This window comes from Eretmochelys imbricata, chromosome 1 (assembly GCF_965152235.1).
Source record: "Eretmochelys imbricata isolate rEreImb1 chromosome 1, rEreImb1.hap1, whole genome shotgun sequence".
Taxonomy (NCBI): Eukaryota; Metazoa; Chordata; order Testudines; family Cheloniidae; genus Eretmochelys; species Eretmochelys imbricata.
In genome coordinates, this window is record NC_135572.1 from 332,937,823 (window position 1) to 333,082,001 (window position 144,179).

The 144,179-nt window shown below is 43.4% G+C and overlaps 1 protein-coding gene and 1 long non-coding RNA gene across 4 annotated transcripts; both read left to right on the plus strand.

The window, feature by feature from the left end:
• Window positions 1-52,054: 52,054 nt before the first annotated feature.
• Window positions 52,055-115,900, plus strand: NAMPT (nicotinamide phosphoribosyltransferase). Of its 3 annotated transcripts, XM_077835500.1 has the most exons (12): window positions 76,340-79,116; window positions 79,238-79,340; window positions 79,732-79,888; window positions 81,564-81,667; window positions 83,933-84,061; window positions 84,715-84,873; window positions 85,309-85,445; window positions 88,759-88,984; window positions 95,122-95,241; window positions 107,375-107,515; window positions 108,182-108,316; window positions 112,659-115,900. In XM_077835500.1, the coding sequence occupies exons 1-12, from the start codon at window positions 79,100-79,102 to the stop codon at window positions 112,770-112,772; spliced, it is 1,542 nt and encodes a 513-aa protein (XP_077691626.1). In that variant the 5' UTR covers window positions 76,340-79,099; the 3' UTR covers window positions 112,773-115,900. The 3 variants fall into 3 exon arrangements, with proteins under 3 accessions (XP_077691618.1, XP_077691634.1, XP_077691626.1); XM_077835492.1 differs by lacking the exons at window positions 76,340-79,116; window positions 79,238-79,340 and adding an exon at window positions 52,055-52,240; XM_077835508.1 differs by lacking the exon at window positions 112,659-115,900 and having other exon boundaries at window positions 76,326-79,116; window positions 107,375-108,311.
• Window positions 53,203-57,205, plus strand: LOC144275892 (uncharacterized). Its single transcript, XR_013348129.1, has 2 exons — window positions 53,203-55,528; window positions 56,268-57,205. It is a non-coding gene; the product is annotated as an uncharacterized LOC144275892 (long non-coding RNA).
• Window positions 115,901-144,179: the final 28,279 nt, after the last annotated feature.

The following is a 144,179-nucleotide window of genomic DNA, read 5'->3' on the forward strand; positions in this document are numbered from 1 at the left end:
CGGAGCATCCACAGAGTCAGCGCCTAAGGTGCCACTTTTGGCCGGTTGTTAAATTTAGAAGCCCTTTTAGAACCGGTTGTCCCTCGCAGGACAACCGGTTCTAAAAGGGCTTCTAAATTTAACAAGTTTCAGAGTAACAGCCGTGTTAGTCTGTATTCGCAGAAAGAAAAGGAGTACTTGTGGCACCCTAGAGACTAACCAATTTATTTGAGCATAAGCTTTCGTGAGCTACAGCTCACTTCATCGGATGCATACTGTGGAAAGTGTAGAAGATCTTTTTATACACACAAAACATGAAAAAATACCTCCCCCCACCACACTCTCCTACTGGTGATCTTCATGATAACGCCATCCTGGCCACTAGGGATGTAGAAGCCCTCTACACCAACATTCCACACAGAGATGGACTACAAGCCATCAAGAACACTATCCCCGATAATGTCATGGCTAACCTGGTGGCTGAACTTTGTGACTTTGTCCTTACCCATAACTATTTTACATTTGGGGACAATGTATACCTTCAAATCAGCAGCACTGCTATGGGTACCCGCATGGCCCCACAGTATGCCAACATTTTTATGGCTGACTTAGAACAACGCTTCCTCAGCTCTCGTCCCCTAACGCCCCTACTCTACTTGCGTTATATGACATCTTCATCATCTGGACCCATGGAAAAGAAGCCCTTGAGGAATTCCACCATGATTTCAACAATTTCCATCCCACCATCAACCTCAGCCTGGTCCAGTCCACACAAGAGATCCACTTCCTGGACACTACAGTGCTAATAAACAATGGTCACATAAACACCACCCTATACGGAAACCTACTGACCGCTTTTCCTACCTACATGCCTCCAGCTTTCACCCTGACCACACCATACGTCTACAGCCAAGCTCTGTGATACATTTGCTCCAACCCCTCAGACAGAGACAAACACCTACAAGATCTCTATCAAGCATTCTTACAACTACAATACCCACCTGCGGAAGTGAAGAAACAGATTGAAAGAGCCAGAAGAGTTCCCAGAAGTCTCCTACTACAGGACAGGCCTAACAAAGAAAATAACAAAACGCCACTAGCCGTCACCTTCAGCCCGCAACTAAAACCCCTCCAGCGCATTATTAAGGATCTACAACCTATCCTGAAGGATGACCCAACACTCTCACAAATCTTGGGAGACAGGCCAGTCCTTGCCTACAGACAGCCCCCAAACTGAAGCAAATACTCACCAGCAACCACATACCACACAACAGAACCACTAACCCAGGAACCTATCCTTGCAACAAAGCCCGTTGCCGACTGTGCCCACATATCTATTCAGGGGACACCATCACAGGGCCTAATAACATCCGCCACACTATCAGAGGCTTGTTCACCTGCACATCCACCAATGTGATATATGCCATCATGTGCCAGCAATGCCCCTCTGCCATGTACATTGGTCAAACTGGACAGTCTCTACGTAAAAGAATAAATGGACACAAATCAGATGTCAAGAATTATAACATTCATAAACCAGTCGGAGAACACTTCAATCTCTCCGGTCACGCAATTACAGACATGAAAGTTGCGATATTACAACAAAAAAACTTCAAATCCAGACTCCAGCGAGAAACTGTTGAATTGGAATTCATTTGCAAATTGGATACAATTAACTTGGGCTTGAATAGAGACTGGGAGTGGCTAAGTCATTATGCAAGGTAACCTATTTCTCCTTGTTTTTTCCTACCCTCCCCCCAGACGTTCTTGTTAAACCCTGGATTTGTGCTGGAAATGGCCCATCTTGATTATCATACACATTGTAAGGAGAGTGATCACTTTAGATAAGCTATTACCAGCAGGAGAGTGGGGTGGGGGGAGGTATTTTTTCATGCTTTGTGTGTATAAAAAGATCTTCTACACTTTCCACAATATGCATCCGATGAAGTGAGCTGTAGCTCACGAAAGCTTATGCTCAAATAAATTGGTTAGTATCTAAGGTACCACAAGTACTCCTTTTCTTTTTGTAAATTTAACAACTGGTTCCAGTGAACCAGTGCGAACTGGCTCCAGCTCACCACTGCTTCCAGCCTAACACTCAGGATTGGAAGCATAGTTTAATAAGTAAGCTGCAAGTATTTGGGATTACATTATGATTATGTGTTGTACCTGCACAAGCAGCAGCAATCTAAGTCCTCTGACTTCTCAAAAGCGTAACTACTAGATGTGTTTTAGTTTTGTGGTATGAATACCACACATGTGTATAATCAGTCCTGTTATGGTGTTGGCCTTATTTCTTTTGTGAAGTCTCTAAGACACACCAAAAGTGAGAGAGCAATGTGGAGAAAAAGTGGGGGGAGCCAAATAACTGGCAGGAGCAGCTGGCAAACAATCCTTCAGCCATAAAATTCCACCTGTTTTGTAAGGGTTTCATGCCCTGCAGGGTGAATTCCAGTAAATATGTGGAAGAGGTGGAATTTCAAGGAAGCAGAAGTATGTGTGGCAGCCAGGCATATGAAAACCATCTACCAAACTGTCAATAGCTATTCAGATTTTGTCCAAAACGGAGGTACAATCTTAGAGAATTAGGAAGAGGGCCAGAAATGCTGATAGGAGAAAATGCATTGATCCACTCATAAGCCAAGATTCCTGCAGAATTTCTACATGGTGGTCATTTTTGAAGAAATAACTATGGCTTGTTATACCGTAGAGACCAATGTTGATTAGAGAAATTAACTCGTCTCTGCCCTGGGCACCCATTGATAATATAATTATTTAAATAGCGGGTGGTCATGTAATTAAAGACTGTATCATAATGCATATGATCAAAGGGGCCAAATAAAGATTTGCATGTGCACAAGAGGGCCACATTAAGGTTGCACAGACAACCTTAATTCTGCTATTTCCTAACTCTTGAGTGCTTGACTTTGCCACCTTAATAACGTTCTTTTAATGTAGTTTTGTGTGTAATTTCATAGGGTTTTTTTAAAATGAAAAAACAGAAATTCCATCATGCTACACATCATAGCTCAGTGGTTTGAACATTGGCCTGTCAATCCGAGGGTTGTGAGTTCGATCCTTGAGAGGGCCATTTAGGGATCTGGAGCAAAAATTGGGGATTGGTCCTGCTTTGAGCAGGGGGTTGGACTAGATGACCTCCTGAGGTGCCTTCCAATCCTGATATTCTATGGTTGACACCCATGTGGTTCATCAACAGGACTGGAAGCTTTAGACACTCTGCACAAACCTCTGCCACTTGAGAAAAGGGAGCAACTGATAGCAGTAGTAGTTGTTATCCTCTATGAAGGATCAGCAATAGAGGAGGATGGAACATTTTGCCAGTGGGTTTCACAGATATTTGTTGACAGCCCACTGAGCACAGGAATGTTGAGAATCAGAAATCTCGGGCTCCATTCAAGGCTCTGGAGAGCAGTGTGCTCAGGTGGGCACAGACTCTTCTGCCCATTTCCCACCCCTAAATATGACCTATTCTGCCCCACCCCTGGAACCTGTCCCTTTCCCAGTCCTGTCTCTTCTCCACCCCATGCCCATTGTCCCAGTCCTGTTCTCCTCATTGAGCCAGTCCTCAGATTTTTCATCCCAGTCACAGTCTCCTTGCACAGGTAGTCCCAGTTCCTCTCCTGCACTTCAGCTCCTCATCAGAGCTGTCTCCCCTTCCCCCTGCCCCACAGATTCTTGTCAATCTTCTTTCCCAGCCAGTCACAGTTGTCCCCCTGCTCCAGCTCTCAGTCCCACTGGTTCCTGGTCTCAGTATCATTGCCCAGCCAGTCTCCATCTCTGTCTCCACCCCTGGCTCCCAGTCCAGTCTCTGTCCCCACCACAACTCTCACTCCCAGTTTTCTTCTTTCATTCCCCAAACTGCCAGTCCCCAGTTTCACCCCAATCCAGGGAGCTCATTCACCCAGTCTACTGCTCCCAGGTCTGGCTTTTGTCCTCTTTGCACTTGTCTGGGCCAACCAAGGAGGACACAGAGTATAGGAGAGACAGGCTCCTTGCTCTCAATTTGCATGCGCCACCCTAGTCTGGAACTGCCAGTAGCAGCCCTGAATTGCAATTGTAGGGAAAGTCCTGCTCAACTCTGGGCTGGCACATGCCCAGTGCAGATGGAATCGTTGGGGAATTTAGCTGGAGCCTGCAAAGTTCCAGTAACTCTCTACTGAGCATGTGCCGATTGCAATTTTTTCCAAAGGCTTATAACCTGGCCGTATTTTGGCAGATTTTCACAGGGATAGCAAAAGGCACATCCCTGATACAAAGGTTACCCCCTTGCCAGATTTCAAGTCCAAGCTCCAAACCATGGGAGCATTAGAGCGTCTCAAAGAAAGGTCACCTGACCTTTAATGAGGGCAATACAAAATATTTTCCCCAAACCTTGTGTTTTGAAATTGCTGGACTATTTTGGCTGAAATAAAAAAACCTCACAAACCTCAGCCAGAGGCAGACACCCAGAATGGAAAACATCAGCCCAAATAGTTAAAGTTTGGTGAAGTTACAAATGACTGTAAACAATGTCTTATAATGGAAAGGAGTACTTGTGGCACCTTGTGTATTTTCCACTGCATGCATCTGATGAAGTGAGCTGTAACTCACGAAAGCTTATGCTCAAATAAATTGGTTAGTCTCTAAGATGCCACAAGTCCTCCTTTTCTTTTTGCGAATACAGACTAACACGGCTGCTACTCTGAAACCTGTTATAAAGGAAAGTGTCGGGCATCCTTAATTGGCGGTGCCTCCATGCCTGCTGCCATGCCTGCCTATAAAAGCAATAAAGAGAGCGCTGAGAGCTGAAGCCCTGACTTTTGGTTTTGCCAGTGGGTGCTTTGAAGAAGTGTGTGTGTTTGGAGGGGAGGCACTCTGCCACTTTTGGGGGGAGGCTATTTTCAGCATATTTATACATTTCTTTCATATTCTAGTTATTGAATGTGTCTATCATTGGTATCTTTACTATTTTAATAATGATTCAGTTGTTATGAACTACATAATTACGTTATCATGAAATACAGTATATTAAGATCACTGCAATCACCTACAGGCTATCTTCACTAACGCACCAGTTTAAAGACAGGTTTCAGAATAGCAGCCGTGTTAGTTTGTATCCACAAAAAGAAAAGGAGGACTTGTGGCACCTTAGAGACTAACCAATTTATTTGAGCATGAGCTTTCGTGAGCTACAGCTAACTTAATCGGAAACATTCAGTGGAAAATACAATGGGGAGATTTATATACACAGAGAACATGAAACAATGGGTGTCTCCATACACACTGTAAGGAGAGTGATCAGGTAAGGTGAGCTATTACCAGCAGGAGAGAGAGGGGGGGAAAAAAACCTGTTGTAGTGATAATCAAGGTGGGCCATTTCCAGCAGTTGACAAGAACCTCTGAGGAAGCGCCGGGGAGGGGGGGGGAGGAGGAGGAATAAACATGGGGAAATAGTTTTACTTTGTGTAATGACCCATCCACTCCCACTCTCTATTCAAGCCTAAGTTAATTGTATCCAGTTTGCAAATTAATTCCAATTAAGCAGTCTCTCATTGGAGCCTGTTTTGAAGTTTTTTTGTTGAAGAATTGCCACTTTTAGATCTGTAATCGAGTAACCAAAGAAATTGAAGTGTTCTCCAACTGATTTTTGAATGTTATAATTCTTGACGTCTGATTTGTGTCCATTTATTCTTTTACGTAGAGATTGTTCAGTTTGGCCACTGTACATGGCAGAGGGGCATTGCTGGCACATGATTGGTAGATCTGCAGGTGAACAAGCTGATAGTGTGGCTGATGTGATTAGGCCCTATGATGGTGTCCCCTGAATAGATATGTGGACACAGTTGGCAACGTGCTTTGTTGCAAGGATAGGTTCCTGGGTTAGTGGTTCTGTTGTGTGGTGTGTGGTTGCTGGAGAGTATTTGCTTCAGGTTGGGGGGCTATCTGTAAGCAAGGACTGGCCTGTCTCCCAAGATCTGTGAGAGTGATGGGTCGTCCTTCAGGATAGGTTGTAGATCCTTGATGATGCGTTGGAGAGGTTTTAGTTGGGGGCTGAAGGTGATGGCTAGTGGTGTTCTTTATTTTCTTTGTTGTGCTTGTCCTGTAGTAGATGACTTCTGGGAACTCTTCGGGCTCTGTCAATCTGTTTCTTCACTTCAGCAGGTGGATACTGTAGTTGTAAGAACGCTTGATAGAGATCTTGTAGGTGTTTGTCTCTGTCTGAGGGGTTGGAGCAAATGCGGTTGTATCGTAGAACTTGGCCGTAGACAACGGATCGTGTGGTGTGGTCTGGATGAAAGCTGGAGGCATGAAGGTAGGCATAGTGGTCAGAAGGTTTCCGGTATAGGATGGTGTTTATGTGACCATCGCTTATTAGCACCATAGTGTCCAGGAAGTGGATCTCTTGTGTGGACTGGACCAGGCTGAGGTTGATGGTGGGATGGAAATTGTTGAAATCATGGTGGAATACCTCAAGGGCTTCTTTTTCATGGGTCCAGATGATGAAGATGTCATCAATGTAGCGCAAGTAGAGTAGGGGCATTAGGGGACGAGAGCTGAGGAAGCGTTGTTCTAAGTCAGCCATAAAAATGTTGGCATACTGTGGGGCCATGCGGGTACCCATAGCAGTGCTGCTGATTTGAAGGTATACATTGTCCCCAAATGTGAAACAGTTGTGGGTGAGGACAAAGTTCAGCCACCATGTTTGCCGTGACATTATCGGGGATAGTGTTCCTGACGGCTTGTAGTCCATCTTTGTGTGGAATGTTGGTGTAGAGGGCTTCTACATCCATAGTGGCCAGGATGGTGTTTTCAGGAAGATCACCGATGGACTGTAGTTTCCAGAAGGAAGTCAGTGGTGTCTCGAAGATAGCTGGGAGTGCTGGTAGCATAGGACCTGAGGAGGGAGTCTACATAGCCAGACAATCCTCCTGTAAGGGTGCCATTGCCTGAGATGATGTGGCGTCCAGGATTTCCAGGTTTATGGAACAACTCTGACATCATAATGAAAGGCTGACAAAGGAGGTGCTGTCATCATCATGAATAGGTCAGAATATGAACAAGAGGCTGCTAGGCAGCTCTCCAACACCACTTTCTACAAGCCATTACCCTCTGATCCCACTGAGGGTTACCAAAAGGAACTACAGCATTTGCTCAAGAAACTCCCTGAAAAAGCACAAGATCAAATCTGCACAGACACACCCCTGGAACCCCGACCAGGGGTATTCTATCTGCTACCCAAGATCCATAAACCTGGAAATCCTGGATGCCCCAACATTTCAGGCATTGGCACCCTGACAGCAGGATTGTCTGGCTATGTACACCACTAGCACTCCCAGCTATCTTTGAGACACCACTGACCTCCTGAGGAAACTACAATCCATTGGTGATCTTCCTGAAAACACCCTCCTAGCCACTATGGACGTAGAAGCCCTCTACACCAACATTCCACACAAAGATGGACTACAAGCCGTCAGGAACACTATCCCCAATAATGTCACGGCAAACCTGGTGGCTGAACTTTGACTTTGTCCTCACCCACAACTGTTTCACATTTGGGGACAATGTATACCTTCAAATCAGCGGCACTGCTATGGGTACCCGCATGGCCCCACAGTATGCCAACATTTTTATGGCTGACTTAGAACAACGCTTCCTCAGCTCTCGTCCCCTAACGCCCCTACTCTACTTGCGCTACATTGAAGACATCTTCATCATCTGGACCCATGGAAAAAATTTGCAAACTGGGTACAATTAACTTAGGCTTGAGTAAAGACCTGGAAGTGGATGAGTCATTACACAAAGTAAAACTATTTCCGCATGTTTATTCCTTCCCCTCCCGCCCCCCCGTCGTCCCCCCCCCCCCGGTTCCTCAGACGTTCTTGTCAACTCCTGGAAATGGCCCACCTTGATTTTACGGAAAGAAAAGGAGGACTTGTGGCACCTTAGAGACTAACAAATTTTATTGGAGCATAAGCTTTCATGAGCTACAGCTCACTTCATTGGATGCTGTAGCTCATGAAAGCTTATGCTCAAATAACAGGTTTCAGAGGAGCAGCCATGTTAGTCTGCATTCGGAAAAAGAAAAGGAGGACTTGTGGCACCTTAGAGACTAACAAATTGATTTGAGCATAAGCTTTCGTAAGCTACGGCTCATTCGGAAGCCGTAGCTCACGAAAGCTTATGCTCAAATAAATTTGTTAGTCTCTAAGGTGCCACAAGTCCTCCTTTTCTTTTTGCGAATACAGAGTAACACGGCTGCTACTCTGAAACCTCTCCTTACAGTGTCTATGGTAACACCCATTGTTTCATGTTCTCTGTGTGTATAAATCTCCCCACTGTATTTTCCACTGAATGCATCCGATGAAGTGAGCTGTAGCCCACGAAATCTTATGCTCAAATAAATCTGTTAGTCTCAAAGGTGCCACAAGTCCTCCTTTTCTTTTTGCAGTTTAAAGACATTATGTCTGACTGTAGCTTTCTGGATGAAACTGTCAGTAATCTTATTTACATCTATGTTCCCTGGTATTGTTTTGATGCAGGTTAAGGACAGCTACATAATTCAGTTGTGTCTGTCCCATTGATGATTGGAGATAAGTTTTAAGTCTTCTGAAGCAGGAGAATGAGCATACCACAGTTCAGGATGATACAAGCACAGAGAGAGGGAATCTTATGAATTTGCAGTGCTGTGGAAACATAGTGCTTCCAGAGTACTGCAAATGACTCCAAGATCTCTTTCTTGATTTAGGCACCATCATTTTGTAAGTATAGTTGGGATTATATTTTGCCATGTGCATTACTTTGCATTTAACATTGAATTTCATCTCCCATTTGGTTGCCAAGTCACCCAGTTTTGTGAGATCCCTTTGTAACTCTTTGCAGTCTGTTCTGGACTTAACTGTCTTGAATAATTTTGTATCATCTGCAGAATTTGCCACCTCACCGTTTACCCCATTTTGCAGATCATTTATGAATATGTTGAACTGCTCTGATCCCAGACCACTGCAAGCCCCGCGGGGGACACCTCTATTTACTTCTCTCCATTCTGAAAATGGGCCATTTATTCCTACTCTTTGTTTCCTCTCTTAACTGGAGTGCCTGGGAATGCTTTCAGGATCATCTAACAATCCTTAATTTAATTTAATGAGAAGCCTTTTGTTATCTTAATCACCCTGCCTCTGTTCATAAACAAGTTTCAGAGTAACAGCTGTGTTAGTCTGTCTTTGCAAAAAGAAAAGGAGTACTTGTGGCACCTTAGAGACTAACCAATTCATTTGAGCATGAGCTTTCGTGAGCTACAGCTCACTTCATCGGATGCATACCGTGGAAACTGCAGTAGATATTATACACACAGAGACCATGAAACAATACCCCCTCCCACCCCACTGTCCTGCTGGTAATAGCTTATCTAAAGTGATCATCAAGTTGGGCCATTTCCAGCACAAATCCAGGTTTTCTCACCCTCCGCCCCCCACACACAAACTCACTCTCCTGCTGGTAATAGCCCATCCAAAGTGACCACCCTCTTCACAATGTATATGATAATCAAGGTGGGCCATTTCCAGCACAAACCCAGGTTCTCTCACCCCCTCCTCCAAAAACCACACACACAAACTCAATCTCCTGCCGGTAGTAGCTTATCCAAAGTGACCACTCTCCCTACAATGTGCATGATAATCAAGGTGGGCCATTTCCAGCATAAATCCAGGTTTTCTCACCCCCCCCCACCCCCATACACACACAAACTCAATCTCCTGCTATTACCAGCAGGACAGTGGGATGGGAGGGGGTATTGTTTCATGGTCTCTGTGTGTATATAATGTCTACTGCAGTTTCCACGGTATGCATCCGATGAAGTGAGCTGTAGCTCACGAAAGCTCATGCTCAAATAAATTGGTTAGTCTCTAAGGTGCCACAAGTACTCCTTTTCTTTGTTCATAAACAAACTCCCTGCCGCAAGGGCAGAAGGTGTTAGCAGCACAGAACTCATCACATTCCACACTCAAGCTCTGACTCCTGGGTGCTGAGCACCCGCTATCCCCCCCCACCCCCCGTGGGTGCTGAAGCCCCGGATCACCCATGGAGTCGGCGCCTATGGCTGAGAGCCACTTAAAAACACAAGTTTCAAAGTAACAGCCATGTTAGTCTGTATTCGCAAAAAGAAAAGGAGTACTTGTGGCACCTTAGAGACTAACCAATTTATTTGAGCATAAACTTTCATGAGCTACAGCTCACTTCATCCGGATGCATACTGTGGAAAATACAGAAGATGTTTTTATACACACAAATCATGAAAAAATGGGTGTTTATCACTACAAAAGGTTTTCTCTCCCCCCACCCCACTCTCCTGCTGATAATAATAGCTTATCTGAAGTGATCACTCTCCTTACAATGTGTATGATAATCAAGGTGGGCCATTTCCAGCACAAATCCAGGGTTTAACAAGAACGTCTGGGGGGTGGGGGGGGAGAATGTTAGGAAAACAAGGGGAAATAGGTTACTTTGCATAATGACTTAGCCACTCCCAGTCTCTATTCAAGCCTAAGTTAATTGTATCCAAGATCACCGATGGATTGTAGTTTCCTCAGGAAGTCAGTGGTGTCTCGAAGGTAGCTGGGAGTGCTAGTAGTGTACATAGCCAGACAATCCTGCTGTCAGGGTGCCAATGCCTGAGATGATGGGGCGCCCAGGATTTCCAGGTATATGGATCTTGGGTAGTAGATAGAATATCCCAGGTCGAGGTTCCAGGGGTGTGTCTGTGCAGATTTGATCTTGTGCTTTTTCAGGGAGACTCTTGAGCAAATGCTGTAGTTTCTTTTGGTAACTCTCAGTGGGATCAGAGGGTAATGGCTTGTAGAAAGTGGTGTTGGAGAGCTGCCGAGCAGCCTCTTGTTCATATTCCGACCTATTCATGATGATGACAGCACCTCCTTTGTCAGCCTTTTTGATTATGATGTCAGAGTTGTTTCTGAGGCTGTGGATGGCATTGTGTTCTGCACGGGTGAGGTTGTAGGGAAAGAATAAGCTTTCGTGAGCAACAGCTGTAGCTGCAGCTATAGCTCATGAAAGCTTATGCTCAAATAAATTTTGAGCATGACACACATGGAGTCCCAAAATAATAATAATTTAAAGCCTGTATCTACACTACAAGAACTGAGAACTGCTAAAATTTTCTGAAACAAATCTTACATTTTGGGCCAAAACTACTTGACAATGCTGTCTAAGATTATAAATGTACAGGTGCTCTGCCATTTGTTGTGGATGAAAAAAGGGAATACGTATTATGCAGCTATAACGGGACAACGGGATGAATCCAACAGATGGCAGAATGGTGAGGATTAGCCAGCTCCAGTCTGAGGCACAAAATCCCATATGGCCAAGCGGAAATGCTTTCTACCATGAATCTATGTATAAAAAGCATCGTGGAGTTTGTGTGCTGTGATTAGTTTGGTTCAAAAATCTTGCAAAGTTTTAGCACCAAAATCAAGATATTGGCAATTAATCCATCCCTCTCCACTACAATCTATCTTCCTCTCAACCTCTGACCTCTTCCAGTGCTTAGTGGGGCTTCTGGGCACTGCATACATACTACAAAATTGAAAACTTTCTTATCTATGAAATGTTGAGCTGCAGTAGGGGGGACAGTGCTGTTGGCAGGTCTCTGCACATGTGCAAAACAGCACAGTGAAGTATCTCAATGCAGCAGGTCTGGTGGATGCTCCTAGTTGCTGCTGCTGAGGGGAGGCAGTGGTAGGTGGGTGCTGGTGGAGGGGCAGCATAATATCATCCCCATGCCACACATGCACCTGGACTCAGCTTGAGGGACTCTAAGCAGCTTCTTAGTCTTCCTGACACACCTGGTAAAGGGTTGGAGGTAAAGCACTGGGAAGGGATGGGGAAGAGGAAGAAAACAGGTCTGAAGTGGAAGGAGGAAAAAGGGAGGGGCAATGACAAAGTGAGAGGATGGGCCCTCTGGAGGCATGGGGGTGGGATTGAAAAAAACAACCCAAACAATACAAGTCCACTGCCCATGCTTCTCCCTGTGGTGAAGATGAGCAAACAAACACATGACAGACATTAGTCATATCACTTAATGCACTAGTGGAACATGCTGACATAGTACAGTGGTGAGTGTGCATAGCATAGAGTGCAGGGGGTGATGTGGGGCTGTGACAGAGCTCATGGAACCCAAGGTGCCCTGTTCCTATTTGTCCTGGGGCTGGTTTAAAAGGTATCCCAAAATGTTGCTGCCAATATAAGCCCAGGCCCTGGGTCAGGGTGGGCAGCAAGCAGCAGCAGAAGACCCACTACTGTGTCAGTGAGGATCCTGGCCGCAACACACTGACATTGACTCTGGCAATGATCAGCCAGACTAGGGTCAGCTGCTCCCGGGCTACTTCCGGACTCCCCCTTGTAGGGTTCCTGGGTCAGGGTGGTGTCCTCGGAGGGTTCCAGCACCATGGGTTCCTCCGGGTAGCTGGCAAGGGGTAGGCTTGGCAGCTCCTCTGGGTAGCTGGTGACAGGTAGGCTTGGCAGCTCCTCTGGGTAGCTAGCGATGCGTAAACTTGGCTGTTCCTCCATGCACCCGTCGGCATTAGGCATTGGCTGGTCGGTCCAGCCAGTCCTCAGGTCGGCTGCGGATTGCCGGGGTCTCTCAAGCCAGAGCTAGGCCAGAGGCGCCTGGCCTCTCTGGCGGCTGCGGCCCAAGTGAGCTCTGGGGTCGGGCTTTTATACTTCCTGTCCTGCGCCTTGACCTCTGGGGAGCGGGCGCAGGATCCACTGGCTCTGCCCACTTTGGTGTCTGGGGAGGTTCTTCCCTCTGCAAGGTGGTGGGACACCACACCGCCTCGCTACAGTCCCATTGTTTTTTTTTTTCACACTCTCTGCTACACACTTTGTCATGCTGACCTTAGTACTTGGAACAATCTCCACTTCCATCTGCTAAGCCCGTCCCCTCATTCTGAAACCCCAGCTGCTGGCAATCCATCCTTCCTTCTCCTTCCCAGTAATCTCCCCTTCCTGCCCCACCTGTCAATTGTTGCCCTGTGTCTTGTCTTGTGACGTGTTTTTAGACTGCAAGCTCTTTGTGGTCAAGAAAGGTGTTATAACTGGTTTGTAAAGTGCAGTATATCTGGGGTGACTGTAAATTATTTGTAATAATTTTTAAGTACCTTGAGGCAGGGACTGAGGTAGGTTGGGCTGAACACGTGCCCAGCACTTGGATAATAATTACACTCACATTTCATAGCCAGTGATTTAGCACTTTGGGGAAACGACCCTCTGAGAGGGCCCATGGACAAGAACTCAGCAGCTCCTTCTAATCCACAGACAAATGGTTCCTTCCCTTCCTGAAGCTAGTTCATCAGAAGCTGCTGCTGCTGCCACCTCAGTCTCTGCTACCCTTCAGGCTTGGATGACATCCCAAGGATCAAACTGTGATTCTGTGCATGCCAGGAAGAGGAAGTCTAATTTTAGTCTCTAAGACAGTAAAATGCTGAATCAAAAGTTCAGCAAACATTTGTGGATTTTGAAAGGGCATCCCATCAAGACATGAAATGAGATCCAGCAATATTTTTGTTGATAGGGATTTCTCACCCGGGGGGCAGAGGAGTGCTCCAGATAGTGTAAAACCAGCTAAGGCTAAACCATATGGAAGGGAACCATGACAAGGAGATGGGATTACACTAAGTTAAAGGAGATAAGTATTTAAGTATCTTTCTCTCATACACCACCTGCAGACAAATCTTCACTCCCTCTTAAAGCTATCTGATTATGTGTGGATACTGGAAAAAGAATAATACTGAAACCTAGATAGAAAAAACCCTCTATTTTTAGCAGTTTATGCTGATATCTTCCCATCTCAGCATAGCCTGTGGTGTCTGAAAAGCACTAAAAAGTAAATTGTCGCTCACACATTCCCTGTTCCTTTCCTAGTGGGGACATGAAGAAAAGTTATTCTGTGTGTGGTTTCAGACATGTATTCCACAAGTCTGCATGCGTCCAGAGCAGTGAAGCTGGAGAACTTTGCCTAGCAGTAGTTGTAGGGGCAGTGCTCATACCCAGTGGCTCTAGTCCCTCCCCGGTTCACCAAAAGTCTGTCTCCCTCAGCTGGTATAGCCTTACACTGTATATAGAAGTTGCCCATCTCTCTGCTTCTTTTCTCTGAGCCCCATCTGACATTGTTCCCCCAATATACTGTCTCCAGTGAATGTTCCTGAAGTATGTTTAGAGCTTGTTCCATCTAGCCCCACTTGCTCAGGGAGTCATTCTGTGTACAAAACCTGTAGCTTTTCCCCTGGCAGGGCTTATACATATTATATTTCATCTTGATTCTAAGGCCTGGTCTACACCTCAAAATTAGGTTGACCTCATTACACTGCTTAGGACTATGAAAATTTTCATGTCTTGTGCGATATAGTTAGGTCAACCTAATCCTCACTATGGACACAAATAGGTCAAATAGGTCAGAAAAATTCTTCAATTGACCTAGCTACTGCCTCTCGAAGAGGTGGATTACCTACATCAGTGGAAATCCCCCTTACGTCAGTAATGGAAGTGTCTACACTACAGTGGTAGAGCAGCACAGTAGTATAGACATGGCCTAAAATAGTAGCAATGCTAAATGACCTGTTCAGGGATAGCCATTCATTATACGAGGTTAGCAAGAACGAACATAATTTAATAGTTGGACAAAATTCTTTTTCTGTTACTGCCAGAACCCAAAGAATATGGATGAGAGATTGTCAGGACTTAGAATGATCTAGCCCCAGTTCTATGTATAATAATGGACCAGATCTTAGGGGCATTACTGGAAAGAAAGATTGAAATATGATGGAGCACTATTTATTTTAGAGTTACTGTTATTTACTGAAACTTTTGGGTCAGACTCTCTGTTTTTATGCAAATAAAGAAAGCTCTTAGCTCAGACCCAATGTTACTAAACAGTTGAACAAAGTTGAACAAAGGCAAATAACACTGCAGCTTGTAATTATCGTCATATGTTAGCGTTACCTCTCTTGACTTGAGCAATGAGCTAAAGTTCAGTGCCCAATGGGTTGTTCCCAATAGCAGGAGAAGTTGATGATGGGATCAGGTGTCTTTGGTGTAATCCTGTTTATTTACAGAGAATGTACAAAGTCCTGTTTCTCTGAACAGATCAGGAATCAAACCACAGGAGGCAGTCTCTTCACTTGCAGCTCCAAATCGCTTTTGCCCAGCACTCAGCCCAAAAGAACACTCTCTAGGCTTTTCTCAGTGCTTTTTCAGGCTGGGTCTGGCTTTCTGATGCTTCTCTGTATCTGTTTGAGGGGTTTCACTGTCTCACTCACACACCTCTCTACTCAAAACAATACTCAGCAGAAACCCTCTGCCCACGTGTGCCTTTGGGCGCTCTCCTGAATGAATTGGCTCTGAGATAGCTTCCCTCTCCATACAGAACTGTGGAGGGACTATAGAATGCAATATTTGTTAACAAAAGTGTTCCTCTGAGGCAATCCTCAACAGATCTGCTCATCTGCTTGAATTTGGTGAGTTAAAAATAGTGGATGGCAAATGCTGTGGCAGAGCGATGCTTAGAAACACCTCAGGAGCTGAGGTTTAACTGCTACAGTGCTTGTAAACCAGGCAGGGACTCTGTCCTGGGATGGAAGGGAGCCTCACTCCTGCAGCGCTCAAAAGATCTTCAGGAAGTCTCTCCTGCACTTTCCTGTGGAACTCGAGCTGACAAGGAGGGAGCCAAAATTTCACCCTACCTCACTTCTGAAAAAGAAATAAGCCCTGCATGATTCATCAAGAGTTTTGTGAGGTCAAAAATGCTTCCTCTGTTTACTGTAACTAACTGGTGTAGTGGAGACACCAGCTGCATTCCAACAAAGTAGCAACATACCTGATTTAAATACATTGATTCATTGGGACTGCCAACTGTCAACATCAAAAGAAGCCTAAAGCTAACGTTAGTAATGTCAGAATAACTTAAAGACAAACATTTGATTATAAATTGGTCCTGTTGTTGCCGGCACAGAGTGCCCGAGGCAAGCAACAATTGGGTTTGTTGCCCGGTATGCGTTGTGCCAATGACCACAACACGGTGGAGAAGCAAAGAGATTTATTTGAAGCTTCAGATAGGGTACAGGGAGACTGAGCTGTCTCAAATCCTGCAGCCCCGCATGCAGATTCCAGTATACATTTTATACCTTTGCCTACTTCACTACACAAGCTTATGCAACCAATTACCTGTTGCCCCGTAAAATACCGTAGCCAATCAGCTAAAGCAGCCGGTTGTGTTTTTCCTCAGTAGCATTGCCCGAGCCTTGCCTTATTTGGGTCTATTTGTTACTGGTTTTTGCTAAACATTTCTGCCTTATCTATACGTTTCCCAGGCCGAAGCTGGCCTTGGCTGGCGAGCCCTGTGCAAACCTGTCTGTTTGTGTGCTAGCTTCCTCATAGTTGTGCAGAGTCACAGAAAGTTCAAGGAGCAGAGAGGCTTCAGTTTGCCTGGGCTAGAGCAAGAGGGCTTCATCGACACTCATGGTCTTCCACCTTCCCGAGTTACCTAGAGTAGTGCCCAGTGTCACCAACACTGTGATACATGCTGCAGTTACAGACTAACCAATTTATTTGAGCATAAGCTTTCGTGAGCTGCAGCTCACTTCATCGGATGCATTCTGAATTGGAATTAATTATCAAATTGGATACAATTAACTTGGGCTTGAATAGAGACTGGGAGTGGTTGAGTCATTACACAAAATAAAACTATTTCCTCTTGTTTATTCCCCCCCCCCACACTGTTCCTCAGACATTCTTGTTAATTGCTGGAAATGGCCCACCTTGATTATCACTACAAAAGGTTTTCTTCCCCCCACCCCACTCTCCTGCTGGTCATAGCTCATCTTAAGTGATAACTCTCCTTACAGTGTGCATGATAAACACCCATTTTTTCATGTTCTGTGTGTATATAAATCTCCTCACTGTATTTTCCACTGAATGCATCCAATGAAGTGAGCTGTAGCTCACGAAAGCTTATGCTCAAATAAATTGGTTAGTCTCTAAGGTGCCACAAGTCCTCCTTTTCTTTTTGTGAATACAGACTAACACGGCTGCTACTCTGAAATGCTGCAGTTAGAGATTAGTGGCATAACTATGCCACTACGGATTATATCTGAGTAAATCAAAGGTTTGGCTAATTAACATAAATGTAATTGTAAGTGTGACAGTTTGGGAAATCGGTCTATGTACAATTTATGAATGGTTGATTGTATGAAACAGCTGTATCACGGAATGCCTCACGGCATGTGGAGTCAATCTCATGCTCCCCAGATTATATCAATATCTCTCAGACCAGGAACAATGGGGGGTTGTTAAACTTTGATGGCTCCCATTCAAGTGGCACCAATTTAAGACAGTCGGATGGCTGAGGTCTAGGGAAACCAGTTGATCCAGTTTGTCAGCAGGATTGGGGTTTAGAGCAGTGGAATTTCCCAGAAGCAGAACAAAGAGATCTGGTGTTCACAATGGGTCTTAAATCCACAGAGCCCGGGAGACTCAAAGATACACAGAAAGCTTGGGCGCAGCAGGACTCAGAGAGCGGAAGAGAGGAGCATGCTTTCATAGCAGGGGGTTAATCCTGTTTAGCTGCTGGACCAGCCAAAGAAGAAGGAAATTGGCTGCCAGGTAGGGTTACCATATTTCAGGTTCCCCAAAAGAGGACTCTACTGGATGGGGGGATCTGGAGTGTGGAGGGAGAGCTGGAGGGGGGACATTTGGGGGTGCTGGAGAGGGTACCTGCAGCAGGAGTACTCACTAGTGGTGCAGGGCAGTGTTGCTCCCTGTCACAGTGACAGCTGTCAGTCTGTGTCTCCCTGCGGGACACCTTCCCCAAGGCTGAGAGCCAGGCTCTGGGTGGGTAGGATCCTGTGGCTTGCAGGAGAATTGACCAATGAGCTGCAAATGTGTGGGAGGAACCAATAAGGAAGTGGACCAATCAGGGCTCTTTCTGAGCCGCAACGTCTGCTCTGCAAAAACCCGGGACATTTGCTGTTATTTGAAAACTTCACCTGGATAGAGAAAAGAGGCTCAAAAAAGAAGCTGTGCCCAGAAAAACTGGACATATGGTAACCCTGTGCACAGAGAGTGAGACACACTTCCTGATTTGGAGAAGCCATGTGCAGTGATGTGGAGATTCTGGTCTCCTTAGTGGATTATGACCTAAGCCCAAAGAATGCTCCAGGGTGGTGAGGACACTGAGGCAGGGAGAGGTCCACAGGTGCTTTTATTGTTTTGTCTAGATCTGTCTTTCTTGTGCTAGCTAAAGAGTGGTGGCTGGATTTTGGAACCCTTACATAGCCTGTGCATCTGTTTGCTTTCACTGTCCTATGTCTCTGAAGAGGTAAACTGTAAACCTAGAGTGCCCAGAAGGTTGGATTTCTGGGAAAGGGTGTTGCTTAAACTAGTGTGGAGACTGGAGGAGGAGGAGAGGGTCAGCACTGGTCCTGGGGCTTAGGGCAGCTGGGCCACAAGGTCTAATTTCTGTGAAGGGATAACAGATAGAGAACCTGTGTCCAGGAAGTATGCCTCTTACTATTGACTGGTGGTTCACTCCATCCCACCCAAGGGGGTCAGAGCCCCCCCAAACTGCTATTGTTTGCCCCAGCCAGGAGGCTCAGGGGCTATAGACCGCTTGTTTGCTCTGCCTCGCCCAGAGGGCTAGACCCCCCCACCCAACAGCTATTGCTTGCTCCAGCCAGGAGGCTGAGCAGGGAACCTATCAACGCTGCACTGGGCCAATGGAGGCGACCCCTGCTGGACTGACTGAGCCCTCTGACATGTGGTGGAAATGCGGGCAACAGTCAGATCCTGATAAGAGAGCCAAAAGGGGAAGGTACAGACGATAAAGCTTTACGATTGGCATGGATACCAAAAAGGTACTAAAATGGATGCTGGAAAGCCAGCAGCAGCAGGCAGCTCAACAACAACAGGACCAGTTGCTGCAGCAAATGACCATGCAACAATAGCAACAGATGTGCCAGCACCAAGAACAGCAACAGCAGCTGATCAGGGAGTTAGCAGCACAACATCAAGTCCAACAAGAGCGCATGGTTCAGCATATGGCAGCATTCCTACAACCATCTGGATGACCTGGCACCGTTATGATGGGCTGGGGAACAGAGAACAACACCTCGGTGGGGTCACCAGTGAGGCTTGCCAAGATGGCTCCCAGGGATGACTCAGAGGCCTTCTTGGTCATATTTGAGCAGGCCACCACTGCGGCCCACTGGCCTCCAGAGCATTGGGCTACCATAGTGGCCCCATACGTGACCGTGCCTGGACAGACCACCTACTGGAACTTAGACCCCACTGGGACACTAGATTATGCCAAAGTGAAGGCAGCCATCTTTTAATCCTTAGATATTCCATCAGTGATTTCAATGACAGAGAGACCCATGGAGTCCAACCCTGAACAGTGGCTCAGCGACTCCAGGACTACTGCTTGCCATGATTGGACCCTGAGAAACTGACGGGCATATATGTGGCGGAGGCTGTTATATTAGAGCAGTTTATGCAAATCCTTTCCCCAGAGAGGAAGAAGTGGGTGCATCAACACCATCCAATGACTCTCATGGAGGAGGTATCTCTGATGGAAGATTACTTAGCCACAGAGGGTCCCAAACTACAGACACCTAAACCTGGGAGTCCCAGTAGCCATAGGCAGGACTCACCCAGGAGACAGTACAAATTCAAAGAAGGGGGACCCCAGATTAGATCCATACCATGTATAGTAGCCCCAGTACCGAAAGCTGCTGGAACTCCAGCATGAGATCCTGGGTGGGGGAAACCATAGAATCATAGAATAGAATATCAGGGTTGGAAGGGACCTCAGTAGGTCATCTAGTCCAACCCCCTGCTCAAAAGCAGGACCCATCCCCAATTAAATCATCCCAGCCAGGGCTTTGTCAAGCCTGATCTTAAAAACTTCTAAGGAAGGAGATTCCACCACCTCCCTAGGCAATGCATTCCAATGTTTCACCACCCTCCTAGTGAAAAAGTTTTTCCTAATATCCAACCTAAACCTCCCCCACTGCAACTTGAGACCATTACTCCTTGTCCTGTCCTCTTCCACCACTGAGAATAGTCTAGAACCATCCTCTCTGGAACCACCTCTCAGGTAGTTGAAAGCAGCTATCAAATCCCCCCTCATTCTTCTCTTCTGCAGTCTAAACAATCCCAGTTCCCTCAGCCTCTCCTCATAAGTCATGTGTTCCAGACCCCTAATCATTTTTGTTGCCCTTCGCTGGATGCTTTCCAATTTTTCCACATCCTTCTTGTAGTGTGGGGCCCAAAACTGGACACAGTACTCCAGATGAGGCCTCACCGATGTCGAATAGAGGGGGACGATCACGTCCCTCAATCTGCTCGCTATGCCCCTACTTATACATCCCAAAATGCCATTGGCCTTCTTGGCAACAAGGGCACACTGCTGACTCATATCTAGCTTCTCGTCCACTGTCACCCATAGGTCCTTTTCCGCAGAACTGCTGCCTAGCCATTCGGCCCCTAGTCTGTAGCTGTGCATTAGGTTCTTCCGTCCTAAGTGCAGGACCCTGCACTTATCCTTATTGAACCTCATCAGATTTCTTTTGGCCCAATCCTCCAATTTGTCTAGTTCCCTCTGTATCCTATCCCTGCCCTCCAGCGTATCTACCACTCCTCCCAGTTTAGTATCATCCGCAAATTTGCTGAGAGTGCAATCCACACCATCCTCCAGATCATTTATGAAGATATTGAACAAAACCAGCCCCAGGACCGACCCCTGGGGCACTCCACTTGACACCGGCTGCCAACTAGACATGGAGCCATTGATCACTACCCGTTGAGCCCGACAATCTAGCCAGCTTTCTACCCACCTTATAGTGCATTCATCCAGCCCATACTTCTTTAACTTGCTGACAAGAATACTGTGGGAGACCGTGTCAAAAGCTTTGCTAAAGTCAAGAAACAATACATCCACTGCTTTCCCTTCATCCACAGAACCAGTAATCTCATCATAGAAGGCGATTAGATTAGTCAGGCATGACCTTCCCTTGGTGAATCCATGCTGGCTGTTCCTGATCACTTTCCTCTCATGTAAGTGCTTCAGGATTGATTCTTTGAGGACCTGCTCCATGATTTTTCCGGGGACTGAGATGAGGCTGACTGGCCTGTAGTTCCCAGGATCCTCCTTCTTCCCTTTTTTAAAGATTGGCACTACATTAGCCTTTTTCCAGTCATCCGGGACTTCCCCCGTTCGCCACGAGTTTTCAAAGATAATGGCCAATGGCTCTGCAATCACAGCCGCCAATTCCTTCAGCACTCTCGGATGCAACTCGTTCGGCCCCATGGACTTGTGCACGTCCAGCTTTTCTAAATAGTCCCTAACCACCTCTTTCTCCACAGAGGGCTGGCCATCTATTCCCCATGTTGTGATGCCCAGCGCAGCAGTCTGGGAGCTGACCTTGTTCGTGAAGACAGAGGCAAAAAAAGCATTGAGTACATTAGCTTTTTCCACATCCTCTGTCACTAGGTTGCCTCCCTCATTCATTAAGGGGCCCACACTTTCCTTGGCTTTCTTCTTGTTGCCAACATACCTGAAGAAACCCTTCTTGTTACTCTTAAAATCTCTCACTAGCTGCAGCTCCAGGTGCGATTTGGCCCTCCTAATTTCATTCTTACATGCCCGAGCAATATTTTTATACTCTTCCCTGGTCATATGTCCAACCTTCCACTTCTTGTAAGCTTCTTTTTTATGCTTAAGATCCGCTAGGATTTCACTGTTAAGCCAAGCTGGTCGCCTGCCATATTTACTATTCTTTCGACACATTGGGATGGTTTGTCCCTGTAACCTCAACAGGGATTCCTTGAAATACAGCCAGCTCTCCTGGACTCCTTTCCCCTTCATGTTAGTCCCCGAGGGGATCCTACCCATCCGTTCCCTGAGGGAGTCGAAGTCTGCTTTCCTGAAGTCCAGGGTCCGTATCCTGCTGCTTTCCTTTCTTCCCTGTGTAAGCAATGTCAGGATGAGCTCCACCCTGACATCTGGTGGTGAGGTGTGGCAAGTTGTGGAAAAGAACTTCAGGGGCCGATCTCATTTGCATAGGCACACCCACCACGCCTAGAATGAGACCATAGCTGCCCAAATGGTCACACCCACCACGCCTAGAATGAGACCATAGCTGCCCAAATGGTCACTTTGGCTGCTGTGGGATCCCCAGTGTCTCTGTTATTGGGGCAGGAAGAATAAATTGTTATTACCCTGATTATGGGAACTGTGCTTGGAACTGTACGTGGCCTTTTGTTATGATGGAGGGATTCACCATCAACTAAGTAGCACTCGCTAGGCAAGGGTCATGGGTTCCAAAACTGTGTGAAGAGAGAGAGGCTGGGGACAAGTATTAATACTTGGTGGCATGGGCCCCTTGGTGAGGGCCTTACATGCTAATTGCACTTCCTCCTCTCTCCACTGTGGAATATCAGAGCTAATTTTGATTTCATTAGAAGTCTAGTTATAGGCTGCTGAGCTCACTTTGGGCTGACAGTGCACCAGCACTGGGGCTCCCCCTACTACAAGCTGAATTCACCTAAGAGCTGAAATCACTGAGTGTTGTGTTAAGTAGTGGGGGAGCCTGAAGATATATTGTGGAGCAGTTTGCGGGACGGCTGGTGAAGCAGTTCGACGCGGAGCAGCGTGTGGATGGCAGGAGCTGCTTGTGGGCCGTGGAGCTGAGCAAAGGAGTTCGTGGGGCGGCTGGCGGAGCGGAGCGAAGGAGTTCGTGGGGCGGCTGGCGGAGCGGAGTGCAGCTGAGCGAAGGAGTTTGTGGGGCGGCTGGCGGAGCGGAGCGCCGCTATGGAGCTATGGGGCGGTCAGCTTCAGATCATGTAAGGTGTCTCTTACCCCTGTCCCATTTCCACCCAGGTTGGGAGGTAAAGCTCCGCAGATAAACTTTCGAACTCTGGGGCTGCCCTGACCAGGGACAGAGACTTTTGGGGCATTGGACTTTTGGGACTGTGGGTGATTTGGGATTGCTGGACTCAAGAACCAAAGGGAAAAGGGCATGCCCCAATTTGCCTGGGGTGGGGTTTTTTTTTGCTCATGGGTTGTGTTATGAATCCTGTTGGTGGTGTTTCCCCAACATAATGCCACATTGTTTCTCTCTGTTATTAAAAGGCTTTTGCTACACTCAGACTATGTGCTTGCGAGAGGGGAAGTATTGCCTCTTGGAGGCGCCCAGCGGGGGTGATATATATTTGTCCCAGGTCACTGGGTGGGGGCTCGAGCCAGTTTGCATTGTGTTATTGGAATGGATTCCCTAGATATTGAACCCGGCCCTTGTTGCTGCCAACTCTGACGGGCAGAAGGGTTACACCTGTGTCCGGATCCTGAACTCAACCAACTCATGGTCACTGCCTCCCAGATTCCCATCCACTTTTGCTTCCCCTACTAATTCTTCCCGGTTTGTGAGCAGCAGGTCAAGAAACCCCACCCAGCAGCCCTGCAACATAGACTCCATGGGGCAGATGTTATGAGTGTGGCCAAGAGGGGTACTTCAGATGTTATTGCCCTTTTATGGATTGTAACTATAGCCAAGTGTGGGTGGCAGGCCTACAGGCTTGGAAAAGGAGCCTGCCAAAACTTCTGATCACTTTACAGGTCAACAGTATAGAGATATGTTTATGAAAGATTGTAATTTGGTGATGCTCCCTCATAAGGGACAGTGTTGTGTGGGAATCTGGAGATGTGCCCTGGAGGTGAGGGTTGGGAACACTGCATGGCTGTGTGCAGCAACTCACTACAGAAGCGCTCCAGTTTGTTTTATTAAAGTTTTATTCCTTTCTTATTCACTGGTTTGTTATTTAATGAACCCCAAGATTGTTACAAATGGCATCCAAGTGACTACTCTGGTTGACTTGGGGTGCAGCCAGACACTTGTCCAGGTCACCCTTATGAAGTCACCAAATGGGACAGAGGCACCTACATACGTCCAGTGCATCCATGGGGATCTACAGCCATACCCAGTTGCCACAGTAAAGCTGGAGGTAGGCTGTCACAAGGAAACGGGCTGAGTCAGTTTGTCCAAGACACTAGTATACCCCATGATCCTGGGACTTGACTGGCAATGGTTTGGGGAGGTCATGCATGAGTGGGGAGACCAACTGCCGATGGAAACAAATCTGAGACCATGTTTGAGTCAGCTCCTAAGTCAAAAGGAGGATGAAGGGCCAGAGGAAAAAGCTCCTGACCACTCAGAAGACCCTGAATCACACTCTGTAGAGACAGAGGCACCAGCCAAAGCCAGGCACGAGTGGCTAACAGTCAATGGAGATTTCACGAGAGAGCAGAGAGAAGACCCAGCATTGAGTCAGTCATTGGAATAAGTGACCAACACTGAGAAGGAGGGGGGCGCCAACCAATGGGTACCTTAGGGGACCTGCTTTGCCCATTTATACTGGGTAACCATGGATCCGCAAACCCAAGAGGTACTTCAACAACTGCTGGTGCCATGAGGGATCTGACGGGATCTGCTCTATCTAGCTCACTCAGTGCCCTGAGGTGGATACCTGGGATGAGAGAAGACTTAGTGGCACTTAGATTCTTATGGCCCAGCATTCACAAGGAAGTGAGTGATTTTTGTGCCCCATGTCCAGAATGTCAACATGCCAGCCCTAAAGGAACATCCAAGGCTCTGCGATCTCCCTCCCAGTGGTGGGAATGCCTTTTGAGAGGATCAGTATGGACCTGGTGGGTCCCTTAGAGAAAAGCAGGTCAGGTTCCATCACATACTGGTAGGGGTAGACTATGTGATCCTCTATCCCGAAGTCGTTCTGCTGCATTTGACTACCGCACCTGCCATAACAATGGAACTCCTGAAAATATTTACACAGGTTGGGATGCCGAAGGAGATACTAATGGAATGGGGAACCAACTTTTCATCCCGAGTTGTGCATACTGTTGAACAGTTATGCCCTAAAGACCTCAGTCTACCACCCACAAAACGACAGCCTATGATGGGGTGTATCAACCCCACATTGGGCCAACGGGGGCTGACCAATCACTGTGGATATCGATTTAGCAGGTCTAGTAAAGAAACACTAAGTTGATGGGCAAGTGCTCTCTCATTGATGTGTGCACTCCGCTTCCCCAAGAGGCAGAAGTTATGTCAATGGGAGAGCATCTCACATTGATATAGCGCAGTGTAGACCCTGCTCTAAGTCAACCTAAGTTACATTGACTTCAGTTACATAACTTACATAACTGACCTAGTGTAACTTAGATCGATGTACAGCGTTAATGTAGACCAGCCCTGACAGGGACACTGAGCCACTGCCAGCGAGATGCCCAAGATGGGCTTTATGGTAGGAAGTGAGCTCGTGCAGGGGTTCTCTACCTTTTTTTCAGAGCCCCCCTCAACATGCTATAAAAACTCCACGGCCCACCTGTGCCACAACAACTGGCTTTCTGCATATAAAAGTCAGGGCCGACGTTAGGGGGTGGCAAGACGGGCAATTGCCTGGTGCCCTCATGAAGCTACATTGCTCAGGCTTTGGCTTCAGCTCTGGGTGGCAGGGCTCAGGGCCCTGGGCTTCAGCCCCATGCAGTGGAGCTTCAGCTTTCTGCCCTGGGCCCCAGTGAGTCTAATGCTGGCCCTGCTTGGCGGCCCCCCTGAAACCTGCTTGCAGCCCCCCAGGGGACCCTGGTTGAGAACCACTAGGGAATGTGTTAGGAGCCAATGCTTGAACCCTTAATAGGAAGTTTACTGGCTTCACAGGGCCCTGAGTTGGAACCTGGGGGAGTAGGGTGAGCCTACCCCAGCCCAGCACTTGCCCCTAGGCATGGCTGTCAGGGACTCTTGCTGTAGACTGGTGGTTTACTCCGCCCCACCCAAGGGGGTCAGAGCCCCCAAACTGCTATTGTTTGCCCCAGCCAGGAGGCCCAGTGACTATAGACAGCTTGTTTGCTCTGCCCTACCCAGAGGGTTAGAGCCCCCCAAATGGCTATTGCTTGCTCCCGCCAGGAGGCTGAGGGGCTATAGATTGATCGTTTGCTCTGCTCTACCCAGGGGTCCAGAGTTTCTGATTGTGGTAACTTGACTCTGCAGGGAATCTTGATGACTGTGTGACTGGGTGTATCAACCCCGCACTGGGCCAATGGGGTTGACCCCTGCTGGACAGACCGAGCCCCCATGGCACAGCTGCATTTGTACTTATCTAAATATATAAGGAACAATGTCAAACCTTACACTGCTTAAAAGCCACAAAATATACCAAGTTGTTACAGTATATAGCTATTATCCTTAGCTAGCTCATTGTGTAAAGTATGGGCTTGATTCAGAAGCTGCTTTTACAAAGAGAGATCTGTGGCAGCCTCTCACAGAATGCTGTTTGGAGGGAGTAGGGACTTAATTTTTAATGATCATCCCCTAATCCTACTTACAGTAAATCAAAATTAGAAATAAAGTTACACTAGTACATAATTGTGAAGACAGTTCATTCTGTTTTCAGCAGATGTGGCTAACGGTCCCTTTAATCATAGACACACAATGTCTCAGCAACATGCTCAAGGACAAGAATACAAAACACAAATATGCACACAAATATTGGCATACCCATCACATAAAATGTACCTTTTGGCAGTTATTGGGTGGCATGGAAGAGGATTTGAGTGTTAAATACATATATGATAACTTTAGATGTTACAGAATGTGAATGTGACAATTCATCTGCAAGAAGATAACCGCTGCCAGGAAGAAATACCACTTAAAGGTCAATCCACGCTACAGCATTGTGCATCTGTTGACTATTATGGCAATTAGAACTCTGTTGAATCCCTGGGTCTACATCTAAACTGTTTCAGTACTGGCAGTTTGGCAGGTGGACAAATACAGTTTCATATATAGATCTTACTAGCTAGGGACAATCACAGGCTTCTGCAGTTATAATCTCTCCCTAAAGGTTTCTCACACTGAACCACAAACCATTGAAATAGATATTGTATCCCCTTATCAGGGTAATTTCTGTTGCCCCGAGTGTGCCTTTTATCCATTGGGTATGATGCATTAGGAAATATTCTGCCAGCTGAAGGGTTTATGCTTTTTACATTTCCTCTAAGAAGCTTCGCCAGTAACTATTCTTCTCAGATACTAAACAAAAGCAATATTCAGCAAAACTTCAACCTATTGCTGTATCTGCCGTCACAGGTTCAAGAGGGTGGATTTTCCCTGAGGATACATTAAGGTACTCTCTGAGCACAGATCCCTAGCTGCAGGATTTTGTAGAGGTCATGGGAAATCCTAGCACTACTAGGCACTAGGAACAAATCCAGCAACTGTTCTGAATTTGGATTTGACTTTGAACAAATTTGATTCAGAAACTCTATACAAGTACTGATACTTAAAATGGTATGAGGTCATTTTAAATATGATCTGGTTTTCTCGCACCTCCCCAACACTGTGTTGATGTCTTCCTCCTTTATTCTGCCTTTGACTTTATATAGTCCCTATCACATGTTCTCTGCACAGTGTTACAGACTTAATCCAGAAACTAATGTGTTAACTAGTTTAAATGCATGCACATGGACAACATGGAAGTCCATGTGAGCTACTGTGTACCTGTTGATAAGATGTGCCTGGGGACACCAAAAGGTGACACACTTGCAACTTGTGTAAGGCTGCAGCTGTCTATTTAATTATTCTGAGTTTGGATTAGTCTGGAGACAGTTGTGCTGAGAAACTGCAAGAAAGTGGAGAGTGTTGGCTTCTTACCTAGTTACAATGTTCTATTATTGACCTCCAGCTACTTGGGATCTTCTAGGTTTTAAATAAAAGTTGAGCATTCTATTAAGGCTATCTAAGCAGGTGTCTTGTCATGCTGCAGTATGTAACACAGTGCAGTCTGGCTTCCATCTCTCTACTTCATTGCAAATTTCACAGAATTCCTGTCAGTTTCACAGGAATCCATATCTAGCCATATCCAGGATCATTCAGATACTGATGGTCAGTATTCGGTACCTGATGGATATAAACTACAGTATACAGATTGGTCGTATACCTATTAGACAGATATTTGCATCATGTCATCTAGTTAAATTTTTGCTGACTGCATAATTTAACCATCACAGAGAGAGATGTAGTTCAAAGCAGGCCTCTTAGACATTTTCAGATATCTCCAAGTTGTGGAGAACAAATACTATTCCAAATACAGCTGTCTCTCTCTGAGTTATTCTTCTAGCTGTCCATCTGGAATGGAGGTTAGGAGTAAGCAAAGTTAAATGCTGTAAATACCTGGATCGAGGACATGGCGTGAAATTAATGGGAGTATTGCCATTGACTTCAATGGCATTAAGACTTCAGGCATGGTATACAACACAAGGTCTTTGGTGGAAATTATCTCTAAATGTTGACCCTGCACTGTCATCCTGTTGAGAAACATAGGATGTTGTGTCGAGACTATTTAGGAATAATGAAAATCGGGCTCACAGGGTCTCAAGTTGGGTTCTCAAAATCAAAGGACAATTTTGTAAACTTCTGACCTTAAATTCTCTGTGCCTTAGTTTCTCAGTTTTAAATGAGACTAACTTAACTACCTCATTCACTGATTTTACAGGTGTAGTGTATTGATGTTCGTAAAGTGCCTTGAGATCTGAGGGGCAGTACTAGAGAAGTGCAAAAATATATTAAACAAGGAGATGATAATTAATACTAAGTCCCATGTACGTACAGAATACTTTGTCCCCAAGTGAATTACAGTCCCTCTGAAACATTACACAACAGTTTAGCACAAGTGAAGAAAAAGTCATCCATTTGACATTGGAGGAGGAAAATTAGGTTGGCAGAAGGTAAATATCTTGGGCATTTGTCCAGAACACTGTGACTGAATGCTCAGTGGTTTGAGCATTGGCCTGCTAAACCCAGGGTTGTGAGTTCAATCCTTGAGGGGGGCATTTAGAGATCTGGGGCAAAAATTGGGGATTGGTCCTGCTTTGAGCAGGGGGTTGGAGTAGATGACCTCCTGAGGTCCCTTCCAACCCTGATATTCTATGCAACTCCTACTCCTGTAAAAATTCCATGCATCCGATGAAGTGAGCTGTAGCTCACGAAAGCTCATGCTCAAATAAATTGGTTAGTCTCTAAGGTGCCACAAGTACTCCTTTTCTTCATGGTATCTTTGTTGAACACAGATAATAAGTACCCTAGCTTTGTCTTATTTAAACTCTCTCTCTGACTTTGAGGCAGCAACAGCAATAGAGATATAAACAGTTACATGTGGGTCACTGAGGACACAAACTATTTTTAAAAAAATCTATGTTGAATATATTAAAAAAGGCATTCTTCAGAGACTGGGCATGTGTTCTGCTTTCTATTAAAGGAGGGTATATTTTCAAGTTCTAAATGTGCTGATAGTGTTCTTTAACATTAAAACCTTCCAACTATTTCTACCTTTTTGCTTTCTGATTTTGTGCCTGCAACTAGATCAAATTAAGTAAATAGAAAAGACTGTTTGCAATGGTGCATATGATGCCACTGTGCAAACACCAACATAAATCTCAAGCATTTCCCCTTTAATCTTGATTAGAACCTGTAACATAAGCGAATTTAAAAACTCAAGTCAAACTACATAAAATGTGCAGCAAGTGGTTTCAGAGGATACACACTGAGAAAAATCAGTCATTTTCAGAAATAGGGGTCATGCTCTTATATACCAAAACATGGACTGTATCTGTTTGTCTGTATAGCACCTAGCATAGTGGGGACTTACTGCCAATCAGGGTTTCTGAGCCCTACCATAATACAAGTGGTAAACAACAGTAGTCAAATGTTTATCCATTCCAATGTTTATCCAATGATACAATACTGCCAACCCCAAAATTGTGTCAGGCTCCAAAATATCATGAGAATGGCTTAAAAATCCTTGAGATTTTAAAATAGTACATTTGCAGTGTTTTTTTTAAATGTGTCTTCGGGCTTTGAAACCTTTAGGGTCCATGTTCTCAAGCTTTTCTTGGAAACCATCAGGGCTAGAAACCTACTTAAAAAAATAAAAGAAAGCTGGCATGCTGGTGTGTTCACATGACACCAGGTTCTCAGGCTTTAAGAAAGTTTAATTATAACTGTGTTCTTGTAACAAGTCCCACTTGGGCTGAGACCTTCAATGTTAAAAGCATGAGTCTTGACTGCTTGAGCTGAGGAGTAACATAACAGAGGCAGAATCACTAAAATTTACATGGAATTACAATTTGGTGAAATGTTATTACACCATCCTATTTGGTAATAAAAACACTTGATTGTATTCTACATTGGAGCCCTGTTTATAATGACATAAATAATGCCAGTGATTGGCAGTCTGTTATGTAAAGTAAAAATATAGTCTACTCTAATAAGAGAATGCATGTTTGTGCCCCTATAGTGACTAGCCCACAGAAGAGGATAAAAGTCTACAACAGCTGCATTCTAAAGGAGTTACTCCTGAGTTCAAGCAGTCAAGACTCATGCTTTTAATACTGAAGGTCCCATCCCAAGTTGGGCTTGTTACAAGAACATAGTTATACTTAAACAATTATAATGCAACATTAGAGGTTACACATTGACATAATGTACTGCAGCTTAATTAATTGCTCACATTTAACAGAAGACAATTTTTATCATTCAAATGTATAAACAAAAAAATTAATACTAGTGCTGTGATAATGGTACAGTTCTGTATTGATCTTTGCGACAGTAGATTGTGATTTCACCACCTCCTGTGTGAAGTTGATCACATGATCAGAGGAGCTTCTGGCATAATCGCAATAGCTCCTCCTGCAGCTGCCAAAATCCTGTGACTCAGGAGCAATTTGTTAGCGTTCCCCTGGATGCTCAGAGGTCACTCCCCTTCCACACCACTACCCTTAGGCTGGGGGAGCTGCTATCCTATCCCTTCCATCTCCTATCCTCTTCACCCTCCTCTGTCTCCCTCCTGCCCCCCATCCCTTTGGAACTCCTAAATCTGCCCCCGGCGCTCCCTCAACTCCCCATCAACTTTTGAGCATCTCTGCTGCTCCTCCAGCTCCCTGAACCATGCAGAGGAAGCCATTTTGCCTGTGGGCATGGCTTCAATCTAATTGAAAACAATGGGAAGTGGCAGCCAACTTTATTAAGGGCAACCTCATTGCCACATGTAGTTAAACTGTAGGGAAATGGTGGCCATCTTGCTGGCTTCAGCCCCATTGACAGTAATAGGAGATGGTGGCCATTTTGAATATGGGAAAATTCACGAGTTGGCACCTTTCATAATGTTTTCATGGGACAGGCAAAAAAACTCCACCCCAAAATCACTCAAGTCACTATAAAACTGCAAGAGTTGGCACTACTGCATTAGTGTAAGTGAGACTGGAATAAAGCCCAGTGAGTTTTACTGGACTTTTCTTAACTCCCACTAGTTCACTCAACAAAAATGCATGTAATTATGGATGAGAGGAGTCAGGACCGGCTCTAGGCACCAGCAAAGCAAGCACGTTCTTGTAGCGGCACAGTTCCAGGGGTGGCATTCTGGCCACACGTTTTTGTTTTTTTTTTTTTGCTTGGGCAGTTGCGCTCTCGGAGCTTGGGGCGGCAGTTTTTTGCTTGGGGTGGCAAAAAACCTGGAGCCGGCCCTGAGAGGAGTAAGAGTTTATGCTTCAGAAGGGCCGTCATAAATTGAAAAGCCTGCGCTTGTATGATTTAGGGTTGCCAGGCGTCTGTTTTTTGACTGGAACGCCTGGTCAAAAGGGGACTCTGGTGGCTCCAAACGGCACTGCCGACCGGCCCATTAAAAGTCTGGTCGGTAGCGCAGCAGAGGCCTGAGGCTAAGGCAGGCTCCCTGCCTACCCAGGCTCTGCACGACTCCTGGAAGTGGCCGCCAGGTCCCTGTGGCTCCTAGGCGCATGGGTGGCCAGGGAGGCTCTGTGTGCTGCCCCTGCCCCGAGTTCAGGTAGCAAGCAATAATCCACACTTCACGAGCCTCCTGGTAAATAGTTTCTAGTGTATTTGGTAAGGTCAGTAATTACCCTATACAATTACATAGTGCCAGGTTAAAGTGGCAACTATCCTTAACCCCTGTTAATTTTTCTGAGTTAAATCAGCCTCTTCCATGTGTTTTCCTTTTTAGTTTTATTCTTGTCCCATTCCCCCTCTTTCTTTCAGACTAGGGACTTGGCCCCGAGGACTCTGATCCCCCAACACTGCCCCACATCACAAGTCCCCACTGTAGACCTTTCAGTGACACAGAACACACTAAAATAAAAAAAACCACCATCAGCTGATCAGATGAAACCCACAGAGGCTCCAGTAGGGAAATCTTGACACTGTAGAAATCAATGAGAGTTTTGCCATTGACTTCAGTGGGTCCAGGACTTCACCCCAGGATTCCAGTCCACAGGCTGGTGTTCTCTTGCCCTTAGAGGCAGCTTCTCTCTGCTCCTTGGTAGCAGAAACAAAGGGAGTGTTGTCCTTTGTTCTCTGCAAACAGCATCTCCTCAGTGTAGAGACAAAAGCAAAATAAATATTTAAAATACTGTCAAAAGCAAAAACATTTACACATTCCCCCCATTAATTTTCTAGTCAAATATATAAAATATATTCCAGAATATCCCAGTGCAGACAGATGCCTTTCCCAAGCCTCCCTTTCAGTCTTTTGCATTCTAGTGTCCATGAACTGCTGTTTACCAAAGTGACTAATACCTGATTATGAAAAATGTTTTCGAAAAAATGGATCTGTTTCAAAATCAATAAAAGTACATGATAAAGTACTCTAACATAAAAGTCAAATCCATGGTTATGTTAAATGACTATGCTAATGCCATTTAATTTTGAAAGTCAATAGTTTATACTAGTTATCAAAGTTCAGGGTTGCTTAGGTACTATGGGAATGGGGCTCATGTAAGTACTTTAGATAGATAGTTGAAGGTCTATAGATTGAGAACTGGGATCCTAGATCTTTTTAAGTCTCTTGATATTGTTGTGAACAACTATTAATGAACAAGAGACCACATCATATTTTCCCATTTTATCTTTCAGAAAAGTGATGATTATATACAAACAAGCTACTGGAAAACCACAATGAACTACTCAACAGATTTTCTAAGACTTGGATATAATTGTTTGTGGTAAACCTGGGCTTCAGTTAACATTTCAGTTAACGTTCAGTTAACATAACACTCCAGCCCTCTGTGGAGATAGAGGTGGTTAGGGACTTTTTAGAAAAGCTGGACGTGCACAAGTCCATGGGGCCGAACGAGTTGCATCCGAGAGTGCTGAAGGAATTGGCGGCTGTGATTGCAGAGCCATTGGCCATTATCTTTGAAAACTCGTGGCGAACGGGGGAAGTCCCGGATGACTGGAAAAAGGCTAATGTAGTGCCAATCTTTAAAAAAGGGAAGAAGGAGGATCCTGGGAACTACAGGCCAGTCAGCCTCACCTCAGTCCCCGGAAAAATCATGGAGCAGGTCCTCAAAGAATCAATCCTGAAGCACTTACATGAGAGGAAAGTGATCAGGAACAGCCAGCATGGATTCACCAAGGGAAGGTCATGCCTGACTAATCTAATCGCCTTTTATGATGAGATTACTGGTTCTGTGGATGAAGGGAAAGCAGTGGATGTATTGTTTCTTGACTTTAGCAAAGCTTTTGACACGGTCTCCCACAGTATTCTTGTCAGCAAGTTAAGGAAGTATGGGCTGGATGAATGCACTATAAGGTGGGTAGAAAGCTGGCTAGATTGTTGGGCTCAACGGGTAGTGATCAATGGCTCCATGTCTAGTTGGCAGCCGGTGTCAAGTGGAGTGCCCCAGGGGTCGGTCCTGGGGCCGGTTTTGTTCAATATCTTCATAAATGATCTGGAGGATGGTGTAGATTGCACTCTCAGCAAATTTGCGGATGATACTAAACTGGGAGGAGTGGTAGATATGCTGGAGGGGAGGGATAGGATACAGAAGGACCTAGACAAATTGGAGGATTGGGCCAAAAGAAATCTGATGAGGTTCAATAAGGATAAGTGCAGAGGCCTGCACTTAGGACGGAAGAATCCAATGCACCGCTACAGACTAGGGGCCGAATGGCTAGGCAGCAGTTCTGCGGAAAAGGACCTAGGGGTGACAGTGGATGAGAAGCTGGATATGAGTCAGCAGTGTGCCCTTGTTGCCAAGAAGGCAATGACATTTTGGGATGTATAAGTAGGGGCATAGCGAGCAGATCGAGGGACGTGATCGTTCCCCTCTATTCGACATTGATGAGGCCTCATCTGGAGTTCTGTGTCCAGTTTTGGGCCCCACACTACAAGAAGGATGTGGATAAATTGGAGAGAGTCCAGCGAAGGGCAACAAAAATGATTAGGGGTCTAGAACACATGACTTATGAGGAGAGGCTGAGGGAGCTGGGATTGTTTAGTCTGCAGAAGAGAAGAATGAGGGGGGATTTGATAGCTGCTTTCAACTACCTGAAAGGGGGTTCCAAAGAGGATGGCTCTAGACTGTTCTCAATGGTAGCAGATGACAGAACGAGGAGTAATGGTCTCAAGTTGCAGTGGGGGAGGTTTAGATTGGATATTAGGAAAAACTTTTTCACTATGAGGGTGGTGAAACACTGGAATGCGTTACCTAGGGAGGTGGTAGAATCTCCTTCCTTAGAGGTTTTTAAGGTCAGGCTTGACAAAGCCCTGGCTGGGATGATTTAACTGGGAATTGGTCCTGCTTCGAGCAGGGGGTTGGACTAGATGACCTTCTGGGGTCCCTTCCAACCCTGATATTCTATGATTTGCTGAGTAGTACTTAGAAGTTAGTGCAGATGCCGTTAGTGTGAAGTACAGTAGATCCCCAATTTTATGAACATCAGTCTTGTGAACCACCAGTTATATGCATGATTTTTCTGCTGCTGAAGTCATCTTTCTGCTTCCAAAAGTGACTTCAGTCCTTCAGCCAGCATTCAAGGGTCTGTCCAGGTTTGAAAAGACAGAGATTTGGTGACAAAGTCCTCTCAAACAAAGGAAAATCAGGCACATAGGAAATATGAGTTACCATTAGTTCTGTACACTATAATCGAATGATTAATAAATTCACTTATGCACCACATCTACTGTAATTTTGAAATGTTCAGTGTTATGAACTCCTTAATTCCCAATTAATTCATAAAATAGGGGTTCTACTGTACTTTAATCTACTACTATTCAAGTTTGTCTTAGGGCACCTGACACTCACTGGGAATCATACGAGGGTTGCCAGCTTTCTAATCTCTCAAAACCGAACATCCCTGCCCCTCCCCTTCCATGAGGCCCTGCCCCTGCCCCACCCCTTCTCCAAGGCCCGACCCTCCACTCACTCCATCCCTCCCCCATTGCTCGCTCTCACCCACCCTCACTCACTTTCACCAGGCCGGGGCAGGGGGTTGAAGTGCGGGGGGAGGTATGAGCGTTGGGCTGGTGGTGTGGGCTCCGGGTGGAACCAGAAAAGAGGGATTAAGGGTGCGGGAGAGGGTTCCAGGCTGGGGAGGGCTCTGGGGTGTGTGTCGGGGGGTGAGGGCTCCACCTGGGGGTGTGGGTTCTGGGGTGGGACCGTAGATGAAGGGTTTGGAGTGCAGGAGGGGCCTCCAGGCTGGGGCGGGGATTTGGGGTGCGGGAGGGTGCTCAAGGCACAATCAGCCTCAGCCCAGCACACCTGTAAGAGTCAATCGGGAACAGACGGAGGAATTGAAAGCCAAAGAAAAGCTGCTGGAAAGAAATCAGAAAAGCTGCCGCAGAGAGAGAGAAAAAAACTGGAGCAGAGCAAAGGTGACTGACCAGGAGCTAAACAGCAACAGTAATTTTAAAGAGATACCAATGAATTTATAAAGTAAGCCTGCCAGTTTTTAATGTAAAGGTGCACCCCATAAAGCTTTATGGAAATATACTTATGAATATATATATATATATGACATAACTGGAGTATGTTTTATGCTACATATGCCATGTAACATATGTCTGTAAAGGTTATGATCTACTGAATCTATTCCTCCTATTTGTATGCATGTATCATTTTTGTATTTGAAGTTATGGATATTGGCTGTGTACTTGCTTGATTTTTAAGTAGCCTTAGTAAAGCATTTGGTCAGCTTCTTGAGAAAGGAATGTGCAAATTAAGTGCCCAATCAAGAAAAACTTAACAAACAATGGTTTCAGAGTAGCAGCCGTGTTAGTCTGTATTTTCAAAAAGAAAAGGAGGACTTGTGGCACCTTAGCGACTAACCAATTTATTTGAGCATAAGCTTTCGTGAGCTACAGCCCACTTCATCACTGCATCCGATGAAGTGAGCTGTAGCTCACGAAAGCTTATGCTCAAATAAATTTGTTAGTCGCTAAGGTGCCACAAGTCCTCCTTTTCTTTTAACAAACAATGGATCTTGCAAGGCTCCAGTCCACAGAAGAAGTCTTCCTGGAGACATTCAAGATAGCATGTGGGCGATGGCTGCTGCCTGTAAAAACTGAGTCATGCATGGACATGTGACTCCAAAACTCCATCTTGGAGCTGGACTTTGCATAGGAGAGAGGAGGGGGTCTCCACTCACAAGAGAAAGTATATTTAAGCATGTGGGAGACCCCTCCATTTTGTCTTCAGCTGGTTCAAGAGATAGCCTCTCCACCCCAAAGGATACCTGAAAGAAACTGGAACAAAGGACAGTAACCACAGGGGGTGTGAGTGACTGCTGGATCCAGACTAGAAGGAGACTAGTTTGTAAAAGGAAGCTTACTGGAACACCTCTGAGGGTGAGGTTTTATCTGTATTCAGTTTTCTTACTGTATTAGGCATAGACCTGCATGTTTTATTTTATTTAGTCTGGTAATTTACTTCGTTCTGTCTGTTACTCCTTGGAACCACTTAAATCCTATTTTCTGTATTTAATAAAATCACTTTTTACTTATTAATTAACCAGGAGTATGTATTAATACGGGGGTGGGGGGGGAGCAGCTGTGTACATCTCTCTATCAGTGTTATAGAGGGTGAACAATTTATGAATTTACCCTGTATAAGCTTTATACAGGGTAAAACGGATTTATTTGGGGTTTGGACCCCATTGGGAGTTGGGCATCTGAGTGTTAAAGACAGGAACACTTCTTAAGCTGCTTTCAATTAAGCTTGCAGTTTGTGGGATGTGGTTCAGACCTGGATCTGTGTGTGTGGCGAGTAAGCGTGTCTGGCACAGCCAGGCGGGGCTCTGGAGTCCCAAACTGGCAGGGAAACCAGGGGCAGAAGTAGTCTTGGCACATCAGTTGGCAGCCCCAAGGGGGTTTCTGTGATCCAACCCGTCACAGTATAGTTTAGCTTAAGTATTCTATATATGCTTGAAGTGTGCGTGTGTGTTTTAATTGTATCTTACTTATGTAAAACTTAAATGAAAATTTAAGATCTGCTGTCAGTGATTTATTGCAAACTGGCCATTTGTAACAAATCATTTAGCTTAGAATCATTTAAAATATATGCCATAGTAGTTTGAATGCTCTTTAACTTGCAATAGGGATTTTTGACAGGAATGTTGTGTTTTGTTTAGGATTTTAGGATTAGTAAGGATTATTAGTTACAGTCATAAGATACTTTGTTTTGGAAAATAATACTGCCTGTGCCAGTTACTTTTTTGGAAGGTTATAGCTGTGTCCTTTAATGTTTCTTTTACAACCCTGGAAACTTATACCTCGGGAAGAACAGACTAGGGCGGAGTAGGCAGACTATTATAGTAGTGTCCCAAAATCCATTTTTCAGAGTAACACTAGCCCTCTGGTTTGTTATAAAGAGGACAGATCAATTGTTCTCCATGTCCACTGAAGGTAATACAAGAAGTTAGTGGCTACAAGCAAGGGAGATTTAGGTTTGATGTTGGGGTGGGGGAACTTGCTTAACTATCTTCATAGTTTAGAACTGGAATAGGCTTCCAAGGGAGGCTGTAGAATCTCTGTCACTGGAGGGTTTTAAGGACAGTTTAGACAAGCATCTCTTAGGGAGGTGCACAGGCAGCTGCACCAGATTACCTCTCAAGATCTCTGCCAACCCTACATTCCCATGATTGTCTCGCTGTCATTGGATTAATTGATCAAACTCGGACTATTTCAGAAATCTTGCCACAAGAGTTACTGTTAATGTCAAATTTCCCATTCTTAAATATGAAAACTCATTTGTTATGTTAAATAATCAAGCCCTGAGTCAGCATCCATTCAAAATAAACTGTGCTGACTATAGAGGGCATCTTTTTAATCTGAAAAGTTAATGTGAGTCAGGGTTTTTTCCAGAAGTATTAACAGAACTTGAGAATCACAAGGATTGTAATAATACAAAAGGTATATCACAGTAGTCAGACTTCTTACCAGAAGTTTCCCTCATGATTGAACATAATATCACGATGGCAGAGTCCTTCCTGAAGGTGATGATATCAACACCCTGGGAGAGATTGACACAGGAATCTGTATGCCTCATAAGTGCCGCTCACAATACAGGAAGACAGAAAGGAGAGTATGGAGGCAGAGCCATCAATCCTGTGAGAGAAAGTGGTGTGTGGTGGTATGAAAATGAAGCCTTGGAAAGCATGAGAAGTTGATAACACAGACCAAGATTAAAGAATTTTGGAGCCCTATGCACTATGGAAATAGGGACCTTCACTTTAAAGCAGCCCTGCCCCATACTTACCCCATCCCACACAGATCCCAGAATGTTCCTTTCTGCACCCCACACAATGACCCCTAAATGCCTCTTCCACCCCACATATACCCCAACAACCTTCCACCAGCCCCTACTTATCCTGGTAGCCAGCACACACATACCAGCAGCCCTGACATATCCTAACCCCCAAACAAACCTCCCACGCTCACCCCATAAACCCCCAACAGCTCATCCACAGTCCCTCACCCATTGCCCCTGAAACCTTCCTGACCACTCACACACCCCCAGCCTAGCACTCTGCTCCTATCCTGGAGTAGCACAACTCATCCCAATCCTGGATACCTAGCTCCATTTGTACCCCTTGCCTGCCTGTAGTGGGGCAGTCACCCCGCTCTCGTATGGAAGGGGTAAAAAACAGTCCTGGGAAAGGGCGGCCCCGGGGAGCCAATCAGCACCGGACTGGGAGTATAAGAAGGCCTAAGCTGGGTCACAGTCTCTCTCCAGCCTTGGAGGGAGAAAGACTTAGCTGCCTGGGAATAGGGTACTTGAAGCAGAGTAGGGTTGGGGAAAGGCAAGAAGAGTGGGGGAGCTCCAGCCTGGCAACTCCCCAGGCTGAGGCCTTTATAAAGGCCTGTGCAGGTACTGGGGCTGGGAGGTGCAGGCCGGGGTTAGGCAGAGATGACTGGTCCAATCCCCTTGCCGATGATGAGTGGCCATTACCGACTGCAGTTTGCCCCAGTGAGAGGAGGCTAGATGATGACTGGCACTAGCCACTGAGGCAAGGTGGGTGTAGAGGGTTTGGGGTTCCCTTGGGAGGGGAGACCCAGAGTGTGGGGGTACTGCTGGGGGCAGAACCCCGAGGAAAGGGGCACCAGGTCCAGGAGGGACATGGGGGCCTGAGGCAGGTGAGAAACTGGCCAGCAAAGGGTGCTCTGAGGCTGGAAAGAGCTAATTCCCAGAAGACCAGCAGGAGGCACCATGGCAGTGAGTGCTCGATCTGTTACACTGCCCCATATTCATGCAGCTCTGCACTGCTCAAGTTTGGCCTAGCCATCCCACTTTCCAAAAGAGCATACACATGCTAGGTCCCCATTCTGCAATAATTTACATGTATGCTTAACTTTAATCATGTTAGTAGCCCCTCTGAAGTTAACAGGACTCCTCCCATGGTTAAGTTTAAGCATATGAGTAAATGTTTGCTGGATCAGGGCCTACATTAGCATCCAAAACGCATCCTCTTTACCTTTATTATGAATGTCGATAACAACAAAACATAACCTTGGCCTGAATCTCCTCCTGAGTTTGCTGTGTTGCTAGTCTCCTCTCCCTGCTGGGCCCTATTTTCCACCCCTCTAGAGAGGGCCTACGAATCCTCTCATATCCGGTAGGGGTTTAACATAACCCACCCATTTCTGAGTCCCTAGTCAGAGTTCTAGCAACTGAAAACAGGATGACTCTGCAGTACCACCCTCAATCCCTGTGAAGGATTGTAGCTCTTGTCACACTGTTACAAAGGCCGCTTGCTGAGTGACTAAAGGAGTTTGGCTTTGCAGGTTATGATTTTACTACATGGCAATGGGCATGATGCAGCACTACACATAAATCTAAGGTTGCCAGTTTTGGTTGGACATATTCATGGAGGTTTCATCATGATATAATCTTTATTCCTAGAGACTCCGGAACAGTCCTGGAGGGTTGGCAACCCCACGTAAAGTCTTATCCTGCTTCCTGTGAAGGTAGTGGAAAAAATTTCATAATCTTCAATGTGAGCATTGTCTGATACACCTCTTGGCTCACTTTTAAATCTGGCACAATTGAAAATCAGACATTTCTTTAAACTTACATGGAGAGAAATGTAACAGCCCAATAACAGCTAACCCGAATACAATCTGTTCTAAATACTTCACCTCAGTACTGTTCCTGAGAAAACAGGTGAAATAGTTCAGACTTTGCCTTTGTGAGGTACAATCCTGCAAGGTACTAAGCATCCTGAAGTCAATAGTAGCTCCGGCTGCTGAGCATGTATGTGGAGAGACTCAGGACCTTGCAGGACATAACATGCTCCAGCACTTTCGGTACCATAGATGCAGAGTAAATACAGTTCAAGGCTGCAGTTCATCTGAGGGGCTCTGCTGATTTCATAAACTATGAGACTGCAACTCAGAAAATTGGCAGGTACAAGCAAAATGCTGAGAGTCAAGGCCATGTACTGTTTTTTCAATATGCTGATGTAGTGTTTTATTTTTCCTTTAAAACCTTTTCCTGGGTAACATTGGTGGATGTTATAGGTCTGATCCATCACAAAATAATGAACGCCTTCCATACTACCAGGATGTTAAAACAAAGTTTCCGTCAGAAATCTGATGATTGTCTAGCAGTCCCCAGCCTGCTAGTGAAATTTATGTTTGCTTTGGAGGAGTTTCATTGAAGAGAACATGACAAATAGCCTAGCTTTCACTGGAAAGTGCCTCTGACTTACCATGAGTCCTACTATATGTTGCCTATGCTGAGCCTCAGGCTGGTGTATTTTTAATTTTGGGGGGTGGAGGGGTTCATTTGAGGCAAGGAAAGAGACAAATATTTCTGATTTATTTCAAAGAGAAAATGCCAGCTGTGTGAAGCTGTTTATAAACTTGGGAATTTTAATTGCTGATGGGAGATGGATTAGGGGGCAAAGTGCAGGTGAGGCAAACAAAGGCTCATATTGGCTGCAGATGATCACATCTTCTACCTCATTATTATTAATTATTGTATTATGGTACAATCTAGGTGCCCCAAACAGGGTTTGTATGCAAGACACATATTAGGGAATATATGTTGATGTAGTGTGGTGCAAAGCCATTATATCGAAACTCACCCACCAACCCCCCATTTCCACCCTCCTCCTGTTCTGTTCTAAAAAGCCAGTGAAGAAAGGACAGTTTTGTAGTGTGTCCAGAAGATTAACAAATCCACAGTCTGGCATGAATATATACATTTACATCTAAAGACAGAGGCTGGCTTTCAGACACTGTCCCTAGGAGGTAGACAGTCAAAGTGAGTTCTGATGATGGCTCAGGCTCTAGAGCTCTGGAGCCCTGCTGAATATCCATGGGCTAGCAGTAATGAAATCTGATTCCTGCTGGTTTGGATCCTACATACACAACATAAATAGATAGCCAGGGATATTGAAAGTAATACTGAATGATGTATAGAGCAGAAGGCTCAGTGGACAACCAAACATGACACTATATGTTGGTAAAATATAAACTGAAATATCTCAATTATTAACTGCATATATTTTAACAATACCATTAGTATCTGGTATCTAGTCTTTTAGAAATAAAATCTTGTACTGGGCTTGGCCTTTCCCTGGCTATTGTATGAACTAGGTCTTGATGTTTCATCTTCATTATATAGTGTATTCAGTTTCTTTTTACAACTGACATAACATCACTTTTAAACAACTTTTTGAGTTATGGTTTAAACAGCCATCTACACATTACTTTTAGAGGAACTACACGAGAAAGCACACTGTTCAATTAAAAAAACAACACTCCTTTGTTCATTGAAGATGACTTAAAATGACATGTCAGGGATTTCTTGTTCATTTCCATGTAAGATGATCTCCTCCTTCTCACTGAGTTCATGCAAGTGTTTGGGATGCTGTTCAGCAGGAAGTCTGACTGAGGAGGTCATGCTCATGAATACCTCAGAAGTACCTTAGTTGATGAGAATGTAGACCCAAATCCCCAAAGGCATTTATCTGTCTCTTTAGGCACTTAAAGCCACCATTGAGGCACCACTGACATTTTCAAAACCACCACTATGCATGTGGCCAGCTAACCCTATAGGTCCTCTGAATTGCCTATGTTTCTGCAGGTTGGCATTCACAAAGCTGCCTAGTTCCTATTTGCCACCTCTCAGCTAATGAGCAGCTCAGAGCCCTAGCTCAAGCCAAAGTCCCAGGGGCTCCAAAGCAGGATTCTCAAATTAGGCAGGGGATGCCAATCTTGCCAGCGGGGCCTGATCCTGTAGGCATGCTCTGAGCACTCTTGAGACCGGTCAGACCCTACAGCAGAAGAACTGGATGCAGACCACTGATATTGGGGTGGAGACAGCACAGCCTCTGCACAAAAGATAACAAGGGCACAGAGAAATGTGGGGTGAGCTTGAGAGAGGAATGGAGCATGAGCAGGAGAGTGAGGTGTTTTCAACTGCTAGGGTTGGGCTACCTAAGCACCTAAGCCAGGTCAGTCACTTAACTCCAGGAGAGGGTTTGTGGCTGAGGATCCCAAGCCAAGGGAGATGGCCCATTAGCCAGGCACAGCAAGTCAGCCACTTAGGAGCCAAAGCCCCTCTCCTCCCCACTTCCCCTTTCAGCATTTCATGCCTGGCTAGCTTAGGCCTCTCCCGACCCAACTTGCTGACTTCCATGGATCCCTTCCTCCAGCACCTAATTCTTCCCATGCATTGTATAGAGAGCCTTGGCAGCAGGCTGCCTTGAGGAAAGGTTTTGCAATACTGAGCAGAGCACCCTTTAAGTACTGTTGAGAATCTGGGCCCCTAGTTCTCAAGTTCACCAAAATGTACATTTAGGTAATACTGAGGTCCTAAAATAATAAGTACATCCCATAGTCCTTACATACCCTGCAGCAGAATTGATGAGCTCCAGAGACTCATCTAGCTGTCCTACCACAAGGAAGGCCACTGCAGCATTGAAATGGGGCTAGAACAGGTGCTGTAGGATGGTGCAGGGCAGGCGAGTTTTGGAATTTGGGGAGTACAGGAAACCTTGAGCAGTTGTGGGCCCTGTCCTATGGAGTATACAGAGGTTAATTTGGAATGGCACTTTTTCTTAGTGGCTGCCATCTTGTGCTCAAAAATATAAGTTTTCTTTACATAAGTAGAATAATTGTCTCTACCCTTTGTGGTTCCAAAGGTAAACTTCTGCCTGAAATATTGTATACCAATGTAACAATATCTGCTTGGGTCTGCAGACAGCTCATACCAGGGATGTATGGTTCCTATTTATTTCCACAAGGTATTGACTCTGAGGTCTAATAATGATCATTTAAATTATAGCATCACTAACTATTTCACTGCTGATCAAAGCACACAAAATAGAGGGATAATCGTATCATGGAGGCTGACATAATCTAATGCGAATCTGCACATCCCCTTTTGGTGTCACATACGGGTGTAGTATGGACAGTACTTAGGAGGATACCATGTAATGGGCTCTATAAACCCTGCACTAGCATGGAAGGGGTCAGGGGGCTGCTTTGGGTTGGAGAGGCTCTGCGCCTCCACACCTGCAAATCATGCAAAGACTGGAGGTCATTAAAGGAGAGAACTCCACTCAGAAGGGGGAAACCCTGGGAAGGGAACAGGCTGTTTGAGCTTCTCCAGCACAAAGAGGGGGCTGACAACCAGAGAAGTCTCTGCCATCATAGAAGGAGGGTGTGGATCCCCTGGGCTAAAAAGGGGGAAAAGACTGAGACTTGCACTAGAGACCCAGTGAACGCAGGGTCCTCTGAAGTAAGAGAGGCCTATATGTTGGAGGGAGCTGCCTACAGCTTTTTCTTTTCCTTTAGGCCTTTTTATAACCTTGTTTACTGACTGTGAGCTGTCTTGTTGTTTCACTTGGGACCTCAAGAGGGGAAGAAACAGCCAGGAGGTCTCGACTGGAGGTTTAGGTGCTGGCCCACTAGTAAAATAGACCCCCACAGCACCCACTGGGATGGGGATAATTGAACTCGCATACGCTTGATGATCAGCATTAATATTGACTTAACAATAGGCTTCAGAGTCAACACAGAGATGAATAGGGCAGGACACATCTGAGTGATTGTTTCAGGCTGACAGTTGTATCTGTTTGTCCGTAGACAGACGTACAACCAGAACAATGTGAAACTTTCCAGATGAAACTTAAATTCTGCATGGTCTGTGCTGAAATTTCACTCAGATGAGTTTCCTGTGCTCCTGCAATGTCATTCCTGTGACTATGTAAAGTAAGTTTGGAGCTCTGATATATCTGGATTAGTGACCTGTATAGTGGAGAGATGGTTTCATTGTCTATCTTAGTTTGACTGTCCCTGGACAGCTCACAAGGCATTAGACTGAAAATATTTTTTGTGGGATTCACTTTCTACAGTAAATTGTTAAATTCTACATGCAAAATGCTGATAGGACACTTCTGCTAAATAACAGGTTTCAGAGTAACAGCCGTGTTAGTCTGTATTCGCAAAAAGAAATGGAGTACTTGTGGCACCTTAGAGACTAACCAATTTATTTGAGCATGAGCTTTCGTGAGCTACAGCTCACTTCAAGTGAGCTGTAGCTCACGAAAGCTCATGCTCAAATAAATTGGTTAGTCTCTAAGGTGCCACAAGTACTCCATTTCTTTCTGCTAAATAGAAAATCACTTGTTAGCAGAAGTCCCTGGAAAGCAAGGTGGTTCCTAGCCTAATTTGAATCCATTCATTACTGTCAGAGAGAGAGAGAGAGAGAGAGTTAAAGATACCTATAATGAACAGATTTTAAAATCTCTTACTTGCAAGAGTAAAATGCTAAAAGATGATCACTGACCAGCCCTGACCAGGCCAAATAATGTATCTGCAATCATGTTTAAACTGACTATAAATAAATAAACCTTAACTTGGTTCCCTGCTTACTTTAGACAGAGATTCAGGCCTTGTCTGTGCTACAGATGCAACTTGATTACATCATAGTTGTCCCCTAACCAAGTTACAATCCTGATTCAGTTTGTAGTGTAGACTGAAGTCTACTTATACCCACAATGGAGGCAATGACAGGTAATAATAGACTATCTGAGTGCATTTCTATACCTGAGTAGAGTTCTGTGTTCCTGGATTCACCCCTCTTCCCCCTTGTAAACATGCTCCCTCCAGTTACTGCTGCACCAGTGACTAGTATTTAATCTTTGCCACTGTTTAATCTTTGCCTTTTGTCCTTTTCCCCAGCAAACTGTAATTTAGCATAATTTCATTTACCCTGGTCCCATTTTCTATTAACGCTCCACAGTATGCTAACATTCCAATATTTCATTACTGATACAGTTTGATTCTTTCACCTAAACTAAATTAAGCCATTATTCAAGCTCTGACATGTTGTCAGATACGACTGAAGAGCTAAGAGGGGGAAAGATGCTGAGGATTAAAGATCTTGTGTGAACAAATCAGCATTAATCATACTACTGAAAGCTTGAAAATACATCAGCAGAGCCTTATACAGAGAAATGTCATGACTTTTTAAAAAACTGGACACTGAAGGATTTCTGCTCCCCCGTCTTCACTAATTAAATAGCTAGTTTGCAAATTTTCTGCAACTGTGGTTTCAGGCAAAGGATTTTTCGTCATTCTGTCATTTAACTATTAGTAACTCTTGTTTCTGATAATGCCTGCACTATAACGTGCATTTTCCAAACACAAAAACAGATACAGACCCTGCCTCAAAGAGCTGGCATTCTAAAAGAAAATAGAGGAGCAGGACAGGGGAAAGAAGAACTGCAAACAAGCCAGGCAGTGATTGGGCCCCATCCTGATAATACAAAGTTTGAAGGACATACTACTTTAAAATGATGATATATCAAGTAAAAATGATCCCAATTTACCCTACAACTATACTGTTATAGTTACTGAATGCATCACAGTAGAAGTAGATCTTCAGAAGGGGGTTGAGGTTACAGTCCAGACCAGCTCAGGAAAGCCATTCCATGCTTGGGGGTGATGGGCAGAAGGTGCAGAAAGTTCACTGGAAAAGTAGGCAAATGGTATTTGGAGACTGGCATTGTTGGAGGAGCAGAGTGGGTGGGTGGGGGAGGCACAACAAGGACAGATAAGTAGGAAGCTAGGTTCCCTGTAAGCTGCAGGGCCACGCAGCAGCCTATTTAGTGCCATGCAGGCGCTCAGAGAACCCGCCCGGGGACCTGCCGTGGCCAGGACGCCCCTCCCCTGGTCCTCACCTAGCCCGGCCCCAAACTGCTGCAGCCGCAGATGCCCCTACCCCGGTCCCAACTCCGCTGCAGTGCGGCCTGGGCCGGCCCCATGCGCGGTCCTCCTCTGGCCTGGACCTGCTTGGGCTGGGGGAGGGGTGCCTCTCCCTCCTAGCCCAGGTGCTGCTGTGGGGAGAGAGCTGGGGGGAGTCCTCTCTCCCCACTGTAGCCCCTGAGTACCCTCCTGCACCCCAAACCCTTCACCCCTTGCCCCACCCCAGAACCTGCACCCCCAGCCCCTCCACACTCCAAAACCTTTGGCCCCACCACACATCACCTCCATATTGGTGCACATAACAAAATTTCTTCCACACATAGGTGGGAAAAATTAAGAGGGAACACTAGGAAGGCGGCAGAGTTATGCAGTACTGGCTTGAAAATAAGGGCAAGATCATTGAACTTCATGTTGTGGAAGAGGGTGAGCCAGTGAAAGCATTCAAGGCAGCGAGAAAGGTGACTTTATCAACAGCGTTATGGACTGGAGGAAAGAGGGTGGGAAACTTCAATGTCAGTCACAGGGGAGGAGGAGAGGATGTCAGAGGTCATGGCAAATTAATCCTACATTCAGCTCATTGATCCTCAAATGGCAGCAGCCACTTGAGTTTGGTTGGTTTTCATAACTGCTGCTGCCAGGTGTTCTGTTTGCTAAGTAGCACATATACTGCCTAGAAAAAAAGAAATGTGTAGGAATCTCTGCTCTACAATTTATTTTAACCCTATCCAGCTGCTACCACTCTGTCAAAGAGCTTCCTCCTGTTATGGAATGCTAAGCTGTATTATGCTGTCCTATCACTAGATACTGCCATATGTAACATACCTTCTCTCACTTACTCCAGTGTACCTTTATTGACTTCAGTGCAGTTATTCCTGATTTACACCAATTTAAGCAAGAGGACAATCAGGCCCTAAGTTTAGTAATGTCTTTCACTCATTAATTCTAAACAGAAGCAAAACATTGACACTCACGAAGAATAATCAAGTTATATGAAACCATTTCGTGAGAAGACAAAGGATTCCCTAGTATAGGAGGTGTCATGGATACCTTGTATACAATAGGTTGCAGGATTGCTACAAGTAGGTCAGGCTTTTCTGCCAGATATGAACTGGCTACAGAGCTTGCTTCCAAGAAAGTATAGCAGGTTTGTTCACTAGATCCTTTAACGTACTGCCAAGAATAGCTGTTGTATGCTCAGCTAATCAGGCCTATTGTGTGATTACGGAATTCAACAGGACTACTGTACTTGCATGAGTTCTATAGGATTAGGCCCTAAATATTTAATTCATGATGTTACAAGAAAAAGGATCTATGTATTGATTACCTCAGTTGATTACTTTGTGTAATTTACTCAGTCTTTTCACATATTTAATAGTATTAGTAAAGCGTGGAAACCAAGATTCCAGCTGCTATGGCTCATTTTCTTAAGCAGTAACCATTTGTGAAACTTTCTTTTAGATACGTATATTGGACGGTGAACACTTATACCAGGTATTAGTTCATACAAGGTCCTTGTTTTATGAAAAGGCTTGTTTTTTTTATCACTTGTTTATATACAGAGTAACTGTTTTTTCCTGTACTATTCATTGGTAGGCTGATCAATAGTTAAATGATGGACTCCTTTCTGCACATCCTATGGTTTACCCTAACTTATGTTTGTGTAAATGAAATCAAGGATTTCTCAGTTGCAGTTTACCCCAGGGATCAAAAAGGACTTCTCACAGCCATATCTGTCTCCTGCTTCAAGGTGCATATGGTTCCACAAAACGGTATTTTGACCAACAGCTTAGCATGATTCATTGTGTACACTAGAGAACTGCATACTTGAAACTTGCACTGGTGAACTGAAGCAAAATTAGCCGTTCTGTATGCATGGTGCACCACATCCACACACAGCACTCCCTGCAAACATTGCTACACCTGTCACCTAATTCCAGGCATATTGTCCCCCGCCCCACTCACTGGAGCAGAGTCATACTATGTATGGTGTACACTATATCTTTGCACTGGTTCACATTTGTTTCAATGGAGGATTTGTTCTCCCATGTGTGAGGATTTGCCTATATACCATGAATTGGTGGGGCTATAACTTTACTTTATGTACTCAGCTGCAATGGTGAAGGATCACCATTTTCCCCTACAGCCTTGCTGGATAGTCCCTGGGCATGCTGGCCCACATGTACTCCGATGAGCACTGTCAGCTTTGGCTGGTGGTATTTCTGGAGGATTTTGTTCGTGTGTATTATTCAATAACTAGTACCTGAAAGCCTGTGTTGTTGTATAGATGTAGCAGTTCAGCCAAGTTCTACCATCTGTGTAATCTCCCTCATACTCTACACTAATATGCATACAACAGTTTCATTGTAAGGGTGTAATTTGTAAAGTCAAAATGGCAGAGATCCCAAAAATTCGACAATAATAGTCTGAATCACAGTGACTGAACGTGGTGATATTTTAGTGAAAAAAGGCTCCCTACTATGCTTGTAGCTGTTTCTCCCTCTTTACACTGACTAAAGCCATCCTAGGATTGAGAGTGACAAGCCTATATAACTGAAAACCTATACAGAATAGAGTAACATTTAGTATTTTAATGTTCAAGGCAGAGGAGGAATCTTCCCAAGTGGAGGCCATTGCCTCCTGCATATTAAAAGCTAGTGGCTAAAAGCCCATGCTCTCACACAGATTACTCCTGGGGGCATTCTGCACCAAAAAAAAAAAAAAAAAAAATCTGCAAATTTTGTCAAAATAACAATACATAATCACAACAGTTTCAATTATTTTTGTAATTTATTTCAAAATACCTGTCAGCAAGTATGTCTGTAACAATACAGACACACACAAAAATTCCTCCAGGAGTAGAGAGTTAAAGAAACCCCTATGACAACCCAGTTCCTGTTTTTCTGCCCCCTTTCCTCACCCCCAGATCCCAGCTGGGGGCCAGACACCTGCACCCCCCCCAGCCCAGCCACAGAGCCTCCCTCCCCCTTGCCCAGCCACCCGCCCCCTCCTCCCTCAGAGATCCAGAGGGAGAAACAGCCTGATGCTTGGTCCCAGGCTTGCAGAGTTTCCTGCACCGCACCTTCTCCTTCCCTCAGGGCATGTTGGGAACTGCAGCTGCCAGGTACCCTCTAGCTCAGAGCTGGGCAATCTATGGCCCACATCTGGCCCGCGGGAACGTCCTGCCTGGCCCCTGAGCTCCTAGCTGGGGAGGCTAGTCCCCGGCCCCTCCCCTGCTGTTCCCTCTTCCCTGCAGTGATGCTGCCACGTGGGTAGCAGGGCTGCAAGCTCCTGCTGCTCTGAGCGGCATGGTAAGGGGGCGGCAGCAGGGTAGGGGGTTCCAGGGGCAGTCAGGGGACAGGGAGCGGTTGGATGGGGCAGAGGTTCTGGGGGTGGTCGGGGAACAGGGTGGGTTAGATGGGGGTAGGGTCCCGGGGGGCCTGTCAGGGGGGTGGATAGGGGTGGGGAGGCAGTCAGGGGACAGGGGGGTTAGATGGGTTGGGGGTTCTGAGGGGGGCAGTCAGGGGGCAGGAAGTGGGTGGGGGCAGATAGGGGGTGGGGGCCAGGCTGTTTGGGGGGCACAGTCTTCCCTACCCGGCCCTCCATATAGTTTCACACCATGATGTGGCCCAGGGGCCAAAAAGTTTGCCCACCCCTGCTCTAGCTCCCTCCCACTCCCCCCAGCAGTGTCTTATGTGCAAACTGGGCTCTGCTGGGTCCAGTGGCCCCTAGTGGTAACTAGCACCACTGCAGCCCATTTCTGTAGGGGAAAGTAAATTCTGAACCCATAGAATCATAGAATATCAGGGTTGGAAGGGACCTCAGGAGGTCATCTAGTCCAACCCCCTGCTCAAAGCAGGACCAATCCCCAATTTTTGCCCCAGTTCCCTAAATGGCCCCCTCAAGGATTGAACTCACAACCCTGGGTTTAGCAGGCCAATGCTCAAACCACCACATTAATTTCTGCAAAATTCTGCATTACACAGTGGCACAGAATTCCCACAGGAGTAACAGACGTAATTTGTACAGTTGTGTGTGTGGAAAAAAAATTAAAAGCTAAACAGTAGACAGTGAATACCAGTGAAGATTGAATCTGGTGATATTCAATACAAAACGACCTCTCACCCATGCCTGTAGGTGTTCCTATTGCTTCACACTGACTCAGACTTTCTAGACTTCAGAGTGAAGCTTGGGGTTAGTGTGTGTGTGCTGGCTGTGGTGTTTGTACTGACCATCTCCCACTCTGTCAAAGAGGCTCCTGTTTACATCCAAAAAGCTCCTGATTTATCTCCTGGAGAAGGGGCAGCTGGGCTAACTCTGAACGCCACATGCCAGGCAGGCCAATCACTCAAATTTGGCCTGGCTGCCATGACGAAGGAGCTCTACAGAGCATTTGCTACACAGAGGTAAACCAGCGAGGGGGGGCGCAGAGGAGTTGGTCGTGGTAGGCTTGTGTGTGCAGAACTCAGCCCCACCGCTCAGGAGAGATGTGGCAGCAGATGCCTCCCCTGGGGAAGAGAGACCACCCTGCAGGGACCGCTCCGGAGTAGGAGCAGTGTCCCAGGCATAGCTGGGGGGCGGGCCGAGGCACGTAGGCTCTGTCCCGCGGCGGTGCAGGAGCCGTGGCATTCTTGACGAGGGATGAGCCGAAGTGTCTCCAAACAACTTTCTCCTGCAGGCCGTCGTAGAGGACCAGTAACTTCTGCGGCAGCCCTGAGCCCTCTTCATGCGGGGTTCAGACGGGATTCCGGGCCGGCCTGCGCGCCCTGCTCCCCTTCGGCAAGCCCCAGCCAGCCCGGCAGCTACAGCGGGGCTCCCAGCAGCGCTGAGGGGAGCTGCTGCTCTACAGAGCGGGGCTCTCGGCCGCGCTGGCCCCACAGACGATCCGGACCCATCCCTGCTCCGGACACTCCTCCGCTGCGAAACAGCTGTCCTCGGGGCCCGGCCTCCCGCCGTGGGCGGGAACCCCGGAGCAGCCCAGCGCACGGGGCTTCCGCGGCCCCGCAGCCAAGGGCGGGGCGGGCTTAGCAGAAACCGGCCAGGGCCAGGCCTGAGCCACTTCCCCGCACCCACCGCAGCTCCGGAGAATCGAAAGCAGCGAGCTCTGCGCCAGCGCGCATGCGCAAACACTCCTTCTCCTCTCTTCCCCCCCCCCCGCTAGGTCACCGGCTCTCCTGACTGAGCATCTTTCCCTCTCCGGCCGCCCAGCTCAGGGGACCGACTCCAGCCAATAGAAAGAGAGAGTAGAGCGGCTACCCTTGTGGCGTCACCGCCTCGGCTCCGCCTCCTTCCTGCAGCCGGGCGATCGAGTCCTACGACAGAGAACGTGAAGTGCTGACTCCGCCCCGCTCACTTCGAGAATGCGTGAACGCGCAGGCCCCGCCCTCCTCTGCGTGACGTCATAGCCCCACCTCCTCCCGTCGCAGGTCGAAATCTAATGGGGGGGAGGTGGAGCAGTAGCTCCACCCCTCAGGGAGGCTCTTGGCAGCGAGGGGAGGCGGCGGCGGCGGCTCAGCCCGTTTGTGATTGTCCCTGCTCGCGGCGGCGGCTCGTGCTCGGCAAGATGGAACGTGCAGCGGCAGGCGCAGAGTTCAACATCCTGCTCGCCACCGACTCCTACAAGGTAGGGGGGCGGCGGGCCTGGCCGGGGTCACCTCTGCGTGCGTGGGCTCGGCCGGCGCATGGCGCGCAGGGCACCGGGCTCCCGACGACGCCCGGCCAGGGGCTAGCGGGGCACGGGGGGCGCCGCGCACGGCACCGGCGGGACCTGCGGCCGCTGCCTGTCGGGCTGGGCAGGGGCCGCAGAGCGGCACGGGGCCGGGACTGGAGGGGAGCTGCCCCGGGGGGAGGCTGGCGGAGGGTCCCGCTGGTGGCATGAGGCCGGGATACCCAGTGGAGGGGGTTGGGTTTCCCCCGGGGCTCCCCCGAGCTGCAGGGAGGGCTGGGAGGCTGCCCTGTGGTCCCGGTGGTGGCATGAGACCGGGGTGCCCGGTGGAGGGGCTGGGCGAGCGGGCTGGGGGCCGGGCCGGGCCTGGCAGGGTATCCCGGGTGCGGGGGTGGTGACCTCTTTAAGCGGGGGGGGGCTGCCGGGAACTGGAGAGTGGAAGCGAGCTGGAAAGTGAAACCGGCGCCGGGGGACGCGCAGCGCTGACGGGCGTTGGCGGCGCCCGCAGCAGGTTTGTGGGGGCCCGAGGCCCGAGAGGGTCAGTGGTACCGCGGGGCCCGCTGGCTGCGCACGGGCTGTTGCCAAGCGCTCAGCGGCAGAGTCTCACTTGGGGCGTACTGAGAAAAAACCTCGCGTTTGGAGAGCGACTCGCCTGGTGGTGTGGCAGCAAAGGGGAGATGCTGCTGCCTGGCTCGCCTTGCTCTTAAAAAAAATCCTCTTGCCACCTATAACGATGGTGTTTTGAGGGATCCCAAAGGGTGGGGCGGGTTGTGTTGAGAAAATTGTAAAGTGAATGTTGTTGAAAACCCCTTGTCCCTGTTTCTTTCAGTTGTTTTAAGAAGCTGTTAATATGTTCCATGTCTAGCGTTCCTCAATGAGGGCTCCCCCGCCCCCCCACCCCCCATTCAACTTTGGACAGTGAAGCTGTGCTGGTTGGCGTCACGTTTGTTTCGTTTTAGTTGTGACTTCACAGTGCTGTAAAGGGAACAATCAATGCTAATATTGGGTGTCAGATCCTCCAGGTAAAACTTCCAAACCCAGCTCCTTAGCTGCTCACCTTCCACCGAAATGAATCGGAGTTATGACTAAATCCCCTAATTGGCTTTGAATATTCCAACCTTTGTGTATTTTCCCTCCCAAATCCAAATTGGGAGTGTAAGTTAGTTTAACAGTGCCCTTAAATTTTACTATTCTTGCTAATATGTTTGTAATTTATAATATACTTACCATATTATTTTTTCTAAAGCTTTGTTCAGTCTCACTGTAGAAGTTGTTTGAGAAATGTATTGTGTAGGATCTGGAGGGAAGGGTCTCATTCTAGGGTAGTGAAGAAAAAAAGTATTTTTAACGGTTAAACTATGTTTAGGCCTGGTCTCCACTAGAAAATTAGATCAGTTTAACCAAGTCAGTCAGGGGTTAGGGCTGGTCTACCCTTAAAGTGCTGCTGGAGTGCTTCAGTATAGACATCTACACCAACAGAAGGGGTTCTTTCGTCAGCATAGGTAATCCACTTCCCCGAGAGGCGATAGTCGACGGGAGAATTCTTCAGTCAACCGAGTGCTGTCTACGTGGGGACTTAGGTCGGTTTAATTACTCCACTCGGGTATGGATTTTTCTCATCCCTGATGGATGTAATTAAACCTACCTAATTTTATAATGTAGACCAGATCTTAGTGAAACTGCTTTCAAAGCTGGTTTAACCCATGTACATTACCCTTCTAGGAACTATGTCAGTGAATTTACCATGGCTCTTTTGGGGAGAGGAGGGGGTGTAAGTAGGGTGTCCAGATGTCCCGATTTTATAGGGCAGTCCCAATATTCGGAGCTTTTTCTTATATAGGTGCCTATTACCCCTCACACCCTGACCCAATTTTTCATACTTGCTGTCTGGACATCCTAGGTGTAAGTGAACCTTCCAAGTTGGAGCCATGTTTGAGGTTAACCACCAGCAGGTCTCAAATACTGCTCTGTAATAAATTTAAAATACTGTTCAGAATCTTCGTGGTATGGATGTAAATTGTGCTGCATGTTCTTAAACTCAATCTATACTAAATGTTTTTTCTTAGATTTCCACTAGTGTAGCTCCACTGGTGGTAGCAATAGTAGGAGTGCCAGTATAATAGATCAGTTTGCCAGTGTTTAACTGCTGCTGCGTTTAAAACGCTGCCGACTGCCTAGGGATTCCACTGCAAACTCTCAGAAAAGGCTAGAGTAGGCCTGATACTCCTTAAGATAGTTTAAAGCTGGTAGTTTGGACAGAGTTAATGCTACGGTTAGTTTCCTTCAGTGTATGCTAGATACAATTGGAAACCTTTACTTTTTTTTTAATGTGATGTAAGTTTTACTTCTCGTTATATGCCTATCTCTAATAATAAAAAATCCTGTAAGAGCTGTTGCACACATATATAACGTCCTTTACCATATGGACACCTTATAAAAACAGATGCATAATTCAGCCTCTGAGGAAGAAGCCACCTCTGGTTTAAGCTGCTTACTTAGTGTTCCAGTCCCAGTGGATGACTTCCAAGCAACCATTGTCAGTGACACATGATTATTTAGCAAAATCCAGCATGAACAGAATTTATAATCTGTCCTAAGTGGGGCAAGACTGTTACTGAACTCCTTTCTAGTGGAGAGCAGACTTGGCAACTATCAGCCCTCCACAAGTACTCCTGTTGTTTTTGCAGATACAGACTAACACGGCTGCTACTCCTGACAGCCCTCTGCTCTACCCACCCATGAATTTGAATCTGAGTTTCATTAGCTTTAGTGTCATTGCCGAATGTAATGTGAAGGGGTTGGGGAGGGAGGGAGAGGGACTTAGTAGCTGGCCCTCTGCCCATGTAGGACTTTAAAAATAAGTACTGTGAACTGGACTCTGATCTTTTGGTTAAGGAATACCATGTGAACGATCAGCATGTTGTCACCATTTCCTCGAAAAACATCTCCCTATCTCATACAGTATGGCAAGAAAGTCCTGTTGGGTCACTGGGCCAATCTATCAAAAACTAGGGGTGGCAGGGTATTAAAAAGCTTGTTTTGGCATTCTTTTTCTAGATAAGAGTTAATATTTGATGGATGGATTTCAGAGCTTTGCTGCAGGCTAGGCACAGTTTTCTGCAGTGCTGAGTTGCAAGGTCAATTTAGCATTATAAATTGGACCCCCCAGAATTATGCAGCAAGTGCTTCTAGTTTTTTGAAGCAGGAAACTAAGTTATCCTGTCCTTTTTCTGGACCAATACTAAGGTAAATATTTTTATAACACTTTACACTGTATGACACTAAAAACAATTTTCAGAAATAAATTAAATTTACTTTTACAAATTGTTTCCTTGCACACCTATATGTGTTTTGCCTTCTTGCAGTTAGTCTAGTATATAGTCCAGCTCTGCCTGCGTCATTCTCAGTATTGGGCAACCTGTTAGATGAACTGTGGAGACATGCACTGTGTACAGGGACCAAGATCAAGAAGGTAGCACATGCAGGCTTATAGGAAAGTGGGTTTTATTTTTATTTTTTATTTTTTTTTGTATAAGGTATCACGTTTGGTTCCTGTCAGTAATTACTATATAACTAAATGAGATGTTTAGTTAACGTTGGGGCATATGTGTCTTGCAGAGTGAAAATATGCCCTTTTAGTCCTTGGTTTATCATTGTTAAATAAAGCTTTCAATAGTTATTAAGGTGGTATTATTTTTTAAACATCTCTAAACGAATCTTTGGTGTAGGGGAGAAATCTTAATTTGACAAACTGAATAAACAAATTCATATCTGGGAAAGCCAAAAGCAGTTTCTGAAAACTAAACTTTTTAGTTAGCTAGTGTTCTCATGGATGTGCTAAAGCATTTTGTAATATCTTAAAGGTGAAGATACATTGCTATGGTTTTACTAGGAAACAACATAGCTGAAAAAGGGAAAAGTTCTTCTGATTTAAAATGCTAGCAGTTTTTAACCAGAGGGTCACATACTCTGTTGCTTTCTCTAGGCTGACCACAATGTATGGAGCCGCTGGTGTGTGTCCATTCTACCTCACAAACTCTGTGTGCCTCCCTCCTTCCCCTTTTTATTTCAAGGACTCCCTGCAGCTCCCTCTAATCTGTGCCTGGGGCTCTGTGCCCCTTTGTTTTCCCCATGCTCACCGTGGCAGAGGCTCTGTGTGGCTGTAATTGTAATATATCAGGGACTGTTGTTGGGGGGCCCACAGAACCCTTGTGTGGCACTTTGTACCTGAAAGTGGCACTCTGGAACCTGCATATTCACCACTGTCATATAATTGATATGTTTCATACAAAGTATGCCTTGTGAGGTATTCTTTTAAAAGTCTTGATCTGTTGAACACTAATATCCTCCTGTTGGGTTGTATGTACTGTCTTTGTATGTGAAGTTATGAAATTTTGTTGTGTGTTACTGAAATATGTTGTGAGGCTGGGAACACCCACAACTAGCCTTTCAGGTACAAAAGTGGAGTAGCAAGACCCACTGATGGCCCATTGAAGGGAATCCACTCTCCCAACAACCATCTTAGAGCATGTATACAATAAAGACAGCTTGACTCACCTCATATCAAAAGATCTTTCCAGCAAGTTGGAAGAAACTGTAAAAGAAGGGGAAGTGACCTCATGACTTGCTCTCACTCCCCTCACAACTCAACACCTGGAAACATGTCTAGAGGACAAAGATTTTGAACTGGGAGGTTGGTCCTGGGCTGGAAGGCAGTTCCAGCCTGTGCCTTGAAGATCTGTAGTCTGTTTGCACCATCTATCAGGGTGAGATACTGATTGATTCAAATCCTGTTTAATTTATAGAACTCAGACTGCAAATTTAGTTTTATTTTTTAGGTAACCTACTTTGACCGTTATGCTTACTACCTATAATCACTTAAAGTCTATTTTTCTGTAGTTAATAAATCTGTTTTATATTTTACCTAAACTAACGTGTTTTGATTAAAGTGCTTGGGAAATCTCAGGTCAGTTTACAAAGGCTAGTGCGTGTCCTCGTCACATCAAGGTAGGGGTGGACTGGGTAATGAACTTACACTGGCCAGGCTTCTAACCAGGGCAAGACGGTATACTAGGGTACAAGGCTGGGGAGATGGGGGGAATTGGCTGGAGCCTCTCCATTGTTCATTAGTGGCTGGGAGAAGCATTCATGTAACTCAGTTGGATGTGTACCTGCCTGTGGATGTCTGTGTAAGGGCAGTACCTGCCAGTGATTTGTAGCTTGCCAACAGCATCACAGTGTGAGAGGGAGACCCCCCCCAGGTTGGTGGGACAGTTAGCTCAGCAGTCCTACGTCCAGGTTGCACTCTGGGAACTCCTTAGTGGGCAGATTAATGGGGGAAGACCGAACTCCTGACATGGGTGTGTCAGAACCCCTAGCATAGAGGTGGGGGTAGGATGAGGACATGGAATGGAGACCCCTAGTTTAACATGTTACTTCAAAGGTGTATTGCCTTGCATTTGGTAACAGTGAATTGCACTGCTAGGCATTGTGCTGCCTGCTCACCTGGCTTTGTTAGACCATCTGAAGTTTGTCTTATCTGTTCTTAATTATTCAAAATAACTTGTCATCAGTAAATTTTTCTACCTTGCTGCTTATCTCCTTTTCCAGATTGTTAATATATTAACGCTACTAATTCTTGTACACAACTATGGCCATGTATACACTACAAACTTAGACAAACAAAGTATGTTGGCATAAAGCCACCGCAGTTAGTGTATCACTCATGCGTGTGCATACTTGGCTTCTTGTGTCAGTGCTGCGCATGCTCACCAGGATTGCTTGTGTCAATGCACAGTGTGATACAGCGTGAGTAGGTATCTTAGTGTACTAATCACCTTCTTTGGGTCATTGGCTTTTGGGACATTTTGACAATGGAGGGAGCAGCAGAACAAATCGTGATTGGGAGCAAGGGGATCAAATCCCCATAATGCCATCCATATCCCATATTTTTTCATCTTTAAAATCCCACACACCCTGCAGCATTTTTCAGTATCTGCTATCTCTGACAGAAGCATGGAGCCCATGTAGATATGCACTATGGTCATAAGTGTTGGAAACACAGGACGCACACTCCTTCAGTATGTGTAGAGCCTTAGGAAGAACAGCATTGGGGGACATGATAATTTTGTGGAGGACCATTTCCTGTGGGACACATCGTGAAAACCAATTCAAGGCTTTTGGTGGCATTCATTGAGCAGCAGAAGATGGTGGAGTGATGCTTTTGGGTCTAAGAAACAAGCACTGATTGGTTGGATCACATTACTCATTGTCCCAAACCTACATTATAGTGGGTGCCAAACTTTCAGATGCAAAAGGACACATTCCTGCATCTGTGTGCTGAGCTCACACCAGCCCGCCAGCTCAGACGCCAGAATGAGAGTTTTGCTGACAGTTGAGAAACGAATGGTGATCGTATTGTGGAAGCTTGCAGTGCCGGCTTGCTGCCAGTCAGTGGGCAGTCATGGAAAATCCACAATGGGGGCTGTTGTCATGCAGAGCTATTAGTTGTCATCTGCTTTGTAGGCCTGTGACTTGGTAACAAGCAGGATGTAGTAGATAGCTTTGCAATAGTGGAGTTCCTGTACTGCAGCGTGGGGGGGGGAGGGATAGATGGCATGCATATTCCTATTTTGGCCCCAGCTTATTTTGCCACATAGTACATCAACGGAAGAGGCTAGTTTTCTGTGATTATAAAAATGTTGGTGGATCACTAGGGACTCTTCGCCAGTAACGTTATGGGTTGTCAGTGAAGGTGCATGACATGCATCTTTAAGAACACAGGATTGCTCAGAAAGCTGAAGCAGGTACTCCTCCCCCTCCCCCACCCCCCCCCCGACCAGTGGATTACCACTGGAGAGGTTGAAATGCCAATAATGATGCTGGGGAATCCTGCGTACCCCTTGCTCCCCTAGCTAATGAAGCTGTACACTGGCCACCTTGACAGCACCAAGGAGAAATTCAGCTACCAGCTCAGCAGGTGTAGAATGACAGTTGAATGTGCTTTTGGTAGATTGAAGAGATGCTGGTGGCAGTGTTTACTTACAGGATTGGATCTCAGTGGGGAAAAATATCCCAATGGCTTTAGCTTGTTGTGTCCTGCATAATATCTGCGAAACAATGGGGGAAAATGGCTGTTGTGATGGAGAGAGAAGTGGCAGTCATCTGAATTTGAACAGCCAGACACAAGGGCTATTAGAAGAGCTCAAGGCGGAGCTATGTGGCTGAGGAATGCATTGAAAGAGCACTTTAACAGTCAACCACAGTAATGTGGTGTGTTGGTGCTCTACCTGGCCCTGAAGTTTCAGGGTCTGTAAGGGATTGTGTAGTACTTGGTGTACACTTACAATTATTACAGTGTTTGTCACTGATCCTATGAGTGCTGTCACCCTGTACAATAAACAAGTTGTGGGTGTTTTGAGTAGTGCTAGGCATTCTACAACACATCTCCTGAAATAACACATTAACTTCCAAAAAAAATTTGTTCATACCATAACTGAAAAATACAATAAAAACCTCTGAAAAAAATTAATGGAACAGAACTTAACAAGGGGAAAGAACATTTGTCTATTTTACCCTACTTTGGCTACCATACACTGATCTGTGAAAGCCACTGTTGGTTCATCTGAAGCTGTGGTGTCCTTACTAACCCCGGTGTGAAAGGGAAGTATAGAGATGTGGCCCATCATGGCACGTGGAATGTTGAGGGGTGTAGGAAGCTGTTGAAATGGATTTCTCCATTGACTGCAACAGGAGGGGAACCTGTGTTTGTTGAACTTGTAGGTCAACGAGAATCATAGAATATCAGGGTTGGAAGGGACCTCAGGAGGTCATCTAGTCCAACCCCCTGCTCAAAGCAGGACCAATCCCCAATTAAATCATCCCAGCCAGGGCTTTTACAGGGAGAGTCTGTAGCATTTGTGTTTGCTGCTGGATAAGCCCCATTATGTCCTGGTACAGCTCCCTCTCTGTTTCCTGCTGTGACTCTTGGGCCTTTCTCCTGTACGCTTTTTCCTTCTCCATATTGTCTGAAATATTCACCATCCAGGTCCCTCTGTTCGTGATTTGGTGTAACGCTGACTTGCAAGGTCTCTGTAAACATATCCTCCTGAGTCCTGTTCGTTCTCTTCCTTATCATGGTCAAGTGTTCAAAGCAGCAACAGGAGCAGCTACAGATAAAACAGAGTTATCATTTAGAGTAACAACAGAAAGCAAAAGTTAAGGGTCAGAACTGCTTCTCTTGCTCCCCTAAAATTTTAAATAAGACATGCTTATGAGATTTCTGCTTTGGAGCACCTCAACACTGCACTGCTGTCTAGTCCCATGCCCAGTCTCAGTATGGCTGAGGAAGGAATTGTTCAGTCACATGAAGCAGTACAATTTCTGCCTGTTTCCATTGGGTTGAGTACATGGACATGTCACGGAGTACTGGCACTGTTTTCCACGTGCATTGGTGATTTTTCTGATCTCTCGCTGCCAAGGGTATCACAGGCAGAAAATGCATAGCTGCTGCTGGTGTCCTGGAGCCGCCTGGGCCTGTATGCTGCTAGCTTGTTTACTGCAGTGGTGCCTGCTGAAGTCAGCACAGACTGGCATGGAAAAGTGCCCTATCATGGAGGAAGAAATAAGGCTGCCGTCCCTAGAAACTGGGAGAGGACTTTCTGTGAAAGTTTCATTGAGATCTCTCAGGCGGATACAAGGTACCTCAATATGCACATAAATTGTTCTGCAAGTCCTGTCCCATCCCCCAATCCCCCAGTCCAGTCTCACCCAACAAGGGTATGAATAGCGGATGCTAACTCTAACTATTTGTTTTACGACCTCTTCTCGTACAAATAAAATCATGAAAAATCGATACCTGTGTCCTGCTAAGTTGGGCGGGGTAGCATCTGTACATTTAAATATAGTAATGAAAAACAGATTCTCACACTTACCCAAGATTCCTTCCCCTGCATCAAGCTCAGCCGGTGGGACTGATTAGAGTGCAGTGGAGTCTCAAATGGTCCTAGCTCGTGGCATAGGTGGACCCCACCAGTTGCATGTGCCCCATCTTTCTCCTCTTTGCTGTTCACAGAAGGGGTCTTTTGGCTCTGGCTCCTCCAAGGTATCCATAGTGCTCTGCAGAGCGTTGGTGGAGTCTGTCAACTATGGCATTTAGCTCTTGTAAAAGCAGTAGGCCTGCGGCTCGGCAGCAGATCTGTTGGTCTCCCTTTGTAGTTTAGACCAGGCCAGTGAGGGACCCATATGTTAATTTCTTTACCATAATAAAGATCAGCCATTTATTCCTATTGTTTTTAATCTCTTAACCAGTTTCTAATTCATGATGGTGTATAACTTCCCACCCGATGGCTACTCTAGTTTCCTTAATAGCCTCTTGTGAGGATCACTGTGAAAGCTTATCTGGAATTTCAAAAAAAATTATCTGTTCTTTTATTTAGCCATTATTTTGACAATTTTTAAAAGAATTCTAATCAATTGAAAGAGAGAAGAAAAAAATCATTGTTACAGAAGCTTGGTTTGTCCCTATCATCACATTAAATAGTAAAATTTAACTCTTAATGATTATTCCAACCAATTTACATGATACTGAAGTAAAACTCACTAAATTAACTGTAACTACTCAGAAAAGCCTGATCTCAAACAACAAACAAAAAAACATGAGGAGTGATCCTGGGAATTAAAGATTATCACATTTGCCTCACTTGTCCTCCAGTGTAGTAAAAGGTTTTGATTGGGAAATTGAGGGAGAAGTCCGGGCTCTGTTGAAATCAGTGATAAAATTCTTACTGACTTCAGTGTGGCCAGGATTTCTCTCTGAATATTTTTCTTTAGCAGTTTAGCCACATCATTTTTAAGTCCTTTTGGAATGGTGGTCCTGGTGACTTGACTTTTAATGTGTTACTTTGTTCTAGCATCTTTTTTACACCTCAATTTCTGCCAGTATCCCGTCTTCATTATATAGAAAGAGTTAGGTGTCTCCCAGCTAGAGCTGGGTGAAATTTTCTCAAGAAATAGATTTTTTTCACACAATTATTTATTTTTGATGCTCCAAAACTGTGTCAAATTTGACAAATAGTTTCACCCAACAAAAAAGCTGGAGGGAAAACTTCAGTCAAAATGTTTCATTTCTAAATGATGTTTTAGTTCAAAATTGACCAATTAAAAATGAGAGAGAGGGGGAACCTGAAAATGGCTTGTTTGAAATCTTAAGTTTTTCATCTAAACAAAACATTTAAGGAAAAAAATTGGTTTTGTTTAGAATCAAGCCAGATTTTTTTCTGGATTTTTCCATTTGGTCCCTGAATGATAAAATCCATTATTAGCTCAGATCTACTTCCAGCATCTTTACTTAGTGTTTATGCAATGTCCTTATCCTCAATCTTCCTTAACTGTACACTTTATGCTGTTAGTCTACCAGTCCTGCTGACTCTTTTTCAGACTACCTGTTTTTTTTATATACTTGGAGATTCCTGTTTACTTCTGTGTCCTTGGCTACTTGATCTTCAAACTCTGTAGACCCTATTAGGCTTCCTAATTTTCATCTTACACTCTATCTGCCAGAGGTGCTGGAACAGTTTTTATAGCGGGTGTGTTTAGAGCCATTGAACCAAACTGTAAACCCCGTAAATAATGGAAACCTCTTCAAGCCATGGGGTGCTACAGCACCTCCTCCCCCCCCGCACCCGTAGTTCCAGCACCTGTGTTACCTGTTGTAGTTTGATGCTGTTGACTTCACAAGAATTGGATCCCCTTTTCTGAAGGATTCCTGTTTGGCTCAAATAACTTAAAACCTTGTCACTTAACCTTATTGGCTTTTTCCCCCTTAACTTCCCGTTTCCATTTAACGATGAGTTATCAACCATTGGAACAATTCACCAAGGGCCGGGCCTGCCGCCCGGAGGCGGGGGGATGGCACAAAGGGGTTAATTGCCCAGGGGCCTGGTGATTTAAAAGGGCCCAGGATGGGCTAGATACTTTTAAAAATTAAAAAAAAACCCCAGTTTCCTGCTGCTCTGTACAGAGCGCCATCCCTCATTGTGACAGTAACAGTTTGCCAGAGTGCTGCTGCACCCTGCTTGCCTGGCAGAGCATCAGCAACAGCAACCTGGGAACTGCGGAGCTTGCTGCCCCCTCTGGCTGCTTGGGAGCCGCTGTGCCTGCCGTGCTGGCTCTCAGGCTGCAGGGCTGATGACGGAGACGTTGAAGAGGAACAAGGTCCCTCTGCGGTACCAGATTTTCTCCCCCAGGGCTGCAGCTCCTGACCAAACACAAGCCAGCAAGTTCAGCCACCCAATCCAGCTGTCCTAAGTTTACCAAGAGGCAGCCGGGGCTAGTTTCCCCTTCGCTGCCGCTAGCACTGGCTCACGAGCTGCTATCGTGAACCCAGGATGATGGACCACCTCTGCAGCTCAGCCAGGGAACGAGGTGCAGGTTTTCCCTCGGCCTTTGCCTCAGATCGCCGCCTCTAAGATCTCCGGGTAGATTTGGCACACCATGCTCTAGGTGTTGATGTCCCGCAGCACAAGTATTGTATATTTTAACTTTGGTCCTGTTCAGTTACATCTTGTATATCAGTTTTTTCCTTGTCTTTAGATTACACATGAATCACGATTAGGTGTTTAATTAGCCTACTTGATACTTTAGGTTTTTCTTACTTTGTGCTTCTTTAAATGTTTTTTTATATAAATTTCATTCCATAATGTATGTATTTAATATAAATGTATAATTCAAAACAACAAATTCTACATCTTATAGTTAGGCTCACAATTTGTTTAACACTGGTGCTGTAACTGGCAGGGGGGAAAGGGAAGGTTAACTAGAGCAAGCAACACCATGACTTACGCATAATGGGTTCTAATGTGTTATCAATAGGATAAAAAGTAGTCATAAACCTCAGCCATCCATTTCTAGGGGGGACCATTGACTGTTCTGCCCTGGGGCCCGAAATTGCTGATGGCGGGCCTGCCAAGGGTTGTGGTGGATTTTCTATCACTGACAATTTTTAAATCAAGATAGGATTTATTTTCTAAGAATTATTTTGGGGAAGTTCTGTAGCCTGCGATATACAGGAGGTCAGACTAGTTGACCATAATGGTCCTTTCTGGCCTTAGAATCTATGAATCTGTGTTCAGCAGCTTAAGTAGCCTCCATGCTGAATCTAACTTCTTGTTTTTGGCACACACTCTTTCCCTAGTTATTACTGTTACTTATATTTCCACTGCACACGGGTCATTTTGCAAAGATTTCCCGCTGTTGCTAACATTGCTAAATCATGGTTAGGAGACCTAGTGTAGACAGGCCTCATCATTTTAAAATGCCTTGTTGATTAGATCTGTTAACCTGCAGGGTTAGATAATACAGTGCTCAAAATGGCGACAGCTTTTTCATACAGGGCCTCCCAATGTTTACTTTGGTGCTGAAATAGTATTGGTAACTGTGGGGAGAATTCTACATGATATTTCTAGTGTAGACAGGATCTATTGTAATTTAGAGTTGTACAAGGGCTAATTCAAGAGCTATTACTCAAGACAAAGTAGAGAAGAGCCTCCTCTGTGTGTTCTAGAATTTGCTGGTTCAAGAAGACATCTGAAGAAACTGCCTCTGTAAACCTTTCCCCTTGATAATGTTTGACCAGTTTGTTCCGAGTAGTGGTATTAAGTCAATTTTTAGACAAGTTTGAGAGGATTATATCCCTTTCACTGTTGACAAAGCTCAGTGTGATACAAACCGCAATCTATAAATTACACTACAAACATCATAGGCACCAGCCATGCTAGCAAGGAAATTGTTTTAGCTATCTTGTAACCATTTGTGACTTAATACCTTATTACTTCTCTCTTTGTAGTGAAACTTTTTTTGTTCTTTAATTAAATTTAATTAAATGTTGTGACTTGTGTGGGTAACTCTATTTAAGGTGGCAAGTTGTATATTTTTCCCTTACAAGGACAACAGACCTGAAATATCTGAACAGTCCAGGAGAGGGCTAGAATACACTTTTGTCCAGAATACACTTTTGGGGGAGGGCGGGAATTCAGGACTGGGAATGTGTTGGCGTCGCCCTGCAAGTAATAATTAAAGCTAATGGGAGACTGAGACTGGTTTTGCTGACAAGCTGCTGGGTTCAGCATTTACTACTGGGGGAATTCTGCATCACTGTGCACACGCATATTTAATGAGCTCCACATATTTCTAATTTTTTGCACAGAAAAAAGCGTCTGCCAAATGTTGCTGCAGTTCTGCCTTTTGCCCACCAGAGGGTGCTGTGGCAATAGAGCAAAGTTGCAGCTCCCTGCCAGCAAGGGGAAGAGAGCTTCCTTCGCAGCGCTTGTCAGGCCAGGTCAGGAGATAGACTGTGGGGTTCTGGGGGGTGTGTGTCACATGGGCTCATAAGGGCTAGTGGGGGAGGACAGACTGGGGCAGGGGCTGAATTGGAGTGGAGGCACAGTGGGAGGGAGATGCAGAGACACATGGGGAGGTGGGGCAGAGTTACACAGCAACAGGGCAGTGGCTAGGTGAGGGCACAGACACATGGGGGCAAGGGGAGGGAGTACAGGGAGACCTAGGGACAGGGGAATGGCTGGGAGGGGACACAGACACAGGAGGAAGTGGGGCTGAGCTACATAGGGACAGGGCAGTGGCTGGGTGAGGGCACAGACACATGGATGGGGCAGATGTGCCAGACTGAATGGGAGAGGCTAGGGGTCAGCCAGGGTCTGCGTGGGGGAAGTTCCCGAACAATCCCCCCAAAAAAGAAACCACAACCAAACCTGTTCCATACTTGTCCCACCCACACCCAACAGCCCTCCAAAGTTCACACCCAGGCTCCTTCCCAGCAATTTACTTCCCTCTCCCTCAGCTCCTCCGTTACCCCTGACTCCCCCAAGCCTTTGCACTGCTTCTGAGGGGTGGGGGGAATTATTACTCCGAGTTCTGTATTAATATGCCTAATAAGGAATCTATTTGTCAAAAAAGATTTCCTGAATCTTCTTTGTCGTCTGTCTTGTTGCAGACATACTTGCTGACGGGTATTTTGAAATGACCAAAAAGAATTGAAACTGGTATGATTATATTGTTGTTTTTACAAAATATGCAGTATTTTTAAATAGTGCACAGAATTTTTAATTTTGTTGCAGAATTTTTAGGCACAGAATTCCACCAGGAATAAGAGTTGCTAAACCAGAGTTGTGGCCATATGCAGACACTCAGGGTGTGACCTTCATGCTGGCAGGCTGCTTATGAGTGGCCCAGGTAGGAGTTACAGCAGCAAGGTATTGTAAGACACCCAAAGTTGCAGGGTGTCTTACAGTACTCCCACAGTGGTCTGGATTGCACCCTAAAATGTCATAGTGGTGTAAGCACTGGTATTAGTTTTAGGTGAGTCTCAAGTATGGTGGCTCAGGAACAGTCCAAGAAAGGTTACAGTTTTCTGTTTGCTTATTTGGGGTGAGAGATGGAGAACAGAAGCAGGGGCCAGATAAGTAAAGAAACACATGCCCCAAAACAACAAAAAACAGAAGAATTGTGCGCTAATCACTGCATATTCCATGGTGGAAAAAAGACAGGAATTGAGAAAACCTCTTCATGTATTATAACAAAGCCAACAGAGGGCAGGCAGTTTACCAGGACTTATCTGAGGCTGCAGGGTCTACAGCATTGGAAGGAAACAGATCCCCCAGCTAACAAGGAAGCCTAGAATGCATGTGGTTGGAGAGAAGGGGAGGGAGGGAGAGAGAAACTGCAGCAGGAAACCTTCCAAATCCAATGTGAATGGGAAGAGAATGAAAAGGAACAGAGACAAAGAGCGTGAGCATCAAAAGTGGCAAGCAGAGATGAGCGCTAAGGAGAGGGAGGCAGAAGGGCAACAACAGGAAGAAGCACACCCTCAGAGAGAGGAGCTAGAAGCAGCTGCCTGTCAACATAAAACAGATGTACAAAATAAATCAAACTGGGGGACGGACGGACCGACCGACCCACAAGCCATGAAGCCCATCAACAAAGCTAAAGAAGAGGGAGAGATGGTATATTCTGGATATGATGTCAAGGCATGGACAGATCCCACTGTCTCCAATCACTCCTTTCATCCAAGGAACACTCAGCTGGGACAAGTTGTGCCCTGCATACAAGGAATTGCACTGGATTGAAGAATAGCTTACTACTTTTGAAAGGCTATGTGAGGTTCATAATGTTCCAGAGGACAAGAAAGTCCACACACTGATTGCAAAACACTCTGGTGAAGCTTTAAATGTATTCAAAGAAATGCCAATTGATGGAGCTTTGAAATATCCTGACTTTTTACAAGCTCTTTTGCAAAGATTCAAATCACCCCTGAAGTTTATAGGTTGAAATTTAGGTATGAGTCATTGTGAACATGCCTATAAAATATGTGACCTAATGAGAAAATGGGTAAAAAGGGGAAGAGGGCTGAGGAATATGACCAATTGTTTGAGCTCTTTGTGCAAGAACATTTCCGAAGGATATGTACTGAGGAGGTCAGAAAACCTAATATGTAGGGCTGTCAAGTGATTAAAAAAATTAATAGCACTCTTTAATAATAGAATACCATTTATTTAAATATTTTGATGTTTTCTACGTTTTCAATTAGAACACAGAATACAAAGTGTACAGTACTCATCAAAAATAAATATTTGCACTGTAATAAAACAAAAGAAATAGTATTTTTAATTCACCTAATACAAGTACTGTAGTGCAATCTCTTTATCATGAAAGTTGAACTTACAAATGTAGAATTATGTACAAAAACCGGCATTAAAAATAAAACAAAGTAAGATTTTTAGAGTCTGCAAGTCCACTCAGTCCTCCTTCTTGTTCAGCCAATTGCTCAGACAAACAAGTTTGTTTACTTTTGCAGGCGATAATGCTGCCCGCTTCTTGTTTGCAAGGTCACCGGAAAGTGAGAACGGGTGTTCACACAGCACTGTTTTAGCTGGCATTGCAAGATATTTACATGCCAGCTGCGCTAAAGATTCATATGTCCCTTCATGCTTCAGCCACTGTGCCAGGAGACGTGTGTCCATGCTGATGATGGGTTCTGCACAATAACAGTCCAAAGCAGTACTGGCCGATGCATGTTCATTTTCATTATCTGAATCAGATGCCACCAGCAGAAGGTTGATTTTTTTTGGTAGTTCAGGTTCTGTAGTTTCTGCATTGGAGCATTGCTCTTTTAAATCTTCTGAAAGCATGCTCTACACCTCATCCCTCTCAGATTTTGGAATGCATTTCAGATTCTTAAGCCTGGGGTGGAGTGCTATAGCTATCTTTAGAAATCTCACACTGGTACTTTCTTTGTGTTTTGAGAAATCTGCATTGAAAATATTCTTAAAACGAACATGTGCTGGATCAACATCCAAGACTGCTGTGAACATGAAATATATGGCAGAATGCTGGTAAAACAGCAGGGGGCATACAGTTCTCCCCCAAGGAGTTCAGTCACAAATTTAACAAAAACATAATAATAAAATAATAAAAACAAAAAAACCTCATCAGCATGGAAACTTGTCCTCTGGAATGGTGGCCGAAGCATGAAAGGGCATACAAATGTTTAGCATATCTGGCATGTCAATACCTTACAATGCTGGCTACCAATGTATCATGTAAATGCCTGTTCTCACTTTCTGGTGACACTGTAAATAAGAAGAGGGCAGCATTATCTCCTGTAAATAATGTAATGTAAACAAAGTTGTTTGTCTTAGCGATTGGCTGAACAAGAAGTAGGACTGAGTGGACTTGTAGGCTCTAAAGTTTTTTACATTTTTTTTTAGTGCAGTACTGTAACCAAAAAAATTCTACATTTGTAAGTTGCACTTTCACGACAAAGCAACTGCGCTACAGTACTTGTATGAGCTGAATTTTGTCTCAATTTTACAGTGCAAATATTCATCAAAAATATACACTTTGGTTTCAGTTACAACACAATACAATATATATGAAAATGTAGAAAAACATCCAAAATATTTAATAAATTTCAATTGGTATTCTATTGTTTAACAGTGTGATTAAGACTGCAATTAATTTTTTTTAGTTAATCACGTGAGTTAACCGATTAATCGACAGCCCTAGTATTATGGGATGAGTCTTTATATTTTGTACAGGAGTGGCCATTCTGACAGATTCCTTTTGTGTGAGCCAAAATATGTAATGAGTGCAAGACAGAGAAGGAGGGATGCAAACCTGGTGTAAAGGGGGAACCTCATTTTACCTCTGGGAAGGAGAAGGGTGGTTGGGAGAACACAGGTCCTTAAGAGGTATCTGTAGGTCCTCTGTAGTTTTTGTGAGGTTTGACCCTATGAAGGTAGATATGGAATTTATTGAAGTCGCCAATTAATGGTAAAAAATGCATAGGGTGGAGATACTCTGGTGCACAGATCTCTCTAGTCAGGGAGAGTGTGGTCCAAAAGACTGACATGTTACCTGGACAGAAGGTAGAGCTTCTGAGGGAAACCTAAAATTCCTGTGCCTTTGGCTAAGGTTCATTTGGAATGGGAAGGTTTAAAGGATGACTTCACTGTGGGTATGCTGAATAGTATGCCTGTGGAAATACTTGTGGGAATGATTTTGCATATGACTAAGGCTTTTAATGTTAGGTTTCAGAGTACTAGCCGTGTTAGTCTGTATCTGTAAAAAGAACAGGAGTACTTGTGGCACCTTGGAGACTAACTAAGAAATTTATTAGAACATAAGCTTTCGAAAACTTATGCTCTAATAAATTTGTTAGTCTCTAAGATGCCACAAGTACTCCTTTGCTTTTAATGTTGTAACTTGTAGGAAAAGGGAATATTGTGCTTCGATTCCAGAGGAAAATGGTAAAGTCCCAGAAACTGCTGCGAGGAGATGAAGGTGCTTCCTAGTCCACTGTCACAGAAGAAGGAAAAAAAAAGTCAGCATATTCCCAGATGTGGGAGGGGTTGAGACCCGCTCCTGCATGGCAGAGAAAAGTAGTATGCCCTATGGGGGAAAGAAATTGACCTGTGTTACAGAAGAAGCTGTCCCAGTTGTCAGTTGCCAGCATTTTGAAGATGAATAAAGGGGAGACCCCACTCTAGAGAGCATAAGAGGATGTCTCCTAGAGAGCCCCAGAAAGGGGGAAATAGGAAAGGTTTTTTTGAAGAAGGGAGACACAACAGGGAAGCTCCTATGGGAGAAAACCCCTTGAAAACACTACAAGCAAGTAATTGTGCCTGGCCAGGACTGTGGGGAATTAATGTTTCTAGCCTGTGATTTTTCCTTTTGCCAATCATTTGGGGGCAAGAGAATCTCTGAGAGGTTTAAAAAAAATTTTTCTCTCTACTGGCCAGGGATACAGAATGAAGAATTATTGCAGGTCTTGTGAATTATGACAAAAAAAGGGAAGGACCTTTCAGACAACAGAAAGTTCCCATATGCTGCTGGCCTGTAAAAGAAGAGGCATTTTATAGGGTATCAGTGGACCTCGTGGGTCCTGTGCCTATCCAAAAGGGGAAGAACTATATCCTGTTGGTAGTGGACTTTGTCACTAGATATCCTGAAGCAGTTGCTCTGACTAACATAGAAGCTGATTCTGTGACTCAAGTCCGGTTTACTATTTTTAGCAGAGTGGGTTTCCTTAAAGGGATTTTATCTGACCGTGAGTCCTATTTCATGTCTCGGCTATTCAGTGAGCTGTGGAAGTTATGTGGGGTGAAACAACTGAAGGCATCCCCATATCATCCAGAGGCAAATGGTCTTGTGAAGAGATTCAATGGAACTCTTCAATCTGTGCTGGGAATGTAGGCAAAGAAGAGAGTTCAAGACTGGGACGAATTGTTGCATTATTTGCTATTCTCTTACAGAGAGGTACCCCAAAAATCAACTAGGTTCTCCCCCATTTGATCTTCTACATGGAAGGAATGTTAGAGGACCTTTAGATCTCAGACTCCTGGGAATTGGACACTGAGGCAAAAGAAGAGCAGTACTAGAATATGTACAAAGATTCAGAAAAGAGTTAAGACATGGTGGGTATTGTTCAAACAAACCTCAGTGACAGGCCAAACGAAAGGTGTGGTATGATTAACTTACATGTAAATGCTCTTTTGAAATAAGAGATTTGGTGTTAGTCTTAAGCCCTGTGGAAAAAATACAAAATTCTTAGGAACGAACTTTTGAGGTATCAGGAGAGGTGAATGAAGATACATATGTTAAAAAGCCTTGTGGTAAGGTAAACAGACCCCAGGCTGCAGGGCTGGGGTGACACAGCCTCACTGATTGCACTCTAAAATATCATAGACTCCAGTCAGCCTAATTTCAGTCAGCTTAATTTCAATACCTGGAAAGATAATAGAACAAATTTATTAAACTATGCATTTATAAGCATCTAGAGGATCATAGGGAATAGTCAATAAATCATGCCAAGTCAACCTAATTTCTGTCTTTAAGAGGGTTAGTGGATGGGGGGAAGCTGTGGATGTGGTTCCTTGATTTTAGTAAGGCTTTTGACACAGTTCCACATGATGTTGTCATAAACCAATTAGGGAAATAAACTGGTTGAAACACTGTAAGTAGTTATCAATGGCTTACTGTCAAACTGGGAGGATGTATCTAGTGGGGTCTGGTACCAGTCAAAATTTACATTAGTGACATAGTTAATGGAATGGAGAATATGCTTATGAAATATGTGGCTACACCAAGCTGGGAGAGATTGCCAGCACTTTGAAGAGTAAGATTACAATTCAAAAGGACCTTGACAAATTGGAGAATTGGTCAGAAATCAACAAGACATAATTCAGTAAAAACAAGTGCAAAGTGCTATACTTAGGATGGAAAAATCAAATCCTCAAGTACAAAATGAGGAAACACTGGCTAGGTGGGTACTGCTGGAAAGGATATGGAGGTTATAATGGATCACAAATTGAATGAGTCAACAGTTACAATTGTGAAAATGGCTTTAGTAATCTGGGGTACATTAACAGGAACATCATGTTAGATGCAGAATGTAATTGTCATCCTCTTCTTGGCGCTGGTGAGGCCTCATCTGGAATACTGTCCATTTCTGGGTGCCACTTTAAGAAAGATGTCCAGAGGAGAGCAACAAAAATGATAGGAGGTTTAGCAAATGTGACTTATGAGGAAAGGCTTAAAAAGCTAGTCGTCATTAGTCTTGAGAAAAGACTATGAAGGAGGGATCTGATAAATCTTCAGATATGTTAAGTGTTATAAAGAGGGTGGTGATCAGTTGGTCTTCATGTCCACTGAAGGCAGGACAAGAAATAATTACCTTAATCTGCAGCATAGGAGATTTTGGTTAGATGCTAGGAAAAACTTTCTAACTATAAGGATAATTAATCTCCCTGGCTACTGGAATCGGGCCTAATTGTTTAGCAAACCAATTTACAACGTTATAATTAAGGTTAAAAAAAAAAAATCCTGTTCTAAAACTTTTGATAAAGCTGTTAGGCCAAACCAAACTGACCTCTGTGCTCCCAGAGAAAGTGATTGTTAGCCAAATCATTTTTAAACATTGTTTCAAACTGGCTAGGTCTATAGCTGAAAATCCTGCCAAATGTGGCTACCCTTTCTTCTCCTCCTCCCTGCCCCAACTGCTGTTGAAACTGGTCACATCAGTAAGACAGTATATTCTAGCATCCATTGAAATAAGGTACCTATCGTGCTAGCTTATGCCAGGCGTCAAATTCATGGGCCTTGTTGGTGCTGGAGAAATTTTCAATTAACTACAACAGATATATCTTTAGTGTACACAGAGGCAACCATTTTTATCATCTGACTCACCTTCTGTTAACATGTTTGAACCTTGCTAGGCACCAGGAATGATCCTGAATCTAGTTCTGCCTGGGTGTCTCTCCTCTTGAGGATGTGTTAAAACAATTCTGGAATGGTTAAAGTGGATGAGCTATATAGTTTTGAAAGCAGTTTCATTAACAGGCTTAAAGTCTGTTGGGTTCCTCTAGATTATGCTAGAGTAGTATTAGCAGGTAGATAGCATTAGTTTTTTGGGTTTTTTTCTTTTTCAAAGAAAACATTGCTTTCTTTCTAAGGCCAGGTCTACGCTACCACTTACTTCGCTATAACTTATGTCACTCAGGTCTGAATAAGTCAGCCCCTGAGCGACATAAGTTACACAGACCTAAGCGCTGGTGTGGACAGTACTATGTTGATGGGAGAGTTTCTCCTGCCGACGTACTATTGCCTTTTGCGGAGGCGGATTTATTATGTTGACAGGAGAGCTCACTAGACGCATTACAGCAGCGCAGCTGCACCAATTTAGCACTTCAGGTGTAGACTAGTCCTTAGTCAGTCTGTGTGACTGTAGTATTTACTTCAGTATCATTCGCTTTGATTTATGGTGAATATCTGTCTATGTATTTCATCTCAAAGTTGTATTTAGCTGCTTCTTGGAGCTGGTTTGCCCACAATTTGAGCTTCAATTTAACAATCTAGTTTAGTTAAATTGGGTATTGCATCAGTCTTTGCTCAAGTGGCATGTAGACAAAATCTAAACTATCACCATGTCACAGGGTGGGTATACCCTTAGGGTAGGCAAGGAAGGGTTTTATAGCCCTGCGGCTGAGTCCTAATGACCACCCTAAGCCTCAGGGCTGCATGGCCTAGTGGCTGGAGTCACTATGGCAGCCCACCTCTGCGGAGCCTATTGGCCAGGGCTAATATGGCAACCCTCTGTGGGGTCGAGGGGGAAATGGGCCGCCACTCAGGGGTGGATGGTGGCCAGGGTAGGGGGACCTGGGCCCTCCCTGTTCCACCCATGGCCCTGATAGCGGCAAACTGATTCCTCACTTGGTCATCAGGGATCCATCCAAAACATGCTGCCTTTGTCCCAGTTTAACCACTGGACCAATATCTAGTTCCCCGTGGCTACTTCCAACCCTATTTTCCAGCACTGCTATCCACAGGTCTCCTGGGTCTCTGGGATCATTGGCCGGCGAAGCTCCCAATGGTTCTGTCTACTCTTGGGCAGCTGGGCATGCTCCTGGATCTGTTTGTTTGTTTGACATCTGGGGCTCCAGCAGCACCCGAGAAGGAGCCTGCAATGTGCAAACTCCTTCAGTGATCAGGGGAGACTGAGCTAGGCTGCTCCCTTTTATACTGAAGCTCCAGTTGGAGCATGCCCAGCAGTGGTGAGGCGGCGTGTCTACCTCTACCTACAATAGGGGGTTAACCTTTTCTCATCTAGTATGGGCTGGTACACCCCGTCACACACCACCAGTCTGATTTAATAGTGTGAGATCATTGAGATATATTTTTCTTTTGAAGGTCCTTGCCCTCATTACCTTGCGTTTTTCTATTGAACTGCATAGTTACTTTCGTTATCAAAAGTCTGTTGTCTTCGGTCATTTTAAATTTGAGTGCTCTGTCCCTTTGTATCAACACATCTTCATCCCTAATCAGTCACCTGCAAAGTCTCTACCATTTGCAAAATGTATCAAGTTACTCCTGGATGACAGAATAGTCAACAGTAATTTTTTCCTAAACTGGTCTGTAGGACACATGGAAACTCAGGTGAGATGTTCTCCACATCTCACTCAGTTGTTCTGATTGTAGGTTTTTTTCAGTGTCTTGCATTTTCTCTTGTCTACCTGGACATGGAAAAAAGTGATTGTAACATTCTTTTGACATTTTTATAGTCATAAGTGCCTTATGATACTGATTTTTATCGCTTTCTTTGTTGTCTGTATCCTTTCTGCAGTGTGTTTATTCACTAATGTTTTGTCCTTCTCAAAGCTGTTTTTTCTACTAGACACAACCCCTGTATCATGCTTGCTGATTGTCACAATGGTGGTTTGTATATACTTGTATCATGGTAAAGTCTACAGGTCCTAACGAGATTGAGGCTCTGTTATGTTGGGTATTGTACAGACACTTAGGGTATGTCTACACTGTGAAGTTGTCGACAAAACTTTTGTCTTTCATGGGTACTTAGAAAAAGCCCCTCCTCCCCCCCCGCAAAAGACACAAGTTTTGCCATCACAAGTGGCAGCATGAACGCGGCTTTGCTGGCAGGAGCGCTCTCCTGCTGACAAAGCTAAGACCATTCGCAAAGCTGGAAGTATTTTGTCAGCAAAAGTGCCGACAGAGTGTTTACACACGCTGACTTTTAGCGATAAGGCTGTCGTGTAGACAAGCCCTTAGTAGGATACAGTCCCTACCCCAAGAAGCTTACCGTGGAATATATGAGGCTGAAAGGGTGCGATAAAGGAAGTACTAATGTCCTCATTTTACAGATGAGGAACAAAATGATTTAGAGATTTGCCCAATTTCACACAGGCAGAGCTTAAAACTGAACCAGATCTCCTGAGATCCAGTTCCACATCTTAACCACAAGACCAGCCTTTCCCTCTGCTTAACTTCTAACATGTTAATATAGTTTGACTGTAATAAACAGTTAGCATTTCAAGGCTATGCAGTTCTATACTTTCCATTTTTCTGAACAGTGAAGTGTGCTAGGTGCCTTACAAGGACACATTCTATACTCTGAAGATCTTTCAATCTTCAAATAAGACAAAGCAAGTGAGAACAATGAACAACGTGAGTTTTAATATGTGGGAGGGAGCATACATTGAGTATGTTGTGCTACAAATATAATGCAAAGATTACTTAAGTATACTGACAGGTTTCAGAGTAGCAGCTGTGTTCGTCTGTATCCACAAAAAGAAGAGGCGTACTTGTGGCACCTTAGAGACTAACAAATTTATTTGAGCATAAGCTTTCTTGGGCTATAGCCCACTTCATCGGATGCATAGAATGGAACATCTAGTAAGAAGATATTTATACACTAATTGAATCTATTTCGCCATGTTAAGTATCCTCACACCTTCGTGTCAACTGTCCGAAATGGGCCATCTTGATTATTACTTCAAAGGGCTTTTTTTTTCCCCTGCTGATAATAGCTCCTCTTAATTAGCCTCTTAGAGCTGGTATGGGTACTTCCACCTTTTCATGTTCCCTGTATGTATAAATACCTTCTTACTATATGTTCCATTCTGTGCATCCGATGGAGTGAGCTGTAGCCCATGAAAGCTTACGCTCAAATAAATTTGTTAGCCTCTAAGGTGCCACACGTACTCCTGTTTTTATTGAAGAATAATGTGTCTTAAAATTAGAAAGACATATATACCTTGTTCAATCCATTTAAATTATTTCTCAGTACCCAGTGATCAAGATAAGAATTTTAGCCTTAAAAATGTAATTGAACTTGAAATCTGTCAATGACTTTTTAAATATTTGAGGTAATGTAATTGACTATTACATTACACAGCATTTCTCTGTGACTGTAACTCTCCAAGGTTTTAAAACTAAATGAAAAGGTTTTCTTTGGGAAGCAGTTTGGTATATACCTTCAGGTAAGGGAATATTTTTCCCGAAGAAACTTGAGAGGGGAAAATCCATTAAATTTGATTGATATTTTTGAATAAAGAACTAATCTGGTTATTAGTAATCCTGTCTGACTTCAGCCTGCAAACTGTAGTTTACACTTCTCGCACCTTATACTGTGATCACATTGCATATTTCAAGCTAAGCAGCATTGTGCCAGTTTAGTATTTCTTTGGGAAACCTCAACACTTTCTGTAGATGGAGCAGGAAGTAGTGTTGCCGAATCATTATGACCCTGTTCTCACTAAGGCTGTGTATATACTGCACAGCTTACAGTGGCACAGCTGTGCTGCTAAAGCCTTACCACTGTAAGGCACATGTTGTAGCCACTCTCTCTCATCCAAAGAGAGCTCTCCTGCCGACAAAAGAAAACCATCCCCAATGAGGGGGAGTAGCGTTGTCGGCGGGAGAGCGTCTCCTATTGACAAAGCGCTGTCCATACCGGCGCTTGTCATCGGTAAAACTTTTGTCAGTCTGGGTGGTTTTTTTTTTTTTCACACCCTGGAGCAACAAAAGTTTTACAGACGAAAGTGTAGTGTAGATATAGAAGCAGCTTGGGATTTTTCAGGTTGCTGTACAAAATCTAGGTACCAGTAGGTACTGGATCAGAGCCCAGAATAACTATAGTTAAAATAGTAGATGCAAATACTAAATTTCAGTATGCAGACAAACTTAATATCCGTCACATTACGGTGATGTAAATCAACAAAACTAGAAAAATGCCTAATGAAGGATCTAATCCTGCAAATTTACACACACTAGAAAGTTAATCACATGATTAGTCCAGTTCACTTCAGTGTGAAACTGTCTGGCACAGAATATCAAACATCCAATATCTTGTAATAGCCCAAACCTGTTGTTGGTTCCATGCATCCTCTTTTCTTAAAGATCAAGTAATATAATTTTAGTGATCAAACATACTTGTATATAAACATTAAGTGGAAGTATGTGTTCAATATACCTTAATTTTTTCAAATCCTTCCAATTGTAGCACTTTTTCTTCCATACAGATATAATTATGCTGGAAGAATTGCTCAGTAAAAGTGGCAATGTCTTTAAATTCTATATAGAATTTTCTGACTTCCCAGATTAAAACATATCATTTTCCTTGGCTGAATCTAAAAATCTAGTTGTTTCTTGTTCTGACATCTCAGATAATACACATTTTGCGTTTGGAGCAATTGTTTGATGTTTGAGCCAGCTTATGATCCTTTAACTGTATTGGTTCTGCAGTACTTTCATTATTTGAAGTAAATCCAGACACTTAAAAATACTCTGCCACACTGTCCATGCTTAAAACTTGGGGTTTGAATTTTCCATGGCCAAAGATGAATAAAAACTTTCATTTTTTACACTCTATGATTTATTAAACATTCCCTTACAGCATTGGATACCCAAACACAACAGCATTGTGCTGGTATATGAAAACCAGAAAGTGAAACTGGCTAGTCTAGTTCACTGTCCAAGCTAAGTGAAATGCAAAAAATAGAACAGCATAAGTGATGAAAAGGAAAATAGGATTTTTAAAATCTTTTAATCTACAGTTTTAGTAATACAGGTAAGGGAAAAATTAAATATTTAATCTTGAAAGTGTCAGATACTTATTGTAAAATAAGATGGGAAACACTTTTATAAAAAAATATAACAAAACAGAAAAATACTTCAGTGTCTTAAAATCCTCTTAATTTGGAAGTAGTAGTAGGGAAAAATTATTTTTAATACCTTGTTCAAACCTAGAAATATCTCAGTCTTCAAAGAGATATCCAAACACATCTTGCACTTTTCCTCCAATTTTCTGTCCTGAGCAGTGATGACACCTCTCCTTTCTTATATATTTTTTTCTGCTGTAAAGGCGTGTAGGTGTATATTAGTGTATGGTGTATACGTGTATATTCTGACAGAGCAAAAAATTGTGAAAATTAGCTGACTTCTTATGACATTTAGATGGTAGAATTTGTAAACCAGCCCAAACTTTCCAATTTACACCATCATATACCATTCTTATCTCACATGCAGCTGTGGGTTGTATGTGTAATTTTAACACTTTAAGAAGAATACCAGCTTTGCAAGTTAAAGGCTAAAATGGCCCGTCTATGGGAAAGGAAGATATAGTTACACTTGAAGTATAATAGATCTGTATAATATACATGCTAAGATAGTTCCCATCAGTATCTGATAGAATGCTAGGTACGTTTATAACCTTTTGTGTTCACATGCTCAGCTCTCACTAAACATTCACTGTTGGAGTGGAAGATAAGCTTTTATGGAAAGTTTGAGCAAAATCCCTTTAGTAATTCCAGTGGGAAAATACAACTCTTCCATTGAAGAAGAAAATCAACCCACTTATTTAACACAACTAGCAGCAATAACTGTGGCTAGAGAGCTGGCATGGACATAATCAGAGCTAGAAAAATCTACTCCTCTGTTCACCCAGGATAGATGGGAAGCTTTTTTGGGTAAGTGCCATCAGCTTCTTCAGAATCTGAACTGCTTAAAGAACTGTTTCTAGCCTTATGACTATGATAACCTGCAAATGTGAATTGAGCATAAACCGAAGCAGTGCTAACTTCTCAACAGGCAAACATCTTCCGTTCCACTGCTGCTACCAGGTTTGCAAAGGCACAGCAGAACGAAAACTGACCAGTCTTGTCACTTTTCATTGCTGCTATTCAAAACCCAGGTCAGTTTCACTCTGCTGATATAGGGAAACCTACTGTATGAGTAGAAGCAGAGGTGGGCACTAAAGCTATTTACTAGACAGACAGATTGTAAAACAGATGGGGGAAGGAGTAAAATAGGAGAAATTGGGTTGAGCAATCAGAAATCCGAGGGAGGGGTAAACCGATAGAGAGATCCCACAACCATCCACCCAGCTACTAGTATGGATGTAGTGGGGAAATGAGAGAATGTTCCTCATTTCTAGCCTGAAAGCGTTGGGGTCATTCCAAAGTCACATGTAGAGATGGAACTCTGCTGAAAACTCTAACAAGTCTTGTTTATTTGTGATCTCTTGTTGTCTGTTCTGTAGTGATATACGTTTTGAGCTCTTACTGAGGTTTTTCTTAATGTAGGTTACACATTATAAGCAATATCCACCTAATACAAGCAAAGTTTATTCCTACTTTGAATGTCGTGAAAAGAAGACTGAGAACTCCAGATTAAAGAAGGTGAAATATGAGGAAACAGTTTTTTACGGGTTGCAGTACATTCTAAATAAGTACTTAAAAGGTATTTGTCTCATAATTTCAGCAAAAACATAAATCTCCATATTTTTCTCCAAACTTCTTGAATTCTGATAGTTGAAGCAGTTTTTGGATTATTTTAGCTCAGTGTTTGTTTTTTAAATTTGAAGTCTCATTTTATTCTCATGACTCTCAAAAATGAGATGTCATCTTTCGTAAAATGGTCGTCTTCGTTCAGTGCCTTCTATTTTTGTTAGGTATCAATGAGATATTCAGCAAACTAAAAACTACAAAAAAGAATAACAAGTATTTTTATCTGTGAAGATGTTACAATGTTTTAGATAAATGGTCATCTGAAACATCAAAACTTAAAGATCAGAACCAAAGATAAGTTACTTGGAATCATTAAAAAAGGTAGCAACACCACTCTCTTTGAGAGTCAATTAAGATTTGGAGGAAAATAAGTTTTATGTTCAAAACTTGAAAAATGTACAATCTGTATTTGCTAATCAGTTATATGCATGTATTAGTAACTTGTGTTTAAGTGTATTTTCCTTTAAATCTAGTAATGATCTATAACAATTTTAATTGAGTGTGGTAGCTAAGTGTGCATTTTTTCCCCAGACCATTTAAAAGTGTACATCTTAAAACTTCACATTGCATTATAAACTCATTTTGGAGGTACAATTATTTGTTTTTTGCACTTCAAGTAAATACCATGTGTTGTGATTCTTCCTCTCATTTCATTTCCTGTTATACCAAAAAATACTTTTCCTACATCATTGGTCTCAGACTGTGTGCAAATCCTAACCAAGACTCCACCAATGCCAGTCTCAGTTCTTGCTAAATGTTGGCACTCCAGTAAAAAAATCATTTGGTGGCAATCCCATATCATACACTGTGAAAAGCGTAGGACCTGAACTTCCTCTTTTTTTACCTCCTTGAATTAGGAAAGCTGTTCCAAAATAATCACAGCATGATCAGTATACTTAGTCTCCAAAATCTCATTCTGGGGTGGGCTGTCAGAGGCTAGTTGACATTACTATAACAGCTTCTATAGAGATCTAAAGGATTACAGGACAATATTAAACTTAATTCATTTTAGCATTTATGGAATGTGCCAGGTTAGTAGTCCTGTAGATTGAAGTCCCCTATTTAGCCTCAAAAAGAGTATGACCGAGGCAATAGCATTGCAAGCTTCCTCAGAGTGTCCTGCTAAGGTGCCTCAATCCTGTTTTGAAGGGATCATCAGTGTGGAGGAACGTAGCTTCTTATCCACGCTAATTTAGACTTTGCGTGCTTTGCTGAGTGTTGTGACTCCTTCTCTGGGAACAGTGTTGAGGGCATCAAATCATTTCATGTAGATGCTGACCAGCCATCAGTTGATAATGTCCTCAAATTATTACCAACCTGAGCTGAATTTGAACGACTGATCTATAAGTGAAAGGTCTTCTATTCCAATACCAATTTTCTTAGCCATCCTGTCTCTCTTACAATACAACTTTAAAGCCAAAAATTATGCTTGTAAGCACAGCATTCGCTATTACATATTTGCCCTCCGAAAGCTCTTTGGACACAAAGTAACTTTTTCATGTCTGGGAGGAGACTTTGATAATGAAAGCCTCATCTTTTATTTATTCATCAAGAGCTGCTTAATAATGCTTGGCATTAAAAAATTATCGCATTGTCTGAACTTACTTTTAAACTGTTTTTCATTGCAGGCAAAGTGATAACCAAAGAGAAAATCCAGGAAGCCAAAGAGGTGTATAGGGAGCATTTTCAAGATGATGTCTTCAATGAAAAGGGATGGAGCTATATTCTTGAGGTAACAAATATTCTTGAGGTATATTTTAATTCAAGGTAATTCTAGGTAGGATTTGTGAATCAGGGATTAGTTACTTCCATCTTTAGGATCACTGCTGTAGTCTGCAAGGACTAGCAGCTGTCACAGAATAATCAAATAATTGTAAATGCATGAAGCAAAGTAGTTTTCATCCTTACAAATGCCAAATATGGCTTTCTGGGTAGTAGGGATTTATTGCTGCTGTCACCTGCTAGTATGAGTTGGGGCTTGTTAGCAAATTTCAATATGTAATACAATATTTAGTGTCTGGTTATGTCATTTAAATCACTTTCTCTAATCATAGTAGCTTTTCTTCTAATGCAGAAAGCACTGCAACTTTTTGCATGAGTAAATAGTAAATGGAGAAAATACATTTTAATTGGTATATGAAAATATAAATTTTATATCTAAAATTTTATATCTAAAATGTGTCTAAATTTTGTAGTGCTACTTCAAATAAGTTTTTTGTTATGAGATATAGAGAACGGTTAGAAATTTTTCTGAGACAAAATCTCCAAAATAACTATCTTCGAAAACGTTATTTTCTTAGCGTATAATTTTTTTTCAAAGAAATGAGGGCATTTCCCCTTTAAGTGTGGGCAGATTTGTTCCGGTCTTTCCACTCCCTGAAGCTTGCTGCATTTCCAATTTTAATGATAGACTAAACTATTTCTTCGAAAGCATTGCATATTGCATTAGTGATCATGACTGAGGTAATTGATGGCATGTGGGTATGAACATATTGGCATGTCTGGTTGTCCTTCAGCAGCCAAAATGGACAATAAGAATGGAAATTCTCCACTTTCACAAAGTGTAACACTAGTGACCAGATGAATCAAACTATTTTTCTCTATTCTACCATTAACTCAAGAAAGCTAAAGGGGTATGGGGGTGTGTGTGTGTGTGTCTACTTCTGTTCATAGATCCTTTGAGTACATTACTAAGATTTTTGCATATTACTTCTCCTGAAGAGAACCAGAACTTATTTTACTGTTTAATCACTTGGTTTCTTTTTTCCTCTTTAGGTTGTCCCTTTTTAACACCATTAACTCACCAATAAATAATGTAAAGCCTTATTGTCAGACAGTCTTTATTAGGCTTCTGTCTTGGGAGGTTTTAATAAGCATGGTCATCTTTGGTCAGTCTGGTTAACTGGTTCCTTGCAGTATATAAATGTGATAAGACTCTTAAACAGGAAAGGACTGAGATGAAACTCTAGTGATTTCTTGGAAATACTTGGATTTCTTGGATGCATCTCCATGAGAAAGTGCTTCTGAAATTCTGAATGGAAGTGTTTTAATTTAAAAAAAGTTATACTGATTAATCTTTGACAACTGGAGCTGTTGAAGCAGCATTTTGACATGCATTGGGATATCGCTGGCAAATGTGTTTTGATACTAGCTATAAAACTGCACCATTTTTCTAAAGCAGCACCATTTTGGTACATATGTTCATTTTAACACTTTTTGTACACTTTATGGAAAAACTCCTAAGGCACGTTCCTTTGGGTCTATGCAAGCTGCTACTTATCAGTTTAGTTCATCGTGCTATTTCAGTAGCTTATAATAGTTATTTTACAGTTGCTGTCTCATAATTTATTCATTGCAAACAGGCTGCTACATCTCATATTCCAGAGTGTTGAATATTTCGAACATGAATGTTAATGTTGACAATTGTTTTTTGAAATTGAAAGAACAAAAATTTGGGAGGCTGGATTCCATGGTCAGTGGATAGAGTAGATAAAACTTTTTAGAAAGGATGTACGCTGAATCCCATTTAAAGATATTAGTTCTATTAAAACAAATGTCTGCACCAAAACATAATGAGACCATTTAAAAAAATAGATGCCAGATGGCGCAACAGTCAAGGTAAAACACCACAGAAAACTGAACGGCAAAGATCTGTTACATAAACGTTTCTGTGGATCAAACCTTTTTTTTTGTTCTTTTTTTTTTTATAAAACAGCAGGGTCTCCTTAAATGAGTGTGTTCAAAGAATAACCTTGTTAAATATCCTTTGGTGAACCATGGTTATTCATTTTGTGGAATTGGTGCCTTTTTAAATGTATAGGTTTTGGCATATTTGAGTGGGTGGTTTGTGTTTTTTTTTTAAATATTTAGTTTATTTCACTGTAAAGGCTTTCTTTTTAGCAAATATAAAGCCTGACTTCGCTCCACTGAAGTCAATGGAAGCAGGGCTGGCTCAGCTGTTCCTACTATTTAATGCTGCTATTAATTTCTCTTACAGAAGTATGAAGGGCATCTTCCGATAGAAGTAAAGGCTGTTCCTGAAGGCTCAGTCATTCCCAGAGGAAATGTACTATTCACGGTAGAAAACACGGATCCAGAGTGCTATTGGCTCACCAACTGGATTGAGGTCAGTCTTCAAAAATGAAGCTTTCATTAAAAATGAAGAACGGGTTCACAATCATTCTACTTGGGTTTAGGGTGAGATCTCTGGAACCAGCTGGTTTCTGCTTTCAAAAGATCTGTCTCTTTCTTGAAGCCTGCTGCAGAAGTGTTGTGTAATAAGCTTATTACACAATAAATAGGGGAAATTCACAACAGTACTCAGACATGTTGTGGGAATTGACTTTTGTGTGCATTGGTCTGCAGCTCAGGAAGTTTGACTCCTGCAGTGAGTAGCTGCTTGGCCCACCTCACAATAAAAAGGAGTTATTAAATTAAATATGACTCTTAGGCAAACTATTTTGGACACAGCCAATATTTCTTGCATCACTTCTAAAAATGAGGAACACCTCTTGGACGAGTGTAGTTGTAAGTTAACAGACAGTAGAATTGGGGAGTGATGTGATGGTACTTCCCAATAAGTTACTTGTGCATATGTTGACACCATTTGCCGTACCTAATTTTGCTAAGTCTTTGCAGTGCCCATATAGATTTCCCCTTGGTTTATTGCCAGTAGCCTCAGTTGTGCGTGGCTCATTGCCAAGTGGGGATTTTTGAGTCTTGATCAAACATATTTCATTTATGTGCACCTGATAACAATGGGTTTTTTTGTTGTTGTAGACTATTCTTGTTCAGTCATGGTATCCAATCACAGTAGCCACAAATTCCAGGGAGCAGAAGAAAATTTTGGCAAAGTATTTGCTAGAGACATCTGGCAGCTTAGAAGGACTGGAGTACAAACTGCATGACTTTGGCTACAGAGGAGTTTCTTCACAAGAGGTAACACTAATTTGCCCAATAGCTTGAGAAGTTTAATTCTATTTAAAGAAATATAGTACAGCCAGGAATTTATAGCATTTTGGCACAAATATCTTTTGACTATTTCTGACACTTTGATGTCTTGTAATGTTACGAAAGTCTGGATTATTGGAGCAGTGTGAGTTGGGAGTACTTTATTGAGAACTCTTTCCTTCTCTTTGTACCTTCAGGTACAAAATTAAAGAAACTGCAGTTTACTTAAATATCAAGACCTGGAGAACTTTTCTCTTGATGGAAATTATCTTCTGGATAGTATGAGACTCTGTTTAAACTAAATACAGGAGAAACTAGAATTAAACAAGAGCTTTGCTGTAACAGAACTAACCCTGTACAATACTTGATGATTAGGCTTCATGATTTGGCACTGTACTTTAAAGTCATGTCTCTGTTTCTCAGACAGCAGGAATAGGAGCATCTGCTCACTTGGTAAACTTTAAAGGAACTGACACAGTAGCAGGAATTGCTTTAATTAAAAAGTACTATGGAACGAAAGACCCTGTTCCAGGATATTCTATTCCAGCTGCTGAACACAGGTAAAATCCCCCCCACCCCCAGTTGTTTGAAACCTTTGCTGAATTTCGTTATTTCTAGTGTTAACACAACTATTTTTCCATGTCCTTTCTTTGCATGTGGAAATGCTTGCTTCACTCCACATAACGAGGCAGATAAAACCTCTTCAGTCTTTTTGTGTGGCACACTGTATGAGTAGATACTAGTCCAGCTGTTAAGGCAGAAGTGAACCTTGCCAGCTGATGCATGATGAAGCTTGCCAGCTAATGTACTGATCTTCTTTTTAAGAAACTTATTTAGGTTCAAAATGAGACTAACTTGGGGGGTTATTTGAGTCAAGTTGTAAAGTCATAGCTAAAACATCTTGAACATTTGTATTCTCAGTGGGCAACAATTTGATACTGGGGCCTAATTCTTTAGTACAGGTATTTAAAAATACATGAGAAGTCATGAAAGTTGCCAGTGTCAGCACTCCCAACTCAAGACTTCTTTCCCAAGAAGAGGTAGTTATGGTATAATAAGCTTCCCATCATGTCAGGACCCTGGCTGAAGAATTAGTCCTATCTGTGTGATCAATCCTTGATCTCTACTGACCCTGCCAAGAAGGACGAGAATTGTGACAGTGGTTGTTATATTCTGAACACTCCTATGAGATTGACACTCATTCATTTCAAACATTGTATCACAGTCGTTAGCTGGTAACTTTCAGCCACTCCTGACCTGTACTGGATTTTGATACAGAGATGAAAGTCTCTGAATCTCATTACCTTGTGCTATCCAGTCTACCTTCTTCAATGGATAAAAGCTTTGCACCACTCCTTATTATTCTTAGTGGATAAAAGTCTAGTGTTTAGTTTAATAAATATTCTAATCTGGTAAACTGGGGTACATGATTCCAATTTGAACACTGGATTTACTTTGTATAGTGGTCATCTCTGAGCAGTAAATGTCTGTCCAGGTCAGTGTTTCTGGAGCAATCTAAGTATGGGATTTAATGACTAATTGGAAATCTAGAGAACTATTGTATAAGTTAGTGGAAGTTCAACAGGTTGCCCAGTGCTTTTGACCTTTTTTTAGGCTTGGCAGAAATAACTGTAAATTTAAAGCGTAACTTAAGAAAATATACTGAACAGCTGTAATAAATGTTCTGTGCAGTTCAGTGGCATGGTGACATAAACGTGAACAGTTTTAGTCCCAGTTGAGATTGTTTGGTACATGCATATTGCAGCCATTGTCTCCAAGCCACTAATGAGTGTGAGAGGCTCATGCAAGCCACTTCTCAAATTGTTCCAAATTCTCCGGGATTGGAGTGCTGTCAGCGCTGCGCTTGTAGCTGGCACCTTGCCGTGTTCCCATTATTGCCACAGCTCCTCTTGGAAAAGGAACTTCCTTTTTGCATCTATTTGCCAACATTGCTGAGGGTGCCTGTTGGGGGAAAGAGCCACCAGAGTGGATAAATGCTTTTAGTTTTTAAAAAAAATCTATTTTAAATTTTAATCAGGACTGTTTGTGGTGCTAGTTCGTACCATGTTATAGTCTTAAATCACTAAATGGGACGTTTCATACTTGTTTTAGCTTCCTAATTGTTAGTAGAATTTCAGATTTTACATGCTCTTTTCTATTGGGAAATTTCACAATTAACGTGCTCATCTGTTGCTGAAAAAGGCAAGTCCAAGGCCTCATTAACATCCTTTATATGATAACAGAAACACAAATTTACAAAACAAATAGCTCGTGCTGTCTTTGTAGTCAACACCATCTTCTAAATATTGAGCTTCCAAAAGTCGTGAAAGCAGAAATGCTTTGACCTGGCTATACTCCTACATTAGTTTCACAGTTTGAATTCAATAGGATTATTGCTCCTAGGTCACTTGGTTGCTTTTGAAAATCCTGACCCTTAAAGGATCTAAATATGGGTCAAGGAGCTTTAACCGTAGGCTTTTATTTTTGAAAATTTTGGCCTGTTTGTATGCAAGTTAACAATGACTTTGTTAATGTTGTGGAAAATCTAACACCCTGATCCTGCAAATACTTACACATCTGCTTAATTTAACTATCATGAATCATCTCAATTCATTTGTAACTGCACAATCAGGGCCGACATAGTGATGCATTGCTAACACTAAAGCAGTTTTGTTCTGAAGTGACAGATTTTGTGCTACCAAGAGAAGTTTTTACTGATATATAATTTTAGTGCCAAGTGCTGCAAACATATAAGCACATTGCTTAACTTCAAGCATGAGTAGCTTCATTGTAGTCAATAGGACTACTGATGTAAGTAGTTCTGTACCTGGTTTAGTGTTAGAAGTATTTAAGGCCTTGATGCTGCGGAGTTTTACAAAACTGCACAGGTAAAAAATAAGATTCCCATCCTGTATCAGCATTTTTAAAAAAAACAACCCCGCATTTATAGGTAAATCCCTTCACCCTGGCATGCATTACACCCATCCACACCCCCCAGCTAGGGTGCTCCTGCAGGAGGAGGAGATGGAGCTGAGCTGCTGCTGAACTGCGAACCTGTCAGGTTGGAGGTTGAAGGAGCTGGTCCTGAGAGGAAGCCAGGTGCACGCCCCCCTGCTAGCAAAGTACTTACTATCTCATCCATTCCCCAGCAGTAGAGGACTCTCTCCTTACTCCTCCTTCTCCTCCTCCTCTTTTCCCCCCTTCCCCCCCCCACACCACCACCACACACACACACACAGGCCAGAGTGCTGCTCCCTATTCAACCTCGTTCCATAGTCTTATGGATGCCTGCTCCCCACTCTGCTGCCTCCACAAGGGCTCTTCCTTCACTCACTCCACCACTATCTGCAAAAGGGGGGACGGGACATAGAACCTCAGGCACCACCGCCAGCAAGAGGGATCTCTTCCATCATATCCTGTACCCAGTTTTGGGAAATCAGCTTGCTTGCAGCCAAGTAGAGGGAGATTTTATTTATTCTACCCTACTTTAATCTACAGAGTGATTAACCAGCCACCAGTTAGGCTTGGTCTCCAAGTTGGGAAATGCAGACAGGAGCCCTCTACAAAGTACGATAGATCTCAGATTGAAGGGGATGGGTGAAGTTTGTTGGGTCACTGCCTGAGAAGATAGTAAGATGCTAAGGCAGAACATTTTTGAGAGATTTCCTTCTAAAACTATTAGCAGCAATACATTGATTCAGCCTCTTTTATAGTTCATATAAACTACTTGAAGATATTTCAAGGACTGCGTCAGTTTGCATTATAGTTGGCTTTAGTTATAGAGTACCTTCTACATACAGAAAAATACAAAATATGTGATTTGGCTGACTCATGAACTTCAGTCTAATGCAGATCTTCAACTGATTTTTCCAGTACCATAACCGCTTGGGGGAAAGACCATGAGAAAGATGCTTTTGAACACATAGTGACACAATTTTCTTCAGTGCCTGTATCTGTGGTCAGTGACAGCTATGACATCTACAATGCGTGTGAGAAAATATGGGGTGAGGACTTAAGGCATTTAATTGTATCCAGAAGTCCAAAGGCACCACTGATTATTAGACCAGATTCTGGAAATCCTCTTGACACAGTGTTAAAGGTAATACTTTTAAAATAGTCCTTCATATGTAGAATTTTGAAATGGCTGTCTAACACATTTGGGAAATTTTATTACTGATGATCTAAAACTATTGCTGCACTAGGGTATTTCATGTGTGATAAATCAAAAAATGTCCCTAATTAACCTTATCTGAGGAAACTCTGTTCCACATTCCAAATAGCTTGGTTTTTACCAAGCCAGTTACTCAACTGCTTATTGTTCTTAAAGCCATTTTTGGGTCCCTTTTAGAACTCTGCAAGATTAGTCAGTGTATGTAATGAAATTCTCAGTTGTGATGCAGAAAGATTCAGGGATAATACAACATATATTATTGACTCAGCACTTTCCAATAAGGAGTGAAATAGGAGGCTGACTAAACATTAATCAAATGCCAAGCTAAAGTGACCTTTCTCACCACTTAAGAAAAGCCTGAAAATCCAGAGTCACTTAACATTGAAGCAATAAATTACACGTGCTGCACGTACAAGAAAAGCTCCAAACCCTGTCAGACTTGCATTTAAACCAGAGACACTTGCTCTTGAACAACCAAAGAGCCACTTCATCATACAGAACTGTAGAATAAGAATGGCCATGCTGGGTCAGACCAAAGGTCCACCAAGCCCAGTATCCTGTCTTCCGACAGTGGCCAATGCCAGGTGCCCCAAAGGGAATGAACAGAACAGGTAATCATCAAATGATTCATTCCCTGTCTCTCATTCCCAGCTTCTGGCAAACAGAAGCTAGGGACACCATCCCTGCCCATCCTGGCTAATAGCCATTGATGGACCTATCCTTCATGAATTTATCTAGTTCTTTTTTTTGAACCCTGTTATGGCCTTCACAACATCTTCTGGCATTGAGTTCCACAGGTTGACTGGGCATTGTGTGAAGAAATACTACCTTTTGTTTGTTTTTAAACTTGCTGCCTATTAATTTCATTTGGTGACCCCTAGTTCTTGTGTTATGAGAAGGAGTAAATAACACTTCCTTATTTACTTTCTCCATGCCAGTCATGATTTTATAGACCTCAATCATATCCTCCCCCCCCTTAGTAGTCTCTTTTCCAAGCTGAAAAGTCCCAGTCTTATTAATCTCTCCTCATACGGAAGCTGTTTCATCCCCTAATCATGTTTGTTTGCCCTTTCCTAAACCTTTTCCAATTCATCTTTTTTCTTTTTTTGAGATTGGGGCAATCACATCCGCACGCAGTATTCAAAATAGAGAAGGACAGGGATACCCTACAGGAGGATCTGGATGACCTTGTAAACTGGAGTAATAGGAATAGGATGAAATTTAATAGTGAGAAGTGTAAGGTCATGCATTTAGGGATTAATAACAAGAATTTTAGTTATAAGCTAGGGACGCATCAACTAGAAGTAACGGAGGAGGAAAAGGACCTTGGAGTATTGGTTGATCATAGGATGACTATGAGCTGCCAATGTGATATGGCTGTGAAAAAAGCTAATGTCGTCTTGGGATGCATCAGGAGAGGTATTTCCAGTAGGGATAAGGAGGTTTTAGTACCGTTATATAAGGCACTGGTGAGACCTCACCTGGAGTACTGTGTGCAGTTCTGGTCTCCCATGTTTAAGAAGGATGAATTCAAACTGGAACAGGTACAGAGAAGGGCTACTAGGATGATCCGAGGAATGGAAAACTTGTCTTATGAAAGGAGACTCAGGGAGCTTGGCTTGTTTAGCCTAACTAAAAGAAGGCTGAGGGGAGATATGATTGCTCTCTATAAATATATCAGAGGGATAAATACCAGAGAGGGAGAGGAATTATTTAAACTCAGTACCAATGTGGACACAAGAACAAATGGATATAAACTGGCCACTAGGAAATTTAGATTAGAAATTAGACGAAGGTTTCTAACCATCAGAGGAGTGAAGTTTTGGAATAGCCTTCCGAGGGAAGTAGTGGGGGCAAAAGATCTATCTTGCTTTAAGATTAAACTCGATAAGTTTATGGAGGAGATGGTATGATGGGATAACATGGTTTTGGTAATTAAATATTCATGGTAAATAGGCCCAATGGCCTGTGATGGGTTTTAGATGGGGTAAGATCCAAGTTACCTGGGAAAGAATTTTCTGTAGTATCTGGCTGATGAATCTTGCCCATATGCTCAGGGTTTAGCTGATCGCCATATTTGGGGTCGGGAAGGAATTTTCCTCCAGGGCAGATTGGAAGAGGCCCTGGAGGTTTTTCGCCTTCCTCTGTAGCATGGGGCACGGGTCACTTGCTGGAGGATTCTCTGCTCCTTGAGGTCTTTAAACTACAATTTGAGGACTTCAATAGCACAGATATAGGTGTGAGGTTTTTTTTGTAGGAGTGGTGGGTGAAATTCTGTGGCCTGCGTTGTGCAGGAGGTCAGACTAGATGATCATAATGGTCCCTTCTGACCTAAATATCTATGAATCTATGAATCTAAAATGTGGGCATACCATGGATTTATATAGAGGCAATATGATATTTTCTGTCTAATTATCTATCCCTTTCCTAATGATTCCCAACATTGTGTTAGCTTTTTTGACTGCTGCTTTACATTGAGTGGATGTTTTCAGAGAACTATCCACAATGGCTCCAAGATCTTTCTTGAGTGGTAACAGCTAATTTAATCCCCATCATTTTATATGTATAATTGGGATAATGTTTTCCAATGTGTATTACTTTGCATTTATCAACATTGAATTTCATTTGCCATTTTGTTGCCCAGTCACCCAGTTTTGAGAGCATTTTGTAGCTCTTCGAAGTCTGCCCCTGGAACTTAATTATCTTGAGTAGTTTTGTATCATCTGCAAATTTTGTCACCTCACTGTTTACCCCTTTTTTCAGATCATTAATTAATATGTTGAATAGGACTGGTCCCAGTATCGACCCCTGGGGGACATCGCTATTTACCTCTCTCTAATCTGAAAACTGTCTGTTTATCCCTACCCTTTGTTTCCTACCTTTTAACCAGTTACCAATTCATGAGAGGACCTTCCCTCTTATCCCATGACCGCTTACTTTTGCTTAAGACCCTTTGGTGAGGGACCTTGTTAATGGCGTTCTGAAAATCTAAGTACACTATATCCACTGAATCCCCCTCTCCACATGCTTGTTGACCCCTGAAAGAATTCTAGCAGATTGGTGAGGCATGCTTTCCCTTTACAAAAACCATGTTGACTCTTCCCCAACAAATTATGTTCATCTATGTGTCTGTCAATTTTGTTCTTGACTATAGTTTCAATCAGTTTGCCTGGTAGTGAAGTCAGGGTTACCAGAGTCTGTAATTGCCTGGATCACCTCTGGAGCCCTGTATAAAAATTGGCATCATATTAGCTATCCTCCAGTCATTTGGTACAGAAGCTGATTTAAATGATTGGTTACAGACTACAGTTCTTCAATTTCACATTTGAGTTCCTTCAGAACTCTTGGGTGATACCATCTGGTCCTGGTGACTTATTACTGTTTAGTTTTATCAGTTTGTTCCAAAACCTCCTCTAATGACACCTCAATCTGGGACTGTTCCTCAGATTTGTCACCTAAAAAGAAGGTCTCAGATTTGGGAATCCCGCTCATATCCTCAGCTATGAAGACCGATGCAAAGAGCTCATTTAGTTTCTCCGCAATGGCCTTATCATCCTTGAGTGCTCCTTTAGCATCTCAGTCATCCAGTAGCCCCACTAGTTGTTTAGCAGGCTTTCTGCTTCTGACGTACTTAAATTTTTTGCTGTTACTTTTTCTTTTAGCTAGCTGTTCTTCACATTCGTTTTTGGCCTTCCTAATTATATTTTTACACTTCATTTGCCAGAGTTTATGCTCCTTTTTATTTTCGTCACTAGGATTTAACTTCCACTTTTTAAAGGATGCCTTTTTGCCTCACTGCTTCTTTTACTTCGTTGCTTAGCCACAGTGGCACTTTTTTGTTTCTCTTACTATGTTTTTAATTTGGGGTGTACATTTAAGTTGAACCTCTCTTATGGTGTCTTTTAAAAAGTTTCCATGCTGCTTGCAGGGATTTTACTTTTGGTGCTGTACCTTGTAGTTTCTGTTTAACTAACCTCATTTTTTTGTGTAGTTCCCCTTTCTGAAATTAAATGCTATAATGTTGGCTGCTGTGGTGTTTTCCCCACGACAGGGATGTTAAATTTAATTATATTATGGTCACTATTACCAAGGGGTCCAGCTATATTCACTTCTTGGACCAGATACTTTGCTCCACTTAGGACTAAATCAAGAATTGCCTCTCCTCTTGTGGATTACAGGACTAGCTGCTCCAAGAATCAGTCATTTAAAGTGTCAAACTATCTCCCGTCCTGAGGTGACATGTACCCAATCAATATGGGGATAGTTGAAATCCCCCATTATTGTTGAGTTTTTAATTTTAATAGCCTCTCTCATCTCCGTGAGCATTTCAGTCACTATAGCCATCCTGGTCAGGTGGTCAGTAATATATCCCTACTGCTATGCTCTTATTATTAGAGCATGGAATTACTATCCATAGAGATTCTATGGTACGGTTTGGTTCATTTAAGATTTTTACTTCATTTGATTCTACGCTTTCTTTCACATTTAGTGCCACTCCCCCACCAGCATGACCTGTTCTGTCCTTCTGACATATTTCGTACCCTGGTATTACTGTGTCCCATTGATTATCCTCATTCCACCAAGTTTCTGTGATGTCTGTTATATCAATACCTTCATTTAATACACGGCACTATAGTTCACCCATCTTATTATTTAGACTCTAGCATTTGTATATAAGCACGTTAAAAACTTGTCACTTTTTAGCTGTCTGCTATTACATGATGTGATTGAACGGTACTTTTTTTTCATTTGACTGTTTCTCATCAGATCCTACCTGTATTTTTTCTTCTTCCATCCTCTCCTCCTTACTAGGACATAGCGAATCTCCATTAATAGATCCTCCCCTAAAGGATATCTCTGTCCGAACCACATGCTCCTCTGCACCTGTCGGCTTTTCCCCAGCCCTTAGTTCAGAAACTGCTCTACGACCTTCTTAATTTTAAGTGTCAGCAGTCTGGTTCCAATCTGGTTTAGGTGGAGCCTATCCTTCCTGTATAGGCTCCCCCTTTCCCAAAAGTTTTCCCAGTTCCCTCCTCCCTACGCCATCGTCTCATTCATGCATTTAGACCCTGAAGTTCTGCCTGTCTAACTGGCCCTACACGTGGAACCGGAAGCACTTCAGAGAACGCTACCAGGGAGGTCCTGGACTTCAGTCTCTTACCTAGCAGCCTAAATTCGTCCTCCAGGACCTCTCTCCTATCCTTCCCTATGTCACTGGTACCTACGTATACCATGATCACTGGCTCCTCCCCAGTGCTACACATAAGTCTATCTAGATGCCTCGAGAGATGTGTAACTTTTTCCCCAGGCAGGCAAGTCACCATGCGGTTTTCCAGGTCGTCGCATTATGCCACACAAGAAGTGTAAAGCTATTTAGAACACACACTCTTGAATGTAAAAATCATATCATAAAAGCTAACAATACCATTCCATTAGAGTAACTCTCAGTACTATTATATGTTGGCTGTCTACTAGGACAAATACAGATTTAACCTGTCTGGGTACTTTTTTTTCTAGGGCAAGTGCTAGATCACCATAGGAACTTTGCTTACTTTCTCTTTCTCAGAACCATGAAAAAGTCAGTGTGGATCAGGATCTAAACTTTGAGTATTGCTAGTTTAAACTGAGACCTCGGACAGCAATCCTTACTCCATGAGGCGTATGGTGCTAACAGCTGAGAAACGTGAAGGGCACATCCACTGTTTGCATTGTGTAAAGTAAAGAAATGTGTTTTTTTTTAAAAAAAAGAGAGAATAATATGCTGGGTCGACCTACTGAGGAGAGTCTAGCTGCCAGTTTGTGGTTATGCAGCAAGAAGTGGGGATTGGGTGTGATTAGTCCTCTTTAGCCATGTGACTATACAGACCCTATTGTCTCCTAAGCCATTTTCTTCTAAACCACCCTCTGCACAATGACTGGAGTATTTAAAGTACAGCATGGCTTTGCTCTGAGCCATGTACTCAAAATGCTAACAATTAATTCTATTAAGTTTAATGGATTTGGTGTTTAACTTTGCTAGAGTGAGAGATGTAGAAACAGAATTGCTTCCATTTTGTTTTCCACAGGTTTTGGAGATCTTAGGAAAGAAGTTCCCTGTTGTAGAAAATGCAAAAGGCTACAAGGTGTTGCCCCCTTATATCAGAGTTATTCAGGGAGATGGTGTGGATATCAACACACTGCAAGAGGTATGAAGTTTCTTAATATATCAGGTGAAATTGGCAGTGTCCTCCTTTAATCTGGAGTCTATTACAATTAGTCAGATGTTAATGGTTCTTTACTGACCCATTCCTAGCTTTCATTCTGGGCACTGCTTACAAACCCGAACGCATAAATTAATTTTATTAAAACCACGAGGAATTTTTTAAAAAAACGCATAACCTAAAATACATTTCCTAATCTCATGGTTGTAATTTTTATTCTCCTCCATCGCCTCATTGTTTACTTTAATCCCTCCCATGTTGAAACTAATTAGGATTAAACTCAGGGCAAAGATCTATCCTTTTATTTGTGTCTAGTGTGCCAGTCATGACTTGTGCTGTGACAACAGTAGTAATTAACTAGTTTGGATTGTTAGGTTGTAAATTTAAATGTCTGCATTCAAACTTTCAAGGTGTACTTGTGCTTTTTGAAGGAGATACTTTTGAAAGCAAATGCAAAAGTGTCTACAAACCATTGTTAGTATAAAATGTGGTGGGGGTGGCATCTTTAAAAGCCCAGCCAATAAGAATAATTGAACAATCCATGTTTTATGCAAAATTATACCACATTAAATTGCTGGTGCCTGATAGTCTGAGAGATGGGCACATCATTTCTTACTGTTAAAATTAAAAAGTACAATTTCAGCGAAATAGAAGCCGAAGTTTTTATTACCTCCTGGAAACTCTAGTGACAAACTTGCAAGTGTCTGATGAAAGGAAGTGCAGAACAGGATTGGTTAATCTTATTTCTGCACTTCATCAGTTACTTGATATTAAGAGTCAGGCCATCACAAGATTAATGCCTTTTGCTTTGAAAATGAATAGCAGCATTGCACAGGGCATTCATCGTTTTCACCTGAGTAAATACTGCTGCAGTGCTGCAAAATAAATTAGGAAATACTCAGTTCAGTGAAACCTCTTAGATATTGGAAAGTACCCACAAGAACTCCAGTTCACCAGGTCTGAGCAGCTTTGCATTCTTTTGAATTAAGGACTAGAGAAACTAGACCACAGAAGTGGCAGTAAAGCAGTGGCACACTGGTGGGAGTCATGCATCTGTTCAGTTTGATAAACCATGTATAATCTGAGATCCACGAACATGAGCCCAAACAACAAAGCTACAAAGGTATTTACATGTCACTGACAAATCCTCAGAGAGCATGCTAGTTGGGATATTAAGTAACAGAATCATTGGTGGGAAGATTGCCTTGTAATGGAAAACAGCTAACAAATTCATGCTATGACAACCCTGAAAAGCAAATCTGATTTTCTTGGTTTGTTTGACAGAAAGTGATTTGACGAGAATAGTCTTGCTGTATCATGCACAACTGTGATAACAGCAAGCATGAAATAACTGAATCTGGATATTCTACTCCTGATGGCTTTCTGCGCCAAAAAAATAGAAATTCTGCACACAGTATTTCAAAATTCTGCAGGTTTTATTTGTCAAATACATGTGGACGCTCCAGCGTCGCATTGGGGAATACAGGCCACTGGTGCACAGAGGTAGGATATCACTCTGCAGCTCTCAACCAGGGACATGGCTCAGCAGTGAGGCTGCACTCAACCCTGACACAGCGCAAGGACCGAGCCTGTCCCAGAAACACCCCAAGGCCCTGCCCTCGTGTGCCAAGTGCATCAGGTGTAGGAAGGCAGGCTCAGCCCAGCAGGATCCAAGTATGGAGCGGCTTAGTGTGGGGGGATCCAGGTGTGGGTTGAGAGGGTTCTGTGTGGGGTAATCTGGATGCACATGGGCTTGTTGGGGAGTTCTGGGTGCAATGGTAATGGGATTCTGCATGGGGGTCCACGCGAAGGTGGCTGGGGCTCAGAAGGGGGTTTAGGTGTGGGGGTTCAGTGAGGGGTCCAGATGTGGGGGAGGGAGGCTCAATGGGGTGTGGGGATCCAGGTGCAGCTGGTTGGGGCTTAGTAGAGTGGGGATCTGGGTGTGGGTGGCTTGTTGGGGTGGTCCAGATGCAGGGGGAGTGGGGCTCGGCGGGGGATCTGGGGGGGTCTGGATGCATGGGGGTTGGGCGGATGGGGGAGCATCTCCCAATACAGTGATCCCTCCCTCTGCAGCTAAGGAGTGATGGGTGAGGAGTTTGCAGAACTTCATGCAGCCTTTGGAGAAATCTGGGGATGGATCTGACCTGGCTCTGGATCCTGTGCAGGGGAAGAGGAAGTCCCATTCTCCCCAGCCAGGGCTAGCGGCCGAACCCGGCGCAGGGTAGGAGCCACCAGCCGGGTCTTCCCCAGTCCCACCCCTTACCCCACAGTGATTTACCTCTGTACTGGCTGCCCTGGACACCCAAAACATACTGCTGGGGAGGGTCGCATGACTGCTCTTGTGGCTTCCCTTTGTTTTCCCATCAGAAAGCTATTTTTCGGTGGGGAAGCAAAGAAATCTGTGGGGGACATGAATTCTGTGCATGCGCAGTGGCGCAGAATTCCCCTAGGAGTGTTCTTCTCTTTAATACATAATTATGTCTGATTGTTAAACTTTTCCAGCATCTGTTCTTGGAGACCATAAACTACATTTAACAACTGTTAAACAGAATTCAGTTGTGAGTTAGAATATATTGGGCCATATTCATTGCTGGTTTGACTCCACTGACCTCTGGTGGTGCTACACCAGCGATGAATTTGGCCCACTAAATTCAGTCTTTCCAGAAGAAAGCCAGTGAGCTTCTGGTAAGACTTTTTTTCCTTAACCTGACAAAATTCTAGGAGGCAACAATTAGTGTCATACTAGTCTATCACAAAATCATAACTAGTCTTTTAAAATATATATTTATGCGGGAAAGGAGGTGGAACCTTGTTCTTCAGGATATGGAGATTCAGTGCTGTTCTGCAAGGTGTAAATAGGACAGGAAAAACTGTTTCTGATACCTAATGTGAGAGGAAATGGACACAAGGGATAAGTCTCTGTATTTAAATTACTTTCCTATTCAGATCCCAAAAATGTAGGATATAAAAATATATATATTAATTCTCCTCTCCCCCCCCCCCCCCCACCAAGCCTTTTAGCAGCATAGCATTACCTGCGAGAATAAAAACAGTCATAACGCTTGGTATAAGAGAACCAAGTTTATACTAATTTAAACTGCAAAGGCATTCTTACTCCTGTTTTAAATAACACCGCATCTCCCATGCTGATGTATAGGATATCAATGCTGGGATTGCTTTAAAGAGGCACTTTCAATTATTTTACATATAGCACTGTAGGTTTCATGTAGAATAAAACATTTTTAAATAGTTTTACAGGATCTTATCTGTATATACATATTCATAGTGATTACTTTTCTTTTCTTTTAAACTTCTTGAAAGTTTGTTTTAACTTTAAACATTCCACATCAGTGTTGGAATCTCAAATGTAACTACACTGTCATGTACCAGGTACAGTACTGTGGTGATGGGCATGCTATGAAAACCTAGAATGAGAAATTAACTGATCAGTCTAGTTCACTGTCCAAACTAGTTGAAGCAAACAAAAACAGCAGGAAGAATGTAAACTGGATTTTTAAAATTCTTTGTTTTAATAGGGGGTACTGGTAGCACAGGTAAGGAACCTTCTGTTTGACTTCTTATTTTGATGTTTTCACTTTTAAGTCATTCCAATCTGCTAACTGCAAAATATACTAGACCTTCAAGAGATTATCTTTTGAGCATTCGATTTCCAGACATATTTAAATTCTCATACTAGAGAATCCTCTAGTTTGGGATCATGACTGATAGACTAACAATGCCTACAATGGAAATGGTTAGCTCAGCAGCTCTCAGAGAATCAGGACCCAAAGTGGGTTGCGACCCTGTTTTAATGGGGTTGCCAGGGCTTCCATTAGCCTTGCTGGGGCCCAGTGCTGAAGCCAAAGCCCAAGCCCCACTACTTGGAGCCAAAGCCCAAAGGCTTCAACTCTGGGTGATGGGGCTCAGGTTCAGGCCCCGCAACTGGGGCTGAAGCCCTTGAGCTTTGGCTTTGGCCTTGGCCCCTTGCCTGGGGCTTGGACTTTGGGTTTCCCCACCCAGGGTGGTGGGGCTTGGGGGAGCTCAGGCTTTGGTGTCCGTCGTCCATCCTCCCCCCCCCCCCCCATCCCGGGGGCCAGGTAGTAATTTTTTATTGTCAGAAGCGGGTCGTGTTAGAATGAAGTTTTGAGAACCCCTGGGTTAGCTGGTCAAAATCTAGACACCTGAATTGCTCCCTCTGTATGAGCTGAAAAGTACAACGTGCCCTCTGTCTTGCTGCCTTCACCACAATGAGAAGCTCTTCTGTGTGGCGTTGTTCTGAGGAAAGGCTGCAGACCTTTGAGGTTTTTGGTGTAAGTAATTCCTTCCTCTTCTATTTGCTTCTCCTTCCGATCCTCCTCTGGAAGCACCAAATGTGGATCTCAGCAGAAGGGTCAGTGGTAGAATCAGAACTTTTTGCCATAGCGTTAGCCAGGGTCATACTATTCCTCCCCTCCCTGCCCCCAGATCATTCTGACTAATGAAGATCCCTCATGATGGGAGTGTGGATGGGCTGAAGCCAACTTTTCATCCAAATGTGTTTGCTCATCAGCTGAGGTAATCAAGAATGTGTCCACAGCATAAGGCAGCCAACTGTCCAGGGATGCCATGGACAGAACGGGGTGAAGCATGTGGCTGGATGCTGGCTGAAGGGGACCAACCCTGTAGCTGTGATTTCTTGCCCCACTCTACTACACCAGTCAAACAGAGCCCAGTTATGCCACACTCTGCACTGGTAATGCCTGTTAACCTGGGAGTATCCCCCCAGAATGACTGGTCCTCCCAAGCAGCTTCATGTTCCTGAATGAGATGTTGCTCATGGCCATCTTCTAACAATTTTTTGGAGGTTGTGCTTGAAAGGAGTCTGCACAAACAGTTCTTCTTCCTACCCCTTCCTTATCTCCTTCAGTTATTCCAGAGGCTCTTGGAGAATCTCCCTCATTCAGACCTAATTAACAACTCTGAGTCATTTGCCGTCCTCTGGTTCCCCTTCTGCAAATGGCTTCTAGGAAAGCCTCTAATCCTCCAAGGAAGGAGACTCACTTCCTGCTCATACTCCTCTCTAGGAAGTAGTGTCCAAATCAGAGTCCCCTAGTCATTGGCACCAGAGGAGTGAAGTTCATTGTTAAAACCAATACGATTTTTAGAGATTTAGAAGAGAAATTTTCAGGATGCCTCAAGAAGATTCCATTAAAAGGAAGTACTACAGGGAGGTCTGACATTCCTTTCTCCTTGTCAGGTTGAGGAATCTGTATATGCTGGAACTGAGGCAGGGGAAATTCTCTAAAGAGGTGTGTGTTAGAGGGAGATGTTGCCCCTAAAGACCTGGTGGGAGGAAGTCTGGAGCATAACCTTGAGACGTTATGTCTCAGCTGCTGTACTGTGTGTGTTGCCTTTTCCTATACCACTACCTGTTGACTTCCCTGTCATGGCTTTAGGCTTTAAACCATATCTGTAAGGGTAAGTCTAGAACTTTAGTGCTCCTCTATGTGGATGGTCCACTTGTAAATTGAGGCCATGTCTATACTACCTACTTACGTTGACTCAAGTTAAGTCAGCATACAGCTGCCACAGTTAGTACGTTGCTTGTGCACATGCGTAGATGGCTCCTTGTGTCAGTGGTGTGCATACTCACCAGGAGCCCTTGTATCGATGCAGAATGTGGTGTATTATGGGTAGGTATCCCATCTTCCAGTGCACTGTCTTTTGGGAATTTTGGCAATGCACGATGAAGCCGAAACAAGTTGGGCAGGGGTGACTAGGAGCATGGGTCAACTTCCCATAATGCATTATTCTCATCCCATAATTTCATCTGTCCCATAATTTTTGCACTGCCTTTTCAAAATCCCACAAACCCACATGGGCATCCTTGGTTTTGGCCATCTCTGATAGAAACATGGAGCCTGTACAGCTCTGCACTGTTGTCATGAATGTTGCAAGCATGGGGGACATCATCCTGCAGTATTTGCAGAGTTACAAGAAGAAACACAGGGAACATGACGATTCCTTGGAGAGCATATTGCTGTGGGACCAGTGCGAAACAATTCAAGGTGGTTGGTGGTGGTCATGGAGCAGCTGCAGATGCTGGAGCACTGGTTCTGGGCAAGAGAAACAAGCAGTGACTGGTGGGATCTCCTCATCATGCAGATTGGGACGATGAGCTATGGCTTTAGAACTTTTAGAAGCGCAAGGCCACGTACCTGGATCTCAGAGTAACAGCTGTGTTAGTCTGTATTCGCAAAAAGAAAAGGAGTACTTTTGGCACCTTAGAGACTAACCAATTTATTTGAGCATGAGCTTTCGTGAGATACACGTAAGCTTGCCTTAGCCCTCCAGTACAGGAACACCAAAATGAGAGCTGCAGGGACAGTGGAGGAGTGAGTGGCAATTGCACTGTGGAAACTTGCAGTGCCAGGTTGCTACCAGTCAGTCAGTAATCAATATGGAGTCAGGAAATCCACCATGGGGGCTACTGTCACAGAAATGTGCAGGACCCTCAAGTGCCTCTTGCTGTGCAGGACTCTGACTCTCTGCAATATGCAGGACGTAGTAATGGATTTGCAGCCGTGGGGATCCAGAACTACAGTGGGGTAGATGGCATGCATGTCCCTGTTTTGGCTTCAGACCACCTTGCCACAGAGTATGTCAAAGAAAGTGCTACTTTTCTATGGTAATGCAAGCACTGGTGGATCACTGAGGATGCTTTACCAATATCATTATGGGCTGGTCAAGGAGGGTGCATGATGCTCACATCTTTAAGAACACAGATTACCATTGGCAATGTTGAAATGCCAGTAATGATCCTTGGGAACTCAGCCTTCCTTTTGCTCCCATGGCTCATGAAGCGAGACAACTCAACAGCACCACGAAACACTTTGGTTACCAGCTCAGCAGGTGTAGAATAACAGTTGAATGTGTCTTTGGTCATTTGAAGAGTTGCTGGTGGTGGTTACTCAGACGATTGGACCTTGGTGAGAAAAATATCCCAATGGTTAGCTGCCTACTGTGTGCTGTATAATATCTGTGAAGCAAAGGGGAAAAAGTTTTCACCAAGCAGCAGGTGGAGTGGCTGTCTGCTGAATTTGAACAGCCAGGTATGAGGGCTATTAGAGGAGCTCAGTGCAGAGCTATCCAGCTAAGGGGGGCATTGAAATAGCATTTTAATACTGAACCAGAGTAGTGTGTTGGTGTACTGTGCTCTAGCTGGCCCTCCTGTTTGCAGACTGGTATGAATTGTGTGGCAACAGCTTTATATGTAGGAACAGTGCATTGTCAATGCACTTATTAATATTGCTTGTGAATGATCTTTTTGAGTTGAGACACTGCGCAGTAACAGGTAACTCGCTTTCAGAACTTCTCAGCACCAGCCAGTGTATGTTGTGAACTAAAAACGACAAATAAGGCTAAGAGTTTGTCATGGATATTTTTAGTGTAAGTCACAGACAGGTCACGAGCAATAAAGAAAAATTCACAGAAGACTGTGACCTGTCTGTGACTTTTACTAAAAATATCCATGACAAAATGGGGAGCTCAGCTGCAGGGTCCCCACACCGCCCACAGCAGGGGGCCTGCTGGAAGCGCTGCCTCTGGGGGCTCAGAGCTCCAAGGTCCCCACAGTGGCCGGGAGCTGTGGGGGGCCCCACCACAGTTGCTCTCATCCGGGAGAGGCAGGGGGACCCTGCAACTCCCAGTTGCTGTGGGCTGAAGTCAGAGGTCTCTGGAAGTTACAGATTCTGTGACCTCTGCCATCTCCGTGGAAAAATCGTAGCCCTAATGATAAATTGAATTATGTTGCAAAAAACAGAATTTAATTCTGACCAAAATCTGTGAAAAAAACAAACAGGCAATTAAACATTTAAAACTTAAGTAATTAAGAGAACAGAACGTATGAAGAGGAAGGACATTCATGTCCGTTTCAGCTACACACACGGATCTGTGAAAGCCACAGATGGTGTATATATGATTGTCTTCAGTGTCCCAGGGTGGAGTGGTAGGAGTACTTTAGCGAGCTGTGATACCATGTGAAATGTTGAGTGGGGTATAGGGAGGTCTCAATATTGAGTTTGCCATGGGCTGCAGAGGGAGGCAAGCACAGAATTGTTGAACCCGCTGGTCCACTAGAGTCTGCAGCATCTTTGTTTCCTGAGAAGTCGCAGTATGTCCTGTTGCATGTCCCTCTCCTTTTCCTGCATCTTTCTCCTCTCTACTCCATCCTTCCCCAGGCTATCGGCAATGGTGATCCTCCAGGCCCTGAGCTCAGTGTTCAGTGCCCCACTGGCTTGCAGGATCTCTTGGAATGTGTCACCCTGAAACCTCTTCTTTCTCCTGCTTGTCTGACTCAGGCATTCTGCAGGTGTGGAGGGGGAGAACCTGAAGGCCACAATGGCAGCAGCTGTAGATAAAACAAAAAGGTACTATTGTTAGTGTGTTCATTAGGGAAAGCAAAACTTAAAATGCTGAACACTCCCTTTATTCCGAAAAAGTTGTAAGCACTCCATTCTCACTTCTGCTTGCGATTGTTTGTGCTTTTGCTCAGCACCAGCCAGGGTGAGTATGGCCCACCAGGGGAAGGGGAAATGAGGTAGTAATAGCTCGGTTGCATGATTCTGGTAGTATAGGGCAATGACACTGAATACTGGCACTGTTTTCCACAGGCAGTGGTGATTTTAGCTGATACCTCAGTCCTGAGGGTAACGGAGGCAGAGACCGTGCAGCTGCTGCTGGTAACCTGATGCTTCCCAGGCCCATATCCTGCTAGCTTGTGCCTGCTGAATTTATTGCTGGGTGCTGTGGGAAAATGTCCTACCGCAATGGAAGAAATAAGGCAGCCCTCACTAGAAACATTTGTCAGAGGATTGCAGAGTACCTCCATGAAAGTTTCACTGAGATCTTTCCGGAGGATTTATGGGACATCCCTGTGCATATACTGCTCCGCATGGACCACCCTGCCTAAATCTAGAGGAGAATGAAAAGCAGATAGCAACTCTTCCTTTCTTGGTTGTAACACTATCTCTTCTAGCATGAGTAAATTTAATGAGATGTCAAAAGATGTGTTCTGCTACTTTGGAGGGGGGGAAGCATTCCTGTAATTTTAAAATTAAACTACACGTTTACTCAAAGTTCCTTCCCCTGCATTGGGCTTGCCTGTGCTCAACTGGTGGGACTGGCTGGACTGCGGTGGAGTCAAAAACAGATCCTGGGTTGCTGTGCACCTGGATCCTCCCAATCTCCTGTCCCCCATACTCTTCCTCTTCTACCTCCGCCTCCTTGCAGTTCACAGCAGGGGCCTCTGACTGGGCCTCTGACTGGGACTCCTCTGAGGCAGCCACAGTGCTGGTGGGGGGTGGGGGTCTCCGCGGAGGATATAATGCAACTCCTTGTGAAAGTGGTAGGTCTGCAGCTCGGCACCAGATCAATTGTTGGCCTTCTGGTATGCATGCTATGGCTCCTTGGCTCTCATGTGGCGCTGCTGCTCCTTGCTGTAGCCCTTCTCCCGCTCCCTAGAGCAGTCTACTTAGAGATGTCCACGTTTCTATGACTGGTTTAGCTGTGCCTGCACTGCCTCCTCTCCCCGCAGGCCCAGGAGGCCCAGTTCTTCCCGCCTGTTCCAGCAGCTGGAGGCAAGTAATGGTTGATGTAAGTAACGCAGTGTCTACCCTCGCACTGCGTCAACCTAAGTACATCACCCTTGGCTCTGGGCCTCTCGGGGAGGTGGGGGTATTAAGTTGGTGTAACAGGGCAGTTGTGTCGGCAGTAGCCCAATTTAAGAGAAGACACATGCACAGCTAGGTCAAAGTACTCTGCCTTGCATCGACCTAACTTTGTAGTGTAGACCAGGCCTGAGACTGGCTGACAAAGTCTACCATAGTCTGAATGTTATCCCGCGGACAGGGTGTCCCTTTTTTGTAGGTTTCAGAGTGGTAGCCGTGTTAGTCTGTATCAGCAAAAAAAACGAGGAGTACTTGTGGCACCTTAGAGACTAACAAATTTATTTGGGCATAAGCTTTCGTGGGCTAAAACCACCTTCATCGGATGCATTCAGTGGAAAATACAGTAGGAAGATATATACACACAGAACATGAAAAAATGGATGTTGCCATACTAACTGTAACAAGACTAATCAATTAAGGTGGGCTAACTTTTGTAGTGATAATCAGGATGGCCCATTTCAAACAGTTGACAAGAAGGTGTGAATAACTGTGTGTGTGTGGGGGGGGAATAGCATGGGGAAATAATTTTTACTTTGTGTAATGACCCTTCATCCTGCTAGACCCTCTCCTTTTAAAGGAGCCTCTGCAACTCTGCAAACAGTCATGTTCAGTGTCACTACCTTCAGGCTTCCCTGTCATAGGTTAAGGCCCTGAACAAATCATGCAAGGGGAAAGTTTGGCATGTTAAATATCCTGAAAAGGCTGCTGAAGATCTTGCTGCTTTGGACTGCTAGATCTTTTAGTCAGCCATTCTCCCCTAATTAGAGAGACAAAGTGGCTAAGGTAATACCTTTTTATTGGACCAAAATCTGTCGGTGAGAGACAAGCTTACACTGAGCTCTTCTTCAGGTCTGGGAAACATGCTCAAAGTGTCACCCTTAAATACAAAGTTGTTGAGCATAAGTTGTTAACACACACATTTCAAGGACCATTCAACACTCTATAACCCACTAAACACCCTCCCCCCCCACCCCCAGTTACTTCCCTCCTTCATTTCTCCCCCTGTGACTGGAGGGGTGTTAACTGGCTACTTCACCTTTAATGGCCCATTGAAATACTGTATGTGTTAACTAATGCTAAACAACCTGTTCCACCTGGTAATTAGCTATGACACTTGGAGCATGTTTCCCAAACCTGAAGAAGAGCTCAGTGTAAGCTGGAAAGCTTGTCTCACCAACAAAAATTGGTCCAATAAAAGCTATTAACTCACCCGCCTTCTGTCTCTAATATCCTGGGACCAACATGGCTACAAGGACACCGCATATTCTCCCCCAGTCTCTTTTTTCATTTAGCTCTTCCCCTTCTCTTTCTCTGGATGGCCTGGTTGTCACTTCTCATCAGTCATGACTACAGGCTAGGGATTGTCTGTGTGAGAGAGTAAAATAATTTTAATGTAGTGTAATTTAAGTGTAAACTGTCCCTTCATAACAGAAGAATCCTCTCATCTGGGACTTTCAGACTCTGGTTAGTAGTATGTTTATAGGTGGTTCCAAACACTGAAAGTTTCTTGACCTGGGTTGTGACATGCTTTCCAAGCTCATATAGGGGAGCAGTTCAGGAAAACAGAACTTTGACCAATCAGCTTCTCTGGCCATTGTGGGTAGGGCTAATACAGCAATCATGACTCTAGACTAGAGGATTCTTGTGTTATGAGAAGACGTATTTATGGTAAGTTTTTAAATTGTCTGATGGGATTGCATTTAACTTTTTTTCTGATAACTCTCAGAAAAGATGGCAAAACAGCTGAATATGCCAAACAAGAATCGCTCGAGAACTTTGGTTGAAGAAGAGGGTAAACCAAATGCTCTACCACGTGAATACCATCCTAGAAATCTCTAATACAACTAATTCTAGGCTGCATATCCTTAGGAAGAATTGCTCTATTGCAGTTCCGGGTAGAGGCAAGCAAAGCCCCTCTCTTGGTGTTGGTGGGTGAAATGATCACTTTGTTTCAGAACACATCCTATAACTTGAGCTTCTTTGGAATCTAGAGTTGGCCCACAATTTTGACAACCATCAGAAGGCTCTTGAATGCCACCATGAAGGATTAATTTGAGCAAAGAAATAATATGCTTTAGGGCTCTATGGCTGGGTGTTGCATTACTGTACTATTCTTGTCTTGGGAAGGGAGGGGGTGGTGTTTTATGTTGCATGTTACAGTGCAGATAACAGTTCTCCAGCAGTAACATTTTATAATGATCTCAGACTAAAGTATTAATTAAAAATTTGAACAGCATGCCAGGTATTGACAATATTTTACATATATCTTCTTGATATATGAATGCTAGCTGGCTTAATTGTCTGTAAAAGAGCATCTTCTCAAAATGTGAAATAAAATATTATGAAAAATGACATTTATCAACCCAGCTCTTAAAGTACATTCCTTTATCACTGTTTCTTTTTCTTATCAGATTGTGGAGGGAATGAAGAAGAATAAATGGAGTATTGAAAATGTTTCCTTTGGATCTGGTGGCGCTTTGCTGCAGAAATTAACTAGGGATCTCTTGAATTGTTCCTTCAAATGCAGTTATGTGGTGACCAATGGCCTTGGGGTATGACCTCTAATTTTTTCACTCATTTTATCACATATGAACTACAGTGGAAACCCCAAGTTATGGACATCTCGGGAATGGAGATTGTCCATAACTCTGAAAGGTTCGTAACTCTGAACGCAGCTCTGGCTCCAGCAGTTCACGCTCCGGGCCAGGTTCCAGATGCAGCTACGCAGCTTCCTTGCAGGCAGCTTCTTTCTGGGAAAGCTTGTCCCCCTCCCGATTGGCCAATGGAGGGGAAGTGAAAACAACACCCAGGGCTTACAGGAAAGCAGTGCAGACCCCAGTGTTAGTGCTGCTCCTGCTTCGGCTGGCAGTGGGGGCTCGCAGCTTTGCCTGTGAATCACAGCATCTTCAACTCCTAGCTGTAAGTGGGTGCCTCGCACATGGTGGTGGGGACAGGGAGCCCACATGTGCCCACCTTTAACATGCAATACAGACACACTACAGTATTTTCTTTTGCTTCTGCCTGGTTGGTTACTTCCAGTTTCACATGGTGTCTGGTTGACCAGTCAGTCCGTAATTCTGGTGTTCACATCTTTGAGGTTTTACTATATTTGTATTGCTTCACATTTCAATCACATATTGGCACCATCTGCATGATGTGCATGAGCACTCATTTGAATATCTCCTCTTATACTAACTTCTTCTCACTTTGATTTCCAGGTGAATGTCTTTAAGGATCCAGTAGCAGACCCTAACAAAAGATCAAAGAAAGGTCGACTCTCTTTACATAGGACACCCAATGGAGATTTTGTTACATTAGAGGAAGGCAAGGGGGATCTTGAAGAATATGGTCATGTATGTATTCTGACTTATGACTTCCTCAGAAGTAGATGACTTTGTTCCCAATGCTAACCCAAACTGAGAGAAAGTAGCTTAGATAGTTAAGCTTGATTTTGAGATTTGTTTTCAGTCTTCTTCATATTCAACCAATAACCTCTACCAAATAATCCCAGAAGCTCCATCTATAGCAAAATCAGTATAACTTGCACTGTAGATATCACTTAGTTTTACTCTCTAGTATTTTCAGTTGGGATTATAGGAAAGGAATGGGGAAAACTGCCTTCCTTTTTCCAGATCTGAACAGTCTGTTGATGAAATGAAGAATGCTCTTACAGTGCAACCTCTGTAATACTCCCTCAATATTTAAATGGCTTTTGTCAAATGGAGTCTACCAGAAACTGAATTTTTAAAAATCCATTTAAAAAAGAGCCCTCTAGCGAACATGTCCTCATTTATTTCCTTTTTAAAAAATTAAGGCTTTCTGGTATGTTCATAAAAGCCAAGCTGCTGTTCTTGTCCTGTTCCCAAGCCCTTATTAGCTCCATTCAGTCTACGATGCCATATCTGCTGTGTGGCATTATATACTGTATCGCTGAGCATAGCCTTCAAAACTGCATTAAAGTCATCTAAAAATTTAAACTCAAGACTTTAATTGTGCCATAAACTTCGATTAATCCCTTGACACTGTACTCTGGAGGCCACAGAATATCTCAGTAAATGCATCTTATTTCACCAATTTCCCCCCGCCCCCTTTACAACATAAATCCAGTGTGTTCTCCAAGATGTACCTGGGACGTCAGTGACCAGTGTTACCATTAGGATGACTGCAGGCCTCCTCAGTGAATTGATCTGAATCACTGAGCATTAGCACACTCCTACTAGATATTTTGGAGGCAAAAGGGGCTCAGGCAGGATGTTTTCAACCTCTCTCAACAGAAGGACTCTTCTCATCTTCCCGTTTTCAAAATGATCCCATCCCCAGTAGGGTGTTGTACACCTGCACTGACTTACACCTGCCCACTCTCTTATCTTCAGCACCCCAGTATATGCTTTACCCTTCCTGCCTCTTATCTAATTTGAGGGGAGGAGGCAAGATCCAGCTGTAGGGAGAAGTGGGGTACATTGGAAGGCCTCATACAGCCACATCACACACCTAGTAGCCCCAAAATAACCAAGGAAATTGGCCAGATATCAAGTGACATCTGATAACTGCCTAACTTGCTACAGGTTAAATATTACATTATGGATGATTATGCAAATTGTGGTTTTGTGTGGAATTTTTAAAAGCAATTGGCGTAGGCCTAATTCTGTTCATATTGAGATGTGAGATAAAACTTCCTTTAACTTCAAAGGGAAGAGAGTTAGGCCAGTTGTGAGCACTTAAGAAAATGCCGCCCTTAGAGACTTCCAGACAAGGATTTACAAACTAGCCTTGCAGTGCTTCTGCCAGTTGATATTTCTCCACTTTTCAGATGGAGAAAAGCAGAAATTAAATGACTTGTCCCAAAGTGTTGAGCTAAATCTGAGGCAAATTGGGGAGTAAATCCAGCCCTCCTGGCTTCTAGCCATTTCATTGCACTGCATGTATTCATAATACCTGGTGAGGATTTAAAAGTTCACTGCCTTTTGGAATGCTGAGTCATGTTCAGATAGACACTAAACATTTGGGTGCAAGAGTGAGAACAGGCAAGCTGTAGTTGATCAGTAGTGCCAGGCTCAGTAGATTTGAAGGAGAGGAAGGAGGTGACTTACTGCATAGGCCAAGAGAAGCAGTTTCAAATGTAGAGCTCAGCAAAGAGGGGAGATACAAAGTCAAAAGTGGGTGATAGGATATGAGTTGAATGCAGGACGAAACAACTACTGAGAGCTCTGCATTGGCTTGACATTTAAAATGGGCTCTTGAATTTGGTATAGAAGGGATGTATGCAGGGGCTGTGATATGCATGCTAAGACAGGAAGAGGAAACATTTGGTTGCAGTCTTTTAAATTGAAGAGCGAGGTGGTGAGAAATGTGTATGCTGTCAGCTGTTGCCCAGGCTTTCTGAATAGCCACAGTGCTTGATTGGCAAAGAAACATCAGATTACTGGATTTTGATTTCTTACTGAGGAAAGGACTTTTTCTTGGAGCGGGAGTGACCATTCCTGTCTTTTGCAGCCACTTCGCCCAGTAGCCACTTTCTTCTGAATGTTAACCCTACTTCTTTGAGGAAGCAGTTAAGACATGAGTTACCAGACGTGTTACGCTTGGTGCAGGTGATCACAACAGTTACTAGCGCGTTCTAAGAAACCCCTTACAGGCAGTTGTGTACAAATAGTAGGGGCCCTTATAAAGGGATCAAATGTGTGAATTGTCCGCCGCATATGGCAGGACAGTACAATGGCAGGGCAGTTTTTGGGGGGAGAGTCAGGGAGAGATTGGAGAAGTCATGCAATCCTTTGGTCTTTTTGGATCAACTAACTGTCTCCAGGTAAAGAAGTGGCTGTATACAGGAAATTTCCTAAGTAGTATTTATGCACAGATTTTTAGAATCTTTGTTCTCCAGGTTAAACTAACATACAAGTGAGGGCAGAGGCAGCTATATAACACCTCTTCACTGCAGAACAGTTGGTCATAGAAGCCACCTGATGTATCTTGAAGAAGAAGAGAAAGGTGCAGTCATATAGACTTGCCTGTTCACAAGCAAGGAAGGCACAGACAACAAGAGTCTTTATCAATAAAGCAAAACAATAGGCAGTAGCAATATTTGGAAACCTACGCAGAAGTTTGAATATTGTTGTATTGCGGGCAATTTCTGCCACTCTAGGTATTTATTGGCTTCTAGTAAATATATATCACTTTTGCCTTTAGATTTCTCAAACAGATCTATAATTGCTAGGGCTGTCGAATAATCTCAGTTAACTCATGCGATTAACTAAAAAAAATTGTGATTAAAAATTAATCGCAATTAATAGCAATGTTAATAGAATACCAATTGAAAATTATTAAATATTTTGGATGTTTTTCTACATTTTCCTATATATTCTGTGTTGTAATTGAAATCAAAGTGTATATTTTTTGACAAATGATAGTATTTTTCAATTCACCTCATACAAGTACTGTTGTGAAAGTGCAACTTACAAATCTAGACTTTTTTTTGGTTATAACTGCACTCAAAAACAAAACAATGTAAAACTTCAGAGCCTACAAGTTCACTCAGTCCTACTTCTTGTTTAGCCAATCGCTAAGATAAACAAGTTTTACGTTTATGGGAGATAATGCTGCCCTCTTCTTATTTACAGTGCCACCAGAAAGTGAGAAAAGGCATTTGCATGGCACTTTTGTAGGAGGTGGTATATTTTGGTAACGCTTTGAGTAACACGCTTGTCCATCCTGGAGGTATCTAGCTTTCAATCATAGGAGGTAGGCCTTATCACAACACAATTCAGGACCCGCAAAGCTTTGAGTCTGTTCAAAATCAGGCAAAATATGGTCCTCCATCTCTAGCAAGTACAACGGGTAAGGAAGAAAGATTTGCTGCCTACTGCGTTGAAGTGGCTTATTCATTAATGTCACTAAATGGAAGCGGAATACAAAATACTCACTGCTTCCCAGGCCTGGTTGACTAAAATTGCAGGTCTGTGTGATGGCAGCTACATTTGTTCACATTAACACTATACAGAGTTGGCTTTTGTTACACTTCTAACTCACAGCTTGTCTCTTTGGTGATGCTCTGTTTAATACAAGGATATATGCAAAGGAGATCTCTGCCAGGTGCTACAAACAGCTTTTCCGGTAGCTATTCCAGAGGGGAAAAGTGTGTTGGTCTTTCTACGCACTGAGGGAAGTGAATGTTGGATCGCACTCTTAGTTCTAATATCAGAATTTTTGTCAGGTGTTGGTCAAGTGAGCTTCACCTTTCCTATTAATAGCTCTAGCAGAGTGTATGAAATATCTTCCCCACTCTTAGTTTGTGCTTTCAGCAGTGGCCTGGCACAAGAGGTTGATGTCTTAATTTATTTTGAGATTGTATATACTAATTCTTTGTACTATAAACACTACACATGCATAATATGGCTAAAATATTTATAAGATTTTAAGAATGTTAGAGTTACAAATAGAAACACAAAAGCTAGTCTCTTAGCAACTAAGGCCCCAATCTCACAAACACTTTATGTGAGTGCTCATTTTTACATATCAGTAAGTCCCATTGATGTCTACAGGGCTACTCATATGTAAAGTTGAGCAGTGCATAAGTGTTTGCAGGATCATATAAAAGTTTATATCTGACAGTGTAACTAGTATACATGTGTGTTCAGCACCTCTTCTTGAAAGAGATCTTATTTCACGTTCACTGAACCAAAGTGGTGTCTGTTACAGGATCTCCTTCATACGGTCTTCAAGAACGGAAAGGTAATGAAGTCTTACTCGTTTGACGAAGTAAGGAAAAATGCCAGCCTGAAGGACAGTGAACTAGAAGTGGCACCTCATTAAGTTTAATCCCATGTCTCTCTGTGTAATGAGTATGTACTGCATAGCTAACGAGTTTGTTGTACAGATCTGTGTGTTTGTGTGTTATGATGCATTATAGCCAAATTATTTGTTGGTTTATGGACATACTGCCTTTTTTCTTTCCTTTTTGGCACCAGTCTTTAGAAAAGAGGAAATTAGGAAATGGTTCTTACAATGTAAAGTCTGTTTAATGCTGAAGTGTGCTTTTTAGGGCCCTTTGCCACTAGTGATTCAATCTGGTATTGATCTTTTCACAAATGAGACAGAGCAGAGAAACATTTTTATATGGAACAGAATATCACAAAATGGATTTACATGAAATTATCATTACTTTGTTTATATTTAACTTGTATTTTTGTACAAACAAGATTGTGTAAAATATATTTAAAGTTTCAATAATTAAGTCTTTCCAACTTTTCATGATTTTTATGAGCACAGACGTTCAAGAAAATATTTTGGAGGAAAAATCATTGCCTTTTGTCCATTAATCAGCAAATAAGAATGGCCTTAAAGTTTCTTGTGACATTGTACCATTTGAAGGTTAAATCAGGACTTGTACGTACTTAAGACCCATAGAATTGCTGACCTCACTGTTCCTTGTAGTTATCTGTAGTAGTCATTCTACATTAAAGAAAATTACTGTTCTTGCTGGAATCTTTAGGTACTATAAACGTATAGGCCTTGCTAGCAGTGTATGGTATGTAAATGGAATGCCAAATTTGAAAGAATTCTCTACTGCAACTTGTCTCTTGTCAAGTATAGTCCACTTGGCATATGCACCTCAATATTTTAAGAGTAAAGTTTTTAAGAGATATCCTCTTCCACTACAGAATATACGTGTAAAATACTGATAAATATGGAAGCGGTGTATTTTAAAGTAATTATACTTCTGGGTTTATTTTTCATATATTGTAAGTGACATGACTTTAAAGTGAAATACTGGACTGGGTAGTGCACTTTTTTTACTTTTTGTATTTTTTTCATTAATTTGCCTTTTAGCAGACTGGATGTTAAATTGTATAAATATGTTTAACTATTTTTTGTTAAACAACTTTAATAAAATATTACGCTAGACAAACTCCTTTTACATGAACCCCCCAGGGGGGACATGATACAGAGGGATAATTATGAAAACAAAAGATATGAAAGGTACTTTTTAGTCCACTGCGCTTGATTTTATTCACTCTCTGCATATGCTTGTTTGAACACCTGCTGGAGAACAAAACTGTCAATGATTTTTAGACAAACCATAGCAAGTTTTCAGATGTTTGACTCTACTGTAGAGTGGCTCTTATGAGAAAATGAATCTCTCCTTTTTTAGAAAAGCAATGGTTTCTGTAACGTTATCCATGCTAAAGAGCAACTAAGTCACTGATCATTGTACAGGTGTTGCATTTGGTTCTGGCTCTAATGTATTAGCAAGCGATGTTACAGGACAAATGGTTTAGAAGAGATCAAACAATTTAGACCAATTGAGATAATACAAAATATACTTTTATTTGAAGGAAGGTTAAAAAGCCATACTTTATTGTTCTTACTGTCACACCAAAAAGGGCCACAAAGAACTTGTCATGTTTCTAGGATGTTTCCGGGATTTGAAGTTAAAACACTTAAGCCCAGTTGCAATAGTTTATTTGTTTAAAAAAATGTTTTCACTCTTACTGTATGTGATTATACACTTCGGTGATGTAGAGTGTTAGTAAGATGATAAACACTGACCTTTTCACACCCTGGATCTGCATTCTATTGCTGTTACCCATATTGTTCATATTTGGTCAGTAAAGACTTTAACTCCAGAGATAGGATTAGTAACAGTTCAATAGAATAGAGACTTTCACTCCTCCATATGATACGTATTAGAGAATTTTATGATGTATGGTTTAAAAAATATATATATAACTGTTTTCATCCTGTACCAATAAAGATTTTGATAACTATTGACTACCCATAACTGATATTTTTGTAATTAAGAGCTGGGGATATGCTATGAAAGCACTGTTTTCTTTTTGTCTACCATGAAGTACACAAGTGACGGTTTGATATTATATCTAGATTTCAGTTTATTTCCTAAGCTGTGCGTGTCACTTTCAGAAAGTCGTCTTTCATTTTAAAATAATGTTAGTACTTTAACCACCTGGTGCTAGTCAATCCTCAACTCTTGCCACCACGCGTTTGGCAGTTTGACACGTCAGACACCAAAGGGTTGATAGTGATGTGAAATATAACCTACTACAGTGCTTGAACCTTACAATATCGTAATTCTTCCATACTGAAGCAAACAGCATGTTTGGGTTTGCTTTAAATAATTAGATTTGTAGCTATTGAGAAATTTTAATTATCCCCATTTAATTATAGTACAGTGTTTGTATTTGAAAATCGGAGTTGGACGTTTTGTGTTAATACTCTAAATATTTTATTTAGTATTTAGCATAAGAAATTGATTTTATAGGACTTCTTTTTTTCCTGAGATGCATGGCTATGAAACTGATGCTAAATCTTTTTGTAACAAGATCTATCTTAGAAGATCTGAGGAGAAAATAGAAAAGTATTTGTTTTGTTTGCTAAAATTCAAAACGTAAAGTTTAAACTGTTTTTTTCTAGTTTTACATTCCTCCTTAACTCGTTTAGTGGAGAGTAAATATTCTTCACTTAAATCTTGTGTTAAATGTACTCAACATCAAATACAAATATGTAATAAAATGGAAATAAAGTTTAGTTCTGGTAGCGAAACACTAATATCCATTTGACTTTGTTTTAAACCTGTGCTGTTGGACGTCAGAGTTCTTCCACATGCACCCATTGCCAGCAGTTTGGACAGAGTGAAATTGAAGTGCCATGATGATCTTCTATATAGGATAACCATACAAAGTGAACAGTTTACATAAGTGATACTCAAACTGAGGCTAACAAGCCACAAATGGCTCTTCAGTGCGTCTCCTGCAGCTCTTTGCAGCACACAATATTAAAACACTGTGATTTTAATTATTAACCAATCAGGATGCTTTTACTATGTTAACCAATTGTAATTGATAAAATACTTGGTCAGTCATTTTGCTGTGAGAATTGTATATATAATATATATATATATAAATAGTAAATGAAACCATGAATTTGCAGTACTCTGGCTCTTTTGGGTAATGTTTATTACTAATTTGGCTCGTGAACCACTGAAGTCTGAGTATCACTGGTTTACGTTTATGTATTAGACTTAAAACACATTCTGGAAGGAGGTGGAGCAGGTTACACATATCCCATGTTTGTTACAGGACTTGAGCAAATCCCTACTCTAACACCTTATTCCACTTACAGGTTTTATATGTATTTGAAGGTGGACCACTCTTCTATGATCTTGATATACAGTCGCAGGAACACTTAGGTATAAAAACCCCAAGGGCTTATCGCCCTTTATATTTCACACAATTCTAAGTCAAGTGAATGTCCTCGGACTTGACAGTTTCAGGATAAAGCTGCTGAAAACTTGTTCAGAAGCCCATTAACCAGCCCCATTAAAGATGCAATGTAAACGCTTATGGGGCAAAATGCTTATTGCCAGACCCAAAAATTAAATGAGTTAAGCATAACAATGAAAGAAAATTTCACTTTGAAATCCCCTGTGCCCTAGCTGCAGAAGCTTAAAGAACTGATGAGCATGCCCTGTCAATACAAAATACAAGCTCTCTCAATGAGGCTGTACAGAATTTTGAAACAGGGCAGCCCTGATCTTAGTGACTTCTCTGGCCTACAATAACAGGCTGCTTATGATTAGACATTTCAGTCTTCTGAGCATGGTTTCTCAAGAGTATATGTACTATATACTGTAGCTAGGACCACACAGCTGACTGTACAGCCGACTGTCTTGGTAAGCTAGTTAAACCATCCCATTACAATGCTCCAGGCTTCTTATTCCATCATAGTCCCACTTTTTGTGAGTTAAGTTATTACTTGTTCTCAGGTATGTAAAGTGTTCTTTGTGTTGTCTTCATAGACAAGTTTCAGAGTAGCAGCCGTGTTAGTCTGTATCCACAAAAAGAAAAGGAGTACTTGTGGCACCTTAGAGACTAACAAATTTATTTGAGCATAAATTTTCGTGAGCTACAGCTCACTTCATCACATGCATGCAGTGGAAAATACAGTGGGGAGATGTTATATACACAGAGAACATGAAACAATGGGTGTTTCCGTACACACTGTAACGAGAGTGATCAGGTAAGGTGAGCTATTACCAGCAGGAGAGCTTGTATCTGTATGAAGGAGGCTCTCGGGAAAACTTCCAACCTAAAATAGCCCTAAAAATAGATGAGCTTTTTCCCTGCTTCCCCTGTCCCCCAGCCCTGACATAAAATACTACCTGGATTGAGCTGCTTAAGGTAGGAACCTTGCCTATTTGTCAAAGTGTCCATTACATACTATATTAATGGTTAAGAATAATAGTGTCATACATGCCTGGGGTATAAATGGTCTATTTCTGATTTATACCCGACCTTTTTTGGGATGAGGTAATAAGGGAGTGGGTCAATTGAAATATAGGGGCATTAAACCAATTTTAAAGTGAAGCTATAAAGAGCATAATGAATGCACAGTTTAAGAACGGAGGTGGTTGGCTGGTTTGTTTCTAGCCCGTGTTTGAGTCCTCCAGAGCCAGAAAGGCTCATGTAAATGTATGTACAGATGCAACAGTGAGTTAAGAACCAAAACTTAGACCACCAAAGCCTTCAAATTGGAGCACTTTGTGGCTTCAGTGCTATAGCAACAAGAGCTCACCTCTTCAGGGTATGAGTCAAGCCGGGTGTATTTTTTTCAAGAGGACGGCAGCTGTGGAAGCTCCTGCGGAAATGAGATGGCTCAGCTGCTGTTCTCAGCTTATCCATTGCAAGCCCCAGGCTGTGCTGTTAACAAAGGCAAACAAAGAGCCTCTGTTGCCTGGGAAGACATTGAGGAAAACACCAGGCCAGAGACCACCTGTGGTACCCAAAAGGGGAGATCCTGCGTGACCTTTTACCTCTGGGAAGCACCTGGCTTGTCACTTTAGCCAAGAAGAAGGAAATAAGTAGATCTGGCTAACAATGTTTATGACTGTCTAAAGCTGTATGGCCTTCTTAGCACATATTTCCTGAAAGATCTCCACCCTATTCCTGTTTCATGTCCCCTTGCTTGTGTCAAGGTTCCTCCCCCACTCTGAACTCTAGGGTACAGATGTGGGGACCTGCATGAAAAACCTCCTAAGCTTATCTTTACCAGCTTAGGTCAAAACTTCCCCAAGGTACAAAGTATTCCACCCGTGGTCCTTGGAATGGCCGCTACCACCACCAAACTAATACTGGTTACTGGGGAAGAGCTGTTTGGACGCGTCTTTCCCCCCAAAATACTTCCCAAAACCCTGCACCCCACTTCCTGGACAAGGTTTGGTAAAAAGCCTCACCAATTTGCATAGGTGACCACAGACCCAAACCCTTGGATCTGAGAACAATGAAAAAACATTCAGTTTTTTACAAGAAGACTTTTAATAGAAAATAGAAGTAAATAGAAATGAAGAAATCCCCCCTGTAAAATCAGGATGGTAGATATCTTACAGGGTAATTAGATTCAAAAACATAGAGAACCCCTCTAGGCAAAACCTTAAGTTACAAAAAAGATACACAGACAGAAATAGTTATTCTATTCAGCACAATTCCTTTCTCAGCCATTTAAAGAAATCATAATCTAACACATACCTAGCTAGATTACTTACTAAAAGTTCTAAGACTCCATTCCTGTTCTGTCCCTGGCAAAAGCAGCATACAGAGAGACACAGACCCTTTGTTTCTCTCCCTCCTCCCAGCTTTTGAAAGTATCTTGTCTCCTCATTGGTCATTTTGGTCAGGTGCCAGCGAGGTTACCTTTAGCTTCTTAACCCTTTACAGGTGAGAGGAGCTTTCCCCTGGCCAGGAGGGATTTCAAAGGGGTTTACCCTTCCCTTTATATTTATGACAGCTTGAGTCCCACATCTGTAGCAACAGGCTCTACCGTTTACAAGTCTGTTAGCATTTTTAGACTCAGAATTGAGTCCATTGTAATGCTAGCTAACAAATAAGTATTGGAATTATTCTCTGTGCAAGGAGGCTCCATTCCATGGAGGTGTTTGGGGGTCAGAGAGATGTGTGTGGATTGTGGGGTTTTATATTAGTGTCATTGCAATGGGGTTATTTAACCAGCTTCCCCCCCTTCCCTTCCTATTTTCAGCTTTTTGCCTCTTGTTTATTTAAACTTATTCAGGGTGAACTGCCTGCTGTGTGTGTGTGGGGGAGGGGGGGTTGCTGACTCCCTTACACTGTAACTGTTGTAGTAGTGTGTGGGCTACTCTTGGTTTCCCTGTGACGTTTCTTGGGGGCTAGAAAAGCTGTATTCAAGTTGTGAAGGTTTCATCTCCAGGTAGGTACAATGCATTCTTCAGTCCTGAAGAACCACCACAGAGTCCTATAGACCCAACTCTCCTGCCTGAAGATTGTCTCCTGAAAGACCATGGCCTTGCACAGAGAATGGATAGAATCCCTATGAGGGAGACTTTGCACTTAGTTATCCATCTCCACTGTCTCCCAAGGCACATAATGACAAACTCATGACCTCTTTAGCCTCATTCCTCCTTACAAAGGAATATGAATCAGATTTACTGTAATAGCAGTTGTGGGCTCTAAGCATTCTGTTCAGTCAGTTTTTCTCCCCTTACTGATAGCACCGTTAACCTCTGTTAGTAGTTTAATGGACCATCAGCCCTGGTGTCTGAGGTTCTCATACACTGTCTGTTCTTTTTATAATATATGCTTTTCTCTGCCTTATTTGTAAGGGAAGAGTATTTCAATCTGCGACAGTCTTCTGTTGAAGGGCACCCTGGGTGGTGTAGCATATGAGTCCTGAGCAGCTTAAAATAACTAGGAATGCAGTTAGGGAGGCTTCTTTTGAGCAGAAGGGCTTGTTCGATTTAATCTACAGTGTTGATCTTTCATTTAAATATTCAATAGCTGGTTTTTAAATATACTTTTTATTGTCCCAGATCATAGTGTCAAAAATGCTGGTCTCCCATTTGTCTGGAGCGTGGAGTTTATGAATCCAGTCTCTGATCAGTGGGGAAAGCAGCATCTCCTCTCTCTCCTCCAGAAGTATTTTAATGTTATCCTCCCTTCCCCATCCCCCTTGCCCCTAAAAGAAGAATTGGATCTGTTGCTGGTCTCTCTTTGGGTCAAACTGAGAAATGTATGAGTGGGTGTAATTTTGCACTTTCTAGCCCCTACAATTTGTGTGGGAGAGATGTATTTATTCTAATTTATTCACATTGGTATCATTGGTTTTGGCCCATTAAATCTGAAGTTACTCTGTTCCTGTGCTCGGGTCAAACGTGGAATGGAGAAAGCAAACATTCCCTAGGTCCTGCCTGACCCTTTGCTGTAAGTGAGAGCAGCCTCAGTGAAACATAGTGGATGCCCTCCTTGAAGACTTGTTGCTGTAGTTTGGTGCACCCTAGTGAAATGTATACGACACATTTTATAGCACTTGAGCAATTGGCCCCTGTATGGATACCTCAGGTGGAAAAGCTCTTCTGTTAAATTAGCAGGTAAGAATGCTAAACAAACAATGAAAGCAATTTTTAAACTTAGAGCAAGAAAATGAAGTCCTTTTTCCGGAGTTGCTGTCCCAGTAACAGAAGCATCTTTGTGTGCACCAGTGCCCCAGAAATGAACACCCACAAGGCTTATTAGCACTGGAGTATGTTTTTAAAATCCCAAGTGTTTGGACTATTACTGGGATTTTAATTGTGAAGCAGAGTGTATGCTAAAAGAAGTTGCTATGGGCATGGTGCTTTTAATAGTTAGCAAAGTTAAAAATTGGATTTTGCCAGATATTTGACAAGCTATGAAAATATTTTCAGTCTTCCACAACTGGTGGCACTTGAGGAATACAAGAGGAAAGATTATGGGAGGGATTTGATGTCTCAGGGGATGGACTGATAAAATATGAAAATTTTCACCTAGTGGGTCACCAATTTAAATCTAGAATGTTAAGGTAATTATTAGAAGTTTTCATGGGCCAGCTGTTTGGTTGCCTGTATGAAACGGGATGTGGTCTTGGTCCATTTCATCATGGATGAGTGTTCATGCAAACCTCATACCACAGTTAGCAAAACTTGGAAAATGAGCTACTGTCATATTTGGAGGTGGTCCTTCCAGAACATGGATAAGCCATTTCGGCTGGGTGATGTGAGGAAACTTCTGCTGCTGCTAACACCATCTCTCTTGCTGATGAAGAATATCAGTCTCTCACATTTTCATTTTCTCTCCCTCCTCCCAACATTAAATTTTCTTTTAAGAAGCAAGTATTTTCCTTAAACAAGGATGTGTGTTTTTCAGGGAATTCCAGGTTACAGTTTTCTAGGTTTGCCCCTTGGAAAGAATAGTGCTGAAGTGTTCTTTTCTCCAACGGGGAAGTTCTCCAGTCTGCAGAAGATGCCACCTTAGTTTAAGCATAAGATATTGTTGCTTAGTGTAAAATGTGTCAGAAAAATTGTTAATTTCCAAATTTTCCAGGAGGTTAAATTGCTGGTCTGAAAAACCTTGTGAGTACATGTGTCTCTACGCTAGAAAAGAGGGCTGAGAGAAGGTCAGGGTGTTTAACTAACCTTGAACTAGTCGGGGTCTTTTCCCTAACATTGGATGTATTCCTATGCCTTTTACCTCAATTGAGCTGGTTGAAGTCCACCCTAAAATTTCCCATAGAATATGTTTGGACCTGCTCAACTGATGTCAAAGGTGTTTTAATGTTCCCACACTAGAAAAAAAGGTGATAACTGGTTAACGCATCCTGATCTAAACTTGACCCATTTTTTTCAAGCCCTCTGTGGGTACTCATTTGTTTAAAAAAAAGACAGTGCTAAACTGCATCAATAATACCATTCTTCCCGAATATTTTAGTTGCCCCTGAATTAGTTAACCTCTCTCACTGATTAGCCTTCTGAACAATGTTACTTCAGGACAATCATCTGTCTTTGTGGCAGTAATAATTCTCCACAGGGCAAAGAGGAAAGTTGCACATATGTAGAAGATTCCACAGTCTTTTCTTCTGCAGACAAAAGCAAATATTTAAATAAGTTAAAATGAAAGAGAAAGCTGACCCCTTGCCCTGCTAAGGGGTAGGTGAGTGTGAGAGGCTGGAGATACCAAGGGGAGTTTGCTGTCTTTATATAAACTCATTCATCCTCTGTGTAAAATAACTTTTAAAACAATGTTAAATTTACAGCCATTCTAGTATATGACAAAACTTCCCTGAAGACTCCTGCATTCGTTTCCTAAGTGGGCACTTCCCAAGTTACAAGATCTGAGCCTGATCCTGCAAACCTTACACAGACACACAATCCCATTAGACTGTGGGATGCTTGTGTGAGGAAATACGTAAAGGCTGCAGGATTGGGCCTTCTGTGAAGAGAGAAAGTATTAAAATGTCTGCTGGGCACTGTATGTTAAATAGCTGTTCTCACTGAAGCCAATGTTAAAACTTGCCTTGTCTTCATTTGGTGCTCATTGAGCCCACAATGATACCAACTCTATTCACAGTGATGGAGACTACCATTGTGAAAGTTGTATCTTAAGACAAGTTATGCGTATTCAGCTTTTGACCCATTCTTTACAGTAAATATTGTGACAAAGCTCTGTCCTTGCCTCCGTGGGTCCCACATTTCCTGGTGGATTTCACTAGCCTCAGAGGCTCACTGTGACCCTCCACGTAACTCTTCTCTCTCTCGAGACACAAGGGTTAGTCTACTGAGCCATTTTCATCATAAGCCAGCGGGGGAGGTGAGGAGAAGTTATCCTTCCTTGCACAGGCTCTGTTGTCTCCCAGTCTCAGTGATTAATCAGGGGCCAAAGATCAGGTGTGTGGGGGGGGGGAAGCCCAGGCCCACACTCTATTTAGGCTCCAGCCCAGGGACCCTAATAGTATCAGCTATGGTAGCTGACCTTTTAGAAACATGACATGTACAGTTCCCTAGGCTACTTCCCCCACAGCAGCCCTCATTTCCTCAAGCTCCACTTCACCCTTACCTCAGGGCCTCCTTCCTTGTGCCTGATATGGTGTGTAATACTCAGTCTCTCCAACAGCACAACTTCCTCCCACAGCTCCTGATGTGCAGACCCACCTGCCTAACTGGGAGGCTTTTAACTAGTTTCAGCCAGCCCCTGATTGGCTTCAGGTGTCCCAATCAACCTAGCATTTTCCCTGCCTTCTGGAAAGTTCTTAATTGGCCCCAGGTGTCTTAATTGACCTGGAGCAGCTGCCATTTCACTTAACCTGGTACCAGGGATTTGTTTAGCCTGGAGCTAATATATCTATCTCCCACTACTTTTCTATAGCCATCTGGCCTTGCCCCGTCACAATATTTAATTATCTCACGTACTGGAATTAATTCCAGGAGTTTTCCTTTGTTACAATGGGTTTCTGATTACAAACAGGTTAAGACAACACCCTGCAGTAAGCCAATGGAAATCTACTTTCCAATGAATACAGAAGGTGACTGCACAGTTTGTAATGCTGTTATTCTGCTTCCATTGCCCATAATCACAATGCTTCTGTTAAAAGATAATCATGGTGATGCGGAGCATTCTGTGTGACTGCAGTAGAGGAAAGCCTGTCAAGGTCAGGGCCGGCTCCAGGCACCCGCAAAGGAAGCGGGTGCCTGGGGCGGCCAATGGAAAGTGGTAGCACTCCATGTGTTATTGGGGTGGTACGTCCGGGTCTTCGGCTGCAGTTCGGGGACAAGCGCTCCATTCCCTCTCTCCCTCTTCAGCGGCAGCTCAATCGGTTTTTTGTTTTTGTTTTTTTTTCCCTTCGCCACTTGGGGTGGCAAAAAAGCTGGAGCCGGCCCTGGTCAAGGTCAAGGTGTGTATTGACCTAAGATTATCAACACCTCTGCTGGAATCTGGTATTTTCTTGTACCTGACTTTTCCTTTGGTCACTAGCCTCTTACAATATCCTAAAGTCCTTATGATCTCCTCGCAGCCAAGTTTGATTTGCCCTCACAAAGATTTTAGAAATCTTTCTTTAAATCAAGAAAACACTGGATGATGTTGACCGTCTGATCTTGCCATCATCTTTTAGTGCTTTGAATGGCAGATGTTGTTGCAGCGTGATTGGCACTGAATTTTGGGAGTTGGAGGAGGGAATCTTATAAAATGTCTCATTTAAAATATTGCACAACTCAATATGCTGCCAATCCACGCTCAGAATCTTGTCTTTCTTTGCATTTGCAGTAGGGCTATGTAAACATTTGTGAACTCCATGGTATTTGGTGAACTCCATTATGTTTCAGGGGCTCTACTTTGTATTATAATCTTCAATTGGGGGTGTGAATGTCATGTTGTGTTGCAACATCCTTTGTCAATGCTATGTTGAAAAGATGTCCATGGTTATCCACTGCAGCTAATGATGTTCCCAGTCCCCGTGACCTTTCATGCCACTGGTCTTCAACTTCAGCAGCCAAGAGAGTAAGAGTGCCCCTGCACAATGGTTGCCTCACTTTAAAACAAAACAAAAAAACAAAAAAAAAACCCCACCACCTTGCTTACTGGCATTCAGGCATCACTAAGACAGACAGTTCTGTGGCAATAGGCAAGTGCTGAAGTGACAAGTATAGCTGAATACCGGGGGTCATAGTCATAAACCTCCAGGCAGGGGCCCTGGGACTCCGATCGCTCAGACTTGAATCCTGGCCAGCAAGGATGTTTGGCAACCCCCAGGTGACTGAGCAGCCCTTGTTCAGACCAGCACTGCTCACCCAAGTAAGGGAAGGGGTTAGAGAAAGTGCCCTAAACGTTGCCTCCCACCTTTAATCGGGCCAGTTCACTGCAACTAGTGGATCATCCACACAGAGGTCATTCTCTAAAAAAGCAAAAGCCCTCATGTTGGGTCATGGAACATATGGATCCTAACGGACAGAGCAACCCATCAACCTGAAAAATATACATAGTTAACTGCAAGGGCCTGTGCTAGATACAGCATTGATATAGCTGCCCTCCGTAAAACCAGACTTGCAAATGAAGGCTCTGTAAAGGAACACCTACTTTTGGAAAAGGAAATCAGCCGAGGAAGACAGAATTTATGGCATTGGTTTGCCATTAAAACAGTTTCCTAAAATCACTGAAGGACTTACCTGTGGGCAAAAATGAACGCCTAATGATTATAAGACTTCCCCTTGGAAATTCACACTTTGAGACTCTCATCCGGACTTATGCACCAACCATGAACAGTACAGAAGAAGTAAAAGAACTGTTTTGTTCTGATTTGGATGACATAATGAAATCTACATTGTAGCCTTACCTATAGTTAGGGGTTACTTTAACCAGTTACCCACCCCATGGTGAGGGTTTACACCTATGTTAATCTGTGAGAGTTCAGCCCCCCCAACTTGACTACAGTAGAGAAGTGTATCAATAGAAGGGGAACCCCATAGTGCACAACAGGGGCTACATGGTGCTCTTTCTAGAATCATTACTTTTATTAGCCAGCCAACCAATACACACACAGACTATCAAATTATCTATCTATCCTGGCGTATCTGCCTGCCCTCCCACACGGGCATGCAGTTTGGGATACAGCTTTTGTAATGTGTTACGCTGACACCCCCTGGGCTTCGTACATATTTATGAAAGTTTTAACCCCTTTTCTTTAACTGAACTTCCACACCCCACTACTTTTGGAGTGCTCTATTTTTCATAGGCCAATTTGTTAGTTCCCCTTATACTCATTCATCTTTGTCACCTAATCAACATAGTAACAGGAAGTCTCTGACATTTCACCCCAGCTACCAACTGTCATCTTCTGGTGTCTGCTGATCTTTTGCAGACATTATTATGCAAACTCAGCAGCTATTTTCAAAACATCAGCATATCACAAACATAGACACAAGCTTAGCAGGTTTATTAACTTACTTATCTTTGTAATACAGCTAACTTCTTCTAAGCTCATAGGACTAATTTGGCTAAGTTAAATATTTTACAAGCCGGTAGGCCTTGTTACACCATGAATTAATACTTATATTTCATCTCTATATTCTAAATATACCTAATATATTTTATCCTTGGCTACACCATCCAATGAAGACAAACTCATGCTTCTGGGAGACTTTGGGTATGTTTACAGTTAAAACACTATGGTGGCGCTGCTGTAGCACTTCAGTGTAGACACTACGTATGCCAATGGGAGGGCTTCTCCCATCAGCCTAGGTAATCACTCTCTCTCAGGCAGTAGCTGGGTTGACTGAAGAATTCTTCTGTTGACCTAGCACAGTCTACACTGGGGTTAGGTAGGTATACATACGTCTCGCAGAGCTGTAGATTTTTCTCAGCCCTGAGAGACACAGGTATATCAATATAAGTGCCTAGCGTAGGCCTGGCCTGGAATGCCAGAGTTGGAAAAGACAGTGAGGTTGGAGTGGTGTGAGAAAGAACAATGAAGTCAGAAAAGTGAACAGCACTGGTCTTCTAATCAGCAAATGTGATGAACATGAGCTCATTATTACTAACACACTCTACAGGCAAGCCAACAAATACAAAACTTCATGGATGAACCCAACATCGTCGCTTTGCCACCTGATTGACTATATCATTATACGACAAAGAGAGTAATGTGAGGAGCAAACTGTTGGACTGACTACAGGATGATCAGAACCATTTTCAGTTTACATGTTGATACCCCTCAGCAAAACAATGCTGAACAGTGTAAACCAAAACTGACCATAGCAAAGTTGAGACATCCATTTCATAAACAGAAACTGTCGGAAAACTTAAAGGAAAAAATTGATAGCATTACGTCATCACCCCAATAACGCACTTGAAAAGCAGAATATATTCCAAGCAGCCATCTTTCAAGTCCCTGAATAATCTAAGGTTTCAGAGTAGCAGCCGCGTTAGTCTGTACTAGCAAAAAGAAAAGGAATACTAGTGGCACCTTAGAGACTAACCAATTTATTTGAGCATAAGCTTTCGTGAGCTACAGCTCACTTCGTCAGATGCATATGCTTATGCTCAAATAAATTGTTAGTCTCTAAGGTGCCCCTAGTACTCCTTTTCTTTTTGAATAATCTAAGGCTTTGGACCACGCTACAAAGTTAGAGTGATGTAAGTCAGCCTGTGTTGATTTATTTGTACATGTGGCTACACTCAAATTTGTCTCCCACCAAAGTATGCACACCATTATGGTGAGGCAATAAAACCACCTCCCCAAGTGCCATTGAACTATGCTGACCTACTGAGACTGATGCAGTGTGAGTGTAGACACTACATGATCTATGTTGACCCTAACATCCCTTCAGCAGCTGTCCCACAATGCCTCATTCCCGACAACTGTGATTTCTCTGGCCACAATTGTGAACTCCACGGCCCAGGTGCACAGACACTGGAAGCCATCTCCTCTGCCTTAAAACACCCTGCATATTTTTGAAATGCCTTTTCCTGATTGCCTTGATGAGCACACCTAGCAGCACTCCCTGGTTGTGTGCAACTGCCCATGCTAGCTCCACACACTCACTGCACGTGTGAGGGTGCTTGAGACACCCGGTGCTAGCAACAGTGACCTGTCACTACCTATCCCAGACCCAGGCCTAGAAGCACGTGGGAATCCAGCAGTTAGGCCCACACGCAACAGAGTGGTGTCTGAGAATGAAACAGGGCCAACATGTGACAGGTTGTGAAAACCTTTTTCATGGACCCCCCTTTCCCCCCATCAGGTGTACTGTTACAGTTGGGCTGCTTCTGTTTGCATATCCTTAACCCCATCCCTTAACCTCCCCATTCATCCAGGTAGTTTGTTATTTGCTCTCCCCTACCCCCTGACCAAGTTGTGTTGGCCACAAACCTACCAAAAAAACAGCCTGTTCTGTGTCAGAGAGTGGCTATTTGGTATCCTCCTAAAGAATAATGAGGGCTACCTGGCCCCATACAAAATGTGCTCAGCAGAAACTGGGGCACACATTCTGTATGGAGCCATGTCCTGCTATTTATTTTACTTTGGTAACACTTGTCAATAAAAAAAGTCTGAACTTTATTGACATGGACAGCCACCCTCTTCATTCAGCTTGGAGCAAGGAGGACTGCAGTCCATAGCCCAGCCTCTTCCCAATTCCCCATTTAAGACAAGGAATATGTTTAGGCTGAGTACCTGGGAGCGAGAGCCATTTGACTGTGGCATAATCTCCTAGAGGGTGCTGGAAGCTACCTGGCAGCTAGGAAATGTAAAGCTGCAGTGGACAACTCCAGCAAGAATGGTCTATAGGGAGGACTGCTGCTCTGGCCTAATGTCCTTTTCTGCCCTAGTTTGTGACTGTACAGTCAGAGGGAAGATGGCAGCAAGAATCTATGCAGTGCCATAGTAATGAGGAGGCCTCATTGGTTTGCCCAGGTCCTAAGAGCCTGTATAGTTGGTGAGGGAAAGCTGGAGGAAGGTAGACGATGGCTACTGTGGGTCTACTTCTCATTTCCACTGAGCAGTCTTTACAATGCTCTGGCAATGTTTATAGGGCCTTAAACTGGATGTAAATATAATCAGTATTGCCAACCCCAAATGTTCAAAAATCATGCGTCAGGCTCACCCAAAATCATGATTGGCTTTAAAATCATGAGATTATGTAAAAGTAATTAATAGAGTTTGGAGTTGTTTTTATTTGCCTTCTGCTTTTTGAGCATCTAAGGTGTGCTGGCGTTACGTTTTGAAGCTTTCTCCACAGCCACAAGGGAGAGAGACTTACTTTTTCTTTAAGAATGAAGGCTGAAATCATCACACCTCCACTTGACTCCAGGAGCTGGGGCTTTAAGGAAAACAATAATTATCATGAGATGCATGACAAAATCATGAGCGTTGGCAACACTGCAATAATGCGCACACACACACAGTATGGTCCCTTATGCTGTCGGAGTGGGGTAAAGAGCTCTTGGTGTAAATGAGAATCCAGTCCAGTGACCTCTTGGTTGTTTGTGACCTAGTTCCAGGCTCAATACTCCTTCTGCACCCAGATCGTGCTAATACATTATATGAAGCCAAGTGGAAGAGCAAGCTGAGATAGACCTTCTGAATAATAATCACTACCGATTTAGGCCTTTTATTTTCCTCTCACCCATTGGGTGCCTATTAACACCTTCAGAACGCACTGCACCCTCAGTCGCTACAGTGCTGTCCATCTTGAACTTCACCAGCTATTATCTTCACCATGGGTCAAATCTTCACCCATCTACCCACCTTGCATCCCCCACACACTCCCTCCTGTATCCTTGTTCTGGTGGCTCATGAGGATGTCAGATAAAGGTAGGGACATCCTGGCTGGGTAGAAAGTAGCATACGATGCTGGATAGGCAGGGAGAAGGTGTTCAGGACATGTAACTACTGAGCAGGTTATGGTAGGGGATGTACAAACACATGGGAAGAGACAGTCCCTGCCCTGAATAGACAGAATCCTTCAGCTAAGCCCTGACAGAGGTAAAAGTAAATCAAGCGTGCAAGGTAGCATTAGGATTCCACTCCAGAAGTATTATACTCCTGTTACCCTTTCACAGAGATCACTTGTTACCAAACTCGATCAGTGTTCTGCCAATGCAGCAGTAGATATTAATGGAGCTGGGTCCTTTTTACCTCTTACTTCTATGTTTCTGAATAGATTATTTCTGCTGTGCTTCACCACTTGGGGTGCTGGGTATGTACTGTCAGATAAATTGCCCATGTTAAATGTGTTGAATTCCTGCATACTTCAATTACACACACTTCTAACGAAGATTTATTTTCTTTTATTACAGTTTTTCTCATAGATTGACAATAAGCGATACAGGACTGAATACAAACTATGTCACCACCACTGACTTAACGAAGGGAAAATTAATTTCACAACTGGCAGAAACTAGGAATCTCATCTTATAAACCAGCAGGCCAGAGTGTTTTTGTAACTAAACCCTTCACAATATTTTTAGCAACTGATCTATGAGACCATTTTGCTATTTTCTGTTTGTGACTCAGTGTTCCAAAAGAAGTGCCCTGAATTGGAAAGAAATATGCACTGCAGGCTTCCAGCCTAGGCATGGCCAGAAGCTAAGCACCACATGCATTCTCCTCCTTTTCTGATCCATGTTATCCTGTGCTATTCAATTGATAAAATCAGAGCATCAGCAACAGCTTTAGAAGACGCAACCTATTGTTCTTCTGAGACAACTAGAGAGCAGATGGCAGCAATAAGGAAGATGAAAACCGGAAGAACAATATGCTATATCCATCTTTCCTGCCCTCAAATCAATGTTCCTATCACAGGTAGTTTATTGGGACTGGTGTATGGGGTGCTAGACCATACAGTAATGTGGTAGGAATGTAAATGGATTTGTTGCACCGTAATAGTCAAGAGACCGTGAGGATGATCTTCAAAGCTTATAGGGCATTTTTGGTGGAGGGACCACAGCTATGGAACTCACTATAGCTTGAGATCATGCTGAGTTAGGGTGACCAGATGTCGCAATTTTATAGGGACAGTCCTGATATTTGGGGCTTTTTTTTTTTATATGGGCTCCTATTACCCCCACCCCCACCCCCACCCCGATTTTTCACACTTGCTATCTGGTCACCCTATGCTGAGTCCAAGTGTATTTCCACATTTAGAGCAAGGTGGAATGCTCACCTCTTTGGCATTTCCTAATTGGCTATGACATAAGTTGCCCTGCCTAGGCTCTCGTGGAAGCTGGCTGCTGGGATCTGACTACTTTAACTGACCACTGGCTGTAACTGTCAGAGAGGAAAGGAGCTTTCCCATTTAGTGGGTTAACAGTGTGTCTGAGTTTTGTAGGGTGGCTAAATAGGGAAAACTAACAAACCTAAAGAGCCCAGCACGTTTATATTTATTTTAGGAGATTTAGGAGATTGTTATTGTATACAGATGCATCACACAGTGAAATGTACAGTGACAGTCAGACTGGTGGACAAAATGCTCCTACTCCAGATGAGCAGAGATAGTGGGATATCAGCATTCTAAAATGGTATAGTGCAGGGCTTCTCAAACTTCATTGCACCGTGAACCCCTTCTGACAACAAAAATTACTTCATGACCCCTGGAGGGGGGACCAAAGCCTAAGCCTGCCCGAGGCCCACTGCCCTGGGTTGGGGGGGGCCAAAGCCCGAGCCTCACTGCCCCGGGTGGCGGGACCAAAGCCTGAGCCCCACAGCTCTTGGCAGGAGGGCTTCAGCCCCAGGCAGGGGGCCTGCAACCTGAGCCCCACCACCCAGGACTGAAGTTCTCAGGCTTTGGTTTTGGCTTTGGCCCTGGGCAATCAGGCTTGCACTTCAGCCCCAGGCCCCAGCAAGTCTAAGCCAGCCCTGGCAACCCCATTCAAAGGGGTTGTGACCCACTTTGGGGTCCCAACCCAATGTTTGAGAACTGCTGGCATAGTGGTTTGAGTGACCTAAATAGTTGCTAAACTAGAACACACAGCACTGCAAATGAATGAAAACTTGAAACAACTCAATGACACTTGTGTGATGGTTCCTGGAGTACCAAGGACGGAGAGTCACCTTGTTACCCCTGCCACCACTGTGAAGGAGTCTTGCTTGTTCTTGGCTGTGTGTCAGCTCCCTGCCACCACCAGCCTGTTGGCTGCTCAAATCCTGTCCTCTGGGCAATGCCAGCCCTTACTTTGCCTTCCAGGTTAACAGCAGGTGCACTTGAGTCCCGTTGAAGCCTTCCACTGTGGTATCCAGCCCCTGTCACTGGCTACTCGCAGAATGATCAGGTCTGCCGTTCCCAAGGGTACAGTGAACGCACCAACCTGTATGATCTAATTCAGGGTTAGCACTTTGCTTAATATCACAGTACTTAGACATATTTATAGAGAGAACAAAAATAAGTTTATTATCAAAGACTAAAGATACAGGAAATAGTGAATAAGGATAATGGAAACAAACGGTTACATCTAAAACAAAAATCAGAACATTTTTTCTATCGATTAAACTTAACAAACAAGTTCCTCTCTTGTCTAAAGAAACTTATCTCACCCAAAGTTTTCTGCAGTGCCTTCAACCAAGGTTGGCAGAGATCCCATTTTCATGAATGTAAATACATTGCCCATTTACTTTTACTTTTGCACACAGCCAGGACAACCACCCATGACTTGTTGTTCCTGTGTGCTGTTTCCCTGTTGACTTCATATCTCCTTGCTAGCTTCTGATTTTATATGTCAAGGGGACTCCGTTGAGTTACATCCTGATGATGAGATCTACATTTCTTGCCTCTTGTCTAGAAGAAAACTTGTTTTTCACTCTGCCTGGACACAGACTTTAACATGTATTTTTTGGTATATATACGTAACTCCTTACATAGCATCTGTACGTAGCTGTCACGATGCTATTAATGACCAGTGTGACCTTTGGCTTTCATTTAAGACCTCACATGACATTCTTTGGTTAACCCCTGCGCCAGCGGGCATTAAGGCATTCTTGGATCACAATTCTGTCTGACTTTTTAGACTTGCATGATTAGCATGACTAAATACCAGTATAAATAATTCATTCAGTGATATGAGAAGCTTCTTAGCCTCTGACTACTCTACTTTGGCTATGATCCCGTGGTGTTAAATCACAATCTGTATACTTTTGCTTGTCTGGGAATTTTACTTTATGTTTGTACAGAACAATGGGGCCCTGCTCCTGGCTGATACCTCTGGGGATTCCTGTAATATTAACAAAGAACAGTAATAATTAATTGGACAACAGTTAAGGAGAGTTTGTATCTATCTATAAAAGCCCAGGGCTTTTCTCAGCCAGTTTAACATGTTAAAACCACAATTTCCCTTGTCTACACTAGGATTTTAACTCATGGCACTTGGCAACCTGTTACAATAGTAACTAACTCCCACTGCTAAAAATGTGTCCCTTAGTTTAAGCTTGAATTTTTCTAGCATCATCTTCCAGCCATATGATCTTGTTAAGCCCTTGTCTGCCAGATTAAGGACTTCTTTCTGGTATCAGATATCTTCTCTCTGTGTAGTTACTTCTAAACCATGATCCAGTTGTTTCATAACCCAGTTGAGCTCCTTCAATCTCCCATTGTAAGGAGTTTGTCACAACTTGAATTATTCTTGTAACTCTTCACAGAACCATCTCCTGTTTTCAACATCCTTTTAAAAATGTGACCATCTGAACTGGACATAGTATTTTAATAGTGGGTCTCCAGTGTCATGTATACCTCTTTACTTCTGTTCAGTATTCCCCTGTTGATATATCCCAGGATTGTGCTAGTCCCCTTCTCCAAAGTATCACACTGGGAGCATGTGTTTAGTTGGTCATCTCCAATTACCCTTAAATCCTTTTCAGGGACACTGTTTTCCAGAATACAGTTCTACGATGAAAATTTACTTCTTACCCTGAAAATTAACTATAAAATGGGGAGTGGGCGGGGGGGGGGGGGAGAAGAGATTACTTTCCTTTACACACCAATAACTGAGTTAAAGGTAAGCTTCAATTCATGAACGTGAACTCATACCCTATGGTATGTTTGATACAGAGTCTAACTTATTTCCAGAAAGATCAACTTCCTTTGGCAGATTGTTAGATAAACTATAACACTCCAGTAACCCTTTATAAGCAGTACAGTATAAAACCTCATAAGAATCTTGAGCTGCAGTACAATCTTAAAAATCAAAGGGATCTGGTTTACTCACCATTCAGAGATTTATACTTTTCAGAGCATCGGTTTGATCAGCACAATGCATTGTGAGCCTTCCAGTTATGGTATTTTTAAATCTGCTTATGTACCGTTGTACAGTGCTTCAAAGGTATAAAGTTTTACAAAAGTGCTCAGTATTTTTACCACAGAAAAAAGGTGAGTTTTTTGTTTGTTTTTGTTTTAATTTCTAGTGGCAAGAGAAAGGTGGTAGGGAAAGACTAAACTGTTTTCTCTCCAGGGAAACTAAACCAATTTTTTTGGGTGCTATAAAAGTTGTTATAAAATAATTTAGGCAGTGAGTAGCACTGGTCAGGAATTTTCTAACCAAACTATTTTTTACCAAAAAAAAAAAAAAAAAAAAAAAAATCATGATTTGTCAAAAACAGAACTGTTGCAATTTTGACAAATCTCCTAATTTAAATAACAATATATTTAGAAATTTTAGTTCACTTACATTTAAAAAGGTTAAAAAAATGGTCAAAATCAAAATGAAACATTTTGCAATTATCAAAATAAAATGTTTTAATTGACCTAATCTGAATTTTTTTTTTTTGTTTTGAATTATTAGTTGGTGATATTTTTTGAAAGTTTGTCGTCTTGGCCCAATTTGGGACAAGAAAAAGTTTCAAAACCTCTAATACTCATGGGATGGGAAAACTGTTTCCCATCCAGTTCTAGCAGTGAGGTTGTAACAGGGCCAGTATTTATGTTGATGGTACATCTTCATCTGCACGTTCCAGAATAGATTGGTAAATTATGCCTTAATAGTTATTTATTCCTGTAGATGTCTTCAGCAAAATAGACTTGATTATCTGATTCTTGCCTATGGTTGGTTTAAACAATTTATGATTATGATTGTGTTCAGTCATTGTGGAAAGGCATGGATCTTGACTGTCTTTTGGGGGAAGTAATGTCTGCATATTAGCTTCCCCATTAGATATGTGTGTGACGGGGCGCCTGCCCCAGATTGGGCTCTAAGTGGTTAATAGAGACCTTGGGAGGCTACACAGGAGGCAGCCAGAGAGGGGCTGTGAGGAGCAGCCAGTCAGGGCTGGGCTGGCCCATGTAAGAAGAGCTGCAGAGCAGCAGAGTTTGTCACACCCTGGAGCTTAATATCAGAGGGGTAGCCGTGTTCGTCTGGATCTGTAAAAGCGGCAAAAAGTCCTGTGGCACCTTGTAGACTAACAGACGTACTGGAGCATAAGTTTCCGTGGGTGAATACCCACTTTGACAGATGCATCCGACGAAGTGGATATTCATCCATGAAAGCTCATGCTCCAGTACGTCTGTTAGTCTATAAGGTGCCACAGGACTCTTTGTCCCTGGAGCTTGAGGAGGGAGGTAGACTGGCTGTCTTTCAGGCAGAAGGTAGCAAGCACCCTGGACAGAGCTGCAGGCAGAGACCCAGGGAGCTAAAGGTAGCACCTTGCAGGCTGCAGGGATCTGCAGGTTGAGGCCCGGAGGTAAGGGCAAAGAGGGTGCTGGGACCATGGGGAAGTGGCCCAGGGAAATCTACCGGGGAATTGGAGGGGGCGCCACAAGCAGCAGCCATCTTACAGGGTCCCTGGGCTGGGACCCTGAGTAGTGAGCGATCCTGGGTCCCCCCACCCCCATTCCCTCTCGCCACTGGGGAAGTGCCTGGACTAAGGCACTGTGACATTCCCCTGGAATAGGGGGAGCACAGAGTGGGGGACAGCCACGGTGTTGTGTCACTGAAGAGGATGCCGTGATCCTGGGAGTGACGTGGGTCCCAGAGCAGAAGTGATGGTGGCGAGGTACCACAAGAAGAGGGCGCACTGGAGAGAAGCGCTACTTCCTATGACAACTGGCAGGAGGCGCCAGAATGGTGAGTTCTACCCCGTCACAATGTGATAGACATAAGTATTCATATATAAGTAGAAATAGTGAAGTAAATGACGTAGATGTGACTAGCTGTCTACCACCACTAGAAATAGTGAAATAAAATTACTAATGAAAAGTCTCATTTCCAACTCAGTTTGATTTATTTTTTCCCTCAAGCATTTTAATGTGTAGCACAGATATTGCATGTTCTTGTATCTTCTTGGAGCCTAAATCCAACAGGGCTTTTTCATTCATTTTCAGATTTTCTAACTCTTCTCCTCTTGCTCTGGAAACTTCTCCAATCTTCTCACACTTCAGTGCTTCTGCATTCACTTTTTAATTAAAATTAAACCACCTAAATCAGCAGCTGTTTGAAGTTTCCATTTAAATGTGTTTCCTTATAAAAAGCAAGAATTCAAAGTGACACATGAATCACTATTAAAAACTCTGCTGCTTCCAGAAAACAGTGGACAATCCAAAAAACCTAAAGAATTGGGAGAATAAATACTACTAAGGGTAGGCCACAGGCCCATCACTCTCCTGCTACTGATGTCAGCCTAAGCAGGGGATGTTCTGGACTGAATAATTAGTAACACACTCGCTAGACCTAGGCACATCCTTTAAAGAGCCAGCACACCCTGATACAACTAAACATTAAAATGAAGGCGGGTGGTAGGGGTAGAGAAGGCAATAAAAATAGGAGAGGAAAGGTTTAGCCGTCACCTTTTCTCACTACATTTTCCTGCCCTTTATTAGGAACTGATTTTCACACCAGAAAAACACACACAAACACTTACATCGAACTAATATTGAAAAATATGTTTTTCTATAATACCAAAGGATTCCTCTTGTAATAAGGCTCTCCAGAGCCGGCAAAGTTAAGCCGCTAATGCATGTCTCAGCTGGTTGATCTCACTTGCCTTTGGCCTTGGAATCAATGGCTCATTAAAGCACCCTTTCTTGTATCTTATGGCCACAAAGACAATGACAATGACTCACATTTACCTTTCATCCCCTATCAGAAGTTATAAAAGAGCAGGTTGTATGCAGGTGGGCCCTTCAATTCAAATTTGTAAGCAACAAATTAACTTGCTGGGGCTTTGGCTGTTGGAGAAAACACTAAATGGTCCACACACACACCCGCTCATGATAAGACTTTCTTTTGTTATTGTTTCTGAGAGCTGCTGGTGTTAATTTTTGTTCTCCTCTGGCTGCAATGACATTTTAAAACTAGAGAGACAGGGTGGGTGAGGTCATATCTTTTACTGAACCAATTTCTGTTGGTGAGAGAGACAAGCTTTCGAGTTTACACAGAGCTGTTCTTCAGGTCTGGGAAACTACATGTTTACTACAACACTGCATATTTTAAAACTAGCCAGCCAGTGTATAATCAGTGCAACCCTGTCCTGGATCTGTTCTCTGGATGGATCAAGAGATTTATTTTTCTGAAACCAGAAAACACAAAAATTACTCTCCCTCCTATGTGATCAGTTCCAGGCTGCTCTTGCAGACATTATTATGTTTGGACCTTTGACTGGAATTTATGGCTTCTCTTTAGAAAGTAACTGTTTGGGTTTTTTTCACCCTTCTAACCTGGCACAAAGTTTCAAAGAATGTTGGGCCAGCCCCTCAGCTGACATAATGGTCCAGAGGCTCAGCTGCTGTCGCTTTGTTTAAAAACCTCTAATAACGCTAGTGTGTAGAAAAAGGTCTTCAGGCTCTCCTGCACCTCAAACACATAATTGAAATGTCAAAATAATTACAAATGGAATACAGGGAGCTGAAAACAGCAACCAAGTTACGGTGTAAAATAACATCAAGGCTGTCCTCAAGCCCAGTGGGAGATCTGAGCTGGCTCTAGTGTTTATTTTAAATATCTCAAGGGCCACAACATTACCACTATATTTTAAAAATATTAATAAATAATAAAACAAAAACCATGGAATCAACGAGAAATGTGCCAAGCTAAACAATCCAAACTACGTGGTATCGCTTCCCGCTTTCCTTTGCCTGTATATCTGTTCTTTTGTTTTATTTATTTATTGTGAGGAGGTACTTATTCTACCCAGATACATTCTTACGCTATTCTACATAGGTTCTGTACTGCCCTCATCAATGTAGTGTCTGAGCATGTCATGAAGCACTTAGTGTGTTGTATAAATAATAATACTTAGCACTTGCTTAGTGTTTTTTATCCATAGATCCTGACAGTTCCTGCATATTTGTTCAGGGATTTCACTTATTCAGTGTTGCTAACTCTTGTGGCTTTTATTGTCAATCTTGCAATATTTGGTGTTTTTCTGAAAAAAAACCATTATGTACCTTCTAGTCACTGTGGTTCTTTGAGATCCGTGTGGACCCCACTCCAAGTGTACATATGCCTCATGCAGGAGCTCAGAATATTGTGACTAGCCGTGTCCTTTGGGAACACACCAATGCAGAGCCTGTCCTTGTGCCTCTGCTCTGTGGGTCTAAAGGCAGGACAGCCGCAACTGCCCTCCAGTTCCCTCGCTAATGCTGAACCCCAGATGTAAAGGACTCTGGGAGGTGGGAATGCAGGGCAGGTTGTGGGAGCCACACTCTAGGTGATAGACAATCAGTGTTCTATCTGGAAGGTGGGACTGAGCAGTCCTGATTGTCTTAATTGAACAGTGATTGCAATACCACTGTCCTGAAGCTAGCATCTCATCTCGCAGCTAGACTACAAGCATCGTGTTTAATGAAAGTCACTGGTGTACTCCAGTATGGTTGCCTGGCATAGCTTTAAAATAGAAACGTTATTGAAACAGACAGAAGACACAGCTTGCACTCTTGTGAAGTGAGCTTTCTCATTTTGGGGAAGTGGTGCATCAGCCATCAGGCAGCAAAGCCGAATGCGCTGTGTGATCCGTTCAGGTATTCTTGGAGGTTTGACACTTTGAAAGCCTCTCCATGTGCAGAATGAGGTTTTGGGGCGGGAACCAATACAGCTAATAGACCAATTTAAGTGGAATTCCAAAATCTTCTTAGGAATAAACTCTTGTCCCTGTGAAATGTTGTGTAAGAGGGATCAGCCATACAAGCTTGAAGCTTGCTAAGCCTCCTGGCCGATGCAACGGCAACTAAAACTGTATTAAAAGTAAGGTGGTGTAAGCAGAACGCTGCAAGAGGCTTGAATCAGAACTCCATGAGGTTCACCAGGACAATGGTTAGAACCCACACAGGGTTCCTTAACTGGTAGGTAAGCATGAAGCACCCTTCAGAAATCAATATAGCCTAGGATGTGAAAAATTGAGCAGGATTGGAGAGGGGGGTGACATGCTGATGAAATAAATGCCAGATGAAATTTGATGGAATTGAATGACAGTCCAGACTGTATTAAATGTAGGGATTATTTCAGGATCTCCACTGGGTCGACTGCATTGGATTCACCCATATTGAAAATCTTTTTGCACTTGGAGGAATAAATCTTCCTTGTGGAAAGCATCCTGCATTATAGGAGAATTTCTCACATCTGGTGTGAGCAGTCTTTGCTGGTAGCACTCAAATAGCCAATATTCAGGCTTTCAGATATAGTGACTTAGGTCTGAATGAAGTATCTGATCTCAGTTTTTTGATTTTATGCCTGGACAGTCTGGAAGTGAAACAGGAAGCTTTATGGACATCTGGAGAAGGTCCAACAGCCAGAATTGTCTCTGATAATACAGATCTATTAACAAAATTGACCAGAGGATGACAATTCTGTTTCACAGAAATTTTCAGGTTTCTAAATTTATTTTCATTCCACACTGGAACAAAAACAAAACTATTGGCTTGGGGTACTTGGAGCCATAGGCTGAAGTGACAACTCTGCCTGATTCAGAGCACAGTGTTTCATCCCAGATCACTCTAAATCAAGCAGAGCAGGGATTTGAACCTGGGTTTTTAACTTGGGTCTCCCATAGCCCACGCCAGTATCCTTACCACCTAACTCTAGTACATCTTTTTCTCCCCACAATTCCCCCAAACCTTCCAAATGAAAGTTCTGTGAAAACCAATATATCTCTGCTAAATATTTCAATTAAAATTTTCCAACCTGTTCTAGCCATAAAGATTATCTTGGCTTTGTCCTGCCTAGACTTGTATGTTATTCTGGGAAACAGGGGAATCAGTGCGAGGGTGTGCATGAGTCTGGGGATCCACAGTATGAAAAAGGCATCTTGTAGCGAGACTGGGCTCGTGCTTCCCCTGAAACAAAATGCTGGATGTTTCTTAGTGTCCTTCGGGGAAAACAAATGCCCTTCATTGGAATATCAGATCTGTGATGGACCACCACAGTGACCATTTGTGGCTGAAGATAGATCATCTGCTTAAAATATGTGTTGGATTATTGCTGACTCCTGGAAGGTGGAGAGGTGTTGGGATTATCTCATGATGATAACACCATGTCCATACTTTAAGAGACCCTTGACACAGGAGTGATGAGCAAGTATTGTTTATTTATGTGGCATTGTTTATTTATGTGGCATTGCAGATGTGTTGTCCGTCAGAATCTGCATGGTGAAATGTTGTAGAACAGTACTGAATGCCATATAGGCTAGTATGATCACTCCAAGCTGCAACACATTTATGTGAAGGGTCATGTCTTTCTGGGACAAGATTCCTTGTAGTTATAGGTATCCTAGGTGGGGGCTCCCTGACCTGTGCCTGATGCATACGTGATGACAGCTTTTGTTGGAGTGAGAGTAGAGACAAGAACCCCTCTTTGAATGTTCTTGTGCTAATAGGAGGTACTGTGGGACCACTACTGTCTTGCTCATATGATGTTTTGTAGGAGAATATGCTGACCTTAGCCAAGCTTGTAGGGACTGCAGATTAAGTCTAGCTAGCAGTGTCCTATAGATACAGGCTGATATGTGGTCTAAAAATGCGAGGCAATTTCAAACAGTGATGGTTGGGTTCAATTTGATGGTTAGTACAGATTGTAGTGACCAGAACTTGTCTTCTGGAAAATGTGCTTTCACTGACTTGGAACTGATCAAAGCTTATAAATTATCTTGTCTGTGATGGGATGATAGATGATTTTTCATTGTTTACCAGGATACCTCCCTGGTTGAACAGCTGGAGGATGTAGTCTCATGCTGCAGAGACTACCTGTTGGGATCTGCTCTTGATCAGTCAATTGTTTGACATGGGTAGACATGGATGCCCTGTCTCCTCAGATGAGCTACCACCATAGCTAGGCATTTCATCGAGACCCTTGGTGTGGTGGAGAGACTGAACAGTAGAGCCTTGTGTTGGTAATTATTAGGCCCCACCATAACCTGGCAGTACTTCAGTTGGCCAGGTGGTTGGCTGTGTGAAAGTACACATCCTACATGTGGACAGCCACAAACTAATCTTGAGCCTGAAAAGACAGAATGATGGAGGCAAGCGTTGCCATCTGGAATCTGAGGAAGTATATGAATTTGTTCAGTCTCCTCAGGTCTAGGATAGGACAAAGACCCCTTCTCTTTTTTGGGAAAAGGAAATACTGGAAATAGAAACCTCTTGCCTTGTACTCTGAGGTAGTTTCTCTATAACTCCTAGATGCAATAAAGAGGCCGCCACTTTTTTCAGGTGGCTCCTGTGAGAAGGGTCCCTGAAGAGGGATGGGGAAAGGCATAGGTAGTGGGTAAGGATAGGAATGGGATTCGGTAGCCATGGGTGACTACATCTAACACCCATCTGTCAAATGTGATGGCAGACCAAGCTGGGTGGAAAGGGGCAGGCAGCTTCTGAAGGAGGTGTTTGGTTCTGGAAAGGCTCTGCTGTTGCTCTCAACAGTCCCATCAAACCTGCTGTCTCAGATCAGGTGCAGAATGGGTTACAGATGAGGCTGATGATAGGTCCCTAATAAAGTACCTAAACTTTTTCCTAAAAGGGTAATCAGGTTGTCTACTTTGAGAATAGCTAGGGGCATCTGTTTTTGCTTTAGTTGGTATCTGTAGGGCTTACAGTAAGGAGCTGGTGTATGTGTGTATATATATATATTCCCAGAAAATGTTGTGGCCCTAGAGTTCTTGAAGGTATGCAATTAATCATAGAAACATAAGGCTGGAAGAGACTTTGAGAATTCATCTAGGCCTTTCCCCACATTGACGTAGTAACCCTAGATCATCCCTGACAGATGTTTGTCTAACCTGTTCTTAGAAGCCTCCTATGACAGGGATTCCACAACCTCCCTTCGAAGCCTATTGCAGTATTTAACTATGTAATTAGAAAACTTTTTCATAATATCTAACCAAGATGGGATAGACTAGGCCCAGAGACCCCTGTTGGAGTCTTCAGGGTCCTGCCACACCCCATCCCAGGAAAGGAGCAGTGGAGTTAAGTCCTCTGAGCAGCCTAGAGTGGCTGCAGGAAAAGCAGCCAATCAGAGCTGCAGGCAGCAGCCAATCAGGGCCCAGGAGGGCCATATGAAAAGGAGCTGCAGCGCTAGAGTTGAGTAGATTCTTGCAGGAGTTTAAGGCATGTAGATGGTGTTCCTGGCTGGCCAAAGGGAACGGCAGCACATAGACAGTTCAGTGCTGGCAAGGACCCAGGGGGAAGTGAGAGAGCTCCTGGCTGGCTGCTGGGCCTGAATACAGAAGAGCCCTGAGGTAAGGGTGAAGCACTGGTGAAGGCTGGGGCCGTGAGGAAGTGGCCCAGGGAACTGAAAGCAGTTTCATTAAAGGGACATAGCGGCACTTGGCAGCTATTCTTAGGATCTCTGGGCTGGGACCCAGAGTAGTGGGTGGGCCCAAGTTCTCCCCACTCTCCCTAATAGTCCACTGGGGAAGTGGCCTAGAATTGGACAGCGATTAAACCTCCAGAAGGGCTCTGAACTGCATAGTGGTCCATCTGGAGAGCTGGGGCCAGAAGGGCCCAGAGAGGGTAAAACCATTGCCTCCAAGCAGAAATGCCTGGGGGTATGGCCTGATACAAGGCTGGGACTGTTTAAAGATTGCAGACACATCCAACCAAAAGGGGGTGCTCATGAGAGGTGAGTGCCACACTGTTACACTAACCTAAATCTCCTTTGCTGCAGATTCAACTGATTAATTCTTGTCCTACCTTCTGTGGATATAAAGAACAATTGATCACTGTCTCTTTATAGAAATCCTTAACATATTTGAAGATCATCCATTCATTCACTGAACAGCTCAATTCCATTAAATGGCAGTTCTTCTATAATGCATGGCATTTCTTTAGGATTGCCCAAAACTTGCAGCTACGCGGTAGGTAACAGCCATGGCCCTGGAACTGTCAGCTGTGATGAAGGAATCCATGGCCATCAGCAGGAATGTTTTGGCCACCAAATGGCTTTCTTGTATTTTGTCTTTAAGTTCCTTCCAGGTGTCTTATAGGACTGCACACAGCAACAATGACACTTTGTCCCATGTGAGGAAATTATACTTAACAAAGAGGGCTTGGAAGTTTGCAATGCAAGGGGACAGAAGAATATATCTTTCTCCCAAAGAGGTTTAATTTTGTGGGAAACTCTCTGCTGATTTAGAATTTTCCCGTACCACAGGTGCAACCAGGGATGTTAGATTGGGATGATCATAAAAATGCTCAAATCCCATATGTGACACTGTATACTTCTCGACACTCTTGGCTGTAGGAAGAATAGTGGCAGGTGTTTACCATAGCACTTTTGCAGGGTGAAGATTTAATCTTGTTTATATGGAGCGTTATTCAGGCTGGAGCTGAGGAGCTCAGAATGTGAAAAATTTTGAAATTTTTCTTGAATTACTGAAGTCTCAGTATCCAGTTTCTTTGTAATTCTAGCCAGTAGCTCCTGGAATGGTTTGAAATCATTGAGTGCTGGTACCAGAACTGCGCCCACTGCCTCATCTTGGAATGATGATTCCTTAGGAGCAAACGAAGAGGAGGATACTCCATGTGCTGCTTTGTCCTGTGTGGGTCCAATCCAGTGTAGGTGGTCTGGCTAGAGATGCTGATGGGGAGTGGATCTCTTCCACTTCCTCGAGAGGTGTAAAGGGGATAGACTGCTGGAGGCATGGGGAAGTGGTACCCAAAAAGCCCAATAGGGCCAGGGGAGCATGTTGTACTGGTAGGGCTACCCCAGTTGTGGGTGACAAGCTTGACACACATGGCCATAGGCTAGTGATGGGGCTCTAAATGGAGAGCTTCTGGTATTTTCCATAGGGTCCCTTCCTGATCTTAAGGGAGCCGTTTCCATACTCAATGCTGATGAGAAGGTGTACCACAGTGACCATGAGTAAAAGTATATCTCCTTGAGGGGTCATGCTGAGGCGTAACATGACATTGGTACTGGGATGATGGCGTGCACTAGGCCGACAAAGATCTTGGTGCTGAGAAAGTCTGGTGGAGATGCAGCTCCTCTGCCAGTATATACCCTGATGAACTCTGTGATCAACAGGTTTGAATAGGATTCTCTAAATGTAGGTAAACAATTGTTGTTTAGCAATAGGAAATGCTAAGGGCTAGCAGGTCAGGCACTGCAGTTTCAGCTTGCTGCCATGGGCAGTAAAAGGGAACTGACAGGAGGTTGCTGTTGTCCTGTTTATGGCCTCATAGTGGAGGCACAAAGACAGGTTCTGTGCGGGCACAGCACCAATTGACAGTGCTATTCAAAACATACTGAGCTCACGCACGAGGCACAGGTATGTGTAGAGAGGGATCCACACTAACACTGCCCAAAGAAGCAGCCCCAGCTTCTGGAATCTTTTAATTATGTGAGAATCTCAGCTCTCTCTCTCTTTCTTTTTTTTAAAGAGACTCTAAAAATTGTTCCTAGCCCTCCTGGAGAATCTGACCTTAGTGCACCCTGGAGGCTCAAAAATGAAAGGCAAATAAACAGAACTCCCAATTTTTTTTTT

What these genes read in the sequence shown, in the direction of transcription:
- NAMPT (XM_077835492.1), top strand. Translation starts at nt 52,055, where the DNA reads ATGGGGGGGAGGTGGAGCAGTAGCTCCACCCCTCAGGGAGGCTCTTGG. An exon ending in GGCTCACCAACTGGATTGAG is followed by an intron (nt 84,062 to 84,714) that starts GTCAGTCTTCAA and finishes TTGTTGTTGTAG; the next exon opens with ACTATTCTTGTTCAGTCATG. An exon ending in ATCTTGAAGAATATGGTCAT is followed by an intron (nt 108,317 to 112,658) that starts GTATGTATTCTG and finishes TGTCTGTTACAG; the next exon opens with GATCTCCTTCATACGGTCTT.